Source organism: Podarcis pityusensis, assembly GCF_964106645.2.
Source record: "Podarcis pityusensis genome assembly, chromosome: 4".
Lineage (NCBI taxonomy): Eukaryota > Metazoa > Chordata > Lepidosauria > Squamata > Lacertidae > Podarcis > Podarcis pityusensis.
Window position 1 is genome coordinate 57,383,053 of NC_138027.1, and position 101,533 is coordinate 57,484,585.

General features: G+C 43.6%; 1 protein-coding gene across 6 annotated transcripts; it reads left to right on the forward strand.

The window, feature by feature from the left end:
• Positions 1-974: 974 nt before the first annotated feature.
• Positions 975-89,249, forward strand: AGPAT3 (1-acylglycerol-3-phosphate O-acyltransferase 3). 6 transcript variants are annotated; one of them, XM_081003779.1, is made up of 10 exons: positions 6,802-6,890; positions 10,383-10,521; positions 54,684-54,910; positions 67,729-67,898; positions 68,805-68,966; positions 76,598-76,751; positions 79,405-79,507; positions 81,666-81,741; positions 83,855-84,053; positions 86,005-89,249. In XM_081003779.1, the coding sequence occupies exons 3-10, from the start codon at positions 54,733-54,735 to the stop codon at positions 86,091-86,093; spliced, it is 1,131 nt and encodes a 376-aa protein (XP_080859905.1). In that variant the 5' UTR covers positions 6,802-6,890; positions 10,383-10,521; positions 54,684-54,732; the 3' UTR covers positions 86,094-89,249. The 6 variants fall into 6 exon arrangements, with proteins under 6 accessions (XP_080859907.1, XP_080859909.1, XP_080859908.1 ...); XM_081003780.1 differs by having other exon boundaries at positions 10,383-10,507; XM_081003781.1 differs by lacking the exons at positions 6,802-6,890; positions 10,383-10,521 and adding an exon at positions 975-1,583.
• The last annotated feature ends 12,284 nt before the right edge of the window (positions 89,250-101,533 follow it).

Sequence of the window (101,533 nt, forward strand, 5' to 3'; positions counted from 1 at the left end):
ACAGGTCAGTCAGAAGACCTGTTAAGACTAAGCCCCATGAAACAGAAATAATAATAATAATAATGATTTATTATTTATACCCGCCCACCTGGCTGGGTTTCCCCAGCCACTCTGGGCAGCTTCCAGCAAAGATTAAAAATGCATTAAAACATCAGTCAACAAAAGTTTTGCCACAAGGGATTTGGAATATGGAAGAGGTACTAGGGAGAAGCACAATCTGATCCCTATTCCCTTATCCCAAAGTAAGAAAAAGGAAGAGCCCAGGGCAAGAGTGAATTCTCATATGTAGTTCATGTTCCCAACAATTACTGTCTGTGGCCCCCAGCTTTGCACACACACATGCACGGGCCCTATAGGGTGCGGCAGCAGGGCTCCCAACACACCAGCCCCATACAAGCTCTGTGGGTCACCACCAAATGCTACCCCCACTGCAGGCGTGTCCCACAGTGTGTGCTCCTGTTCAAATGGCAGTAGTGAACATGCGGAGGCTAAGCGTGGCAACACCGAAGCGGCACTCCACAAGTCCGTTTTGAACGACTGAAGGGCCTATTTTAAACTGCATGCGATAGTGCCCATTTAGGACGCTTCATCCTCGGTGGGGGGAACCCTGTTGCACACAAAGACTTAAGGTCGTTGGGAGTTGAATCTGCATTACGGGATGATGGCAACTACTGGGGCGCGCGGGTTGCAGCGTGGAAGTCATTTGAAACAGCCTACGACGTCCGAGGATGAAATCTTGCCTCTCTCTCCCCCCCCCTTCGCCCCCCATAAGCCTGAGAAGAAGCAGGCGGAGGAGGGTCCGCTGCCGCGGCGAGATGGAGCGGCCTGCGGGCGTTGTTCCTCCTCCTCCTCCTCCTCCCCCAGTGAACGGGACTCGGGCTAGAATTGCGGAGGCCGCGGCTCTTCAGCTCCGCGGTACTTCTGGATAGGCGTGCGCGTCTGGAAAGTGGGGAGGGATGGAGAGGAGGCGTCGTCGTCAGGGAACAATGCCTCCCGCCGCCCGGGAGGACCGGCCTTGATGCAAGCGCGGGTTCCCTTGCAGGCGAGCTTGCAAATGCAGGAACCCGGCTGCCTAGGAGCCAAGGCGTCCTCTGCAGCGGCGGCGCCCTCCTCCTCTCGCTTCCAACCCAACTCTCCTGCCCCCGGTGGCCCGGGAGGAACTGAACTGTCGCTGCACAGGAAGTAGCGGCTGCTGGGAGCACACAACCGCACACACACACACCCCACATCTCTCTCTTTTTCACACACACACACACACAGGCAGGCAGCTGGGTCTGCCGCACTCCATGCCCTCGGCTCTCTGCACCGGAGCCCGGCGCCGCCGCGACCCCAGGCTTCCCGCCCGCCTCCTCCTCGGAGCAGCCCTCCGAAGCGCCGCCGCAGTGCCAGAGGCGGCGGCCCCAATTGCGGTAGCCGGCGCTGAGGGAAAGAGGTGGCGGCGCTGCTCCTCCTCCTCCTCCTCGGGGGAAGGCGGCGGCGGAGGTGGCCGCGGCTCTTGGGTCGGAGCTGGGCCAGGGCAGCCGCGGGGCAAGGAAAGGAGGAAGGAGGCGAGGCGGCGTCGGCTGCTGCTGCTGCAGCTGCAGGTTTGTGCTGCTCCGGCAAGGGATCGGGTGGTGCAGGCGGGTCCGTGCAGCTGCCGGCAGATCGGGTTCCTCTCCTCCCTTTCCCATGAGGAGAGACCCTCTCACCCCTTTCTCCCCTGGCACAGCGCCGGCCCCGGCTTGCCCTTCTTCGCAGGTGGCTCCGCTGGGCTCAGCCTGCTTGCCCGCCCCCCCTCTCCCCGCCTTCCTCCTTTATTCCTTCCCCAGCCCCTCCACGCAGCCCTCTCCTTGCTGCAGTCCTTCCTCGGGCGCCTCCCTCCCCCTCGCAAGCCTCGTTCTCCGGCTGCCAACTTCTTCCTGCACCCCGTTCCCTCCCCCGGGGAACCTTAATGGATTAGTCTCCTTTTCCCCCTCGCCCTCGCCCCTCTGCATTGTGCGAGCCGCTGCCTTCAGACCGCTGGATGGTACGGGTAGTAGCTTCCCCTCCTCCCTTAATTTCCTCCGTTTCCCTAATTGCTTCCGTGCTGTGGTAGTGAGGGGAGAACTATGTCTGCCGGATTTCTTCAGTGTGTATGTGTGTGTTTTTTACTTTTTGGCTGAGTTTCTCTTCGGGTTTTTTTTTTTAACACACCAGGGGTTAGCCTTGCGATGCTGAAGCAGCCCTTGTCTCTTTACACACACCCTTCCCTATGGTTGTGCTTCAGGCCCCCCTCTGCTTCTCCGAAGGATTGTGAAATTGGAGGTATGCTTTCTGGGCTTGTACGTTGCCGCTTTACCTGGATATCTATGGTGTTGCAAGAAAAGGAGGGGCTTCCATATCGTGGGGTGGACTCTTTTTAGACTCAATACTTTCTCTTTAGCCTTTATATTTGTGGGCTGGGATTGTACTGTATAGGAATTGTTAACAGGCATTTCTTCAGTCGCAGGGATGCTCAGCGTTTGGAATTGTTAGTGACAGAAACTGGAAAAGACTATATCCTTTCCGCCAGACTGTCTCGATTTCATGTGTTTGAGATGCAAGAGATGCTTCCTGAGGGCCCGTCCTACTCAGTTATTTTGTCCCTGGGAGTTTTGAGAGAATTAAGAGGTTTTTGCTATTAATTTTGCTCAGTCTGTGCTTTTAAATGAATCAGTAGACACTGGTCTGTTAAAGGGCAAGGGCCTTAAAATTAAGGTATACGTACTTGCCATTCTACTTTTAGTATGAGAACATTGTTCTCTCTGATCAGATTAAATTTATTCAATTTGTGTTTCACAGACGGAACCCCAAAGTGATTTGCAATACAATAAAACTCAATTAAAATGAAATAAATATGTTAAAAGTGTTCATCTGCAAAAAATACCACCATACTTAAAAATAAAATAACCATCCCACCCACGTAAGGATGAACACTGAAAGCAAGACAGTTAACACTGATAAAATGCCCTGGAGAATCAAAACATATTTGCCTGATGGCAGAAGGTTGGCCTGGGTTGATGCCTGGGAGGGCATTCCACCTGGGGAGGGGGGTCACCACAGAGAAGGCTCTGTGGCTTCATAGGTAAAATGTTACAGCATATCAAATGAAATGTGAGTTTTCCACTGTATGTAGATTAGATAGTTGCTGCAGCACACACCAGATATCTCATCTGTGAGCCCATACTGCTGACCAGACTACCCTACGATGAACTAATTACCTGAATTATTGTGGCAAGTCACAGTGAGTGGTTGTTTTTTAAACCAAACATTGGGTGCAGATGTGTGGTGCAATAGTAATATGTAACCATGGGATCTATGGAGTGTAACAGAATAAATTCTCTCACCGCTTTAAATATGTCCTTATTTATATAGAGAAAAATATTGCTTCCGAAGCAAGTCTGAATATAGAGCTCTCATGTTAGTTTAGCCTAATTGGTAAGTGTATGTGTGTGTGTATATCTATATCTATATATACGCACACCTATCTATCATCTATTTATCTCTTATCTATATCTTACCTATCTTACCTGTCTTTACTCAAAGATCCACATTCCTCTTCCTTTGAATGTGGCAGATCATCTACATAGAGGACCTGACATAGGAAAATTTGTGGCCTTCCATAAGTTGTTGAACTACATTTCCCACAATCCCTGACCATTGGCCCTGTTGGCTGTGGCTGATGGGAGTTGGAGAGCATAAGGTTCTTCATCCCTGATTTTTTGGACTACAACTCCCATTATCCCTGGTTATTAGTCTTAGTGACTGGGGCTGATGGGAGTTGTATTCTTAAACATTTGGATGGCATGACACTGACTATCTTTGTTTTAGGTAGACTGTTATCACTGATAAGGTAGAGTCAAATCCTCTGTTTGATGCATTATTAATTTAGTGGAGCTATTAAACTTCTGTTGCAACCAGAAAACGAGAAACGCTAAAAACACACCCAGTAGCTGTCATTCTCCATGCAACCAAAGATCTACATAGTTGTTGTGGGTGGAATTCTATGAGGTCCACTTGCGCAATGAGACTTCCCCCACCCAATTCTTACCCCATGCACACCCTAAACCTGCTATGGGTTTTCTCTCAACCCTCCAAAACAGATTCAGGGAGTGCGGAGGAAGGGAGAGTCCCGTTGTGTGAGCAGACCTTGTTCTGTGCAACAACAACGTAGTTGAATCCCACTCTGTGTTAACAAAAAAGAACATGCAAAAATGGTGCTGTCTGCCACAGCAAGAACGGGTATTATGTGGCATCTGTAGTAGTGCCAATTCCACCATTATCTGGCTTTTGTGCTAGACACTTGTGACAAAACCTTGTTGAAGCAAAAGTGGTATACCCTGGTTGATGAAGCAGGCTAGAAGACTGCTAGAACGCAAGCGGATAAAGACTCCAAATGAATACAACTGAACACAGATATGTGTGGATTATCTAGCCTACTCTGTGGCAGTGAAGTCAGCAAAGAAGGGTAACTTCTGTGCTGCAAGTTTGTCCTTGACTTGGTGTGCAGCAGAGCAATGTAGAGTGTAGTGTGGTGTGGTGGTTTATATCCTGGCCCAAAGAAAGTCAGAGTTCTCAATAGCCTGTTGTGACTTGTTTGCTAGACATTTTTAGGATAAAACCACTTGTATCCATAGAGATGCAGACTCTACTGTCATGGTAGGTCAGTCTCTTGGGGTGTCTACAGAGCAGTCTGGTCAGATGCCCTTGGATGAGTTTCCGTGGGTGCAGTTCAGGGTACTTGGACAAGTGTGGGTTACCATCTGTATTCTTGCCCTTCCTGGTTAATAATATTTGGTAGAATTTGTGTTCCGTTTGTTCTAATTTAACAAATGAACCTCTCTTTTGGGTTAACAGCCCCCTGCTCACTTCCTTTCTTCCCTGATTATCGCCACAGTTTCCGGAAAAGAGATTTCTCGTGAGAATAATATGGAGGGGAGACAAGTTTTATGGTCATAAAGCCACAGAAATTAAATTTGAAAGTCTTCCACCCAAATTAGTTTTTCTTCTAGCATAATTTAGTTTTTCCTCCTAGCAGGCATGTGTATCTACAAAAAAAAGCTCTCCAAGTTTGATCCCTGCCATATGAAATCTCACTGTTCTAGTCTAGTTCATGACACCTTGTCATCTGTGAATTTGGGTGTCCACGCTGGTGGACATTGAAACTGCAAGCAGTTCAACATGCCAGAGTGTTCTGGGACTATAGATCACATGGTGTGTCCCACAAACCCTGAATTTATTAAACTTCTATTTTCCTACCTCTTTTTACTTTGTCTTTATTACTGTTTAATTTTAGGAGTTTATACCTTTCACCTTTGATAAAATTCATAGAGTAGTTTATAAAACCTTTGTAAAAGTCTTGAGAAAGAAGAGTCAGGAAAACACTTATTGGCCTCCCAACTATTCATGATCATAAAACTGCTCTTTCTTGCAATTTCCCCTAAATTCATAAAATAGAACAAATGTTATAGACAAAGCTGTGGGCAGCAGGAGGTCACTGTCTAACATTCAAGAATTCTCCACTTTTGGATTACAGCTTTTGGAGTAACAACCATTTAATGTTGAACTGAAATGATTAGGCGTATGTGGAAGAATTACAATTAACAGGAATAGCATATTCCTGAAAGAAATTAAGGAAAAATTGAGGTAATAATGAGATCAAAGGCTGCCATCCATGAATAATTCTCCAATTTGATTCTGAAGAAGCATGAAACAGGATATAATCCCAAATATCTTGTAAGCTATTACAGTGGAACCTCAGGTTATGTACTGTCCTTATAAACGCTTCGGGTAATGAGCTCCGCTAACCCAGAATTAGATGCTCCTTGTTGCGAACTTTGCCCCGGGATGCGAGCAAAAGTCGCGCAGCTGCAGTCCAGCAGTAGCAGGAGGCCCCATTAGCAAAATCACATCTCATGTTAAGAACGGTTTCAGGTTAAGAATGGACCTCCGGAACGAATTAAGTTTGTAACCGGAGGTACCACTGCATTGGTATTGTTTGGGTAACTTCATTTTTTTTAAATAAAGTGGCTGCAGCTTGCATTTTATAATTTTCTATTTTATGGACATATACTCATATATATGCTTTCATGTATATATAATGGTTTAATGTTTCTTTTTTATTATTTCATTATCACTTAGATTCCAATGATTTTGTTTTTCATGAGTTTCAGAGCTTTGGACAATGTCCCTAGTGCATAATACCAAAATGTAACCAAGTTTTAATAAGTATTGGGTGACACTGCCTTAATAGTTATCATTTAGCAATATATCATAACTCTTGAATAATTGATGTACATATTTACCTCTGCTCTTAGGAATAGTTGATAGGTTTTTAATTTCTACCTATTACAGGAACTTTCTCGACATTTTCTATTTAGGTGGTATATAACGTTGTCAAATCTTACTGCAGAATTCAGTGCTGCAGCTAGCCAAGAATGTACCATATTCCAAAAACTTCGATGTTGTAGACCTTGATATGCTAGATACATATGAAAATGTGATTATTTGTGTCTTGTTATAGGACATGATGGTTATTTTCATGGTCTCCAAAACCACTTGACTGTCCTCACCTGCTGAGAGGCATTGATTTTTAAAAGCCCACAGCGTGTGTACAAGGATGAAGTGGTTACATTTAGGAAAAGTTGCTTAAGGAGTGTTTGATACACATTTTTAAGTTTTCCGAAGTCCTGCTTAATGACCCATCTCCCTGGTCTCTTTCTGTGAAATTAGAGCTAAGCCAATGGCAAAGTGAGTCTGTGACACTCCTGCCTGTAAAACTCCTCTGTGACATCAGAACAGATCATCAAATCAGACACTGGCGTCAGGAGGAGCCGGAGAGAGGGTGGCCAGCGCTCAGAAGAATGTGTTGGGGAGAGCAGGACTGTGATGAAGTAGGTTTAACAGTAACTGCTTTGCTAATGGACCCTTGGCTATTTGTAGAATAAGTGTCCCTATTGTTTCTTTAAAGTATTGGAGGTTATTACTTTTCCTTTAGATGATAGATGTCGCTTTTGGTACTGAAAGAGCCATCACATGCCTTAAAGTCTAATGGAGGAGGCCCTGCTACCCAGGCAGGCAAGATGAGAACAGGGCTTTTTTAAAATCTTTTTTTACAGGGAATTGCTGCGTTTTACAGAGGGGAAACCTAAACTGAAATCAGTGGAAAATGTAAGGAGCCATGTTATGGGTTGGTTACAATATCATCAGTTACATGAAATGTTTAAAATAAACAGGAAAAATGGTTTTTCGGACCACAGCTCACAATTTGAAAAAGAACTTCTACAAAACAAAGAAAAGCTTTTGTCTAAAATGTACAATCTGTTATTAGATTGGGAAACAAAAGAGGAGCTTGTCAAAGCCTCTATGCCTCTATGATACACTGGGCAATAGATATGGGACATAATAATAGGTTTTAACTTAGGCCAGGCTTCTTCAACCTTGGCCCTCCAGATGTTTTTGGCCTACAACTCCCATGATCCCTAGCTAGCAGGACCAGTGGTCAGGGATGGTGGGAATTGTAGTCTCAAAACATCTGGAGGGCCGAGGTTGAGGAAGCCTGGCCTAAGTGGTTTGTTTTGTTGTGCATGTTGATAGTGGATTTACTGATTTTTTACAATCCAGTTTGAATCTCTGGAATTTAAACATTGTAGGGTGCAATAAACCAGAATTTCAGTGTCCTTTTGATTTTGCTGAGGGAACTTTAATTCTCTTCCTTTGAAATTGAAGGAATTTATTTTTTGCCTGGATTGCACTCCTTGTAGTTATTTATTTATACCCCACCCTTATCCCTGCCTTTATAGACATTAATAATAATCTTTGAGCTGATGGGTGAAAATGTGTGGGTGGCAGCTAGGAACTTTTCAATCTGAAAAATAGACAGGCTATCCATGGGATAGAATGGCAAAGTGTGCAGGATTCTCCACATATTTTACTGAGGGAGCAATAGGAAAATATTAGTGTTGGTAGAGTGCAAACTCTGTGTGTGCAGATATGTACACAAGTTGCATACCAATAACTTAAATGGAGCACTTAACAGAAATGGTTAGGTGTGTAGACTGTTAAAGTGGGGGGAAAGGAGTTGGAAATGCATTTTGAGGTTGCCTGACTCTGTTGCTGTGATGAAATTTTGTATGATGCATCACAAGGAATCTTATTTCACATCTGTGATTGCCCATTTTGAAATATGGTTATTGACTCATGCTTTCACAGGTGTATGAATACCTAAGGTAAGACAAGGAGGGGTTCCCAGGTAATTACTTTGATAACTGGCAGACTGAATTCTGTCTTGTGATTTTCAAATGGCCTACAGACAAATTTGGAGGTGAGAATATAACTAATAAAATCTCAGTAGCTCATAAAGTTGAACTTTCTGCTTGCAATCGAAACAGCCCAGAGTTATTGAGCTTTTTTGGGGGAGGATTGCCCAGAGTTGTTGAGCTTCTTTTGGGGGGTGGCCCAGAGTTGTTGAGCTTTTTAAGCCGCCCATCGCCCGCCCTATTACCGCAGCAATAGCCAATCAAAACCAGTCTTTGCTGCAGCCACAAATAACACCCCAAATAGCCACTGACAATCTCCAGTTCGCGGCAGCAACCAGTCCCACGTCACCCCTATGCACTATCCGTGTATAAGACGAACCCCTATTTTTAACTTAAGTTTCTAGTAAAATAACCCCTCATCTTATACATGGAAAAGTACAGTATATATGCCAATCATATTAATTTACTAAAACACTTGATTAAGAAGATGCTTCCCAATTAATTGGGGCAAAAAAAATCTTCAGCTGGCCTCTGTTGCTTTTAAGGTGGTAATGACACATACAATTCAAACTAAATAATAAAATCTGAACCAAATCCATTCCAAATAAAACCAAATAATTGCTGTGATCACTGTTCTTTATAATATGAGGTAGTATAACTTGTATCTTTATTATTGTATTCCTTTTAATGTTGTCATTGCAAGCCACCTCAGATGACATTAGGTGGGAAAACTAAGTTGCTGTGGGGCTCTATCCATCAGATGCCTCCTTTGGTGCAATTTCCGTAGGTTTGAATGAAGTTTGAATTGGAAGATAATTTACTTGGCGGCACTGATTATTGTATTCTATATTGGTTTTGTACCACTTTTTTCTATTTAGAATTTATCAGACACACCATGCCAAAGGAGACATGTGCTCATACTCTCTCCCCCGCCTCCCCACAGTCTATTTAGTTATTCCTTGATTTCCATGTCTATTCAAAATTCAGTGAGACTTGCTTCTAGATTAATGTGTATAGGATTGCTACTGTTTTACACAGTTTCCTGGGAGTATGCCTTGTTGAATTAAGTGGAAGCTCACTTCCAAGTAGATATGTCCAAGATTGTGTCATAAATCTCCTAAAGTTCACTGAAGAATTGCTGTTGATAGACCCTATTTTGTTCTGGCGCTAGAAGGGTAAAAGGACTAAAGCTTTATTTGAAGAATACCTGCAATATCCTGGCAGTCCTGGCTCCAGTCAAACCTAATCTTTTGCTTTTGTGAGCATTAAATTCATGCTTGAAAAGAGCCTGAGTAGTTTCCACTGATTAATCAAGTGTAGCATTTTAAATCTGATTGCCTGGTAGAAGTAAAAAAGTGTGATAAAGAAAACCAACATTTCTGTCACATGTTTGGCTAGTGAATCATTCTATTTAAGTTTGAATGGTGGCATTTATCAATAGGGGTAGACTGTCAGGGTTGCTAATAATTTGAGCTTTTCATTGGTAGCAATTTATTGGATATCTGTAAATCTGTCCCTTCGCAAGGCATTTTGCTCACTGGAAATGCTTGCAAGAGTGGATCTCAGTTAATTTCACGCTGCAGAATATGGGTGGAATCCTGTTGGTGTTCTTAAGTTTATGGGAAGAGTTCAGATCCAGTGGATGCCTCCACAAACAAAATAAGAGGGGAGGTAATTTCTGCTGATTCCCTGCCCTGCGCTCCCCCCCCCCCCAGCAGCCTTTGAAAATTGGCTCCAGAGAGATGGGGAAACCTTTCAGAACAGGGTGGGAGGTGGTGTGGAAGGCTTTAGTGGGTGGAGGGGGAGTGGTATAGGCAGAAATCATCTCCTCCTTCCCAGGCAGTTGTTGGATCACAAGCCCTTCTGAAAGTGCAAGGGCAGCAATTGGATTCTACCCTCTGAAGAAATCAAGACTTTGGTGATGTGAAGGATATTTTTTTTGCTCTTCATTCAACCTCCCAACAATGCAATGAGCGCTGGTTGCTGATGCCCATTGAGACAGATAGGGCAAAAGGCAGGGAAGGTAGCAGCAGGTGGAGCCAGAACCAGTGACAAGCAGAGCCAATTCATTCTCACTTTGTTCCCATCCTCCTGATTTCACATTTCGTTTCTTCATGAATCTTCCAGAATACAGTATTCACCAATTACAAGAGCCACTGGATAAAGAATGTTGAGACCTCCATGCAGGGGAAAAAAGGTTCCGTTACCGAACAACAGTGAGGCAGGATGGAATATTACAACCAGATCACAAGGTGCAGTGATGCAGGTCAATACCTCTCGCTTTATAATATATATGCAACACTTGAGTGATCCACTGTCCTGCACCAGCCCTGCCAACTCAATTTGATTACATGTCCTTGCCAAGAAGCATAAGAGCTCTTGCACTATCAGCATATTTTGGAGTGGTGTTTTAAACCCCCCCCCCATCCCAAAAAATCACCGTATATTTCTTCCATCTTCTCTCCTACAAGTGTTAAATTGATACTTGAAAACAAACACCCACACCCACCAGCAGACTTATTCATTTGTTTATTTTATTGAGAACATTTATAACTCACCCTTCATTGTGATGGATTCCCATGGCAGGGTTCAAGCTACAGATTCTATGAAACTTCGTGAAACAGCCATAAATCATCAGAACAAACCTAGCAATAAGACCAGCTAAAGTCACAGAGCAATCTATCTGCCAGAGTTAAAACCCTAAAAACGTTAGCCTTAGATGCTAACTGGTTTATGGAAGCTGTGGAAAGCATGTGTTCTCTGGGGTGGCGGTGGAGAGAGAAATGTTGCAGACTGTGTGGATGTTTAGAAAGAAAGTCAATAACGTTTTGTTTGCGGGGTGGGTCCCAAAGAATCTTTAGTCTTAACTTGAGGTAATGCTACTGGCTTGTGTCGTTGCCAGGGATACCCTTGTCATGGTTGTCCAGGGCCTGTGATGGTGTCATTCTTTCCTCTAGTCTTTCACAGAGAAGGTCTGCCAGCTTGCCTCAGTACAATACAGCACCTGCTGTGTGCATCCCCATTGCGTTACTTACTTATCTACACCGAGAATGATGATTGTGGAGTTTTTGTCTTTTGTTTACACTTCTTTCCACCAAACATCACAGTCGTTTTCAAATGCAGAATACAATACTGGCCTGCAACTAGGCTTTTTTTTTGAGAGCCGCTTTCGAGAAGGGAGCAGGGGTGAGTGGGGTGACTGGAGCCCCATTATTTGGAGATAAACACCCTTCTTTCACCTTGAGGTTGGCTGTGTGTGTGAGAGAGGGAGAGAGCGCACGCACATCATTCTGTTAAGAGGCTTAGTTTGGCCCAGGAGTGTGTGTTGACCGATCTGCAATGTTTGACCTTATGCTAACAATCTACGTCTCTGGCTCTTGCTCTGTGCCCTTCATCTACCTGGAATGTGGTTCCAGGAACAGTAGAATCATAGAGTTAAAGAGTTGGAAGGGATCTTGAGGATCATCTAGTCCAACCCGCTGCAATGCAGGAATATACAGTTGTCCCATACCGGAATTGAACCTACAACCTGTAGTTCTCTTATGGGGCTGCTTGGATAGAAGGAAGGGATATTCACTGTTCAGAAGGGCATTTCTGAGCAGCCTATGAATTGCCTTCAGTAATTAAAGAAAACTGACTTGGACTATTCCCATGTAAAATAATCCAGTTGTTCTTTTTTTTAAAAAAAACGCTTCTGTTGATCCCTTTTATATACGAGTTGTTCCTTTTTGGCTACGTAAGCAACAGCATTCACACCAGAAAATAAAAGGAATGGTTACGTATTGTGTCATATTGATGATGCTTGATCTGAAAAACAGGTTCTTTCCCCATGATTCCTTATTTGCAGAAAAGCAGTTTAAAAAAAATAAAATATAGTTATATCCTGCTTTTCTACGGTCACAGAACCCAAGGTGGTCTACACGTGGTTCTTAGATGACCACCCATCCAGTCGCTGATCACACCCAGGCTGGCTTAACTTCAACAAGGTGTAGCCTAGGACCTTTAACTTAGTGTGTTTTCTAGGTTGTCATTGAATCATTTCAAAGCAACCTATAAATATAGGTAGGTTTTACATATCTGTATTCAAACATAATCTTAACCAGGTGATTTTTAAAAAGTTAAATCTGATCCCCCCCTTTTTTTTAAGTTTGCCCTGATTTTTTTTTTGGGGGGGGGAGTAGTTTGGGAATCATTGACTTAAATAGAAATAGTTTGATCAGAATTAGTCACTGAAACTTACTGCTTTTGTCCTCCCCCCCCCCCATGTAATCCCTTAGCCAGTAATATATTTCTGTTGATTAAACGGATGTTTCCTCATATTGCTGGCCTTCTAATATTTGCTGCCATTATCCCCAGCAGGTTGTAAGAACTGTATCAGGTTCCCTCCCCCCTCATTCTTAATTTCTTTTTCCTGGCATTGTTTCCTTTATCTTTATTTGCTTCAAATACACAGAACTGGATCAACCCTAGATACTAGTAGGAAATCTATTCTCCAAGCATGGGCCCTATGTAGCTAAAACATTGCCATTCACAGACATGATGAGGGAATCAGCAGCTTTGAGGGAAATGTCAGGGTTTGGAGAAGTACAAGAAATCCTCAGGGGGAAACAGCTACCACCTAGTGAGCCTGCGATGTAGACTGATTATTGCTAGCAGGGATGGGACCAGGAGGTGTGGAAGGGAGTATCGTGGAAATGGGTATGGCTGCGAGGAACCCTGAATAGGAGCACTCCATTCTGCAACATTTTGCTGCAGTCTCGCTTACAGCATGCATAATCTAACCATATTAATGACAGCAGTTGCTTGTATACATGCTTTTATAAATCTTCCAAGTAGTTTGGGGATGGTTTCTTCCAATGCTGCAATTAACTCTTATTCTTTATTTTTTTCCATTTCAGAACTTACATTTAGAATATGAGGTGATGAGGGCAACAGCATGATATCTATATCAATCTTTTAAATCACTTTCGTCTCTTCTCCAGATTCATAATTTAGTACCTGCCATTAAGTTAGCCAAAGTTCTTCCAAGAGGCTGATCCGATGGTCTTGCTATTCTGGGCAGCTGATCTGCCAGCACTGTGCTAACGCAATGTTGCCGAGAAACGTATACTCTCCCCAAGCAGTGAAGTCAAAAGCACAAGAACAGAATCACAATAATGCTTGCTAATGAAACCTCTACTTTAGCCATGCGTGGAAGGCAGCAAGCATCACATAGCAAGGAGTGGAGTGCCAGAATGGTGTTGCAGAACTTTCCCCCACACAATGTACAAGTTAGAAGGGCCCTCAGACTTTTTCTGGCAGAGATGCCTATGAGCCAGTAGTCAGTAGGTCTCGTTCATGCAAGATCGAGGGCAGGGAAGGCAAACAACAAGGGCACCAGAGACACCACTGTGACATGACTGGTAGTTCTAGTGGGTTAAAACAATGCAGTAGTGGATAGGGGGTTCGAATTGCAATGTAAATGTGGCCTTCACAAGGGAAGCATACTATTTAGCAGTGATAATTTTGGGTGGACAAAGGAGAAGCAGTTCATTTATTCATTGGTGACATTTTGATGACCATCCACCAACCAAGACTTTGGGGTGGTTTAAAAAACTTATGAATCAATGAAATATGTTACCTGAAATGTGTAAATTGACATTTGTGGTTGTGTTTTGCCATGTAGGTTGAGCATGGCCATTTATTTGGCGATGCAAGTGTGTCATTGCTTGACCCCGTATCTCCCCAGAACCAGCTGGGGTACTAGCTGGGTATTTTTCTCCCTCAATACATGTTCACTACTGTAGCCATGACCAAAATTTTGAGGTCTTTCTGCTGGTAAAATGTGGGCACACCCTTTAAGATTAGTCCTTTCATAGGCAGTTAAATGGCTGGTAAGATCAAATATTAGAGTTGGGAGCAAAGCATTCTACTTCCTCAAATGTACATATTTAGAAGATGAATACTGAACAATCGCTTGCCAAATTTACAGGCATATTTATAACAACCTCTTTAAGAAAAATATTGCTGGGAAGGAAAAGAAAAAGTCTCAGATGTTTTTGTGCCAAAATATGCTGGGGAAAAGCTGGAAGAAATCCTCTGATTGGCCCTTGCCTTTGAATGCTTAAAGCTGAGTTTCATAGAACACAAAGTGGCTTTTCAAATAAAAATGTAAACCTTTTGTTTGAGGAGTAATCTGAAAATAGCAATGTAAAACATATATATTGAGATGCTCAGAAGCTCAGGGGATAGCCGTAATCCAGTGCATATTCTTTATTTACTTATGGAAGTACTAAGAGTGTTAAGTGTGACACATTTGCTGGGGATTTGTTACTTTCCATAAAATTTAACTACATATCTATATGAGATTAGGGTCACTCCCCCCCTCCCCGGGCAGTGTTTCGCAGTTATGGTATGCCTGTGTGGTAAAAGTAGGAATGTGAATGAGATGAATTCTGCAGTGGCCATGTTTACACACTGTGGTAAAATATGGTTTAGTACTTTGTGCATGAGCAGGAAGAAGCTGATGCAAACCTTGGGATCTTGAGCTCTACCCTCTCCTTTCCTGTGTGGCTGGGAGGAAGGCTTCACCAGAGTTTCCTTTCACTTTTCACCAAACTTCGATTGTCCTTATGCATGCACTAGAGATTGTGGTTTAGAACAACCCACTTCATACATTGGGTTATACAGTTAGCCTTTTCAACTAACCAGGGTTTGTCTTAAACTATTATCTCTGGTTCATATAACATGATAAACCAAGACTAGTGGAAAGTAAAAACAAAACCTAGGAAAGTCCTTCTCCTGGCCACATGGGAGCAGGGAGTGCACGATCCCAAGGCTTCGCTTCGGCTCATTACAGCTTGTGCACATAGGGCAAACCATGGTTTAGCATTACATGTGAACTGGGCCAGTGACTGGAGGTGAAAGAGTTCCACTTCAGCAGTGCATAAAATGAGGTTCTGCAGAATATTATGGAAGGAGGAATAAATGGATTTCTTTACTCCGAATTTTCTGGCTGCTGCTGCTCTTGTTCTAATTGTCCTTTGCAGAGGTGTCAGGGTTCCTTTTTCTTTTCAGTTTAATTACAGAGAAAATAATTAACTTGAGCACCAAGTGGAGGATTTGGGACTTGTGAAAAAAACATTCCAAAGAAAATCCTACTCTGTTCTGTTCCAAGAATATACTAGCCTCGGTTGAGAGACAACAAACCCAGAAAGCATCTGTACCAAGAAGGCACAAAATTTCATTTTAAATGCAATTGTATATTTCTTTTAGAATATCTGCACCCTTTAAAAAACCATTGAAAGTGAAATACATATGTGTAAAATGAGATGAGAGGGGAGAGGAGGGAAATGAATCTTGCTTGAGGAAAAGGTCTGTGGGTTGAGCAGTTCTGAATAAGTGAGGGAAAAGCTGGCGTGGCTTGTACATACTTGCATACATACTTTCCCTTGTCTGAAGCCTCTTTGCATAATACTTTTATTGCCAGTTTTACAACAGTCAAACTTTGGAGTTTCAGGGAAACGTAGAATCAAGCAGGTGCTTGCCTGGGAAATTTTTTATCTATAGTTACGAAAAACCAAATTCTGATTTCACAAGAGAGGCATCCCTGTGGGTGAGCAGTTACGTGTGTGTATGGCAAAAGACTAGTTTCTTCATCTGCAAAGCAGCATAGTTGCTATGAGAGCAGGTTGATGGGCCCTCTATTCAGTTGTCATTTCAGCTTCCAGGTGGCTTTAGGCAAGCCACTGTCTCTCTGCCTCAGCCTTCCCTTCTTTTACAGGGTTGTTGTAAAGATAACAAAAATGATATCTCTGAAGCATTGTGGCAAGTTTAGGCACTATATTCATACCTCCCACAATATATTTTCTTATTTGGCAACAGGCAAAGTCGCATTTATTTTCACGGGCCTTTTAAATCGTGTTTTTACTCTCTAGTATTATGCTGTGTTTCAATGTGGCTGATTTACTCTGTGAAACTTGTTAGGCCTTGTACTGTGGCTTCTGATATTTAAGGTTCATGCACCTTTTTGCTTGACCCATATTTTGATTGTATTTCATACCAGTTAATTCCCCTAGGTCAGAGAGTTTTTCTCCTTGTTCTGTGGCTGTGCCTTAAAATTCAATCCTGCCCACCAAATCGAATTCTATCAGATGTGTGAAAAATCCGAAGGGACACTTTGCTTAGCTGAACTTTGATTCAGCGGGCAAGATCGAATTTTCCCAAGGCACCAGCCATGGAACAACAAGAAAAGCTGTCAGACTCAGGGGAATTAATCAGTACGCAATACAATCAAAATACGAAAGTGTTGATGAAACCTTTTAGACTTCTCTGATTTAATAAATAAATAGTGCTGCTGCTGCTGCTGCTGCTGTATAGAACTTTATTTATATGTTTTTAATGAGCTTTAAACATTTTTAAATTATTCTGAAGCATCACCCAAAGGTGCCTTCCCCATTGTGATACCCTCCAGATGTTCAACATCAGCTCCCATCAGTTGCAGCCACCATGGGATGATGGGAGCTTAATACATCTTACAGTCTTGTACTGCAACACCCACAGTAACTCAGTATCTCATTTCAGTTGCATAGACCTCAGCACCTGCCTTCACCTGATCCCTGTATAATAGCAGGGGCAAGGTAGAGTTTCTCACACTTTATTATATTGCTCAGCATAGCAATATGTCAGTTTTTAATGTCCAGAATTATATAGGATAAGGTGTGACATTTGAAAGTTGCTTCACTGTTGGCATAATGTAAATTATGAATGCTTATTGCCTGAGAAACGTTATTTGCATCACTCAGCTGTCCTCTACAAGTCTGGATTCTATTTTCACACTGAAAAATAAGCTCTTTGTGTGCCCATCTTACATAAGGTTGTGATATAGAAATTAATGAAAACACTTGTGTGCCTTTAAGGGGAGTGTAAGGGGAGTGCCTGATGTAGAGAGTTTTGTGCTCCATTCGGTAGGAGTACAGAAAACAGACTGGCTAGAGACGAAGTTGAAGAAAAGGTGATTATTTCAAGTTTCATAAAACAGCTGTATCCAACTAAGTTATATTTGGAGTAGACTTGAAGTTCGACAAGTTCTGAGTACCAGATGCTAGGTGCAAACAGCAGGGATGGACATTGCTTTCACACCCTGCTTTTGAGCTTCAATAGGATTCCAGTGCTGCCACACCATTGGAGACAGGAGCGAGACCCTGTCAGCATATTGCATCCTTGCTCAGGGATCTCCACTGGCCTGTTTATTATGAGACAAATTCAATGTGTTTTTCAATGTATATGAAGCTTATACAAATGCCATCTAATGTTGGTTCCGCCCTTGGGAGGGATCTTACCTTTTAGTACAGTACCACTTATGCTCTGAATGCCTGCAAAAAGACTTTTTTATTTAGGCAAGCCTACCGGGACACGTAATTGTATTATCTGTACTGCATCTTGAGCTCTGTAGATTTCACCTATTTCAAGGAGCTCTGACTTGCCCAGAACCTCACTGTGCATCCCTAGCAAAGGTAAGGAATCTATTTCCCAAAAGCTTCTTTCTTCCCAGCTCTTTCCCCTCTTCTCTCCCCACCTTTCAGCTTAATGTTTTTTGTCCTTCTGCTGCTGCTTAATCATTCCCCATTTTCTGCCTCTAATCCCACTTAATTCCCCCTCCTTTTACTTCAGTTCTTCCTCTTTCTTGCTTTACTATGGTACCTCAGGTTACGAACAGTCATGCTTATGAACGCTTCAGGTTACGAACTCTACAAACCCGGAAGTAGGTGTTCTGGGTTGCGAACTTTGCCCCGGTATACAAACGCAATCTGCTTCAGGGGCTGCGGGAGCCTATGTAGGGAATGCGCGCCTCGGGTTAAGAACGCTTCGGGTTAAGAACGGACTTCCGGAACGAATTACATTCATAATCTGAGGTACCACTGTACTGCACTGAGGTTGGGAACAATGGCAACAGATTAACACAGACCAGGGTCCTGTTTCTTTACCAAAGCACTGCTGTGTCAGTCATAATGTTAGCAGTGTAGTCTGGCAGCAGTGTCAGAGTTCCCCTCCTACTGGTGGACGTTGACTAAGGCATCTATTCTAACAGTCAAAAAAGGGGGGAAGTTTAAACATGATTCTGAAATGTGGTAACATCTCACAAGGCAGTTGCAGGCAACACTTTCGTCTCTTGAGCTTGTTGAAGCTACAGAGTGGAGCAAAGTTGATGAAATTTGCTAGCTGAAGAATTGTGCTCCAGCTGCTGCAGTCCTTGAACATATTAAGAAAAAAGCTGTCCACAGGGTGGAGATGCGGGTGGAAGTCTGGTTGCAAGAAGTCTGGCACAATTGAAGAAAGATAACATGACAAAAATAGAAATGCTGACCCACACAGGCATAAAATTGTCACTGAGCACCCCATAGTTTATATTTTTCTGGTTTTAAGTTGAGCAGCAACATGCAATGCTGTATTTTCAGCAGCAGCTACGTCTGTTCATGATTCTTTAGAGAGTGCATATCTGTAAGTTTTAAACTGTTTTTAATATTGTCGGCCCTGGGACCTTAGGGTGAAGAGCAGGCAATAAATAAATAAATAGCTTTCTGTTGAGTACAATTTGGATAGTCCGCCCCCAGAGTCTAGTAGAATCCAATGAATTTGTGAATGCCTTGGGTTTCTTCCCCAAGGGATACAGGAAGTGACCATGTTGAAGGGCTTTTTTGTGCTATTGAATAGTAAGATGTGTAAGGATATTGATACAGCTGCCCCCAGTAACCTCCAGATTGGATTTCTTTAACATGCTCTATGTGGGACTGCCCTTGAGGCTGATGCAGAAACTGCAGCTAGTGGAAATGTGGTGGTTCAACAGCTCACTGGGGTGAAATATTGCAATCATTTTACAGTAATGCCGTTACTGAAGGAGTTCCAGTGGCTGTCAAATATCTGTTTGTGTAGCTTCAGGGTGCTGGTATTTATGTCGGATATAAAAGATTGCCACATCCGTTACATATCCAACTCATCACTGTGTTAAGCCTGACTTAATTGCTTCTGGTGCAGTGGAACACCGTGACAGAAGCCAGAGTGCATGGAAACACTGTGTACCTTCTCACCACAGCAGTACCTTTTTATCTACTTTCACTGGCGTGCTTTTGAACTGCTAGGTTGGCAGTTCATGTGCAACATGAAGCCACTTGACAAGACTGCTTTCCCTTCAGCATGATGAAGTTCTGCAGTTGCTGTTTCATATGATGGAATCTATGTAAAAGTTGGCTCTTTCATCACCACATGCTGGGCTAACATCTTATCATGAGGGTGTTTATAACGCTTCTTTGATGCCCACACCATACCGCAAACTGCTCACAGAAACACTCAGTTACAAAAGAAGCTTTTCTTGTGTGCCAATGAAGAGCTTTTCTCATGGGAATATGGATCTAGGCTTGTTGGTGTAGGTTGACTGAAATTAGTGATAAAAATTGCAAAAGAGTCAACAGTCATGTCACCAGCCAAAGTAAGTTTAAATAAAAAATGGGAGAGGGAGAGAGAAGATATGTGGGAATAAAATGAATAATAAAATGAATATAGTTGGGATCCACCCAACTTTTCTCTATTAATCATTATTTATTGGATTTGTTTGTTTCGTTATTTAACTACATTAAAAGCATCTCAGCCACTTCTAAAAGGCCACAGATAGTATAAGGCCATAGACCTGTTTATAGAAGAAAGGTTTTGCCTGGTGCCGATAGATACATAATTATGGTGCCAGGCAAGTACCCCTGGGGAGAAGGTTCCACAAACGGGGAGCCACTGCAGAAAAGGTCCATTCCTGTGTTACCACCCTCCAGACCTCTTGGGGACATTTGTATGTGAACAGAGCTTCCCTCGCTCTCCTCCCACCTCTGGGACATTCAGGAGAACCCCCACAACAAAGAGTGGCAATTGTTGCATCTGATAAGCTTGCACAAACTGATTTTTTTTTTTAATGGCTCAGAGTTTGAATTCCACCCCATGTTATTCTCTAATATGCACAACAGTGTAATATTGTTCCCAGCACTGAAGTGAATAGAGTTCTAGAACTGATGTACTCTTTTTGTTTTGATTTCCAGAGTTAACACCATTTAACACAAGTAGCAACACTTGCTGTGTGCTAGTCTCAAGAATGCAATTGCTTCAGTTTGATTAAACATGTACTTTGGGAATACAGTCGTGACGCATGAGTAGGATAAAAAGCTGTGCTTTTCCTAGTCTCTTGAAACTTAACTGTTTGCTTTGTAGTGAAATTAAAATTCCCATTAAGTATTGCTGCTGCGCATTCATTAATCTTGTTCCAGTAATTATTTCAGATGTATTTGTTTATTGTTCCAAGAGGTGTCTGCAGGTCTCCTCCTATATAATCACAATTCCCTAAAGATGTACATGGAGATGCTGGTTTTGATCCCTAAAGCTCTAAATAGCTTGGATTATCTTTAGGAATATTTTTTCCGATACGAACACTGCAGGCATGCCCATTGACATTGCTAAACAATAACCTGCTCCACTTAGTTTGTGCTCTAGAAGTTCTGCTAGGCCTACTGTATGCCTTTGTTTTCTGAAAAGTTTTTAGTTACCTCTTACGCACTATCAGGTTTTTTTTAATTTGCTGTTGGTTATTTAGTCATTGGCTTGATTTCTAAGTAGGCTTCTGCAGATGGATGGGACCGAGATCCTGCAGACAATCCCACCAGTGGGTGAAACAATATTTTTGATGATTTTCCTTCCCCTTTTAGCCCCTTGCACCACATTTCATAAGAATCTAAGAATAACCCTGCTGGATCAGACCAAATGCCCATCTAGTCCAGCATCCTGTTATAACACTTCTGGTTGGCTGGTTATTGCCATGCTGGCCATGATCTCCACAATAAATAAATAAAATGCTTGTATGGACAACTGAATTCCATAGGTTTCTGAAAAAATATTTCTTTCTCATTGCCAACTTTCTTTTTTTTTGGGGGGGGGGGGGGAATACTGCACAAGAGGTAACTAAAACCTCTTCAGAATACAAAGGCATACATACCTTGAGATTAGTCCAAGCTAATCTCTTCACCCGTAAACAGGCTGTGATATTAGCAGCAGGCTTATTATTAGCAGGGTTCCACTTTTATCTCTAACTGTTCCCAAATGGCTGGTTTGGGGCTAAAGTCTTGAACTGGGTGTATGAGAGCTTCACAATCAAGTACAGTATTGGTGGGTAGCCGTGTTGGTCTGCCATAGTCGAAATAAAAAAATTCCTTCCTGTAGCACCTTAAAGACCAACTAAGTTAGTTCTTGGTATAAGCTTTCGTGTGCATGCACACTTCTTCAGAAAGCTTATACCAAGAACTAACTTAGTTGGTCTTTAAGGTGCTACAGGAAGGAATTTTTTTATTTCGAAGTACAGTATTGTAATTCATCTCCAGTTTATTATTGGCATTCTTGAAAGTGTGATTCCATTCATAGTGTGACAGAGTTACAGAAGTTAAACAGTGCAGGATATCAGTGCACCATCTGCTAAATTATGCTCACAGTAATGGAGTGCACACATCACATAGGGGATATTGTGTGAGAGAAAAAGAAGTTTTAAAATATTATCTTACCCGTGATTCAAAGGAGCGAAGATTAATATGCAGCACCTGCAAAGCCTCTGTGTAGCTCATGAAATTTAATGGATTGCTTTTCATTAGTAAATAATTATGAGGAATGGTGCTTTGGTGTAGTCTGTTTGCTGACTAAAGAGAAATAATTGAAATTTAACAATTCTTAAACTCAGCTATAAATCTGCAAGCTCTTGTTTTGAGTTCATTCTTCATCATAGTTTTGCTGCTGCTGCTGCTGCTGCTGTTAAGCAGCTCAAGAGAGGATTCAAAGTTCGCCTGGCTTTGGCTGCTTGAATTTCAGTCTGTTTGGATAGAATACTTCCTTAGGTTGTAAAGAAAGGCCCTTGTAGATGTGTCTCTGTTATGGAATGTCTAGCTGTACAGAATGTTCTTGTTCACTCAACTTCCAGGGTGGCGCGACTTCCGGGGGGTTCACTCAACTTCCGGGGTGGCGCCATCGGTAATGGCGGACTCCCTCTGAACTGGAGGGACCAGCTCCGCATGAAACGGGTCTTTTCCGCTACGGCGAAGCGGGGACCCTTCTGGAAATCACAGGCGGATGAAGTCTGTGACCGTGGGACTCGGCGGGCACCCTTAGCGCCCCCCCAACCCGCAAAGGAACCCACTAACGGGCTCCGAAGTGAAGAGGGGGAAGTGGCGCGGTGCTGTGAGTCAATTGTTTTTTCTGCGGAGCGAAGCCGCATAGCCGTTGCCGGAGAGCGCTGCCTTTTTGCTGGGACAATTTGGCATCTAAAATAACCACCCGTGAGTACTGGAACATTGAACATTTAGACTTTAAATAAGAACTGGCGAAATAGAAAGGAATTTGGACTTAAAAATTTACCTTAATTTGGTACTGAAACGGTAAGGTCTAAACAGGAAGTCAGCCTTCCGTTTCCTTGTAGCCAGAATAAAGCAAAGACAACATAAACTAGAGCTTTAAAAATCACTTTCAAAGGATTGGTTTTCATCATTTAAAATCGCTGAACCCCCCTTCGGCAGCAGGAGAAGAAGGGGGATCTTTTTTGGGCTGTTTAAACCTGCAGAAGTGAGTTTAAAGCAAAGTAATTTTCCACCGTCCTGATCCTGGAGCGGGGTGTCAGAATTGATGTTTGAAGCTCATTGACCAGAAACAAATGTCTTTGACAGATAGTTAAAAGAAGAGAAACATAGTGATTCCATTGTTTCCTTTCGCATTTTAAAAAGAACAAATATGGACAAAATACCTTAAAAAAGAAACTTTGTTGCTATTGTTTTTAAAAGAAAGAACAATCAGAAGATTTCCCCCTAGAGGGGGACTGTGAAATTGTAACTAATTCCTGGGAGCTTGCAGCTGCCACAGATTACAACCGTGGGAAAGGATTTGTGACCTTGCAGGACAATGTCTTCAGAAGCACTGTTGGGTGCTCTCTGCAAAATAAATGCCCTATTGGATCAGTTAAGCCAGAAGACGGATTTGATGACTAATGCAGCCAGAACCTTTGAACAGGTAGTGGGAAATTATATGGAGCCCACCCAGGAGCTAAAACAGGAGTGTGCCATGACAGAACAGCTGAGAGAAGAGGATGCTGCTGAATCTTGGGCGCCAGAGACGGAGGGAGCTGCGGCCCAGCAGGAACATAAATTTTTGGATTTGACAAATGAACTTGGAAAAAACCAGACTTGGAAAGATAAAGTTTGGTTTGGTTTGGAAATGGGGGGTTGGACAGACCCCCCTATACAGGGAGATTTGGACTTTTCGAGTCTGGCAATGGGCCGTCAGATGTTTGGAGCTGTGGGGGCTCTCAATTTTGGAGGGAATCTGAAACATGTTTTTAAATACCACATGGAGTCTAGTCTGGACTATGGAAAAGGGGCTGATTTGTTGAAAAGGGTCAAAAACATTACCAAGCTGGAGTTCCCAGGAATGAAAGGAAAATATGAAGAAGAGCTGCGGAAGGGACATGGAAGAGACTTGAGGGCTTCGGATATAAGATTACCAGGTTAATGTGCTAGATTAATAAGATAAAAAGGACTGACAAAACCCGGGACCAGGAGGAAGGGACGCTGGATGAAGATTGGATTGTTTATTTCTTTTTTTTATCATTAGGATTGTTCTATAAAATTGATGAATGCTAGAAAAATGTTGAAATGAAATTACTTGGCTCTTGTAAAAATGTCTAAAGAATTTGGTAAGAATGTTATGGCTAGGAGAAGTTGGTAAAAATAAGATTTAAGTTTTAAACTTTAAGGTTTTCTATAAGATAAGATGAAAATAGATTAAGGTAATGTAATGACAGAATACTATGAATTATGGAAAGGATTTGCTGTGATTATTATTAATCAGGATACAAGAAAAGGGAGGAGGTGAAAGAAAGAAGATATTGAAAGTGGAGAATTTGAGAATGATGGTTTTATTTTTTATTTTTATTTTTCTGTCTTGTCTTTTTTGTGTGTGTAATTTAAATTTTTTCCCCCCAATAAATATCATTTAAAAAAAACACCAGAATGTTCTTGTTCACTCAACTTCCAATAGATGTTAAGCACCAGATAATCAAATATTATTTTAACACTCATAAAAAATGTAAGGAAAATATTGATGAAAGTTTCAAACACAAAGAAGGCAAAACTTAATTGTTATTGCTGGTGCTGTTGTTGTTGTTGTTGTTAAAAAACAGCCTCTTCTGTGTGTAGACCACACTCCCTAAAATTAGGGAGGCCCTAATTTTACTTTCAGTGCAGATGTTGCAATGACAAAAAGAACGCAATAAGAAAATAGAAGAAATTAATAGTTACTTAATGCAAAATATATCAATACTTGCATATAATCAGTGAAGTTACTTGATATAATTATACTTCGATTTTGCACTGTGTGAAGAATAACTTTCTTTTGTCTGTCCTGAATATTACAACATTCAGCTTCATTGGCTGTCCCTGAGTTTGAGTGTTATATGTATTCCTACAACCATAAGATTGTGTACAGTTTGATACAAATTATAATAATGAAAGGAAATTGAAAATTTTCCTACTTCTCAACTCATAACATTACACAAGATATTGAGCCATTCATCTGCAAATGCATACTCTTTTGAGCTATAGATATAGCCAACACTTTGCTTCAGTTTCCTTGCGATACCTGTTCCATTTGAGTAAATGACATTAAATAAGTTGGAGTTCTTGTTATTAAATATACCAAGAAAAAAGCACACCAAGAACTCAGGCCAAAAGTAAATGAGTAAATGAGGCACGTGGTGTGCAAAGTTCAATGTGATGAAGCTTACAAGGATAATTTTCCATATGATTTTGAGCCCCCTGTCATTCAAAACATCTCTCTCCATTTCTTTAAATTCCAATTTATTGTTAGCCTTTCTCTGCTTGTAATTACATATTTTATTCAGATTCAAGACAATTATTTGTTGCAGATCATGGAAAAAGTGACTTATGGGAAGATCAGACAGCTTTTAAAAGGTTACTTGAGTAAAACATATTTTGTTGTTGAAGAAACATCAAGAAATAAACAAACAACCTGATTTAAGTGCAGACTGCATTGGGAACCAAGAGGCTTGAAAGCAGAATATTAGGCCATTGCTACGGATGATTCCATGTAACTGATGATGATGGGTCATTTATGCTTTACACAAGTAATATTTTAGATAAAATTGGTTTAAGCAGAAGAGGGTATACCCTGTGTCTCTGCTGAGTTTTTGGTTTTTTTTTAATACAGTAAAGCTGTTCTGTAACCTCAGAGGTATTATTTGTTTCCCATGTGGGCTTTCAACTAATTAACACAGGGAAAACACAACCTCAAGTGGGTCTCAAGAGGACTATTATAAAAATAAATATTGTGGTAAGAAACTGTTGATGCATCTTGATCTGCGGCCACACAACCCTGGAGTAATTCACTCAGAATATCCTCTTCCACCTGGTCCTATGCTTACAATTATTCTGAATAGAACACTCTCTGCACATAAACTTTCACTGAGAGACTGGGAAATGTCTCTCTTGCTTGTCCTGGTTATAAAGTTATGGAAGTGTGGCTAATGGTAAATAAAGGTCACTTAGGTAAACGTGGGTGGTGCTGTGGTCTAAACCACTGAGCCTAGGGCTTGCTGATCGGAAGGTCGGCGGTTCGAATCCCCGCAACGGGGTGAGATCCCATTGCTCGGTCCCTGCTCCTGCCAACCTAGCAGTTTGAAAGCATGTCAAAGTGCAAGTAGATAAATAGGTACTGCTCCGGCGGGAAGGTAAACCGTGCACTGCTCTGGTTTCGCCAGAAGCAGCTTAGTCATGCTGGCCACATGACCCGGAAGCTGTCTGCAGACAAACGGCAGCTCCCTCGGCCAGTAAAGCGAGATGAGCGCCGCAACCCCAGAGTTGTCCGCAACTGGACTTAACGGTCAGGGGTCCCTTTACATAAGATCACAGTGCGAATGAGAAAGACAGAAGGAGGAGAATGCTTTTGTAAACAGTTAATTTTCTTCACCTCCAAGTTGCCTCCTTTTCCTTTAAGTCTACTGCATAGGCAAAATACTGGATCCTTTGGGCCATTTGGGTGGTCTTTGTGCATTTAAGTTGTCTGCTTTTTTCTTACGCTGGACTTTGTTTCTCCCATCAGGCATTTAGACATTAATGCTGTACTCATCAGATTTGTTCTTTGTCATTTTTGTTAAAATCCTGTTTTTCTTGCAAAACGGTTGTATTTTGAAACTTCTTATGCTATCTGATTTGGCATATAAATGGATGTGATTGAAGCATGTCAGGTAAAAGCTGATGTTCCATTCGGGGAAGGATGGAACCACATGCAGTTGTTGGTGGGATATATTCTTTGGGGGGGGGGTGCTTAATCCTTTCTCCCTAAACTGATTCTCTCTGCACTGGCTCCACAGGCCACATATGCACCACCAATTTCATTTTCATTTTCGTAGCCCAGTTTGAGGGGGGAGCAGTTCAAAAATAGCTTGAGGAGGAAATGTGCAGGAAACTAGTTACTCATCATATTTTAGAAATTGTGCAACATACAATTTATGAATAATAATTGAATGCTTTCTGAACAAGTTGTGGCAATTTCAGTCTACTAGGTATTTCCTCCAAAGCATCCATGGTGTGTCTTGTTGTAAACCCCAATGCTTACTTCCACTTCTCTATTACAAAGCACTATACAGTCACTATACAGGGACGCGGGTGGCGCTGTGGGTAAAAGCCTCAGCGCCTAGGGCTTGCCGATCGAAAGGTCGGCGGTTCGAATCCCCGCGGCGGGGTGCGCTCCCGTTGTTCGGTCCCAGCGCCTGCCAACCTAGCAGTTCGAAAGCACTCCCGGGTGCAAGTAGATAAATAGGGACCGCTTACTAGCGGGAAGGTAAACGGCGTTTCCGTGTGCGGCTCTGGCTCGCCAGAGCAGCGATGTCACGCTGGCCACGTGACCCGGAAGTGTCTCCGGACAGCGCTGGCCCCCGGCCTCTTGAGTGAGATGGGCGCACAACCCTAGAGTCTGTCAAGACTGGCCCGTCCGGGCAGGGGTACCTTTACCTTTTATACAGTCATACCTCGGGTTACAGACGCTTCAGGTTGTGCAATTTCAGGTTGCGCACCGTGCCGAACCCAGAAGTACCAGAATGGGTTACTTCCAGGTTTCGACACAAGTGCAGAAGCACCGAACTGCGACCCGCGCTCGCGCAGACGCGGCACTGCGGGTTGTGAATGCTGCGGATTGCAAATGTTCCTTCCGCACGGATCACATTCGCAACCTGAGCGTCCACTGTATAGGATTCTTGCAGCAAGATTTGTCAGTATGTAACCTCCAAATATTCTCTCTGCATCTTCCATGAATCACAGTTGCTGTTGTTTTATAACAGTGGTTTTAAGCTGTTAGCACTCGTTATTTCATGAAAATGTCTTGGCAAGACATTCAAGGATCAGAAACCAGAAAGCAAGATAAATAGAAGTTCAAATTATCTCGCCTGCCTCCTTGATTTGCAAATAATGGTGAGTGAGCCAGGACTGATAAAGGATGAAAACACTGGAGAGTAGAGGCCTGTGGTAGTCATCTACAATTTGTCATTTGCTGTGTTTATTTCTTATATTTCTTACCTGCGCTTCGATGTAAGGGCCCAGGTGGGTTACAACAATTTTAAAATAAGGTATAAATGAAAATGGCCTGCAAGTTGTGATAATTGCAGCACTGTGGTTCATATTTCTGATTTTATTTTGAATAAATAAAACCTGCATTGAAGTATTGTGGTAAAGGAGGTCATAATGTTAAAAATGCAAGAGTGGTAGTACTTCTCTATTGTTGTTACTGCTTGAAGTTTACAACTGGAGACAAAAAGTCTGTTTTTTCTGGTAGAAGATAAATCGTTTCATCTCTGTTCTTAGATTTTTTTTTTCTTGGCTGGCCCAAACTTAGTGTTTATAATGTTATTTCCCTAAATAATATGTAGAAAAGGCACATGGTTCAGGAGAATTCAGTGCTTTTGAATTAAAATTGCATTTCTGATCACTGCTGCAGTTGCTTTTAGAGAACCAGGACTGTAACTGTAGAACACCCCCTGCTGGAAAACACACACACACAAAAATCCACAATTGAAATCTTTTACAACATTTAATGAAATCAGAAGGCTGGCTAAATGGAAGTCCAGTGCACTGAGAGAAAACATTGAGATGGTTTTTTCTTTCAGTTTACACCAAAGCTAGTACCTAGATTTTCCTATAGATTGTAGAATTAAACTATGAAACAGTTCAATCCTGGACTTGAATAATTAGTCTTCGTCATCAGCATTATGCTTACTTGCCTTACTAACAGTCCAAAACAGTCTCTTCAATTTAGCATTCAAATTACTAAGGCCGCAATCCTAAGCATGTTTCCACACAAATCAGACCTGTGCTGCTTTGTTAACTCTCATGTCAGCTGATCTGTACTATAGCGCCTGCTCACTCAAAGGTTCAAAGGTGCCTTTTCACTATATCCCTTCTACTGTGTGAGAAATTTCTGCTCACTAATAAGATTATGTGTTAAAGCAAGAATTTGGTCTGAATGGTAGTCTAACACAGTACTTTAGTCAGAGAAAACTGTTGTTGAGAAATACAGTACTGTCAAAGAAACGTCGTTCCCAGAGAGCTACAGAGCAATCTTTTGTGGGTTGTTACAGAATTAAGGAAATAGAAATTCTTTGTTTCCATTATTTTCTTCCATTATTGTTGTGTGACTTTATGTGTTATTGCCCGAAGAAAGAGCTTTCAGTCAGATGAAGGCTGGGAGGAAGGTGTGATCCTTACAAACGTTATACATTTTAACCTTATCTGGATTCACAGTGTTCTTCTAATCATATGTAACCAATGTAAGAAGTGCTCATCTTTTGGAACTTCTTGTTGTGAACTGGGTGTTATTTTAGGACTTTAGTCATATTGATTCATAAGAAAAGAAGAAGAAGAAGAAGAACCACATCCAAAATCCAGTTGGGGACCAACCAAAATATTACAAAATAGTTACAAACTTTAGAACTCTTTGTCAAGCAAGAAGCTACAGAAAGGAGGTGGTAGGATGATGAAGAATAAAAAGCAAAGGAGTACATGTGTCATCCACAGAGTCATTAGATAATGTTCTTGATCCCTTTATTTCACAATGTGGTCTGAGACTGAGGAAATTGGCTTGAAAGGCATGGTAACATTTCTCCCATGTGTAATATGGAAATTGGGACTATTTAAACTACAGTAAACCAGTGAGAAAGATGGGAATGGTTGAAACATGTATGGGTATTAGTTATACATGAATATGCGTTATGAAGGAAGTTACTCATAATGATTTGCCTAGAGGGCCATCAGGGCTTTGCTTTTTTTGCACGCAGCATTTCATATATATTTATTTTGGAGTGGCTTATAAACTGGCTGTCCTTAAAAAAAAAGACATTTGTAGTTATAAAAGTGCATTTTATGGGTTCTTAAGTGTTTGTATGTATTTGAGTTTCACATTTCCTAAATATTACCTATTCTAGTTTATTGCTTATCCTTTTGAGGTTTGCTGTTGTGTTTGATTTCGTTTTGGGTATTTTTCTTATTCTTTAGTGCACCACTAAGTACATGAAATTTCTGTGCATGAGAGCAAGTGTCCCTTTGTTCTTTGCTGCCATTAAGAAATAGGTAGTGGTTCCGTATTTTTCCAGTACTTAAAGATCTCCAGTCTAGCTGCTGATAAACAGTATGTGATCCATGTCTTTACAAGAATAATAATCCTCATTGTCAGAAATAGGCTGAGGGAGCCGGCGCTTGCCTACAGACAGCTTTCTGGGTCATGTGGCCAGCATGACTAAATCGCTTCTGGCGTAATGGAATGCCATGACAGAGACCAGAGCACACAGAAACACCGTTTACCTTCCCGCCATAGAGGTACCTATTTGTCTAATTGCACTGGTATGCTTTCGAAGCTGGGACAGAGCAACAGGAGCTCATCCCGTTGCGCAGATTCGAACTGCTGACCTTCTGATAGGCAAGCCCAAGAGGCTCGATGGTTTAGACCACAGTGCCACCTGCGCCCCTGGTGTCAGAAATGCCTAGTGCTTAAATCCTGCATAATATCCTAATTCATGACCTGTTTCTTTGATGCCACTAATAAGATTGGGCATTTTATAAAAGTGCCCACCATGGCATATGACAGAGTACTCACACTCCTATAGCCTTTCCAACAAAGATTTTAATCAAGGAAAAAAGGAAGGTACCTGTGATGGGATGATGAGCTGCTTGTGCGTAAAATCGTATCCCCTCAGAGTTTGTTCAAGTCCACAAACCTCTGTCTGTGACGGAGCCCCTCAGACATGGCTCCTCTAGTCACTAGCAGATTCCGACAGTGGTTGCTTTCGGAATCGCTTCCAACATAAAAGCTCCTTAACGGAAACACGTCTTCTGGACTCTCTGCGTGACAGTTTCCGGCGAGGAGTGGGTGTCCCTACAGGAGGTCCTGAAACCTCCCCACTGTTTTCGCTGGAAGTGTCTCTGAGCCATCCCTCCAGCTCACTTTCTCTCCCCCTACTGGTTCCCTCTTCAGCTGCTGAGTCTCTCCCAACCTGTGTGAGCCCTTTCACCTCCCTTCCTTCCGATGGCAGTTCCCTGACATCCACCTCCCCTCCAGGGCCCCCTTCACCCCCTCCCGCCCCCTCCTCTACGGGCGGTGAGGAGGCAAAACCCCGGAATGAACTTCCTTCATCTTCCGATGTCTCGAACACTTCTCTCCACCTGTTGCGGTTCCTGGTCTCGAAGTACTCCTCCTCCTCAGAGTCCATCTCCCCTTCCCCTTCCGAGTCCGGGAATCCTTCCAACTCCTCCTCCTCATCGGTGGTCCCAAAGTATTCCCTCCGGAACCTCTCCACAGGCTGAGGTTTCCTTGGGAACCTTTGATGGAACGTTTCTATCAATACCTCGTCATTGATATCTTCTGCCATTACCCAAGTGTTTTCTGACTCCGGTTCTCCTTCCCACGCTACCAAATACTCCACCTGATCCCCCTTCCACCTGGCGTCGAGGATTTCTGCCACATGGCTGCTGCATTCTCTTTCTTCTATGACCGGTCCCCGAGTGGCCATCCCTTCTCGTCCCCCCTCATACGGTGACAGTAACGACCTGTGAAATACTGGGTGCAGTTTCATGTGGTTGGGTAACCGGAGCCTGAAAGCCACTGGGTTGACCTGTTGAATGACCTCAAAGGGACCCAATCTCCTGGGTCTTAATTTCTTACAACCTCCTTTGAACGGCAACCCTTGGGTTGACAGCCACACCCTATCTCCCACCCTTATGGTTTCACCTTCCCTTCGGTTCTTGTCTGCCTGCCTCTTGTATTCTTCCTTCGCCCTTTCTAAGTTGAGTTGGAGCTGACGATGGATTGCTTCCATTTCTTCTACAAAATGCTCGGCTGCCGGGACGCTCCATCTCTCCCCTTCTCCCCCTGGGAAAGCCCTGGGATGACACCCATAATTAGCCAAGAAGGGGCTCATCCCTGTGGACACATTCTCGGCATTGTTGTAGGCAAATTCCGCCAGCGCCAACTTTTCTACCCAGTCATTCTCTCTGTCATTGACATAACACCTCAGGTATTGCTGGAGGACACCGTTTGCTCTTTCCGCCTGCCCGTTGGTTTCAGGGTGCCGGGCAGTCAAAAAGTTGACCTCCACCTGCAGTAAGCTCATGAGCTTCCTCCAGAACTGGGAAGTAAATTGTTTTCCTCGGTCTGAGACCACCCTCAATGGCACCCCGTGCAACCTAAAAATGTGTTCTACAAATAACTTCGCTGTCTCTTCCGCCGTGACTGCATGCGAACAGGCTACAAAGTGGCACATCTTTGTTAGTAGGTCTACCACCACCATGATGGCTGTTTTCCCCTTGGACTTCGGCAGATCAGTCATAAAATCTATCGACACTGCCTCCCAAGGTCGTTCTGGGGTTGGTAAGGGTTCTAATAGCCCCGCCGGCGCCCGCCTCTCCCCTTTGGCTCGCTGGCATTGCTCGCACCCTCTTACATACTCCCGTACATCTTCCCTCACCTTAGGCCACCAAAATTCCCTGGTGACCAACCACATGGTTTTGTGTTGTCCAAAATGCCCCGCCGTGGGGCTGTCGTGCAACTGCTTGAGTACCCTCCCCCTTAAGTCTCCTTCAGGGATATACAGTGCCCCTTTGTAATACAAAGCTCCATTTCTTTCCTCGAAACCCCCTGGTTCCTCTCCCTCACCCCTAAGACCTCTGAGCTTATTCTGGGCGTATTCATCATTCTCTGTTTCCTCTACCAGTTCTCTTTGTCCCACCAATGCCGCCCCACACACCCAGCGGTCCTCTGGAATGACATGTCTCTCTTCGGGTGCTCCCTCCCCCTCCAAATATTCAGGTTTGCGTGAGAGAGCGTCTGCCCTAATGTTCTCTGGGCCTGGCACGTAACAAATCTCAAAGTTAAATTTGGAGAACTCCTGGGCCCATCTCACTTGCCGTTGGTTGAGCACTCGTGCCGTCCTCCAATACTCTAGGTTCTTGTGGTCAGTGCACACTTGCACCTTATGTTGTGCGCCAATTAGCAGGTGCCTCCATCTCCGGAACGCCTCATGAATGGCGAGTAGTTCTCGGTCATACACCGTGTAGTTCCTCTCGGATTTGTTCAGCTTTCGCGAAAAAAAGGCACACGGTCTCCACTCTGACTCCTCCTTCCCTGGCTGCAGAAGCACCGCCCCAATCGCTCTGTCTGATGTGTCAGTTTCCACTCTCATCGGTTTTTGTAAATCCACATGCAGGAGTTGTTGTTCCGAGGCGAAGGCCCTTTTTAGTTCCTCAAATGCTCGCTCCGCCTCCTCAGTCCAAACGAACTTCTTCTTACTGCTGAGACAGTCCGTAATGGGCGCCGTCAGGTGGGCAAAGTTTCGGATGAACTTACGATAGAAGTTCCCAAATCCTAGGAACCTCTGCACATCCTTCCTTGTTTTGGGTGTTTTCCATTCCAGCACCGCCTGGACCTTGCCGGGATCCATGGCCAATCCCTTGTCTGACAGGCGATACCCCAGGAATTCCACCTCCTTGGTATGAAACTGACACTTCTCCAGTTTCACCCACAGCTGGTTGGCTTGCAGCCTGCTCAACACTTCTCTGACGTCTCTCACATGCTGCTCCTCATTCTCAGAATACACCAACACGTCGTCTAAGAAGGCCACACAATTCTTGTAAAGCAAAGGCCCCAGGACGTGGTTCATAAACGATTGAAAGCACGCGGAGCCTGCTTGTAAGCCGAAGGGCATAACTAAATATTCAAATGCCCCCAAAGGGGTGAACATGGTGGTTTTCCATTCATCCCCCTTCCTTATTCGTATCAGGTTGTACGCCCCCCTTAGGTCCAGCTTTGTGAAAATCTTTCCCTTCCGCACCCTTGTCAAAATGTCGTCAATCCTGGGCATAGGGAAGGCCACTGGTTCTGACACTGCGTTCAAGGCCCTGAAATCACACACGAGCCTCGGCTTGTCCGTGTTTTTTTTATCCACAAAAAACACTGGGCTGCCCCCCACCGCCCTGGACTCTCTGATGAACCCTCTCTTCAGGTTCTTGTCAATGAACGCCCTTAGCTCCTGCATCTCTCTGTCTGACATGGCGTACAGCTTGCCTACAGGGAGCTGTGCCCCAGGGAGTAAATTGATTTGACAGTCAAAGGGTCTATGCGGGGGTAGTTGGTCAGCTTCCCTTTCGCTGAAGACGTCGCGGAGATCTGCGTATTGTCGTGGTACCTTCACCTTCTCCGTTACTTCAGTCCCTGCTAGGGTGGCTTGGGCCCCTGCCAAACCCTTTCCCTCTTTGCAGTGTTCTAAGCAATGTGCTGAACCAAAAGAAACCACTCTCTGATGCCAGCCCACCAGCGGATCATGTAACGCTAGCCAGCTCATCCCCAATATAATGGGAGCTCCTCCCAAGGTAGCCACATTAAACGCTATCAGTTCGGTGTGCCTTGCCACCTTCATTATCATTGGGACGGTCTGCAAGCTGACTTCTCCTCCCAACAGCTCCCTGCCATCGATCGTGGTCACCTGCAGGGGGTTGCTTAAAGGGATCGTCTGTATCTGGTGTTCAGCTGCAAACTCTTTGCTCATGAAATTGCAGGAGCTGCCTGAGTCCAACAGCGCCTTTATCTTTAGAGGGTGTCCGTTTGGCAGCTCTAGCGCCACTTCTATCACTAGGGCGGGTTTAGGAGGTTCTGGCGTGGGCACTTTCACTGCTCTTTGGCCTGGCTGCTGTGCCCCGACGGTGGCAGCCAGGCGTTGGCTTTTACTTGCTCCGGTATTTCTTCCTCTCTTCCCTCCACAACTCCCACCATCCCTTGCCATTCCTTCCTCTGGGGGCAGACTCTGGCAAAGTGACCTGGCTGTTGGCAGAGATAGCATTTCCTGGCGCCTTTTCCCTCCTTCTTTCCCCCCTCACTGGGCTTTGAAACTGCGCGCGCGCGCGCTGTTCCGATTTCCATCGGCTCTGCCGGCGGGAAAGTTGGCTCTGGAATGTCTGGAATGCGGAACTCCTTCCAACGTTCCCCCTTCCCTTCCCGCCTCTCCAATGCTCTCGCCTCCTGGCGCGCTCCTATGGTCAGCGCAGATTTGGTCAGCTGGTCCATAGAATCCGCCCTGGGGCCCCGGGAAAGTTCATCTTTCACAGCCGAAGAAAGCCCTTCTTCAAATAGCATTTGAATGGGTTCCGCCGATAAGTCCCACCCCAATCTATGAACCAGCATGGTGAACTCAGTCCAGTACTCACGGACAGATCGGCTCCCCTGTTTGCAAGCCATTAACTGTCTGCGCACCACTCCCTGCTCAATATCGCTGGAAAACATCAGATCCATGGCGCGAAAGAACTTCATCGTGTCCCTTAGGACGTCACTATTCGCTGCCATCAGGGGTCTAACCCAGTCTCTCGCCCCCTTTTCAAGATGCCCAATCACGAAAGCCACTCGTGATTCCTCGTCAGGGAATTCCTCAAACTGCAGATTGAGGGCATATTGCATCTCTGTCCGAAAGGCATGATAGTTTTTGGGCTCCCCCCCAAACTTCTGCACCAATCCTGGTACCTTTCTGGCGAGCTGGGTGGCTTTCTCCTTTTTGTCTGCATCCTGAGCCCTCCTCTCCTCAAGCCTCGCCGTCTGCAGCGCTAGCTGGACCTCCAACGCCCGGTACCTTTCTTCCAGGCTTGGACCCGCTCCAGCTCCTGCTTCTCCGGTTCCGGCTGGGTTGCTCATGATGCCTTCTCCTGCACAAGCAGCTTTCAAAGACTGTCGGAATGCTGTGATGGGATGATGAGCTGCTTGTGCGTAAAATCGTATCCCCTCAGAGTTTGTTCAAGTCCACAAACCTCTGTCTGTGACGGAGCCCCTCAGACATGGCTCCTCTAGTCACTAGCAGATTCCGACAGTGGTTGCTTTCGGAATCGCTTTCAACATAAAAGCTCCTTAACGGAAACACGTCTTCTGGACTCTCTGCGTGACAGTTTCCGGCGAGGAGTGGGTGTCCCTACAGGAGGTCCTGAAACCTCCCCACTGTTTTCGCTGGAAGTGTCTCTGAGCCATCCCTCCAGCTCACTTTCTCTCCCCCTACTGGTTCCCTCTTCAGCTGCTGAGTCTCTCCCAACCTGTGTGAGCCCTTTCACCTCCCTTCCTTCCGATGGCAGTTCCCTGACAGTACCTTTTCCATAGCACAGCCTTTCTTAGTCAAGAGGTCATTTTTTTCTTTTTTTTCTTTTAGCTATTGACTGGTGAAAACTCAAGACAGGAGTTTTCGCTCCTGTGATGGTAATACTCCACTTTCTCCGTAATTTGTTAATTTATTAATTTGATACCTGCTGGGCAACATTCAGTTTCATGAGGAGCATTTTCAGGCTATAGCATCGTTTGGGGGGGGGGCAAAGTTACAGAGCAAGACATGTTTTCTGTCACTAGATAGTTTTATATTTTATTTATCTTGATGGATAGTACTTCTAGTTCCTTCCAGTTAGCATAATATATCTTAAAGAAATATTTTGAATAGGTTATGAATAATGGTTTGAATTTAATAGGTTTGAATAATGGTCTTTTATAGACCATGCACAATTTAGTTCTATGAAGGACGCTCTGGGGAGGGAGAAACATTTGTTGTTCAAGAGCAGACTAGAGAGCTCCCCTCTTCACAGGTATGTTTTTAGGTAGAAAAGTTTTCTTGCAAGGCACAGCATATGGAGCTATCTTCTGCGCCTGAAAGAGAGGTCATGGCAACTCTGTTTTTATGGGAAATGCAAAGGTATCAGCTGAGAGCTCAACATCATATCTCTGGCATTTTTGGCAACCTGAAGTAAGCAATGGAGATTATGAAAATTGCTGAAGCAGAAATTCAATGGCGTGCTCATACGGCTATTGGCCGGAAGATTTGTGTAAATGCAGAAAACTTCCCAGGGGCCCATTTTGCTCCTTTTACAGATTTAAATGTTAATTTGTTGATCTGATGGTTGCTGTTCTCTCCTAGATGAGGGAAACAGGCCCAGTTTGATGTGCATATCCAGAAATGCATAGACTTCTGGTACTTCATTTCTTGAATCGCAGTTTGGCATCATTTACATACTGGAACTTTTGCTAAATAGACTAGAAAATGCCATTTCTTGGACGCATTCCTGATTGCACAGTTTATATTCTCAGTTATAGTAACAGCTCTTCATTTCCTTCCTTCCTTCCTTCCTTCCTTCCTTCCTTCCTTCCTTCCTTCCCCCATACCCTATCAGGAGAGTAAAGAATTCTGCTTAGTTTCAATACTGTGAAGTCAAATTATTATTTAGAACATAATTGGCAACACAATATAGTTAATACAGTATTGATGTACTTTTTAAAAAGTACATCTGATACAGAAGCCAATCTATACCAATAGCAGCTTTTTATTTTAACTCCTTTCTCCTTCTGATATCCAAAGGTTTGGTATTACAGAATCACTATTAAACGTATAGTACTGTGATTTTAGACTTCTTAGAGATGTAAAATTTCCCCAATATCCTTAGGAAACTCATTACAGTACATTTATTGACTGAGTCCAGGGCTTGATGAACTTCAGACCCAGGTTTGTCTTCTGGGATGTCCACTCCAGTGTTCAGATTCTGAACAATGTAGGCATTTTAACAGGCAATGCCTACTATGTTTGAAAACAACTAGCACTGACTGCGGTTGATCATGTATTTTGAAAGTGTTTGTGGCAAACATCTGGTCACAGATGTCTGCACCACCTTTAGTCTCATTATAAAAAAAATAGAATGATCACAGGCTTCAATTTGTTGTTTGAAATTACTGCATCTTTATACGTTGAAGAAAGGAGAATAACTATTCTTTTCTTTCTTTGGCAGATAGCTTACAAGTGTTGAATCATTTTCAAAACAAAACATGTTGTGTTCATGCTTTTGTATTTGTGGAAACTCTTGAGTATTTTCTGGTATTTTCCCCAGTCGTGTCAACCAGTCAGGTTGCTTACTAGCTGATCTGTTGGCTAGTGCCATGCTGCTGAAAAAGTAATCAGTTCTGTTTCAGCCAGAATCCTGTAAATGCAGCATTAATGTCTTAACCATGGTTTTGAGCTGCTGGGGCACCTTTTTCCTTCCCTACCCATATGCCTGCATCGTAAACATATGTTGTTTTGGAATTGCAACACATCCACAATTCAATGGAGCTTACGTCTACATAAGTGGATAAAGGATTGCAGTCTTAACCAATAATATGTGCATAACTACTGAGGAAGATAAAAATTTCCTGTTTCAAGATACTTATATGTTTATAGTAGGGCAGACTGTGTGTGATCCTGAATGACTCTGTATGTCTGCATGCACACCCTCATCTTTTCTGGGCTGGGGAACAGCGAACCCTTGCTCCATCCAGTCTTCTCTACAAGACAAATCCCTGATGCAGTTTAAAAAGATAGGCTACCACTTACATAAAGACATCTTGGGCTCATGGAATATCTGACCATAGTTTGACAATAGACAAATAATTAATAAGGCACTAGGCAAATAATAGATTTTCTTTGACTCCCATCCCAACTGTACTGTTCTTTAACATAATAGAATATTATCCTTCTTTGTTCTTTGCTTATCCTGTGGTTTATCCAAGAAGCTCAAGTAGGATTATGGTTCACCAGTTTATAGGACTTAAGAGTTATTCCTCCCTGTTTTTTTCCTTTTCAAAGCCCTTCTGCTTTTTCTTATGCCCTGTTTCACTTTATGATAATACTAATAATAATAATTCTGTGTGTGTATAGCATTTTATATTGAAAGAACTACAGCTTTCAAGATTTATGTTACTTTATTTTGAAATAGTAGATTTCACTTAAAAAAATAATGTCTGGGATATGTATGTATGTATGTATGTATGTATGTGTATGTGTATTTTTTTCCAATCCTCTGCCATTCCTCCCCACCATACAGTCTGATATATTCTTGTGCATGGCAATTGGCCTTAAGGCGATTATTGGATTAGAGCAAAGACGCAGTATGTCAACACTGACACTATCATTTAATGCAAGGTATTTACAATTTTATTCACCTATGCCCGTGTTACATTAATTTCTTATGGTGCTGGAGCTTTAAGAACTTGGGTGGTTTAACAAGATGCCTCTGTGACAAGAGGAGAAGATACCAGCCCGTCTCTTGTTGCCGAGGAAGCAGCTTTTAAGTAACAGCAATGTTTCCCGATTTACCACAGTGTGCTTTTGTCATCATAATCCTTCCTTCTTGTCAAGACTGATTTGTTCTTCAAGCGAGGGACTGTCATCTTCCTGTTTTTCCCGTGGCTTTCCCCCCCATCCCCCGCCACCACTTACTTGTTTTGTGGAAGCAAAAGTGAATTTGAAAGATGTTGGCAAACCAGTCCGGAATATGTTTGTTAGCTGGAGTTTGTGCGACGCTGGTTGCCCTGGCTTTAGCCTATTACCTGTACTGGTAAGTAGCAAATTACGCAACAAGTTCTGTGGGTTTCTTTTCCACTTCATAAGGCTGGGATCACATGTCTTTTTGAGAACTTTGCTTGTATCAAATGTGGTTTTTAGTGCAGTAGCTTGTAACTTTAGATCGATCTTCCCCTTCTTCACAGTGGTACTTATTATTTGTGGAGCTCAGGTGTTTTGAGAAATCTTTTGTGATGAAATGGAGGATGATAGGTTCTAAAATATCATAGAAGAGGTTTGGCTTTTTAGCCTCCTATTGCTATTTACAGATTCTTAAATCCACACTGGCCTTGAGTCTTTTTGTTTACTACTAGCTACACAGGTGAACTGTAATATCTGCCTTAGGATGTTTTATAGAGATGAAGGAATTTGGATTGTTTTTATTCTTCTCTGTAGGGCTCCTTCTGTATCTAACCAAAGTTATTGATGTTGTAGCAGAGAAACTATTCCAGTGCATATTGTGGGTGTAGAGAAACTGATAAAATGGCAATCCAGTAGGAATGGGAATACTTTTGCTCTCCTGAAGCTTGTAGGTGTACAGTTCCACCCAAACTGTGCCCTTAGACTTTGTCTTCAGGGAATGTGAGAATGTGAATTTCCATATTTAGTGACCTAAGCCAAACAGTGTATTGAAAAATACTGAAAGCAGGGCATTGTGTTATACTTTTAAGCTTTACTTAAAACAAAAAATGGAAAATGTTCAGTTGTCTGTAAGTTTAATCAAATTAAAGCAATTTTAAGTGGTAGTTGAGACATTGGGTGATATCTAATGTTAGCCATAATCAGAGGGAACCCAATGAAAGCATGGACTTAAATAACCTATTTCCATGAGGCATAATCCAAGGATGGGCAAGTAAATTTCCACTCATGCAACAGGATTTTCTGTGCCCCTCCATACCCTTCTCCCAAATCTGTTCTGGAGGGTTCCCCAACATATGGACAATGTCTGGGAGGCCACAGAGGGGAAGAAAGAAAGGCAAAGGCCCACTGCATGATCAGAAGCTCTTCCAGTCACCTATGGATAGCATCAGGGGTCAGCAAACTTTTTCAGCAGGGGGCCGGTCCACTGTCCCTCAGACCTTGTGGGGGGCCAGACTATATTTTGAAAAAATAATAGTGAACGAATTCCTATGCCCCACAAATAACCCAGAGATTCCTTTTAAATAAAAGCACACATTCTACTCATGTCAAAACATGCTGATTACCAGACCGTCCGCGGGCCGGATCCGGCCCCTGGGCCTTAGTTTGCCTACCCATGGATAGCATCAAATGCAGCTCATTGATATCCATGTGTCTTCTGTGAGTGTGGCTTAAGTGGATACCTCTAATTATTTCAAGCATTATATACCTCAGAACATGGAGACAGGAGCCTTCAGTTTAATTTGGCTTTTGTAAGTACGCTTTCATTCTCAATGTTTAGATTCAAGAGAAACATACAATGCTGTTACCAAGTTTTTTTTATGTCACCACTAATGACCGGGCAATCCAACAAAAGCTGCTCTTTTTGTAGCCACCAGTTTTGGTAGTGTTTCCGTCGGAAACCCTGATAACCCGGTTTCTACAGGAATGCTTGAGTGTGTGTGTTCCTTTTTAAACATACTTGAGATTTTCTGCCCATGTAGCTCTCAGCTCTTTTCAGTCAGGATGAACTGAGCAGATGACACCAGAGATTGCTGACTACCAGCTTTGCATATTGGGAGATTAACCTGGTTTTGCTGTTACTCTGCCAGTGGTCTCTTGCTCTCATTGAGGTCAAAGCAGCCTGCTTAACTATAGGAAACAACTCTCTCAAATAACTGAGATTATGTTAGGTAAAACTATGGATCTCACAGTTTCTCAAAAAAATGACGAAGGCGATGTTATAGGTGTGAGCCTCCCCATGCACTGAGCCTCTTGCTGCTTGGATGCAGAAAGAGTCTTGATGGTGTTGGTGCTGCAGTTAGGAAATAAGCCCTACACTGGGTCTTGCCTGTTGCTTACTTTTGCAGTCCTGGGCAAAATATATTTCTATTCTCTCAGGCCTTTAAAAGAGGGATGGGAAACCTGTAGCCCTCCAGGTGTGATTGGACTACAGTTCTCATCAGCTGCAGCCAAGGTGCCCAGTGCTCCTGGCTGATGGAAGCTGTAGTCCAGCAACATCTGGAAGGCTATAACTTCCCCATCCTCAATTAAAAACACGGCATTATTTTTAATTATTGATACTATGTTGCATTTTATCTGCTGCTTAACTTTTCTCTGACCTTTTATTATTTGTACATATCTGTGTGGTTCTGATGTTTCATTGCAAGCTGTCTTGGGAAAGTCATTTGGAGAGTGGGGTGTAAATGCCAAAAATACATGAACACATTTTTAGGGAATGGACTATGAAGCACAGGGCAGAAGCTGGATTGGGTTATTTTCTAGAAATGAGGAAAGGTACTGTGGTATTCTTCTGGTCGGATAGCAACAGCCAGGTTTGGGCTATATATTACAGGGCTGGAGAAAACTGTAGCCCTCCAAATGCTGTTGGACTCCATATCCCATCTGCTTCACGCGGCCTGGTCAATGAGCTGATAGCTTGATAGCTCAGTCTGTACAGCGTGAGACTTTTACTCTCAAGGTCATAGGTTTGAGCCCCATGTTGGGCAAAAAGATTCATGCATTGCTGGGGGTTAGACTAGATGATCCTTGTGGTCCCTTGCAACTCTACAGTTCTATGATTACCTGTGGTCATCTGTGAGTAATGGACACTAGGAAGATGCCGTGAGGAATCTAGCAGAGCTTTTGCTCTGCAGAATCTTGAGACACACAAGGGACACAGAAAAGGTCACAAATCGGAACTGACACTCTTCACACCTGCAGAGGTTCTAGTTACAATAAGGATCTGATTCAGGGAGTTGATGGTGTCCTGTCAGCTTGGAACATGCTGAAACGCCTCTAGAACTAGCCAAGTAGTTGACAACTAGATTAGTCTTGTTCACATTGATCAGTTACAAATGGGAACAATTCCAAGAAATGGTACATGACCTAACCTTCCATTGAGGTTGTGCAGAGCATCGGAGGATAACTAAATTAAACCTTTTTCAGCAGTTGGTTTACTTTCTGTGCTGTGTTATAGACAGCAATTTATTATTTGCCATTTTGCAAGTGTTTTCCCACCTGCCAAACCCATTCCTTTATAGCAGTGATGGCCAAACTTTGCCCTCCAGCTGTTTTGGGACTACAATTCCCATCATCCCTGACCACTGGTCCTGTTAGCTAGGGATGATGGGAGTTGTAGTCCCAAAACAGCTGGCGGGCCAAGTTTGGCCATCACTGCTTTATAGACTGAGAATTACTGCATTTTCAGATTGCGGTTGGAAGAAATGGGGAAGGAGTTAGAGAGAGGGGGGCTGCAGAGCATCATATGGAAATATTATAAAATGATTAGTTGTTTGCATTTTGTATAAGGACAATTCATAGAGAGCATGCATTGGTTAGTTTTAGGTTAAGACCCTTGACTATTCCCATTTTATCTATGCTTGTATTTCTAGTTTGCATGCTTGGAATATTTTAAGAACTCTTAAAGAGGAGCACAGTTTGATTGGATCAAATGGTTATCCTATGTGTTGCTTGCTAACCTTTATATACTTTATATACTCTGTCACTTGTACACTATGTGTATCCCGTCAAACACTTGCCTTGTTTCTCCCACTTTATCAAATTTTGTTTGACTCTCCTTTGTAATAATAAAAATAAAAATCATTTATATACAGTAGTTGCCTCCCCCTCAAACTGAAAAGCCTTTGTAGTTCTACAGAGAGTAATTGAGTTTATAACCTCTTGGCTTATATATTCTTTGGGCCAAGGAGTATAATTTGTGCACATTTTTTACTGGACTTGGGGAAATGAGGGCTTGGCCAGATCTGACCTCTGAGTTCCTGCACCGTGTGAATACTCTTGAATAGAAGTGTTTAAGAACTTGTTATTGCCAAGGATAGCCTTTGACCTGTCACTTAACAGTTAAAATCCTGATTGTATTTACAGCTTGTTCCTTCCAAAGGGTCTGAGGTTGATAAAGTCAGAATTTGATGAAATGTGAAAATATAATTAGAGAATTATTTTGTATACACATGCACACAGAGGAATTCAACGTAATGGCATAGCAATCGTTCCATCAGCACAAGCATTTTACCTCCACAGCTAGCACAATCCCCCCTTTCCTTCCTTCACATGCTGTTCTGGGGGTTCTTCTGACCTCCCCAGAGCCACTTGGGGGCACACTGGGGGTGCATGGGATGAGGAGGGGGGAAATCCCCATTACATTACTGGAGGGCCTTTATTTTATTAGTTTTACTGGTGATAATGCTAGCACTTTTGTTCTGATTTCTAACATGACTTTTACACTGCAGTTCCTATTGCGTTATGGAATTGTGGCTTTTTGGTGGATATATTGCCTTGCCGTGCTAAATTTTAAATGGTGGGAAAGTACTGTATGCCAGAATACAACCCCAAATTTCACCATGTGAAATTACCGTACAGTGCAAGACTCCCATGATTTTTCTGAGTTAGTAGGGTTGCAAACAAACTAACACAGAAATTACTGCTAAACTTCCACTAGACTTCCAGAAGCAGCTTTTAAATCTTGAGGAAATATAATATAAAATTCAGAAATTAATAAGTAAGGAATTGCCTGGAAGATGAAATAAAGTCCCTTCTGAATGTAGCCTGAGATTGTATGCACACTTACCTGGAAGTAAGCCTCGTTAAATATAATGGTTGCATTCAGCTGGAATAATAAACCATGGCTTATCATGTTGGGAGACAAGCCTAACCTTTCTGCAAGCTCATGCATTCCACCCCTCTCCTCTGGTATGGCTGTTAAGAGGAGATTGGAAGGTTTCAGATCCAATTTTCAGTTAACTACAAGTTTAACATTACATTTGAATCTTAAATTGTGATTATTCTTAACTCTTTTACTGAGAAACTTTCTTCATAAACCACAGTTTGAAGTTGGTTTGATTCAAATACTTGCCAAGGTTAACCACAGTTTGTTTGGTTCAGTTATCATGACAAGCTGTGTTTAAACAAATACTTAGGAACTGAAGGTTCCAGGCTTTTCCTGCCTATGCCAGAGAAAGGCTAGGCTTATTCCCATCATCATAAACCATGATGGTTTATGATGATGTCTGGATACATCTAGTGTGACTTAATTCTGAGCAGAGATGCCCCGAATTGTGGTGGTGGGAAATCAAACATCTGGCTCTCTCTGGAGTGAAACCTCACGTAAGATTTATTGCCCATCAAACCATTCAAATATAACATTTATAAAATCTCTTACGATCACTGTCCGTTTTTTTTAAAAAAGTATTGTCTTGAGTAGCCATTTGTGGTTATGTGAAGCACAGATTTCTGTATCTCTTTACAGTCAGGATAGATGGAGATGCTAAATAAATGAGCAACTTGCTCATTCAGTTGGGATATTGATAGCCCCAAATGCAGTTGTAGGTTACCACAGAAGACAGTGCAATGTACTGCTGAGGACTGTTCTCTTAATAGATTTGGCGGGAGCTTGAATGCTTTGAACTAGATGATGCTGTGCCTTGGCTTAAACACACACACACACACACACAGAGAGAGGGGGGGGGGGAGGTTTGGTCCCTATAAGGCAGCCCAGCTGCCAAGAAAACCTTAAATTCTTGGCTGCAGTGAGCCTTACTGATTTTCCAAACACACCTTATACTTTTGAACTGCACTGCTTTCAGACTCTCTCTGGGGTGGCTTTTTAAACATGGACAGGAGTAGGCTAACAATATTTTTACTGGCAAGGAACTCTGGGAAAATACCACTATTTCATCCCTGGGGGGGGAACCAATTTGGTGTCTTCCAGACATTGCTGGGCTACAACTTCCATCATCCTTGGCTGTCGGTTATGTTGAGTGGTGGTTGATGGGAGTTGGAGTCCAACAAAGTCTGCAGGGTACCACATTGCCTACTACTTAGGCGTATGCCTTAGACTGAGGCATACGACAGTTGGAAGGAAAACTGATCAGGGACGGTGTGTCTCTTATTTAAGTTGAGCTGGCTTTCTGAAATTATCTTTTCTACACAACTGTTTGGGGGTGCATGAGCTGTCTCCTCTTTTGCACCTGGCCACTTTCTTCTGTGTTTACAAGAAGAAGATTTTGTGAGCACCACAGCTTCTGAACAGACTGGAACAAATGGGAATGTAATATTTGTTTGAGGGGGTAGGGAAGGGGAAACCTAAATTCAGAGACATAAGATAGAATTCTTACTAGTATTTTTATCCTAATTTGGATTGTTACAGTGTAATTCTATCCATGCGTATTTTTGGCAGTGGGACTTGTTCTGTTGTGTATTTTAGGACTGCAGTTCTAAAACTGCAGAGCAAGGTGTAAAACATAGGCTACTAAAAATTGCATCCTTTACCAAAAAGGTGTCTTAAAGAGCAAAATCTAGTCTCTTCCTCAGGTGGAAGAGATCTCCTCAGCCAACAGACACCCAAATCCATGGCCAGTCAGATGCTCCCTTCAAAGTAGGGAAAGGTTTCTAACCTTGTGTGATGCCAAACTCCACAGGTGTGTCCGAGCCAACAATAAGCAATTGTTTGATATGCATTTGTTAGCAGGGTCCATTTCATATGTAGATGAAATGCAGAGAGCAACAGCCTGGTTGGAATTTGATTACTGTAGTTAGTTGCCAGGAATGCTAAACTTTCTGGCACAATAGGCATAGCTTGATCAACAGGGGGTGTACAACAGAGGTCAGTGTGCAAAGTACAGAGAATTTAATATGCTCATTTTTGCTCAGCTGCATGGGCTTCCTATTCACTTCAGTGCTAGTGATTTATCTTTAAAATTTTAAATAGCTTAGATCTGTGTATCATAGGGAGTGACTCTCCCTTGCATTCTTCCCCATCCTCTGCAATTTTCTGTATACCTTCCTATTGTGAGCCTAGATTAGGGAGGAGAGAAGTGTTTTTCCTGTAGGGGCACCCACTATTGTGAGGGAAAAAAACCCACCAACCTGAAGGTCTAATTTTCCCTCCATTTGGTGAATTTCTACAACTGTTGGTATTTGCTGTATTGCCATTTTGAGTTGGATCCCGTCTAGTTGGTTGACTTTAGCTCCCACTGAAATCAATTAATCATTTTGAATACTTTGTGCAGAAAAGGATTTTGTAGAGTTGGAAAGGTTCAGGAAAGGGCAACCACAATGATCAAGGTAGCAGGAAAGGTTGTAGCGTTTGGGGCTTGTTAGTTAAGAGAAAAAGCGAGAGAGAGGCTACATGATAGAAGTTTGCAAAATTATGCATGGCATAGGGAAAGTGGCTAGAAGGAAGTTTTTCTCCCTCTCTCATAACACCAGAACTCATGGACATCCAATGAAGGGGAGTATCGCAGGTTTCAGAACAGATAGAAGTACTTCTTCATATGGCACATAGTTAAACTATGGAAGGTATGGCTTTAAAAAACTATGGCTTCAAATGAGGATAAGATTAATTCAGCAGCTGCATGCCATGATGACTGCTCTGCCTACACAGACAAAGGCAGTATGCATCTGAATACCATTTTCTGGAAACCACAGCAGGAGAGGATGCTGCTGTGCTCAGGTCCTCCCTTGCAGATGGGCTACTGGGAGAACAGGATGCTGGACTAGATGGACAGCTGATCTGATCCAGCAAGTTCTTCTCATGGTCTTATGGATTCTTTTTGTTACTTCAGAAGCATATGAGGCCTCACACTGGAACATAAAGTTGTGCTTAACTGACGCAGTCTGTATTTGTGCAGGTAGATCTCACCATATAAAAGGTTACGTTTGCAGCTAACATGCGTGTAAGAAAAATGGCACAAGGCCAGAACAACCCCTGGAATGGCTCTGCATGACCACCCCTACCTGTCTGAAGCTGGCACTGAACGGGCCTTGTCTCACACACAAAGTGGAGAGCTTTTTAAGCCATGCTTTCCAGGCTCTGGGAAGATAACATGAGGCCTCTGGATGGGCCTGCAAGCTTTAAAAGCCCCCTGTGGGCTTGTCTCATGAACTCATGGAGCTTCCCTCAGAGTCTCATGTGGCCTTTCCAGCTCTTTCCATGGCATGAAAGCACTATGTGGAAACAGCTTTTTAAGCTCCTTCTCAGCCTCAGGCTTTTGGAAAGTCACGTGAGGGCTTCCACTAGATCTCGGACAGCCCTTTTGGGGTTTCCCTCTGCTCTCCAGCCCCTTTTTAATTTCAAATTTTCAGAAAAACCATTTCCTGTAAAATCAGCATAAGATGAGATCGACCTCTATTGTTAAATCACTTTGAGATGTTTTATATCAAGCAATTCATAAATAGAATTAAACAAACAAACAAGCATATATATTGTTTCCTATCCGTGTTTGCAACTCTTTCACAGCATATGAGAGAGACAGCTCTTTTCTTATGTGGAACAAAATAGGCACCGTTCAGAATGCATGGCGTTAACTGCAGTGTCTTTTTATGTCCTGTCTTCTGCTTTGTCTTGTTGCTGGAATCTGCAGGAGGGGAGAGTAGTGCTTTGCTCTGGTCCTGCTTGCAGGTGTCCTGTAGGCATCTAGGTGGCCACTGTGAAAACAGGATGCTTTATTAGATGGGCCATTTGGCTTGACCCAGCAGGCTCTTCTTATGTTCATATTTGTCTTTGAGGACTCTTTCCCTGCCCCTCCTGACCCCGTGCAGTTTGGCTTTGTCTTCAGCTTGCCAGCCAAGCACACGCAGTTGGGTTGCTTGGTTTTGATTGTTGCAGTTCAGTCCCATTCAGCTAATCGGCTTATTGTTTGAGCTGGACATATTTGGGTACACCACTGTTAATTGATGCAATAGCATTGAAATGGGAGAGCAGTGTCCCATCTTAGATCTTACTGTACGTATATGGAGAACAGCAGCTCAGAATAAAATTTGGCATGGTCTAAATTGCTTGCGTGCTGGTTTGAACAGGGGAAAAGTCAAGTTAGGTGGAAATTGTAATGTGGAGTGCCATTTCTAAATTGTAGACCAAGGTCAAACATGTTGTGAATTATTGTAATCTCTTTGAAGATGCAATTTAAAGAAGAAAAGCAGAGGATTATTATTGTTGTTATTTATTAAATTTCTACACCGCTCTTCATCTGAAGATCACAGGGCGATGGCAATTTTAAAGAGGAAATAAATAATATGGAAAAAATGAGAAATATATTTGTGACAAAAAAGTGGTAATTTGTCAGCTGCGTTGACATTTTCCTTGGCAGTTTCTTTTAAATTCTCAGCTTTCTGGGTAAATCAGTTTTAGTGTTAGAAATGAGGGCATTGTTGTTGAATGGCTGCCTAATAAGATACCTGTGAAGGTAAACCACCCTGGAAACATATTTCCAGATTTTAAACAGATTTAAAAAATAAATTTAAACAGCAGTGGTATAATTTAAAAGACAGCTATGTGATTTGTACAGTTAGCTTTCCTTACCATAAACATTCCTGCTTTGAGCAACATACAAAAGGATGTCTTCAATGGTCATGGATAAAAGCATGCTCCAAAGAAACATGTCAGTTGGCAAAGTTTTGATTGGCTCGTTTTGACTGTCTGGTTCTTTTTTGCCTAGATTTTTTTCTTTAAACCACTGAATAGAATATAAAATGGATATTAGATTACTAATACTTGCATTCACTTACCTGGTAAGTTCCATTGAATTAAGTGGAGTTCTGTGATATAATTTTCTAGAATTTCAGATTTGTTGCACTATCTATGTGTGTGTTCAGTTTTGGAAATTGTAAGCAAAATTAAGCCACTAAATAGGACTAAGTTTGAAGCAGAATAGGGAGATCCTGACATATCTAACCAAGATGTCAAAGCATAAACATTAGAGCTGCTGTATAGAAATTTAATAGTGGTGGGTTTACTGTGCATTTGATCACATCAAAAATGCCTTGAATCCTGTTCCAGTTTGATCTCTTCACAAACATCAGAGGATCTTCAGACTGAAATTTAATATTGGGTTCATCACATTATGAAGCTTGTGATTTATAGAGCAGAACCATCTTTTGTTACTGTAATTGGTATCCCAGAATGAAACTCATTATTACTTTTGTATTTATTTTAAATCACACATGCTTTAGTAAAATTAACTTTTCTCAATCCACTGTTGCTTTTTAATCCAGAACTATATCTGCCTTCTCTTTGTACTGTACTTCCTTAGGTTAGTTTTATCTTTCCCCATTGGATTCAGTCAAGGCAAATGTAATGCTTTTTCTTTAAAACCTGCCCCTCCCCACATCCCCTTAGTGTACATACAGTACTTTGAACCACTTTCCTTCCTATAAGAAAGGAAATAGGATATTCTCAAGTATTATTATTTCCTGCCCATTCCAAAGGGCTTCTTTAGAACTTTGAAAACTAACAATAGTAGTATGATTTTTCCATTAAAAACACATATTACTTGATAGAGGAAGCACTCCAAATGTACCAGTTTCCTTAGGTGAATGAGTTGTTGGTATATAGCCACTGACTCTGAAGCAAACCTCTTAACTTGGTTTCAGCAGTGCCTTGCAAGGTGATTTGAAGTCTTGATATCAGGACTTCAAAGTTCTTTACGCCTGATGGCATTGTGATGCCTGCTTTACGAAATGTGCTTTTTTGTCCCTTTTTATGTCGGCATGTACTCTGTGTTGTCAGCTCTTCGAGCCAGAAATACTTGGAGAATCTATGTAAATGGCCAGTTGCTTGGTCAACAGTGAGGTTGATATTAGTTCATTCTTGGTGGATCATTCATAGAATTGTAGAGTTGGAAGGGTAAGGCTACCTTGTGTACTTGTCGTGATGTCTATATGCTGAAATGGAAAAATCAATGCCCAGAAATTACAGCTTAATATATGGATTCAATAACTTAACCTATTAGACTTCCTCCATGATTTGATTTGAACATTATTGACATTAACAAGAATATTTCTTTCTAAGCTAGCGGCCAATTCATCCTCTGCCCTGTGAGAGAATGGCAGCACGACAGAGCAGTATTCATTTCAGAAATATCAAATACATTGTTTGGGAATTATAAATGTGTAATGGTGTGAGGAAGTAACTAATTATGCTAGATTGCTGTTGTGTCTTGTTCACAGAGCCTTCTGTCAAGTTAGCTGGCTTGTTTTTTTTGCTGTGTAATTTACCCACATGTGTGGGCAACTGTGCCTTCTTCTTACCCAGTTGCTGTTTGCTTCTTGTTTCTGGACTTTAAATAGCATATCCAAAGGGAGCAGTCGTGTCTGTTGAAAAGTGATAATTTCCATGCTAAGTGCCAGGACTGCTTGATCATCATCAAGAGATAATTTCCTGCTAGTTGAAAAAAACAGCACAATACTTGGCATGCTTACTTGGAAGTAAATTCCACCATGATCCCTAATAAGTGTGTTTGGGATTACAGACACAGGTTGAAATTCTGTACCGTAGGTGATGTGGAGAGCAAAAGGATGCTTACATTATGTAATGAAAATTTATATACAGGTACCACCCCCAACTTATGCAGGGGTTAGTTCCGGTCCCCCGAGCACATAAGTGAAATTGCATAAAATGGGGTGTACCCTCTAAAAAAACCTCTAAACACCCTCTTTGCTCCTCTCTCACCAATCTATATAAAAAATACTGTATCCCAAAATACAACTAAAATTGAAGCTTTGGGGCTGGCAGGAGGCTGGAATATGCGCAGGTAAATATCAGCTGCTGTGATACCCTGCACACCAGCTGTTAGGTGGGGAAGTTGAGCAGCCTAAACAAAGCCCACTGCACCTCTGCTCTCTTTGGGGCTTCCCCCGGGGCCCTCACTGATGTCCTCTTTGGGGTCCAGGGAAGGTCTGCTCACGAGCCACAAGGACTCTCCAGCTCTCTCCTGTCATTTCCAGGTTTGAATTTATTTAACTATTTCTTGGCAAAACGCACATGAGAGTCGATCACGTGTAAGTGGGGGGGGGGTGCCTGTACAGTATCTATCTGCCTATCTACCTATCTGATATAATTTATTTCATTGCCATCTGAATGAAAGTAGCTCAAATGGGGACAAACTAGTTTGGATCCTATGAGAAGCAAACTTAAAGGAGTTCAGAGTGGAATGTTGCCTATCCCATCCTCCCTGCAGCTACTTGTGCCTTCTCTAGAATGTTGGAGGGGCCTTCTAAATGATAGAGGATTTGGCATGGGGATTAGGGTTCTGGGGTAGGTGGAAATCACACAAGATTTGGCTTGGATCGTAAAGTACTCACGGATATACCGTCCTGGGCTGGGATGGAGCCCATGGGGCAAGATAACAAGGCAGGGCAGAAACTGCAGAACCACAGAGTGTTCTGTGCCCAACAAAGGTTGAAAGCAAATTGAGCCCCTTTAAGCCTCTACTTGCATGGTAGTGCATTCTTAAGGGGCCAACACCCTGATCTGAAGACAGCCACTCCTGTGATTTATATCCTACTACCTACCACTTGGAGTGGTGAGGTCTTGATTTGGGCTCTCGGGCTCACAGGAGGGTCCATGAAGGTTCTGGCTCTGTGGCTGGTTGTCATGTGTGATACTGTCAGGCTTAGGCTCAGTGGTCCCTTAATCTCCAGCAGCAAGGTACTCTACTGCTTATTTACTCCATGTTGTGATCATTGCAGGACTCTTGGGTCACAGCACCATGAATGAATGTTTCTTCTCCACCAGCCCCTTGAGCCCCATTCCAAGTAGTTCAGAAGGGGATCCTGAGCACTCCCAGTTATGGGGCCGCAGGGGAGCAGGGGAAGAGGGACACTTTATGTCTTCAAACTTCCTTCAGTTAACTTACCTTGAGGTCCAGGCCTTTGCCACCCCTGCTTTGGAAGCCTTGGGCTTGTCTCATCTCACTCTTTCTCGCCACCTCCACGGTCTGACTCTGGAACGAATCAAAGCCCACTCAGCTTTTCCGTGGTGTGAAAATCAAGGAGATGCATTCTTGCAATCGGAAGGGAGCAACTGATGTGTAGGAGTTGGAATCATTTTGCCTTTTTAATAAGGAAACTGTCATTTTCCCTGAAGGAACACTTAGCACCAGGATTTTAAGGGAGTGAAAAATACGTTTCAGGGCCTGGCTGTTGGGCTATGTCTCTTCAGAGTTTTGTTAATTCCTATCCAGAGAGAGCTCAGCCACTAATCTTATCTGGATGGCAACATGGTGAGAGTTGTGGGCGACCAAGCAGCTTGAGAAGACCCAAAGCTGAGATAAAGTAGGGTGCCCCTGTGCCTGTCACAAGCTTTGATTTTTCTCCTGACCTGAAGAGGGAAAGGATTAAGGTTGGAAGGCAAAAACAAAGTGTAGGCACGTGAAGACTCCATTGTGGGTGAGCATTGTGGGTGTGTCTGTACAACAAATGACAGCCTTCATGGTGTACAAGAGCTGTAGCACATCAGACTGCAAGTGATGGATTACAAGATCGGGACAGCTGTGGCAGTTTAAGGCCCCGAGCTCTCTAAACATTTGTCAGAATTGAGCTTGTGTGTATTGCTTTTTAATCAAGCACTGTCCCCTTCCCAGAAGCCCTATGCAAGCACATCTCCCTTTCCTCACTAACACCCAGCTAAATCCTATTCAGCCTTCTCACACACCATCAGTCATTTAGCATAACTTTTGCTTCCTCTCCCATTCTCCCATTTTCCATTCTCCCTACATTTCCGCTCAAAACAAAGCTTTCTTTCCCTGACCCCCCCTCCCCCCGTTCTTTTCTACGAATTTTGAGAGTGGGTGCAGTGGCACATTTTTTTACCTGACCGGGCGTGCCCCACAGAGTAGATCTGTTCACATCAAACTATAATTCTTTTCCGCCAACTACAAATGTACCAATTTCCTTGCACCCCCTAGTGGCAGGTGCTACCCAGCAGCCATAAACTACCGTATTTTTCGCTCTATAACACGCACCCGACCATAACACGCATGTAGTTTTTAGAGGAGGAAAACAAGAAAAAAAATATTCTAAACGAAACAGTGGATGTATGATTTTTGTGGTTCATGCTGTGGCCACATGCATGTGATCTGACAGTGAGTTTGGAGTAGCCCAATGCAAAAATCCTGAGGATCCATGTGGATCCATGCTTTGTAACCACGTTTTTGCACCACTGCGGCCCCAGGCAATATTTAGTGAGCTGAGTGGGGAGGAGAGAGGGACAGAGAGCCTGCTTGCTTTAAAGGAACCAACCGGACAGGAGCCGCTTACTCCTCTCCCGCTTTGCTCCTTTAAAGCAAGCAGGCTCTCTGTCCCTTACTCCTCCCCACTCAGCGGCTCTTCTCCCGCTTTGCTGTTTCAAAGCGAGCCACGGAGGAGGGAAGGAAGGGGAACCATGGATCCTCTGCTCACGACTACAGCAGATCCCCCTAGCCACCCGTAGGCATTCCCTCCATAACACGCACAGACATTTCCCCTTACTTTCTAGGAGGAAAAAAGTGAGTGTTATGGTGCAAAAATTACGCTAAATTTAAGTCATTGAACAATGTGGAATCTGGAAAACATGGGGCCTACCAAACACAACAGATTTTCAAAAACTAAACAAAAGGTACATCTTGGCACCGCACACTCTTTCTTTTTTATGATTGATGTTTTTTCACATTTTAAGCAGATCCCTCTTACTTTAATGATAGAGATGCTCCTGGAATCTGGATCCATATGAAGCATGCAAACTTTCACAGGATTCAGCTTTTCTTGATGCAGAATTCGGTTTACTTTGGTGGAGAATGTTATCAGATTACAGATAGTCGTGAAAGTAGTGAGAATCTGAAGCATCTATGCTATTTGAGAGTATTTTGCCCCATTCAGCTTTGCAAAAAGGGTATTTTGAGAGTGGGTAAGGGCCAAAGCAACAGATCTCGCCACCACAGCCAGTTTCTTTCACATCTGCCTCTTCTATGGCTGGCAACTGTTGGGCCAGAATGCACTCTCACAAGTATGCGTTTGGCCCATGGTCCACCATTTCCAGATATTCATTTCCCTTACCTTTCCCCCATACCTTTTTTTGTAGAGGGAGGTGACCTTTTGACTTTAGTGAATAGGAAAGGACTCAGTATTCCCCATCCAACTCCCCTGACGATTTCCAAGTCTTATGTATTGAGAAAGTGAGGAGGCTGTCTTACATTTATTTTAAAACCATTGTTTACGTATAAAAGCAAGACGGTTCTGTTTTGTTGTTCATGCCCATGCAAAACCATCATATACGGTATATTATGGCACCAGAATCTGGAGCTTTTGGAAAATCAAGCTGTGTAGGAATTGCAGGTGTGCAAGAGCTGAATGGTTTCCATTTTCCCAACACGATCTGCAATATAATGCTAACCAACTCTTGACCTGGATGAAATTGGCCTGGGGGTGAACATGCCATTTATGATTCCCCAGCTGCTACTTGGCAGGGAGGAAATATCAGCATTCCCCTCCCCTTCTAGATTAGGAATGTTTTGTTTGCTAAGCAAGCTGTTTCTTTCATTCTTTTTCTGTAGGACGGTAATTCTGAGTGAAGGACCTTGCAAGCGCTACTAAGTGGTTATCATGGGCTTAATTGCGTTTCTGAAGACCCAGTTTATAGTTCACCTCCTGATTGGGTTCGTCTTCGTTGTGAGTGGGTTCATCATTAACTTCATCCAGCTATGCACGCTAATCCTCTGGCCTATAAACAAGCAGTTTTATCGAAGAGTGAACTGCCGCCTTTCCTACTCATTGTGGAGCCGTGAGTATGCTCTGATTTCTATGTGCCAACTAGGAATGTAGTTTCTTCAGACTATAGCGGGTAGGCCTCCTTAGGAGCAGTGGGGAACAATGTTCATGGGTGCAGATGCTGAAACACTGATCTATAGTTGCAGCTGTTAGGCGTTGGGATTTGTTCTTGCATGGTGGACTTCTCTGCATGTACCATATTTCCCCCTTTTTCCATGTCCTTGCACCTAAAGGCAGGGGCTGAGGTGAGAACTCTCTGAAGTACTATTGCAGGAATGGCATGTTGTGCAGAATATAGCCACACATACACAAAAACAACCCTCTGGAGGGGCCCTGTTCCAGCCCCTGCTTCTTCCCTCTCTGCCCTCCAGAAAACCCACTTGCCTGCATAGCTAGGATAAGGCCCTTCGTCCTTCCATACAGCAGGTATCCACAAGTGGTTGGGCATTGTTCCTTCCTCCTGTGGCATTGCTTTAGTCCCAACAAGCCTAACTCTCACACACACCCTCTGTTGCCAGTGGAGGAGATATCAAATACCCTGTTGCCTTGTTCCTCTTTCCACTCTTCATTTTTTTGTAACTTCCCAGCTTAAAGCTTTCCTACCTTCCCCCCCCCCCCGCCCCCGTATGTATATTTTATGTTTTCTCATTCTTTTCTAGTGCCTGTTTTTGTTCATTTGTCTCATTTCCCAGTCCTTTAGACCGTCTTTTACTTTCAAATTTCTTGCACAAATGCCTGTTTTCTTACTCCCTACCAACCTTGTCTATTCTAGTATTCACTGCAGTGCTTCCCAAGTTTGTAACTTGGGGCAAAAGTTTTTTTTAAACGTCTTCCATTGTAGTCACATTGCATCGGTTATTCAGAGAGCCTGAGGTATGACAGAAATTCTAGAGGGAGAGCCATCTCAGTTGTTTGTTTTTTAAAGCAAACACACACAAAATAGTCTTGTGTACCTTAAATATTTAACTGTTCTTAAATCTTTTAAAGTGCTCTAAGGGACAGTTTTTCCTCTGAAAAATTGTTAAGGTGGAAAACAGACCCTGCAAACAATCCAGTTGAACTGGCTCATAGTGAACTGCTGCTAAAATGCTGTTTTTTTTGACTAGGTTATTCCAGGAGCAAGTTCATTACTGAGATCGCTTGCGACATTTTTTGACGTTGTCGCCTAGAAGCTCTCCTCTTCGGGTCCTTATTTTGAAAAATGCCAAAATACCATTTCCACCAACCTGGCAGGGACAAGCTGGGGAAGGGTGCTTTTTATTTTTTTACTTTTTTCCTGTCTTCATGTTTATAAGAGGGTACTGGGAAATAAAGATGAAATCATCTTAAGCATTAAATGGGCTTTTATTGTACCCAAATGCTTTCACTCAAGGAGTTTTATGAACAGCATGATCTACTAATACAGGCGTAGCTCACCAGATCTTGTTGGACTCCCACCTCCCATCAGCCTCAGCCAGCCTGACCAGTGGTCAGGAATGATGGGTGTTGTAGTCCAAGAGCAATTGGAGGGCCCTGTGTTGGCTAGCACTGCACTAATATCACTAACAAGTCTTAAAGTCAGACTGTTCTTTTTGTTATCTTTATCCATGAAGAAGTGTTAGCTTTTTGCTGAACGGTCATTTCCCCTGCTTTTCTTTCCCTTCGTTTCTTTCACTTACTCTGAGAACTCTGAATATTACTATGACACGGCTATCTCTACAAACATACAATTCCAGTTGCAGCTCCCATTCAGGGTGGATCTTCCAGATTGACAGCTGACACTGGAGGGGTGTGTGCAGGGCTGGAAGGACATGGCAATTCAGGTTCATTAGGTGACCTCTTTAGTGAGACAGGGGAATAGATAACAGGCAGGTGGTTGGGAGTTTTGTCTTCAATGCCAAAAGCTGGCCGTTTGGGCTTGTTTCAGAAGGGACATTGGTACGACATCCTACTAATGATAGAGCTCATTTTTGTATCAAGGCAACAGATTCAATCCATGGCATCTTCAGTTTAAAAATCTTGAGAACAATAGCTTCTTGGAGAGCTTTGAACCATCATGGTTAGGTGGAGCTAGACTAGACATTCTGTTTCACTGTAATGCAGCTGCGTATACAGGTCATCTCCCAAACCTGTTTAGCTGGCTGGCTGTGTGAGATATAGAGGACTTTCCTTCTATTCATAGGTAACTGTTTGGTACCTGGAGGGGGGGAAATAACTAGGTTTTTATTTAGCTGCCTTGCAGCTGTAAAGCAAAGACTCAATAGAAGGTTTCTAGTATTTAAGTAGCCAGTTAAAATCCAGGTCTTACACCGATTCCACCCCTGAGACTAGGCTGACCATGATGACTGCTGCATTCTTAGCATTCTTTCTCAGGCTCTTAATCAGTGTTCATCCTGATTTTGCTGAACTACAACTCCCATCATCTTTGACCACACTGTTTGGGGCTGATGGGAGATGAACTCCAACAGCATCTGCAGGGACCGCAAGTTTCTTGACCCTGCTTTAGAGGATGTCAAGTCAGTGGATTTAAAAATGCTGCAACTCCCCACACCTCTCTTTTCCCCAATGCAGAATTTGCTGTGAAAAGTAAATTTGTGTTTGTAGTGAAAAGCTGCCCTTTCCCCCCTGTGTATACCAGCTGAAGCACCCATGCATTTTGGAGCTCAATCTATGCTTTTTAAGCAGGCTGATTCACACAACACTCAGTATAACACGTCTCTTGAGGACTCGCAGCTGAGTATGTGAAACCACCAAGCATGGCATTTAGTGTGATGTGGAAAGAGACGCACGTCTCTGCTGATGGTGGTCCGTCATGATCATTGCATACATAGTGCAGAATAAACTGACCTCTTTAGACTAGATCCCCCTTTCCAGATTGCTCTTCAAGGATATCTTAATTTAACTTTTTTTTAAAAAAAAAGCTTCATATACATTGTACACTTTAAAAAACAAACAAACCCCAGTATAACTATTTGATGAGGTAATTTTAGAACCGTAAACCTTTTCCTCACCATGGGATGCCAGCCATGTGAAAGTCATTCACAGACTGGCTCCCTTCAGAGATTTGAAGCTCTCGCTGTGCCGCTCTTAACTAAAATGATCAGTGCTGCACTTCTCTGAAAAAGCTTCTTTCCTGTTGTAGAGCAGCACGGATGTTTCATCTGACTTCCTGCAAAGAGAAAACACTTTGCTGCATATTTAATTCATGAAGGCAATCTATATTCCAGCCTTATTCATTCTAGCTACCTCCAGATGACTTAAGGGAAAAAAAGGGGGGGGGGCTCAGCATGTTCAGTTTTTACTCTCCTAGCAACAATAGCTCCATCCAAGTCTAAATGGATAGTTTACTGTTTGCAAGATTTTTGTACATTGCAGCTTCTACATTGAGTCCCTCCCCTCTGCTGTTTTTGGTTGTTGTTGTTTTTTGCATAATCATTTTTTTAAAAATGCCATGACATTCTTTTCATTTTAAGGCTAAGTGATGTTCCACTCTTCAAGTATTCAGACTAATAATAATAATATATTTATACCCCGCCCATCTGGGCTGGGTTCCCCAGTCTCTCTGGGCAGCTCCCAACAGATTATTATTATTATTAATAATAAAAAGCGATAAAACATCAAACATTAAAAACCTCCTGTCAGGGCTGCCTCAAGTCTCAGCTCACAAAAGACCAACGCCTTTCTTTTCTTATATACAAAAGTGTTTATTGCAGTTCATTGTTTGCTTCAGATCCGAGGCGCGCAGCCCTACGTCTGCTAGGCTTAGACCGCTGAAGTCCCTTCTGAATCTGTCCCCGCCCTGCACCAGTTTAAGAGGCTTGCGCTGCTCCACCTCTTTCTCTCTTTCCTTTTCCGCAGGGTCTTTCTGCCCGCTGGGGTTTCGCCCCTCCTGGATTCCTCCGACGCGGAATCAGACTGCTCTTGCCCCCTCCTGCGGGCTTTGGGACCTGGCCCCTCCTCCGGGCTCCCTGTACTTCCGCGCGCCTCTACATTTGAACTTGGCGCGCGCCCCCAACCTCTAACTTTCCTTTTGACAGCTACGCTACTCCCTTCACTACTCCCCTCCCCTTCCGGGAGGGTGGCTTGCTCCGACCTCCCTCCTTTCTCTACTGCCGGAGCCGCCTCCCCTGATACACTGGAACCTCCACCCCCTTCGCTGCACTCTGGCGGGGAGGCTGGTCCTGACGCCCAGCTGCCACTTTGGGATCCCCCGCTGGCCCCCTGCTCCTGACAAGTCCCCCCTGGGGCTCCCCTGGCCTTGACCACCGGCGCCCCCTTCTGGGAATCCTCTGATTCGCTGGAAAGACTCATGGAATCTCTAGAGTCATTGTCATCCTCTTCCTCGCTGTCCTGGGATTCATCCCCATCGCTCTCCATCTCCTGCCTACCCTGTGCCTCTGTCCCTGAACCCCTGACATCCATCCCCCCCTTGAAGCCCCCCCTTCCCCCCTCCCGCTGCTCGGGCGCAGGTTCCGGGAGCTCCGTTGTAGCGGGGGTAGACGCTGGATACAGTTCATCGACGTCGATCTCCTCTGCTTCCAGTTCAGTGTATGCGTGCTCGAAACCGGGGTCCTCCCCCAACACATCCAAACCCTTCCCTCCCCCTGTTACTTCAGGCGATGCTGCTTGCCAAGGCCCCCTTCGCCACCCCACTTCTGGTTGATCGTCCCACCAATAAGAGCGGTCCGTGTCCACCCCCGAGCACGATCCCCTTGGAGGGCTCGATTCCGGCGTGGTCTCCTCTGCGGAGGAGAACCCCCGGAAGGTGCTGCCTGAAAGTGTGGGCGTAAAAAGCCAGTCATCAAAATACTCCTCTGGCATGGGCCTGTGTGGGAAGAGTGCATGGAACTCGTCTTTAAGAAGAGGTTCCTCCAGAGCATAATCTGGCACCCAACTGTTGGCGCTGGCCGGGGTACCTTCCCTGGCGAGGAGGTATTCCACTCCCTCCTCCCCCCATCTCGAGTCCAGAATTTCCGTGACCTCGTTGAGTGTCGGGGTCCTCGGTGACTCCCCCCCCCCGGTGATTCTCTACGTGGGTCTGGTGCCGTCCCTGGCTCCTGAAATCTGTGTGGGGCCTTGTAGGGTGTAAGCACCGACCTATGAAAGACCGGGTGCATTCGGGAACCTTCTGGGAGGGTCAACCGAAAAGCTACGGGATTGATCCTGCCCTCAACTTGGTATGGCCCTAGCTGTTTGTGTCCTAGCTTCTTCTTAGCTAACGACTTGGCCGGCACCGCCTGGGCTGCTAACCATACCCAGTCCCCCACCTGGATGTCTTCTCCTGCCCTCCTGTGCCTGTCTGCCTGCACTTTGTAGGCGTGTTTAGCTAGTTCCAAGTGCCGTCGTAGCTCCTCGTGGACCTCCTGCAATTCTGCTGCTAAATGCTCAGCTCCCTGCGACTCCCCCTGCGTCGTTGTCTCCAACGCCGGGAAGGTTCTGGGATGTCGCCCATTGTTGGCGAAGAACGGTGTCACCCCCGTTGACGCGTGCTTCGTGTTGTTGTAGGCAAACTCGGCCATCGGTAAGTAGTCCACCCAAGTTGCAGGCTTTTGATTGGCGTAACATCGCAGGTACTGCTGCATGATGGCGTTGACCCTCTCCGCTTGGCCGTTGGTTTGCGGGTGTCTCGCCGACGCTAAGTTGATCTTGACATTCAGGATGCCCAGGAGCTTCTGCCAGAAACTGGAAATGAATTGGCGACCCCGGTCGGACAGGATGGACCGCGGTAAGCCGTGCACCCGGAACACGTGGTCTATGAACAGCTTGGCGGTCTGTTCCGCTGTTGCCACCTTCGCGCAAGGAATGAAGTGCGCCATCTTGGTGAACAGGTCTACAACCACAAGCACCGCCGTCTTGCCCCGCGAACTGGGCAGATCAGTAACAAAGTCCAGCGCCACCCGTTCCCACGGCTGTAGTGGCGTCTCCAGCGGTTCCAGCAATCCCGCTGGCTTCTTGTGCACTGGCTTGGACCTCTGACAAATGTCACACCTGGCGACGTAATCCGCGACCTCTCCCCGCATCTGGGGCCACCAAAAGTCTCTGGCTACTAAGTCCGCCGTCTTTTCTTTGCCGAAGTGACCCGCGCTGGGTGCGTCGTGTAACTGCTGTAAAACCTTCGCGCGGAGATCGTCTCCGGGCACGTAGAGAGCACCTTTGCGGGTCAGCAGACCATCGCGTATCTGGAATTCGCCGTCCTTTGCTGTCCCCCTTCGCACCTCCTCCATCTTGGATTGTGCGAACGGATCCGTCTGTAGCGCGCGTCGTACCGCGTCCAGGTCCACGGCGGCGGAAGCGCACGCCCACGCTTGCGGTGCGAAAATGTGCCTGGCTGCCACTGGTGCCGCTTCCTCGAGATACTGCGGTTTCCTGGAGAGCGCATCCGCTATGACGTTGTTGTCTCCCGGGATATACTCTATCCGGAAATCGAAATCCGCAAAGAACTCCGCCCATCTCATGTGCCTCTGGCTCTGGAGCTTCGCCGTGCGCCAATACTCTAGGTTCTTGTGGTCCGTGCGGACCTGCACGGTGTGCTTGGCTCCGATAAGGAAGTGCCGCCACGCCTTGAAAGCCGCGTGGATGGCCAACAACTCCCTGTCCCAGATGGTGTAGTTCTGTTCCGACTTGCTGAGCTTCCGGGAATAGAAAGCGCAGGGCCTCCAGTTCCCTTGCGGATCTTCCTGCAAGAGGACGGCCCCCACTGCTCTGTCAGAGGCGTCAGTCTCAACCCGCATGGGCCTGCCGGGATTCACGTGTAGCAGCTGGTCTTCGGACGCGAAGAGACTCTTAAGTCTCCTGAAGGACTGCTCCGCCTGGTCCGTCCAGGTGAACTTTTTCTTCTTGGAACTGAGGGTGTCCGTGATAGCTGCCGTCTCTTTCGCGAAACCCCTGATGAACTTGCGGTAAAAGTTGGCGAAACCGACGAACCTCTGGACCTCCTTCCGATTGCGCGGACTATTCCAGTCCAACACCGCGCGGACTTTGGCGCTGTCCATGGCTAGTCCCTTGTCGGACAGCCGGTAGCCCAGGAAATCCACCTCCGTCACGTCGAACTGGCACTTCTCCAGTTTGGCGTAGAGCCTGTGCTCCCGTAGCCTCTGCAGGACCTCCTTTACGTCTCTCTCGTGAGTCTCCTGCGATTCTGAGAAGATCAGAATGTCGTCGAGGAAGCATACGCACTTCTTGTAGAGGAGTCCTGCTAGCACGTGGTGCATGAATGCTTGGAAACAGTGGGAGCCATTTTGGAGACCAAACGGCATAACTCTGTATTCATAGGTGCCCAGCGGCGTGAACATGGCCGTCTTCCACTCGTCACCTTCCTTCATGCGTATTAGATTGTATGCTCCGCGTAGATCCAACTTGGTGAAGATCCTCCCCTTCCTCACCGTCGCGAGCAGGTCGTCAATCTTGGGCATGGGGAAGGCCTTGGGCTTTGTCATCGAGTTGATGGCCCTATAGTCCACAATGAGCCTTTTTTGGGGCGTGTCCTTCTTCTTCACGAAAAACACAGGACTGCCCCCCACGGCCTTGGATTCTCGGATGAATCCCCGCTTCAAATTGTGATCTATGAACTCCCGGAGTTCCTGCATTTCATCTTCAGACATGGAATACAGCTTCGCAGTCGGCAGCGTCGCCCCTGGTAAGAGGTCAATTGCACAGTCGTAGGGCCGGTGGGGTGGTAATTGGTCAGCTTCCTTTTCACAGAAGACCTCCAAAAACCCCTTGTACTTGTGGGGCACTGCCTGCACCATGCCTAGATGCAACTGCTGCCCTTCCTCCTGGCCCTCCTCCTCCTGGCCTGTCTGGATGCAATGTTGTGCGCAGTAGGACGAGCCAAAGGTGAGCTGCCGCTGGTACCACGCTAATGATGGGCTGTGTCTATCCAGCCAACTCATGCCTAACACTATAGGCGTGTCTGACAGTTGGGTGACATTGAAACTGATGACCTCGCGATGATTCCCAATTTTCAGCAGCATGGGTGGCGTCTGTTGTACCACTTGCCCACCCAGCAACTTTCTGCCATCTACCGTGACGACGTTCAGAGGCAGCGTGGCTGGTAGTAGCGCTATGCGATGCTGCTTGATGAACTGCATCCCCACGAAGTCTGCGTTGCTCCCTGAGTCAATCGTAATGGGGACTTCCAGGGTGAGTCCATTAGGTAGCTGGAGAGTAGCAGTGAGCTGCACCACTGGCTTGGGTGGTAAAGGGTCTGTAGGCTGCAAAAGCGCTGGGGACTGCTTCACTGACTTGCCTGGTGGAGCCCCAGCGTCTCTGCTTCCATCCAGGCATTCTCGTTTCCCTGAAACTGTTCTCCTTGGAACTCTTCCCCTGTTACTGTTGCTAAGGCTGCAGTGTGCTTCTGGAGCCTCTGGGGACACTCTTTAGCCATGTGCTGTGGGCTGTCACAGATGTAACACTTCCTGGTCCCTCTAGGAGGCTTCGCCTTGACTGCTCCGGACGCTGAGGCTCCGGCAGCTGACTGAGCCTTTGCACGACCCAGCTCCATTGGCTCCTCCCCTCCCTTCAGCATAGGCGAGGGATTTGTACGTCCCAGGTCCCTGGGAAGAAGAAAAGGAGGCGCTCTAGCTGGTGGGCGGACGTGACGCCCCTCCTCACTGTGCCAAGGGCGTTCTTCGTGGCGCACCCCTATCGTGAGTGCCCTCTGGACGACGTCTGCTAGGGTTTGAGGTCTGTCTCCCCTAGCCAGCTCATCTTTTACTGAGCCATGAAGCCCCTCCCAAAACAAGTCTCTCACTGCCAGGGAGTCTTTTTCCCAGCCCAGCACATTCAGCAATGCAAAAAAGCGAGAATGGTACTGACGCACTGTAGCCTTGCCCTGCCGCAATCCATGCATCTCCTGGCGCGCCACATCAACGTCAACGGTAGATTGGAAGCAAGCGTCCATGGCTTTGATAAATTCGTCAGAGTCCCTGCGGGCAAGACCATCTTCGCGCCACAAATTGCGTAACCAGGTTCTAGCTTCCCCATGCAAATGTGACACAATAAAGCCTACTTTCTCCTCCTCATCTTTGAAGTCTTTTCGAAGCAAATGCAGCGCGTATAGGACGTCTGCTCTGAAATTGGGATAATGCTTCAGGTTCCCATCGAAGTGGGCTACTAAATTGCCCCCCCTTCGTCCAAGAGCGATTCCCTCTGATCTGGACCCCGGGAACCCCTGTTTGCACGCCTGATCCCACCTGGCTTGCAGATCCTGGCATCGCGCTTCTGCTTCGGCAACTGTCTTCTGAGAGACCCGTACTGCAACGGAGAGTTCAGCGACTGCGTTTTGCAGGGTCGTTATCTGCTCCTCAGTAGTCATGTCTGCCAAACTTCGTGAGCTTTGCAAAAAAATTTTTTTTTGCAGTTTTTTTTGAGAAGGGACTTACTGTCAGGGCTGCCTCAAGTCTCAGCTCACAAAAGACCAACGCCTTTCTTTTCTTATATACAAAAGTGTTTATTGCAGTTCATTGTTTGCTTCAGATCCGAGGCGCGCAGCCCTACGTCTGCTAGGCTTAGACCGCTGAAGTCCCTTCTGAATCTGTCCCCGCCCTGCACCAGTTTAAGAGGCTTGCGCTGCTCCACCTCTTTCTCTCTTTCCTTTTCCGCAGGGTCTTTCTGCCCGCTGGGGTTTCGCCCCTCCTGGATTCCTCCGACGCGGAATCAGACTGCTCTTGCCCCCTCCTGCGGGCTTTGGGACCTGGCCCCTCCTCCGGGCTCCCTGTACTTCCGCGCGCCTCTACATTTGAACTTGGCGCGCGCCCCCAACCTCTAACTTTCCTTTTGACAGCTACGCTACTCCCTTCACTACTCCCCTCCCCTTCCGGGAGGGTGGCTTGCTCCGACCTCCCTCCTTTCTCTACTGCCGGAGCCGCCTCCCCTGATACACTGGAACCTCCACCCCCTTCGCTGCACTCTGGCGGGGAGGCTGGTCCTGACGCCCAGCTGCCACTTTGGGATCCCCCGCTGGCCCCCTGCTCCTGACAAGTCCCCCCTGGGGCTCCCCTGGCCTTGACCACCGGCGCCCCCTTCTGGGAATCCTCTGATTCGCTGGAAAGACTCATGGAATCTCTAGAGTCATTGTCATCCTCTTCCTCGCTGTCCTGGGATTCATCCCCATCGCTCTCCATCTCCTGCCTACCCTGTGCCTCTGTCCCTGAACCCCTGACACCTCCCTAAACAGGGCTGCCTTCAGATGTCTTCTAAAAGTCAGATAGTTGTTTATTTCCTTGACATCTGATGGGAGGGCGTTCCACAGGTGCAACAGGTGCCGGGGGGGGGGTTGTTAACTTGGTGACCACCTGATTAACACAAAGCTAAAGTTGTTAGAATATACACGTGTTAAAATGTATTTAAAGTTTGTTTGTTTGTTTGTTTGTTTGTTTGTTAATTAAATTAGTATACCACCCTTTATCCAAAGATCACAGGGCAGTACTGTATATAAGTTGTGATACTTAAGGCTGAACCTACCAGTACCAGCATCACTCTCTGTCTCTGTCTCTGTCTCACTCCTCACCTCCAGCGAACTTCCCTCCCTCAGATGTTGCTGAACTACAACTCCCATCAGCCTCAAAAAGCATAGCCAGTAGCCAGGGATGATTGGAGTTATAATTCAGAAATATTTGGGTGGGGGAGGCTCCCCATTCCTGCTGGAAAGTATATTGTTATGTACTTCTCTGACTCCCAGTTTTCCCTACTTTTAAACCACACAAGAATAAAATGCACCGCTGGAAAAATACATCAGGAACCACTGTCAGATTTATTGGGGTGGGACATTTCTGTACAAGGCTTAACAAGTAAAAAAATTTAATTCAGTTTCTAAGATGTCAATATTGGAGCTGTAAAAGCTCAGGAAAAGCAAAAGGATCTTGGGATTTTCCCAACACTAGTGAAGTCAGTACTTCAGGCTACAAACATTTCTTCAGAACCAATTCTCTGTTCCTTTTGCTTCCCCCTCAAGCTGTTGGCAAGAACTGTCAGAAAAGATAGGGAAATACTCCTGGAGTCTAAAAGTTCCTCTTCAGGCTGTCCAGTATTAACAGAGGGTTCCCATCTTAAGAAAAGCAGACAGGCAAATAGTGGCTGTGTTTGCATAGCAATGTAAACCATAGTGAAAGTGCTCTTCCTCTAGCAAGAATAGAAACAACAAACCACCATCACTAGTTTAGTGTTACATCCGAATGAGATTGTAGATTTGTTTCACTCCAGATGAACCACAGCCCTCTCCCTGGGCAGAACACTAAGCCAGGAGTCATAGTTTGTTGCTCACACTAGGAGAGAAGTGAAGTAGGAGTGATCTCTGTATTCCTTGTAGACCATTAACTATGGTTTACTGTAATGTGTGAACACAGACAGAGATTCCAAATGGTCTGGTGGGATCTTGGGTTCCTTTATTCATTGGGCTACATTGCAGGGAAGGAACAACATAGTCAGTTGTTATCTGCCTGCAGTTGTATGATGGGTTATAATTTTTTTAAAAATTCAGACAGTAACAGAAATGCACCAGTGCTTGTAAACCTGTGCAGAACAAAATGCGTCCACTTCCCTTTTTAAAACACCAGAGTCTTTTATGAGTGATGCAGGTTTAAAACAAGTTCTGCTGCAGTAAGCTGCCATCTGAACAGGGCCTTGGGCTGGTGCTGAGGTAATGCTGCTGACTGCTTACTCATCATCATTACGCGATCAAATAGGCATTGAGACTGGAAGGGAGCACACAGTGACTGAGAATGCATGCAAACCATGGAGCCACAGAGCAGGAATAGCAACTGCTTTGCTCCTCCCTCAGTCCTTCTGCTGCCACGCTACCCAGAGCTAAGCCATGTCTTGCACAAAACAAACCAAGAAAAAAGGCTATGGTTATAGCTCATGGCTTGTTTAGCACAAGACATGGCTTATCACTGGGTAGCACAGCAGCAGAATTGGGCAAGGAGCAAAGCAGTTGTGGTTTTTTGCTCTGTGTACTTGCACACTATAGTTTGACTAAGCGTTACAAGCAAAGTAGGCCATTGGGAACATACGCTCTGTTTCTGATCCTGATGAGGGAGGGCCTAGGTGGCAAATTTCCAAATCTTACAGGTAGTTCCCTTTCTGAACTCTCAGCCCAGCACTCCAAGCTGCCCACAGATAAGGGCAGCATCAAAGCAAGCCAGTTAGTCTACAGCAAATCAAGTGGATATCAACATATACAAGCTCATTGCTACAACAGCTACCAATTAATAGTGGGGTTATATTGACTACCAAGATGGCTTCTGGAACAGTTTGCCTCTGATTCAACACACCTGTTTACCTTTAGCTGCAGTTAATATTACTGGGTTCGCTGTGGTTAGGCACTGCAGGGAAAATGTATGTTGCAGGAAGGAGGGAGAGAGTGAGTGGAGGAAAGGAATGAACCGTCCTGTGCACCACTCCCAGATACTTAATTATATAGTTAATTAAATGGCAGAGTTATGTTTGTATCCCAGCAAAAATTATCGAAATTGGATAATGTGGTTGGGTAATCGTAACAGCTTTTGAAACAATGGTTGGTGATCTTCCTCTTGATCAAACTGGTTGACTTGTTCGGCATTGGAAACTGTATTGTAAACTTTGGCCAATTTGATTTAAAAGTGCTCTCGCAGCCCTGAAATTCATATCTTTTAAGACTGAAAGTGGAGCTTTTAAATAAAGAAAATTGTCACCAGTAAGAAACTAGGGTGTTCAAAACAAAACCTCTGAAAACTGTTTGCTTCTGCCCTGTATAGATAGTATATAACTGCACATTTAACAGAGCTAAAAAGGTTGGAAATAATAGTCTGCCATATACAGTGGTTTAAAACACTAAGGCCTAACCTACTTTCTTTGTTTCCTCCTGTGACCTAGAATTAGTGATGTTGCTGGAATGGTGGTCTGGTACAGAATGCACTTTGTTCTCAGACCAGGCTACAGTCGATAAGTTTGGAAAAGAGCATGTCATCATCATCCTGAACCACAACTTTGAAATAGACTTTCTGTGTGGCTGGACCATGACAGAGCGATTTGGCGTCTTGGGGGTGAGTGCATCGAACTTGTAGCCTTGTATATCTTTTAATTTGAGGGGTATGGTCAGGTTTATTTTTCACCTTGGGAAAGGGAGGCAGCTGGGGTGGGTGTTTAAATGGTCACACCGGATAAATTTCCTTCCCACTAACAGCAAAATTAGATTCAGGTAGGTAGCCATGTTGGTCTGACGCAGTCGAAATGTATAAAAAAATTGTCCAGTAGCACCTTAGAGACCAACTAAGTTTGTTCTTGGTATACGCTTTCGTGTGCATGCACACTTCTTCAGATATACTGAAACAGAAGTCACCAGACCCTTATATATAGTGGGAGGGTAGGGTGGGGTTTTTCTCAGGAGGGTAGTAGGAGATGGGTGATTGACTCAATGGGTATGGTAAACCTGTTGATGACTGTTAATGACTGCAGGAAAAAGCAAGTGCTACAGGAAAAGCAAGGGATAGTGTGCAGATGATTAGCATATGTAATGAGACAGGAATCCAATCTAAAAGTAGAATTGAGCATTTCAGACTCAGACAGGTGAGACAAAGATTCACATTCCCAATTCAGCCCAATTGACCTTGGACCAATCTCTCTCCTCCTCCACTTTTACACACACAAACATACAAACACACACACACACACACACACACACACACACACAGAGAGAGAGAGAACCCACCCTACCACATATGGTTGTTGTGAGGATAAAATGGGGAGAAAGCCATGTTTTTTAGAGCTCCTTGGAGGTAGGATATACATGTAATAATAATGATGATGATGATGTGACTAGTAATTTCCAGGAAACAAAAAAACAACATCACCTTACTAGGCCGCTTCAGAACAGTTTTGGGAATGGCACTATTTGTAAATGATGTGTTGTAAACAAACAAATGGATACTATCTTGTGGTGTTCCTTTCAGAGTTCAAAAGTTCTTGCTAAGAAAGAGCTGTTGTACGTGCCCCTAATTGGCTGGACATGGTACTTCCTGGAGATTGTTTTCTGCAAAAGGAAATGGGAAGAAGACAGAGATAAAGTTGTCGAAGGTCTAAAACGATTGTCCGATTATCCAGAGTATATGTGGGTAAGTTAAGTTTTGCAAGGCCTGTACTTGGCACTTTGAACAAGATGGTGAAAGGTGTGGTCTTCCTTCATGGTGGGTGTGGGTGTGGCCATATTAAGATTTTATATACGAATCTGTATGTGGATTCATGTCTAATAGTATATAGCCTTCAGTGTCTCACCTCAGGTAGGTTCTTCATCTGTATTTGGTTTAAACCCTTCATGTGTGCAGCTTATTCAATGAATTCCAACTTGAAATTGGCAGGCATGTTTGTATGTGGTACAAAAGTATGGGCCGGATTCAACTAACTGGCCCAGTTAGCCTTCCATTCTCCTCCCTTGAACCGCCTAAATTGGCTTGGTGGGGAGCAGCAGTCAGAAAAATCCCCAAAATAGTACATGGGGGGGGGGAGGGGGGAGATCATTCCATCAGGCAAGCAGCAATGCTTGAGCTGACAGAACAATCTCCTTAGTGCTATGTTGAATTTCTCCCATTTTTTTAGTGTGAGGTACAGATTTTGCTGAAGTGACCCTGCAACATCATTGTATTTGGATATAGTATTAATATGCTGAATACTAACACGCAATGCACAAATGGTCTGATGTGCTCCAAATTTACATGTTGGGAATCTCCCCCTGAAAAAATACAGTTTTTAATATCTTTTTTTTTTTTTTTAAAGCAATTTATTAGGTTTTACAATAAAAATAAACATAATAAGCAATATAACATTGATCTTAACATATTTTCACATTTTCTTTGGACTTCCTCACATCTCCCGCTCCCACTTTCATCGTTGTAACATTTTGTCAGCAATTTATCATCTTATTTAAATTCTTATATCCCTTCTATATTTCATAATCTTATAATTCTCAGAAGGAGCTAAATTTCACAGTCTTACTTATTTTCTTAAAAACTTCTAAATTTAGTGGTGCTCAGTTATTTTGATCTAGCATCTTATTTAGCATTCAGTCAAATTACAATACTTTTGTAAATAGTTCTTAAATTTCTTCCAGTCCTCCTCAATCCTCTCTTCTCCCAGGTCACGGATTCTGCCGGTCATTTCAGCCAGTTCCATGTAGTCTATCAGTTGTATCTGCCATTCTTCCAGTGTGGGTAGATCTTGAATTTTCCAATGTTTTGCGAGAAGTATCCTTGCTGCTGTTGTTGCATACATAAAAAATGTCTGGTCCTTCTTTGCCACCCCTTGGCCGACAATACCCAAAAGGAAAGCCTCTGGTTTCTTAGTGAAGGTATATTTAAATACCTTTTTCAGTTCATTATAAATCATTTCCCAGAACGCCTTCACTTTAGGGCAAGTCCACCAGAGGTGGAAGAACGTTCCCTCACACTCTTTGCATTTCCAACACTTATTATCAGACAGGTGGTAAATTTTGGCAAGTTTGACTGGGGTCATATACCATCTATAAATCATTTTCATTACATTTTCTTTCAGAGCGTTACATGCAGTAAATTTCAATCCATTACTCCACAACCTCTCCCAGTCCTCAAACATGATATTGTGCCCAATGTCCTGTGCCCACCTTATCATAGCCGATTTAACCGTTTCGTCTTGTGTATTCCATTTCAACAGCAAGTTATACATCCTTGAAAGTACCTTAATCTTTGGTTCTAGCAATTCTGTTTCTAATTTCGATTTCTCCACCTGGAACCCTAGTTTCTTATCATTTTTAAAAACTTCTTTAATCTGAGCGTAATGTAACCAATCTCGCACTTTGTCTTTCATTTTCTCCAAACTCTGCAATTTCCAATTGTCTCCATCCTTTTCTAGTATTTCCCAATATTTTGGCCATTTAGCCTCCATATTGGGTCTTTTTCGGGCCTTGGCTTCCAAAGGTGAAAGCCACCTTGGTGTTTTATTTTCCAGCAAGTCTTTATATTTTGTCCAGACATTAAACAATGATTTTCTGACAATATGGTTCTTAAAGGCCTTATTTGCTTTAACCTTGTCATACCATAAATATGCATGCCATCCAAAGGCATTGTTAAACCCTTCCAAATCTAACACATCAGTGTCTTCAAGAAGTAGCCAGTCTTTTAGCCAGCAGAACGCTGCGGCTTCATAATACAACTTTAAGTCTGGCAGGGCAAAGCCCCCTCTTTGTTTTGCATCGGTTAAAATCTTAAACTTAATTCTGGGCTTTTTGCCCTGCCAGACAAACTTAGAAATGTCTCTCTGCCACTTCTGGAAGCACTCCGTTTTGTCCAAAACCTGAAGTGTTTGAAATAAAAACAACATCCTTGGCAATACATTCATCTTGATAGCAGCAATTCGGCCTAACAAAGAAAGTTTCAATTTTGACCAACTATCTAAGTCTCTCTTAATTTCTGTCCAGCATTTTTCATAATTGTCCTTAAATAGACTTAGATTTTTTACTGTTATGTTTACCTCTAGGTATTTTACTTTTTTAACCACATTAAGTTCCGTCTCATTCTGAAACCGTTCTGACTCTGTATCAGTCAAATTTTTCCCCAAAACCTTAGTTTTCTGTTTATTTAGTTTAAATCCCGCCACCCGACCAAAGTCATTAATCAGTTGTAATACTCTTTTCGTACTGGGCTCTGGCTTCTGCAGGGTCAAAACCAGGTCATCTGCGAAAGCTTTTAATTTATATTGTTTCTGACCGACCTGAATTCCTTCCACCAACCGATCCCCTCTAATCATGTTCAATAGCACTTCCAGAACCGAAATGAATAACAAAGGGGAAATAGGGCAACCTTGTCGTGTCCCTTTTTCAATTTTAAACTCTTCTGTAACCACATTATTAACTATCAGTTTAGCTTTCTGTTCTGAATATATCGCCTCAATCCCATTCTCAAAACCCCGTCCCACTCCCATCTCTTTTAAATTTCCCATCATAAATTTCCAGGAGATATTGTCAAAGGCCTTCTCCGCGTCTATAAAAATTAAAACTGCTTTTGTATTTATATCTGTTTGCAAAAGTTCCAAAATGTCAATAATGTTCCTTGTATTAGCAAACAGATGTCTACCTGGGAGAAAGCCGGCCTGGTCCTTATGAATTACTTCATTTAAAACTTTTTTAAATCTATTTGCCAAAATGTCTGCAAATATTTTGTAATCCACATTTAAAAGAGAGATGGGACGGTAGTTCTTAAGTTGTGTCTTTTCAGCTTCCGACTTTGGTATTAATGTGATGAACGCTTCCTTCCAAGACTCCGGTGCCCTCTTCCCCTCCATAATTTCATTGCTGACCTCCATCAAAGGTTGTATCAAATAGTCTTTTAATGTCTTATAGTACTTGGAGGTCAGCCCATCTGGTCCTGGAGATTTGCCAAGTTGCATGTTCTGGATGGCTTGTTCGATCTCCTGTCGTGTTATTTTAGAATTCAGGATTGTCCTATTTTCTTGTGACAATTTAGATAGTCCGTTTTTTGCCAAAAATTGTTTAATCTCAACATCGTCTTGCGGCCCTTGGGTGTATAATTTTTTGAAGTATCTCTGGAAACACTTTCTGATATCCACTGGATTCTGGATGTTTTTTCCATCAACCTCTAAGTTTGTAACAGTATTTAATCTTTGTCTTCTCTTCAACTGCCAAGCTAGCAGTTTTCCACATTTATTCGCCGACTCAAACGTTTTTTGTTTCATTAATTTAACCTTCCATTCAATTTCCTGATTTATCAATTTAGAATATTGTGTTTGATAAAGTTTAATTTCTCTCAGAGTTGGCTGTGACTTCGGATTCACTCTTAATTTCTTCTCTAGTTCTTTTATTTTATCCAAGATCTTATCTTTTTTCTCATTTTGTGTTCTTTTCTTTACTGCATTCTGTTGTATCAAGAATCCCCTCATTACAGCTTTGCTTGCGTCCCAGATTATTCTTTTTTCCACCATATTATTCATGTTTATCTCAAAGTAGTCCTTCAAAACTTTTTGGGCCTTCTTGGTAATTTCCTGATCTCTAAACAAATTGTCATTCATCTTCCATCTAAAGGATCCAGTTGGTAATAGTGTCATATCCATCTTTACTGCATTATGGTCGGAGCAGGTCTTTGGGCAGATTTCCACTTTTCTGACCTTAGGTACCAGGCCTCTAGAAATCCATATTTGGTCGATTCTTGTCCAGGTCAGTTGGGCTTCAGAAAAGAATGTTCCCTCTCTTCCTAGTGGGTTCTTTGTCCTCCAAATGTCAATCAAATCCATATTGTCAGTCATTTCAAAAAAGGTTTTAGGTAGTCTGCCGTCTTTTGTAACATTTTGACTTTGTGACTTGTCCATGTTAGTTGATACGACCCCATTCATATCTCCCATCATTATGATGTTGTTGTAGTCCAGATAGTCCAGCATTGTCTCCTGCAGCTTCTTGTAAAATTCCGATTTCCCTTCATTAGGTGCATAGATTCCTAATATCAGCAGTTTCTCTCCTTGATATTGTATCTCAATAGCCAAAATTCTTCCATGTTCATCTTTAAATAGGAATTTAGGTGACAGGCTCTCTTTTGCATATATCACCACGCCTCTCTTCTTAACTTTGTCCGACGATACAAATTCCTGGCCCAATCTTTTATTTATTAACACTTTTCTGTGGAGCCTCGTCACATGTGTTTCTTGTAAACAAATAATGTCCAATTGTTCTTTTTTTAATATATGAAATATTTTCTTCCTTTTTTCCGGAATGTTACAACCATTAATATTCCAGCTCAACAGTTGCAGAGACATCCTGAATTATCTGGTTATTTTTCAAGGGGTGGTATCTTGTTCTCAGGATCTTCAGGTTCCACAGGTGCTGGTGTTGGTACTGGCGTTGCCTCAGGCCCAGAAGGTAGTTCAATTCCTTTTTGAAGGTCCTCTCCGTATGTAGACAGGAATTTGTCTCTCTCTTCCAGTGTTCTTACTTTAACCTTTCTCCCTCTAAAGGTAAAAGATATTCCTTGGGGAAATTCCCACCTGAATGGAATTGCGTTGCTCCTTAGTAGTTTAGCAAGTTCAGAATAGGCGGCTCTAAGATCCAGCAGTAGTCTTGGGATATCTTTATAGATTTCAATTCTTCTATCCAAAACCTCCAGTGATTTTACGAAATGTAGGCCCAAGATCTTATCCCTTTCCTCCTTTGATCTCAATGTTATCAAACAGTCTCTGGGCCTCTCCTTCTTTATGAATCTTCCAAGTCTGAAAGCTGACACGATTTTAAAGTCCTTTTCTTCCAAATTCCAGAACTTGGAGAATTCTTTGGTCAAAAACTCAGTTAGATGTCCTTCTTCTGCCTCTTGTAATGATCTAATCCTCAAGTTATTCTCACGATTTCGCAGTTCTATCATGGAGAGATAAATCTGATGTTCCCCAACTTGTTTAGTGAGTGGTCTTACCTCTTGCTCTAAATTTTCTAATTTTTGTCTGGTGTCCTCAGCCAATTTCCGATTTTCTGCTGAGGCCTCCGTTAACTGTCCAATTGCTTGTGCATTCTGTACCACTTGTGTAGTTAATTTATTTAGACATTCTGTATTTTTGTCAATCTTTGCTGATTGCGCATCTACTTTCTTGTCCAAAGCTTCCAATTTTTCAAAAATTTTGTCTAGAACAGAAACAGATACTCCTGAGGCCATATCTTCCAATTGTAACTGCTCTGCTTCGCCCTCTCCCTCCACTTCTGAGGGCAAAGTAGGTACAGATGATCTACGTGTCTGCGAGGCTGAGGTTAGAGTTGTTAAAGTTGTTTGTTTAGCTCTCCCTCTTTTTCTTGTGCCACTCATTCCAACGTTATCTGTCAGTCAAGGTCACACTGAGTTATTCCCATGGGAATGGAAAGGTCCAGAGCAAGCAAACAACAAGGGAATCGAAAGTAAAATGTGCATGTAAAGTCACTGTTTTAATCCAATCCTCTAGAGGGAGCTTAAAATGTCTTTCAGAGTCTAATTTAATGTCCAAGAACCTTCAAATACAAATGTTTAGCAGAGTTTATAAATGGTCACTTTGTTACAGACAGTGCTTATTTATCTCCAAAAAGAATGTTTCAAATTTAAAAGGTCTCAATACCCTCAGATTGTTTCAAGTTCCAATATACAGTATCCAAATCTGCAGTACTGACAGCTCCCTTAGTGCTCAGGCAGCTCCTGACTCTGGGTTTCACCTTCTAATTTGTAATCCAATAAAAGGAGGAAAGTCAAGTGCAAGTAATAATCCCAAATCTTTAGCTTAAAGTCTTTACTTTAAGATGCAAGTTCAATAGATGCTTAGATCTGTAAAGCTTAGGTCTTTCTTTCAGCCTCCACTCCTCCAGCTGATTGCTTTTTTCAAGTTCAATGGCTGCGGAAGACGGACTTCCTGCTTCCACGTCTCTCCGCTTTCAGCCAAGTTCAAGCCAATTTAGATTTTCCCTTTAAAGTCTCTAATTTCAAGTGACTCAGTCTTTTACTCACAAGTTAGTTGCTTTTCGTCCGAATCCGTAATTTAGCAGGAAAAGGGATCAGCGCTCACCGGCAGCAGCAGCGCGGCTTCGCTCCTCAGGCTGTGAAGCAGCTCTCAGCGCCGCAACCCCCCTCCGCGCTCCGGAGCCCCTTACGGGGTTCCTTTTGCGCTTGGAGGGTCGCTCAAGGCGCCCACCGACCCTCAAGACCCCAGGCTCTTGCCGCCTGGGGTTTTCCAGAATGGGTCTCCGCTTCGCCGTAGCGGACGACCCGTTGCCTGCGGAGCCTCCTCTCCCATTCAGAAGAGGACCGCCATTGCCGTTCGCGCCGCCCCCGGAAGTCCAGTTTTTAATATCTTTATTGGAAAACTAAGTGATGAAATGACCCTAAAGAGGATGCTTTGAGCATGTGAGGAAATCTGAGGTATGGGCATGTTCTCATTCTAAATGAGTTCTGGGTCAGGGTCTCCTATTCGAGCCTGAGGCCTTAAGACCTAGGAATAGGTGGAATTCAGACATCAGCAAAAGTGCTGAGCCCTCTGTTCAAGTCAGGATGGTGATGGGAGGCAAAACACTTCAACAGAATATGTCCAGCAAGCAAGTAGTCATGGGTGGCAGTCTAGTGCTGGTTAAAGCTCTCGGGAGAGAGGGATAAAGTGTTGCAGCAGGGAGGAGTGTGGCATTGAAAATCTCCCCATGAAAGATGTGGTGGTGCTCTGGTTCTGAGGTCCATGCTCTAACCATACTGGTAAGTCTCCTCGTGTACCTGTTGCCAGCTCTGGGACTGGCATGGTACTGAAGGTGAGAGAGATTTTAGAAGCTGAGGGGAGTTCTGGAGAGGAATGATTGGTAAAAGCAATAGTGCCTGAGGATTCTTCTCCCTTCAGTGGCAGCCTGCTGAAATGATTGAGGGAGAGGGTTTATCAGTGGCCACTAGGCACCATGGCTGTGTTCTGCCCCCATAGGTGGAGGCTGTATCCCTCTGACTACCCAGTTGCTTGGAACCGCAGGTAGGCAGAATGCTGTTGTCCTTAGGCATATGGTTGGCTACTATGAGAACAGGCTGCTGGGCTTAGATGGGCCTTTGGCTTGACCCAACAGAGCTCTTCTTTTGTTTCTGGGTCCTTGGTGTCATGCAATCTTTCCACTGATGCAAAAGTTTATGAATCCAGATACTGGTCCCCAGCAAACTCTCCATATGATTTCTTTATTTGAGAAGTAACACTTGGATGTTTCTTCCACCCCTCCCCTCTTGTTCTGTTCCATTAGTTTCTTTTGTACTGTGAAGGAACTCGTTTTACAGAGACCAAGCATCGTATCAGTATGGAAGTGGCAGAATCCAAAGGATTGCCTAAGCTCAAATATCACCTGTTGCCCAGAACCAAAGGTTTCACAACTGCCGTCCAGTGTCTCAGGGGAACAGGTATCTATTTCCTTGGCCTTCCTTGCAGTGTTTGTGGATGTGATTCTTGAGCGCATTCATTGCTGTTGGTCCCCAGATTATTATTGTTTTCTTCAGTGGAAAATCAGTATTGACTTTAATGTTGATGTTTTAGACCGCTGGATTTTATTTTGTAATTAGTTCTTAATACGTTAATTAGTTCCCCTTTGAATTCAGAGAAATTAATATTGCTACTTAGCACTTCACATTTCTAAAGTGGTGTGCAAACATTGACTAATTAACGCTCCCAGCGTGCATGTGAGGTGTAAGTTCGTGTTATGCCACACAGACAAGGCTGTTAAATAGGACAGATGGCTGGCCAAATACAATTGTGGGTTACAAGTTTTGCTATGTCTTTCCAGACAACAGCATCAAAACTGTTCTGCAGAATCTGGGGAGGTTAAAAAAGGTAAAGGTACCCCTGCCCGTATGGGCCAGTCTTGACAGACTCTAGGGTTGTGCGCCCATCTCACTCAAGAGGCCGGGGGCCAGCGCTGTCCGGAGACACTTCCGGGTCACGTGGCCAGCGTGACATCGCTGCTCTGGCGAGCCAGAGCCACACACGGAAACGCCGTTTACCTTCCCGCTAGTAAGCGGTCCCTATTTATCTACTTGCACCCGGGAGTGCTTTCGAACTGCTAGGTTGGCAGGCGCTGGGACCGAACAACGGGAGCGCACCCCGCCGCGGGGATTCGAACCGCCGATCTTTCGATCGGCAAGCCCTAGGCGCTGAGGCTTTTACCCACAGCGCCACCCGCATCCCTCTGGGGAGGTTAGGAAGACATAAAAAGTCACAATGTCCCCTTCCCTACTTACTGGTGGAAGGTTTATCACATTTATGCCATTCCTCATCCACATTCCTCTCCCTTCCCAATCTACCCAGGTGTTCTAGAAGTGTGACAGTGTTTTTTAAAGACTGTTGATAAAAGATTATGGCACTTCCCTTTGCAAATTGAAATTATCCCCCATCTCCACTCAGCACAACCCAGAGAAGTATAAATGTGATTTAAATCCTGAGGAAATAAAAGAGTGTCTAGCTTCCACTTAAGTGCTTAAATACTATTGATTCAGGAGCACTTATTTACATGTACTTTCCTCTGGATTGTGTTTAATCCATAAGAGCCACTCGAATCTAGGAAAGACAACAGAATTGAATCTGGATGAAGAACTGCCTTGAGCAAAACACTGGCTTGGATTAATTTCCCTTTTCTGCTAGATGGGAAATATTTTAACACACATTTCAGCATGCTTGTGAGATTCTGAGAGGTGAAGATACCTAATATTAATGTTAATTTTTTCTTTCTATATGTGAAGTAATTTCCCTTGTGTTTCTGTGAGTCACATATAGATACCCGTCTTCATGTATGTATAATCTCAGGGTTCTTCACTTCTGTTGGCTGCAACATGACTAAGATTCACACCCATTAGCTTAACACTAAAGCTGAGTTCAGATTTAATCACCAAACCACAACTTAGTGTTACATAAAGGAGGCTCTGACTCATGAGCTCCCTCGTCTCTTTTTCTTCCCTGTATGCTCAAGCAATCTGGTTCTCGCCATTATTTCGGTTTTTGCAGCAAACCATAGTTTGCTGTTGTGTTTTATACAAACAGGGTAACTTGCTTCAAATGTCATGTTAAACCACTGTTTAGCATTAAATGCATGAACCTGCTCCCTGTCCCCTCCTCTGGCTTAACTACAAGGAAGAGATCAAAAGCGTTCACTAACCATTGCGCCGAAGAATTGATGCTTTTGAATTATGGTGCTGGAGGAGACTCTTGAGAGTCCCATGGACTGCAAGAAGATCAAATGCATCCATTCTTAAGGAAATTAGCCCTGAGTGCTCACTGGAAGGACAGATCGTGAAGCTGAGGCTCCAATACTTTGGCCACCTCATGAGAAGAGAAGACTCCCTGGAAAAGACCCTGATGTTGGGAAAGATTGAGGGCACAAGGAGAAGGGGACGACAGAGGATGAGATGGTTGGACAGTGTTCTCGAAGCTACAAACATGAGTCTGACCAAACTGCGGGAGGCAGTGGAAGACAGGAGTGCCTGGCGTGCTCTGGTCCATGGGGTCACGAAGAGTCAGACACGACTAAACAACAACCACCATTGTGTTTAGCTTTATCATGTTCCCCCCCCCACACACACACCACAGAAAGCGAGTATCAGAAACCGCAGTTTGATCTTGGCTTGTTTGATAAACCATGATTTGAGCTAACTACCATTTGTCGCAATTCAGATGAAACAAACACTGCTTCTGAACTTCTCTTCACTCATGAGCCAAAGGAGGAGAGGGGCATGGGGAGTGCATGAACCAGAGACATGTTCAGTAGCAGTAAAACAGCGGGACACTTTGGGAATTTTGAGAAAGCAGTAAGATGCTTATTCAAGTCATACTCAATGCAATGAATGTGGCTGGTCCCAACCCATTTAAATGCTGTTGGAATTGCAGCACAGTTTTGTGTTGACGTTGTCCGGCCAGTGGAGCATTGTACTTGGGAGAATGATGTGCTTCCAGTCTCAGGAGCCTCACCTCATTATTTGGAACTCTGTTTGTATGCCTTGTTATAACAATTAAATAAGTTGGATTCTAGAGGCTAAAATAATGGTGACCTATTCTCATTTTCCACAGTTTCAGCCGTGTACGATGTAACGTTAAACTTCAGAGGAAACAAGAACCCCTCCTTATTAGGAATCCTTTATGGGAAGAAATACAAAGCTGATATGTGTGTCAGGTGAGCATGGCATGTATTTGAGAACATGGCACGTATTTCAGAATTGTCACAGTGTCCAAATATGTTGGTAAGTCTGCCTCCTTTTTCCCATGTTCTTTTACCGCATGGATTTGGGATACTTCAGCTGTTCAGGCTTAGTATGGAAGAGCCTCTTTCCCCCCATTAATATTAGAAGACGAAGGCTGTTGAATGCATCCAGCACGACTACGAATTCTGTAAAAGTAATGCTTGGCTCTGCCTGCCATTTCAGCATCTTCCATATTTGGTTTGACAAACCCATGTGGTCGTGGGAAAGTACATTATGTAAAGCTCCATAAATTCCTACTGCCCTCTCTTAAAGATTGGTGAACTGCATAGTACAGTCATTCGTGTCTTTTAGATAGCTGAGTCCAGTCTGGCTTGAAGTTCTCAGATCCAGTTGCCTATGCTTTTTCGGCTAGGCCTGCTGTTCAGCCATATGAATGGATGGCCCGTCTCCTCTGTTTTTGTTTTGTTCAGTAAAAGACTTGCCAGGAATGCTTTCTGACTGGATCCGCTTCAGGCGTATCTGAAGCAAGTTATTTCTACCCTTGTGAATGGTGATGAAGGAGGCTTTGTCATCTCTTTGGTGCCCCACAGATATACATGTCATCAGGCTTGCCACAGTCTTTGCTTTTTATGGCCCTAGGAAAAGAAGAATTATCTAGTTCAGGGCTGTCAAACAGAAAGCCCTGAAGGATTATGGGGCTTTTGGGGATCTCCAAAGTGGTCCACAGCTCACCTTTCACAAAAATTACTGAACCATCTCCAGACATTGCCCCTTGTACAGCTCATGGAATGACATGGCAGTGGCTGCCATTACTTGCCTCTCCCACCATAATTTTTTTTTTTTTTAAGCAAGCATTTTAACTCACACCGGTGCTGTGTTCTGAAAGACATGTGCTTTTGGGTGAGGGGTTATAGTTCAATGGGAGAGCGCATGATTTTTTAGATTTGTAGAGTTAGAAGAGGGGAAGTGGGTGGCGCTGTGGTCTAAACCACTGAGCCTCTTGGGCTTGCCGATCGGAAGGTTGGTGGTTCAAATCCCCGCGTCTGGGTGAGCTCCCGTTGCTCTGTCCCAGCTCCTGCCAACCTCACAGTTCAAAAGCATGCCAAAAAAAGTGCAAGTAGATTAATAGGTACTGCTCCATTGGGAAGGTAAATGGCATTTCCGTGCACTGCTCTGGTTTGGCCATAAGTGGCTTAGTCATGCTGGCCACATGACCCGGAAAAACTGTCTGCGGACAAACGTTGGCTCCCTCGGCCAGTAAAGCGAGATGAGCGCCGCAACCCCAGGGTCATTCGCAACTGGACTTAACTGTCAGGGGTCCTTTACCTTTACCTTTTTTAGAGTTGGAAGGGACTCCGGGGATCATCTAGTCCAATCCCCTGTGGTGCAAGAATCTCAATCAGACAGATGACTGTCTACTTAAAACCCTCCAAGGAAGGAGAGTCCACCACCTCTTGTGGGAGTCTGTTCCACTTGCACCCAAAGGTTCCCTGGTTAGATCCTGCTCCAGAGTAGGTGCTCAGAAAGACCCTTGGATGCTGCCAGTCATAGCCGACAACACTCAGCTCAACAGACAAGTTGTGTCTTATGTTCCCAGCTTCCTCAAGCCAACAAACTAAAACGGCATTATTTGTTATACAGCTATAACAGGGACAGCCAAGTTCCAAAGAGTCACAGTCTGTGTGGTTTCTCAACAGAATCTCTATTGTCATTTTAACCTTTGTCAGTACTTAGAGTAGAAGGACAACGGGAATTTCTTCACAAACTTCTTCAAGTTCCTGTGGTTATCTGACCCAACCTTTGGTCACCATTGGCCTGTAGCCTTCATTTGGGTGAAAGAAAGAGAATCATGCCACTATTTTTTAAAAAAATATATAGCACTTCTCAATAAACTCACCCATCCATTTTTGTACAAAGCAAGAAGTGTTCCACTGTGCAACCTTTGTATTCTGGCTGTGGGCACCCCCTAGTGGCAAATTCATGGTACGAATGTGACAATACAGGGTTTTCACTTTAACTTGTGTTCATCTAGAGCAGAACACTCAGTATAAGTAGCATAGAAGTTGTAATTGTGATGCTCATTCTTTATTAAATGCTCTTTATTGAACCTTTTTTTAAAAAACAAACCAGGAGGTTTCCACTAGAAGATATCCCTTTGGACGAAAAGGAAGCAGCAAAGTGGCTCCATAAACTTTACCAGGAAAAGGTAAATCACTTGTCCTGCCTTTAAGATCTTATGGAATAATATGCTAAGTGAATGAATTCTCAAAGAAGACAGCATTGCTATATCTGTAAGGGAGCAACTAGATGTAATATGGAAGATCCTTCGTGGAAGATCTCCTATGATTCTTTTAACATAAACATGTCTTCTACCATGGGGAAAGTGCTTTGACATTTGTCCACATTCGTATCTCAAGATAAGGTGTGCAAAGCTGAATGTATATACTCTCTGTTAGACCATGGTGATGCGATATGTTGCTTCCTCCACAAATGGGGCCCCAATCCTGTCTTTTCTATATCATGTGAATTTTACTGAGCAATGGGGTTTCACAGTAGCAAAAAAATGGGGGGAATGGATATACTAACACTGAACAAAACATCAGGAATCTGATTTGTTCTAAAGATGATACTTCATTGTATGAGAGAGAATACTAATTCAAGAGAAAACTGTAACTTCTGCTAATAAAGGTTCCATTGGGTTGGGTGGCCTGTTTTCCTTCATTTTTCACATTCATCCCTAAGGCAGCATAGAAATAAAAATCCCACTGAAATCAATGGGGCTGATTTCTTAAGTGTTTTAGAATCTGCCCAAGTCGGATCCTCACCCCCACCAGATAAAGGGTTTGAGGGTTCTGTGCTAATCTGATCTGCAAGCTATGGTTCACCAGCAGCGCTGTGCATTCTTATTTGCTTCTTTACGCTGCCCTTGTCGGTGGAAATGGAAATAGTTGGAGACTAATTACCACGTATTGTATATAGCAGTTAAATCAGTGGGAAAAATAAAAGGTAACCTGATTCAGTTACAGCTCACTTGATGCAGCTCCCCTTAGGGCAGGGGTCTGGAACCTGCGGCTCCGGAGCCGCATGTGGCTCTTTTACACCTTTGCCGTGGCGCCGGGGCGGATACTAGCGAGGGGAGGAGGCGCATTGTGCGCCCTGACACTCCCCACTGTGGTGGGCGTTGTACTGGCTGTGACGTCGCATGGGGGCGGTGCGTGCGTTAGTCATGCACCGTCCCGACATCACCTTCCTGCCCGCCTGCCCGCTACATTGTAAGGGGCATGTACGCTGGTCACTGCATTGAAAGGGGGCATGTACGCTGGTCACTGCATTGAAAGGGGGCATGTACGCTGGTCACTGTTTTGAAGGGGAGTGAAGAACACACACACAAAAAAAGGTAACTTGTTAATTTAACGTTTATTTCTATGAGGAGGAGTAATTCTGAGGGGTCAAACAAAGAAATAATAAAAAAGTGACAAAAAAGTTGTTTTTATAATGACGAGTTTTGCGGCTCCCAGTTTTTTTTTTCTTCGGAAACGGGTCCAAGTGGCTCTTTTTGTCTTAAAGGTTGCAGACCCCTGCCTTAGGGGAATAATAAGCTTGAAACTGAAGATGGTTTTACACGGTAACAGCAACTTTTATGTAAGGGCTTGGTGCTGTAAGCCCATGAGCCTGGGGCTTGTATGGGCTCATGCAGTTCTAAAACCAAGGTTTTGGGTTACATGCAAATGCAGCCTAAGTTTACTACCTTCTAACTTTCTGCAATTGATTGTGTGAATGGGGCCCTGAATTCTCGGGGCTGCCTGAGAATAACTTGGATTCATCCATTGCCACATACTTCTAAGGACAAGTTGTGTTTTGTTTAAGCAGTAGCCATAACACTTGATGGGACTAACAGTAGTTTCAGGTTAACACTTCGTGACTAGGTTACATGAATAATGTAAAGTGTGACATTGACACACCTTTCAGCTTCCTGGGAGACTGTATTTTATTTATATTTTGTTTTCTTACCATATCCTGCCATTTAACCATCAGGGAACACCATCTCCTATCCAGACAGTGATGGCATTCAGAAGGCACAATGAATATAGAAAGGATTTGGTTGGCAATAGAGTAGCAGAGCCTAGTTTCACTAAAAAGGTGTTTTTGCTTTTTAAGTAATCATGATGGAACAGAAAATGCAGATTGCTCCTGCAGCAACGAGTACTGGGTCACAGAGACCTGCCACTCTGACCATATTAAAATGTACAGGCATTGAATGATATGAATGCACCCCTGTGTGTCCCCAAATTAGAAAGGTTTTTCTTTCTCTCTTCAAGGATGCTTTACAAGAGAAGTATAATCAAGAGGGTACATTTCCTGGAGAGCAAATCAAACCTCGCAGAAGACCATGGACTCTCCTCAATTTTCTGTTCTGGGCCACCATTGTCCTGTCTCCTCTTTTCAAATTTGGTTTTGGCATTTTTGCAAGCGGATCTCCTCTCCTGATTCTTTCATTCATGGGCTTTGTTGGAGCAGGTAATAAACGCTGAGCTGAATGTGTACATCTGTATCCTGTGATACAGCCAGGCCCCACAGTCATTTTCTCAGCTTGTTAGCTGACTTGCAGTGAGGTGGGGAAGGAAGATTGTGTTAAGACAAATTAGAACTGCATTTATCTATCTATCTATCTATCTATCTATCTATCTATCTATCTATCTATCTGTACTGGAAGACAGTGGTTGTTAGACCTAATAATTAGCACTTTGAGAAGTGTACTCAGAATATTGTCCAGTCGTACCTTGGTTCTCGAACAGAATGTGTTCCAGGAGTCTGTTCAACTGCCGGAAACGTTCAAACACCAAAGCATGGCTTCCGATTGGCTGCAGGAGCATCCTGCAGCCAATCAGAAGCCGTGGAAGCAGCTCCGGATGTTCAGCTTCTGAAAATTGTTAGAAAACCGGAACACTCACTTCCAGGTTTCGATCATCTGAGAGCCGATTTGTTCGGGAACCAATGCGTTTGATTATCTTTCCCAATCAAGAGCTCAGGATAGGTTGCCAGATACACTTCATTTTCTTTTTACAGTAGCCCCATGATAAGTTTAGGCTGAGCAACAGTTACTTCCCTAAGACCATCCAGACAAACCTAATACATTAGCCCTTGCATCACATAGACACCTATATATAGTTTTCTCCTTGTACTAAAGCCTGTGCTGTTTTAGGCTGCAATTCTGTTGTTGTTGTTGTCGTTGTTGTTGTATTTCTATATCACCCTTCATCTGAGGATCACTGGGCAGTTTACAGTATAAAAACAAAAAAAGTGTATAACATAGTAATAAACAAAAACAATGCTACACACACAGTTTGAATGGATTGTTAAATATATTTTTAAAATTAGTTTAATTGTTGTACCTGCTCTTGCCTTTTACTCCTTTGAGTCCTCATCAGATGCTTAATCTCTGCACTGGTGTTCTGTGCAGATGTAGCATTTAATCATACAAAATTCAGGGTCCTAAGGGGCTCATCTCTCATTCCAGTCCAGGGCCTGTGGGGCCTGCAGCACTGCAGATGTTGTTGCACTCCTGTGCCCATCAGTCCCAGCCATCATGGCCAATGGGAACAATGGGAATTGTAGTCCAACAACTTCTGGTAAGCCACGGGTAGGAATGGGTACCAATTTTGGTTTCTCTCTGTCTCTCATCTTTCCAACCTTAAAGTTAAGTTCTCCACATTTTCACATCTGTTTGCAATTAAAAAAAATAAAATCTGCAAATGGAGTGCAGTTTTCTCCTAATATACATATCATACTATGCAATTTTGCCAATACATGCATTTTATTTTCCTTAGTATTTTAATATCCCATAATATCGTACATTTATGTATGTTGTTTTCACAAAGATATGTATTCATATGCACAGTTAACCTTTGCGTGTGCATTTTTGTTCACATTACTTGGCTAGAAAACGGCACTGGAAATTTAGAAAGATGTCTGACATTCAGTTTGTATATTATTTTGGTTATTGCAAATTAATTTGATTCACCTTTAAATACAAACTGAATAAAATTTCTTCCCTATCCCTGGCCGTAGTTTCCCTGTCCCTTTTTGGTTCCTATTGGCTGTTTGTAGATAACTTTAAAACAAGTGAAAACTCAGAAGTGGAGTTTATGGGATTGGGTATTGTCAGGGTAGTGCGGAGTGGGATTTCTAGTAGCTGGGGCTTTAGCATGCTGAGTTGGTCCTTCCTCTTTCTAACAGCTAGGAATTGGGGGTTGGGGGTTGGTGTAGAATGAATCAGCACAACACACACATATATATATACCCATACCCATACACACACACAGCCCAATGTGCATGGGTGTACACACACATTATGCATATGCGCACATTATGCTACCTTCTCTATAGTTTACTTTTCAGTATATAACAGATCATTAATTGACAAGGAGTGGCGTAACTCAGTCATCTCTCTTTCCTTTCTGTTTTAAAGCTTCATTTGGAGTTCGCAGACTGATCGGCGTAACAGAAATAGAAAAAGGCTCCAGCTACGGCAACCAAGAATTCAAGAAAAAGGAATAACTTCACAGATACAGTTCCAAACATATAACAAGACTATGGTATCAAATTAACTTCATTGAAAGAAAGACACTTAGAAAACTTATCTTTTTTTTCTTATTAACTGATAACTACTAATACTTGAGCCAAGACTAAAGAAATTGGAAGATTCAAGAGGAAGAGGAAACAGTTGACTACTTACCTGCCCAAGGATCCCTGTGTTCATAAGTTTGGGGAGAAAAAAATATCTGGGCTAATATTTTGTTTTATTTTTGGCTTTCTTGTGGGTGGGAGGGGGAACTAATGGGTGTAGCTACATGCGTCTTCAGATAAACTGGTTTGTCTTTCAAGAGTACAACACTTGCTCGCAAGAGGAGCTACTGAATGTTTCTTCTTGCTAAAACTAATATTTTCTTATTCATGGCATCTTTTTTTAAAAAAACAAACAAGCAAGGCAGCATGAATTGCAGCAAAACACAATCTCCAGTTGACTAACAGCTGCTCCTCGAGGAGGAAGCAGTTTGGAAAAGCTACTTCATCCTTGCAGATGTTTTATTTGCAGATGTTTTATTTTTAGGTTAATATTTATTCATTTCTGTACACCCGTGGCGTTCCAATGGCAGCAGTACCTGACTGATAAGCACATACTTTGAACAAGGCACTAGAATTAATGCGGTTCCAGGCTTCCCTACTCGACAAACACATTCCTTACCCCTCATGCACTCCCAGCTGAAACAAGAATGTGCTTAGCTCAGTTTCCTACATAGATTTGCTATTTCTTTCTTTAAAAAAACAAAACAAAAAGCTTATATGATGACCCTGAAATTGTTACCAGTATGACTATGGCTGCTCAGTCATTTCATCTTGGCAGTTCTACCCCCACTGCAAAAAAAAGAAAGTCTGTTCTCAGAATCTCCTGTATGGCTTGTGGTGAAAAACAGCATAAAACAACAGATGAACCTGGAACGAAATTGTATTCAAAAAGCTACTAATTGTAGTAGATAACACAGGGCTGGTACTGTACCTCTGCAGCCTTCAGCACACTTACTTGGAAGGAAACACTACTGATTTCAGGTCAAAATTTCTTCCAGGCAAATGTGTTTAGGGCTGGAATGTCAGTTTGCCTACATTATCACGGGATATTGCCAGGTCATCCAGCAATCAATGAAGCTTTTTTAAAAGGTTCAGACTTATTGAGGATTTTTTGCTGCACATTAAGAGCTACCGGAACACATATAAGAGCTAAATAGAAAGGTTCGTGATGTGGTGGCTGCCCTCAGTCACAATGCATTGAGGTTGCTTCCCTGTGGAAAGCTATTTGTTTGCTTGACACAGCCTTCAAGCCAACCATGTTTTGACTGGCACAGCATCTCTAGGTTTACTCCATATAACGAATGTTGTAGGTGAATGACTAGTCACAAAGTCTCCCTTCAGATACTGTTTTGTGTGCAGCTGCCTTTAATAGGGCTTTGCAAATTGATTTCTGCATCACAGAAATATTTGAAAGTATATGGCAGTGGCATATATCATCTTCCAGTGCTGGGACCAAATTTTGCAATCAGATCCGCACCCAAAAAACAAACAAACAAAAACAATAGGAATTAAGCTTTATAAATGGGATTCAAAGCAGAATTGGGCCCCTACTGCTCCTTATGATGTGATAGTAACACACACATCCTCTCATAGCCAGGGGTAAATGTGTGACATCTTACTTTCCAAATGTTAGCATTTTTTAATTATTCTTATTCCTCACTTGCAGGAGCTCGTTTTGAGAATACTTTTATGTGCGACTTGTGGAAAGATTATTTGCGGAAACGGCTTATCTTAGCTTTCTCATGCTGATGAATGTTTTCTTAGGGATTTCTACGTGAAAAGTTTTTGGAATTGTCCTATGGAGCCATGATCAAAACAACCAATATCCAAACATGTAGAAATTGGCATGCAAGAGAATGGTCCATGCAGCTAGAACACTGCGCTACCAGTTCCTTTTTCTGCAGAGACAAGCCATTTTTCAAATAAAGCGGTTGCTTGCCTCTTCAGTGAGGGAACTACTATTGCAGAAAAAGATCTTCATTGTCTTCTTAAGTCACAGCCCACAGTATCCATGAATTTTGCTTTCCCCCAGCATAACATTGTACTGTCAGTCCCGGAATAGGTAAGCTACGCTTCCTGAAAGGGGATAAAATCTACCCTGACTGTAAGGGCAGACAACTTATTAACTTCATTGGAAGTTGAACCTGTGCTTCTTGGAGAGAATCCAGCCATGACTATTTTTTACTTAGTAAATATATTCTGCTTTTTGTTTTGTTTTTAAAGAGTTAGACAGCTAAGCAGAGAGCTTTCCTCTCTGTTATCTAACCAGAGGACTGAACAGACAGGATTGTGTTTTTTAAAAGTACTTGGTAAATAACACTTCCTTGTTGGAAAGGTTTTTTTCTTTCCTCCGTTTAACAGATGCTGTATAATTGCTTTCTGAAGAAGATGTTGAATATATTTTAAATGCACTAAATAACAAAAACAAAGTGGGAAAGTCCCCTGGCTGTGCATTTCTATTACTTGTGAGCAAGGAGTTCTGTATTGATAGATAAGGCCAGACACTGTAACAGAATTAAGTGGGGGGCTGGCGGGGGTCGTGCAGGAAGAAATGTTGCAAGGAAGCAAAGAGTGTACAGATCTGTTAAAATAGGTGTCCAGCCTCCATTTAGCGCAAATGGCTCCTGCTAAAAGGTATTGGGAGTACTGCATGTACATTATGGAGAGAAAAAGCAGATGTTTTCCTTCTGTTTTGTTTTCATATCATGACATTTTGATCATATTTTCTTTTTGAAGACATAGCAAAGTATACATTAATTTGTTTGCAGTTTTAGAAAGACATATCCGTTTTGAAAACTGAAGTGTACAACATGGCACAATCTAGTACATGGCAGCTCATCTTTTTGGCTTGAAATTTTGGTTTGTCTCTTCAAATAGTTTTTTATATAAATATGCAGAGTACGTGTGAGAGAGTATTACTGGAAACAGCAGTAAGTGTGTCTCATGAAGAATATCAAGCGGTTTGGGTTGGAACAGTGAGCATAGATTTTATACCTTACACTATTTTCTTCTGGTTTAATAGAACATAGCTTGTATATTTGACTACCAAGCCCTTTGAGAGCAATAATAAACAAAATATATCATGAACTTTTTCTTTTTCTTTTTCTTTTGGTCTTTCTTCATTATTCAATTTTAATCATTATTAGAATGTGGCAGCCGTTTCCCCTTTCCTTCCATTGTCAGCACTCCATTTGTGTTTTGATGTCTTGGATTAAAATGTAACTTTTAAATGCATAGGCTGGCATCCAAAGACATGCTTGAGATATATTCAAGAGCTTGAGCATGCCCCGTGAGGTTGGTTTGTTTTTCATTTCCCGCAGCCGACACAATGCCATATTGCGCCTCTTCCTTTAACTTTGACACCTGAGATGTGTGCTTTCAGTACCCACCCTGGGACCTGCTGGCAAAGGGCAGGTAATAAATACTATTATTATTATTATTATTATTATTATTATTATTATTATGAATAAGAAGCCAGAGGGAGTCTTGCAACACAGCATCGAGGGAAAGGGGTTCCTGCTCATCAAGAAACACATTTAACCTTATTCTTCCACCAGGGACCATACCAAACTACCCACACAGTTGTTTGGATCTGTGCCGTTTGCTGCAAGCCATTCTGCCATTAGGTGCTCCAAAATTTTGTTGGTTTTAATGGGCCTTAGCTATAAGTTGCATTGGCTCCAGGCTAAGTTAGTTCCCCTTGAAATCCATGGGACTGGAGTAATTAGCTTGTCTGATTTAATTGTATCTTGCCTGAAATTGCTCTGGAAGAAGAGCAGCAGCCCAGAACGTGTAGGGCGCATTACGCTTCTTGCCAACTCCTGTTTTGTTTTCAACGACAGAACATCGGCATTTGCTCCATTTTCATGATACTTCCAATTTACATAGATGCCAGCCTGCAGCCAGTGGGATTTTGTGGCAGATCAGGACTGCTTCCTGGTCTGGTGTTGGCATTCAGTCCAATCTGCTTCCTAGCTGCTATTAGCTCCCAAGCTAAGAGGTAAAATTGCCCCACCAAAAAATGTACTGAGCAGCAAGAATACAACATTTTGGATTTGATCTTGCCAAATAGTTTTCCGGTAGCTCACACGGTGGTGGCCGAAAGGCATGGTTTGTTCCATCACTGTGTGTGCTTTATCGTGCCCTTTTGTTGGTCTTCCTCTGATTTGTATCCTGTTTCCATTCCTCATGCTGCTGCTCCTGTAGTCTCTTCAGCCTCTGGTTTCCTCTTCTTTCCCCTTCCATTTTGCTCTCTTTCTCTTGTCTGAAGCTTTAAAGCTTTTGCTTCTTAAACATAAAGCTTCCCATACTCTTCTTCCACCCTCTCTTCTTTGCTTCTCACCACCCCCTTATTCATTTATTGTTGCCAGTCTTCCTAAATCTAGAATCACTTCCTTTTCTCCTTTCCGTTTGTTTTAATTATTTCGTTTTTATCCCACTCTTCACTGAAGGAGCTCAGGGCAACAAACACTGCTTCTCCCCAGTGCAGAGATTTAAGCTGAGAGTAACTGGCTCAAGGTCACCTAAGCCACATCCACACCATATGTTTAAAGCATGACTATACCACTGGGTGGTGCTGTGGGTTAAACCACAGGGCCTAGGACTTGCTGATCAGAAGGTCGGCAGTTCGAATCCCCCGACGGGGTGAGCTCCCGTTGCTCGGTCCCAGCTCCTGCCAACCTAGCAGTTTGAAAGCACGTCAGAATGCAAGTAGATAAATAGGTACCGCTCTGGCGGGAAGGTAAACGGCGTTTCTGTGCGCTGCTCTGGTTCACCAGAAGCGGCTTAGTCATGCTGGCCACATGACCCGGAAGCTGTACGCCTGCTCCCTTGGCCAATAAAGCGAGATGAGCGCCGCAACCCCAGAGTCGGCCACGACTGGACCTAATGGTCAGAGGTCCCTTTACCTTTTTTATACCACTTTTAACAGCCGTGACTTCCTGCAAAGAATCCCAGGAACTGTAGTTTAAGGGTGCTGAGTTGTCAGCGGATCTCTATTCCCCTTGCAGAGCTACAATTCTCAGAGTTCCCTGGACAGATTGTTAAACCACTCTGGGAGGAGAAGAAGGGTCTCCTACAACTCTTGTCACCCTTAACAAACTTCAGTTCCCAGAATGCTTTGGGGAAAGCTATGACTATTAAAGTGGTATAATAGTGCTTTGACTGTATTGTGTGGGTGTGACCCTAATGAGCTTCATGGAGACATAGGAATTAGAACCCAGTTTTCTCTAGTCCTAGGCCAAGTCTCTAGCCTTACTACACTTTGACTCCCTGGGCTCTTTACACTGGCTGCAGCCAAATTCTAGAAATGAACCCTGAGGTTCTTTCTCATCCTTTAAAGCATATCTAAATCTTCCCGTAGCCTTTCAACTCTCCCTTCCCCTAGTTCCCTTTCCTTTTGTCATAGAGTTTTAGAAACCAGCTTGCAAGTAGGGGTGTATCTGGTAGCAAAGCGACAACTGACACGTTACAACTTTCTCATTCTCTTATTGACCTTTTATTTATTTTGATGGTACTAAGAACAAACCGGTACATTTTTAAACAAATTGTTTAAATAAGCAATTAGTGCTGTACTGCGCAATTAGGACTGCAGTCCTAGATCCACTTCCTTGGGAGTAAGCCCCTTTGAACTCAATGGTACACCCACAAAGGTTGCTCTGTGGGAAAGAATCACACCTGTCTTCTCTCATACCCAGGATGTGCTGTTCTGACTAGCTCCTCTATTGCACTGTGTTCTGTACGGTAGGCAAAGGATAGAACGTGATTGCAAGACACCTGTAGGTAAAGAAGGGGAATGGTGTAGGAAGACGCAATGTCCAAAGCCTTGGAGAACACCTACAACCCCCATCAGCCACAGCCAGCATGGGCAATAGTTGGGGTTGATGGGAGTTGTAGTCTAGCTACACTTGCAGAGCCACAGAGCCAATGTCAATTTGATACGGTAAGAACTAATGATTCACCTTCACCCCATTACTTAACAACTAGAAAGCTGGGTGTCCCATTGTCCAGCACCTTACAACAGTGCTTGGGCTGACTTCAGTCTTGAGAGTTCTGCTTACTAGGATTCCCGTGACCTCCTAATAATGCGTTACAGCAAGAGGACATGCCATTATTTGAAACAGACGAGCCACAAGTAATCTGCAATCCCGAGTGTGCACTCTTTCTTCAGAATATAAGAAGTGCCTTGCTGGATCAAACCTAGCTCACCCTAGGTTTTGAGAATCCCAGCAGATATTAGAGAAATTGGGCATGGTCTCCAAGTTTCCAGGACAAAGTGCTCTCTCTCTCTTTTACTGCAGTACTTGCTGACACAAAGAGGAAACATTTTCCACATCGTGTTTTGAAGCATAAGCCTTATGTTGGTATAAGATCTTTTCAATAATGTTTGTTGTGCAATTTTCAGCAGCTGCCAAAACTACATTATCAATGTTTTTATTTTAAATTTGTATTCGTCAAATGACAACCGTGCTTTAAATTCCAAAGAATGTAATTTCAATAAATCACGTTTGTTCAAGATCTGCAATTCTCACTGGAAATAACTAATGAGAACAGAAAGCTGCAGCAGTTCCCATTACGTTATTGTTTGATCGCATTCGCTGGATTTTTACTTTCCTTTGTTCCCTTTGTAACCCCACCCTTGTTAAAGGAAGCTCTCATAAGTAATGGGGGGCAAGCAGGAAAAAAATATGCACCTCGTACTCCTTAGCATTTTTACAGTGCAATCCTAGGCATGTCTACTCAGAAGTAAGACTCATTGAGTTCAGTGGGACTTACTGCATGGTAAGTGTGCATAGGATTGCCGCCTTGGAATACACTCTGTAATCCTTACGACTTCCTTGTAAAATTGGATCAATTTTATCACCATGTCTATATCGTGCATCCAAGGGGCTGGAGCTGGAACATGCTGATGAGATGAAGGCCATTTGGTGAGTTCATAGCAGAGGCCAAGATTAGATACGGTAATTTCTGTTTCATAGCTCAGCCTCTTTACCACTATTCTACACTAAGCAAACAAGAATATATGAGGGTAAGTATTAGGGATTTGCAACTGCTCCATATCAGGGCTGATTTTACCATTCCCTGGGACAAACTGATGTCAACACAGCACCATGAGTCCAATCAAGACTCCACAAAGCTCTTTGTTGCGCTGCCACTCTGTTTTTCTGTAATCTGTTCTATACAGTATATATCTATGTTTTCCATGTCTCTCACTTTACTCCAGGTCTGTGGGCTTGGCAAGAAGTGAGGCTTTCTCAGTTCTGCCTACAGAGCACTAGAGGAGCTCTGGATTATTGTGGTTGGAGCAGAGCAGTAGAGGGGTTTTTTTTAAGTTTAAAGCTTCATTTAACAACATAAAAAATAAAAATAATAATTTGCCTGCTTGAAAACAAAAATTGTCCTGCCTGCTTGACAACAAAAATCCTCTATAGCTCTGCATTGCAAGTTGGATGTCATACTCTCCCAACACAAACAAGCACTGGGAAAGCTAAACTGACCAGTGCAAAGCTGTGAGTGTGTTTTCTTTTAAGTACAAGCAAGAATACACAACACTTGCCCACATATCATTTTAAAATAGGAAAAAGAACCCCACTCTTGAAAGTATGAAATTAAAATGGATTGTTGAAGGTGGCCTATAAGGATATTGCTGTCCCTTTTATTTGCAAGACCCTTTTATCATTCCCTTGAACCTGCAATTTAGTAGGCTTAATCCACTTGATGCCTGCAAATTTGATAATCTTTTGCAAAAAGGGGGGGATGGGGAGTTAAAACTGTTCTTGAGTTACCCATAAGAGAGATTGGGGAACGCAGAGCTTTATTTTATATAGTGCACCTGGGAACCCGAATTGCATCTCAAAGCACACAGAAACTTGCAAACATCATTTTAAAAAACCTGCATGGAGACAAGATCCATCTTCAACCCCATGAACACCCCCAGAAAACAATTTACATTAGTCATCTAGTTGTCTTCGTAGATGCACTCATGCTCACTTTCCTTTGCAATGATAAGGTTCATTGTCTTCTTCACAAATGTCAGCCATCTCTTCCAGATTTAATGGTCTCAGAGAAGACATTATTTCTAATCGCAACAGTGCGAAACCTCACATAATGCAACAGAGTTCTCTTTGTTTTACAGACAAAAATGCAATGGAAACAATATAAAAACGTTAAGATCAGAAATCACTAACTCTTATGGAGAGATGTACTGTATTCTTAATCACCTGCATAAGCCTGATTGCATAGAAAGGTTTTCAGCAGGCATTTAAAAGTTGGCACAGTCTGCTACTGGCAGTGTCTTCCACAGGACTGGGCCAATGACATTAAAGGCTTAGTTTCTTGTTTTTGTCAAACAAGCCTTGTCAGCTTGCAGAATGGCCAAGAAGGCTTCAGCAGTTGATCTCTGTGATCAAGCTTGGACCAAAGTTGCTCAGGGCTTTGTAGATTAATACAAGGACCTTGAACCTGGCTCAGTAGTAGACGGACAGCAAATGCAGATATTTTAACAATGGTGTCACATATTGCTAGCCAGCTGCCTTCACCAGCAGCCTGGTCACCATACTCTGCACCAGCTGACGCTTCAAAGCCAAAACCAAGGGCAGCCCTACATTGCAGAAATCCAGCCTTGATATTACCAACACAAGAACTGCAGTGGTCAGACTATCTCTGTCCAGGAACAACTCCAGCTTGCCAACCAGGTGGAGCTGATAAAAGGCCCTCCTAGCCACAGGGGGCACCTGGACCTCTGATGTCAAATATGTATCTACCCCCAAGCCATGCACTTGCTCATTCAAAGAGAGTGCAACTCCATCCGGAATGGGTAACCCGACTGTCTCCCATAGAGCAGATCTATGCACCAGGAAAGAAGCAAATGTACAGGAATGGAAGACCTTCTCACACCACAAATCTCTCCTGTCTCGCCCCACTCCCAAACCTCTGGGGGAGTCCTGAATAGCAGGGGCTGGTGACATGGCGAATGGCAGAAAGGTGGAAGGAAAATCTTTCCAAATCAAGCAGAGGTGCCTTGAACGTTCAACAGAGCTCCACTTATCCGAGGTGCTGCCTCTGCCTGGTTTGGGGTGACTGCCATGTACACACTATTCTGGACTGCGCTTGAACCTTTTAGGGTATGCAGGAAATATTTTACAATTTTTTTTTAAAGTGTTCTCCTCCCCCTTCCCTTCTACTCCCCTTCTACTGCCATGATCTAAACTTCAGAGGCCATTGCATACCTAGACCGATAGATGGCGATAACAAACTGTGTAATATCACCTGCTGATCTACTGCTAGTTGTTACATAGGAAGTGCTGAGCAGCTGTTGGTGCCCAGGCAGAAAGTTTAGGTAGGAAAACAGAATGCCACTTCCTCTTTACACATCCAACCCCCGACTCTCTACACACAGATAACATTTCTTTGTAAGGGCAGGAATGCCCAGTCATGATGTGACATGCTTATTTTTGCTGTTAAACACAGCCCAAGAAATATTGGGCTCCATTTGGGGAGAACAATGCTTCTGTGGAATTCCTCAGGAATATTAACAGCAAAGGTACAGCCAGGACAGGCTTTCCCCTGCTATAGGGTCCTCTGTGATGGACTAACAGCACAGTGCTACTTAGCTTATGATGCCTCAGTTAAAAGCTTTCTGTACTTCGTGGCTTTTAAGATGCCTCTCTCTTTAATATGTCGCAGTTCCTCCTGATTGTATACCACAGGTGTTATTTTAAATGCCAGAGATGGCATACCCTCCAACATCCTGGCGAGACAAATCAGTACATGACCTTGATGGAGGCCACGCCCCCTCACACAGGCCCCGCCCCTTCTCGGCTATCAGCTCCCTCCCTCAGAGCTCACTACTCCCCACCCCACCCCACTGAGGGCCCCTTACACACCTTCACTCACCACCTCCTCAGCCGCTTCAGGGGCCGCAGTACACTGCTTTCCAGCCGACGTACTTTTGGAAGCAATGCTTCATTTCTGGAAGCTAGCGCAGCTTCCGGAAGGAGGAAGAAGAGGGGTTCCAGCTTTCAGCCAGAGCACGGGATCCAAAATGAGACATTCAGGATTGGGATTAGAAGGCCAGGGTGGTTTCTGTAAATCTGGGGTGCCCTTCTTTAAAAGAGACAGTTGTGCTGCCTGGAGATGAGAAGTTTGTGGGTTGCTAGGTGTTGTTGGACCACAACTCCCATCAGATCCAGCCAGCATGGACAATGGCCAGGGATTAGGGGAGTTGTAGTAGGACAACACCATCTGGAAGGATGTAGCATTCACATCCCTAGTTTTGGGTCATGCATAGGATTAGTAGAACTTTAAAAAAAAATAAAAATTGTGAACTATTTATATCTTCAGTACTCTGTGTAGATCCCACAGGGGACAAGGAAATCTAACCCTTGCTCTGAAGTGTTCTCTATGTGCACACTAAATACATGGATGGGGGAGTGGCCTCAACCTCTGATGCTAACCCTGCCCTCAGGACTCCCTGCCTGAGCATCTAAAAGCAGTATGTAGACGTGAGGTGCTTGATACAAATGGAAGCTCTTATCCCTCATGCTCCTGTATCACATATACAGCTATGTATTGGTACAAGAGGGTGCTGGGCGCTGTTTGCACTGGCAGCTAAGTAAGAGAGAGATGGGAGAAGCCAACAAATCTGCCTGCCAGTCACTCTCTCACTGCCCTGCTGATGTTGAGACCCATGAGTTTTGTCAGGGGGACCAGGAAGTGGAGAGAAACACCAGGTGCAGCTTATTGCTGCTACCTTCTTTCTCTTTCTTTCTTTTGCTCTTTTGCTGCTGTGGAAAAGGTGTGGTAGATCCATTTCTGTGGATGCTTGTGGGCAACAATTCATGCTGCTCAGGCTGAGAGCCTGGATGAGTTGAAGAGTGGTGGTGAAAGGTGTTAATGTTGCTCCAAAGCCACAGAGTGAGGGTCGATTGGGGCAAACTGAGGCCTCTTCGTGTGAGACAGATTGCTAAGACCATTGGTTGTTCAGCCTTGAATGTTAATAACAGTAGCTAGGCGGCTGAGCTGGTTTCACACATGATGCTAAGGCACAGTATAATAAACCATTGTGTAATAAACCATGGTTTAGTGTTATGTATGAACCAGGCCAATGTAGACAATACTGAGCTAGACAGACCAGTGATCTGACTTGTTATAAGGTAGCTTCCCATATTCCTATGTTACCTGTGAAAGCAATGCACCAGTTATCGCTACAGTAATGAGAGGTAGAAGGAAACCTTTTAAACCTTAAAGAAGGAAGTCTTTCAGGGTGCATATCAACAGCCACCTCAATCGCATCTTCATTTCCAATAGCTTTGCTGAAGCTGCACACTGCTACAGACTGATCTCCCAATTTGGCTATAGAAACATTTTAAGATGTGGAAGTTGAAATGACTAACAGAAGAGGACACTGTTCAGCTCAGTGTGTTTAAGACCACAAGGTTTGCATGTGTGGCTTTAATTTTTCTTCTTCACTGTCGACTTCTCACAGACCACAAAGAGGTTGGCAAGCAGAAGACAGTTACAGCAGTCCAGCAAATAGACCACAGGAACCCTGAGCAGAATAAGAAACAGAACAAATGCTCATAGGGATATATGCTTTTTAGTCATAGCAACCTTCTTTGATCTTAACTCAGCTGAGGCAACGTGAGAGGAAACAGATTTGTGCTTAACAGATTGTGCTTTTTAGGTATTTTCCACATAGATTGCTCCTCTTCTTTTCCCTTTTTATCTGAAAGCTGCAGCAACATATCCGCTCAGCTTTCTGAAGGTAGAATTATTATTTAAAAGATGAGATTGTATTTGTTTTGCATAATGATTTTATTCATAATTTATTATGAAGGCCTGGGTCGTTCTCATCGCAAGATCAATAAACAAGCTCAAACTAAAATGCTCCTTGGCAGCATTTTAATATCTAAAAACACAGCAGAATCATGTCTTCCCATCCAAACCTTTCTCCTAAAGTTTACCTCCTTTCCTCACAAACTGATATATGCTTACATAAGGAGGGACCTGTAATAAAATGTTACAGTGTGTGCAGGGTCTCCTGTTTACTGTCCCAGTCTGTTAGCCACGCCCTCTACCTGCTCCATTCAATTTTCCTCCACAGGGGCAGGGTTAGCCACCTGTGGGGCCTCGGTGGAGTCTGCCTGCCTCCTCCCACTCAGCCACCCTACAGCTGAGGGGGAGGCAGCGGATGGACCATTTGGGGAGTGCGGAGCCTGCGGGTGCCCAAGCCACCGTGTCACTCCCAGAAGAGCCGTGTGGCTCAGGCATGCTGCAGGCCCTGTGGTGAGTGCCGCCCGCCATTTTGTCACCCCTCCTCAGTGGTGACACCTGGGGAGCCTGCTCCCACCGCCCCCCTTCCCTGCCCCTGGCTTCATGGCCAAGTGGGGATTTGGAGCCTGGTCTACAAGCTCATGCTTTGCCACTACCCCTGGCTGTAGAAGGAACTGCTGAAGTGGTCAAACCAGGCTCTTTCCTGGGTTAATGCCTTAGCAAAGTCTTTTAAGCATCTCTGCATGGCTAAAGGGTTTGCCAAGTACAGATGTGTTGCCACAGAAACTACTAACTAGTGGTGCTTCCAGAAGAAGGGGCAGATCTTCCTGCCCACCCCACAATTTCTCTCATTTACTCAGTTCTATATTATGCCCTATATCTCTCACCCAATGTATCATAGCTGATTTAACCAGTCTTTTGACTCCCACCAAGTCACCTTCACTCTAAGGAAACCCAACCTGTGGTGTGCTGGCACCAGGGCGGCATGTCCTGTTCCATTTCACCACCTGAGGTGAAATAGAAACATGCCACACTTCAGTGTCTCTGCGGCCTCCCTTATTTGGTTGTGTGGCTATACCCAGCAAGTTCTCTCAAGAGTTCACTGAAATGTCATGCAATCTTGGTGAGATTTCATAAAATTTCAATGAGCTGTTTCTGTTTCGGGCACCACTTCTCCACCAGTGGTGGTGGCGGTGGCGGCAGGGCAGGCAAGGCACCCATGAGGGGGCAGCTTTTGGGCTTCCACCAGCCAAGGTGGCTACCTCAATTCACCTCATGGGTGGAACAGCCCCGACCTCATGGGTGGGATGGCCCCGGCCGACAACCTCTGAAGTCTCCCACTGCTCAGAGACTGACGTACGTGTAATACTGATGTTAGAAGCAGGATTGTGTTTCTTGGAACAGGAATTGTGAGCAAGCTGTGCCTGAGCTAAGGTGAGAGAAACAGCAATACGCCTGGAACAGATCAACTTGATGTTCCAGCAGCTTAAAAGCATTGAAGATACAGCAGCAAGCAGAGCACCAAACACAGATGATGGAATAGCTTAAAAGCAGTCTTGAACAGCAGAAGCATTACTGAGCAGCAAATGGAGCTGCAGAACCAGAGACTGAATAGGTCATGCCATCAGATTACGGGGAGCCTTGAAGGGGGAAATGGCGACCTCCGATGTGAGCTTATGAAGACTCTTAAGTTCACACATAAGAAGGTGAGAGTTTTGCCTGTTCAGCCTCTACAAATGGTTGAGAATGACCCAGAAGCTCAGTCGCAGAGTACTCAGATGGGGTGGCTAAGGAGATCAAGGGCAGCTGGAAGACATAAAGATTGGAAGTCAGTTGTGGAGAAGGAAGAGACTTTGACTATTTAGGAGTCTGCAAATGGGTAGCAGACAGAAGGAGTAGAAGCCTCAATAATGGGAGAAGAACAAGCAAGAGATGGAGGAAGCAAGTGCCACAGAGAGCACTGAAGACACACCCAGAGCACATCCAGACTGCCCCCCATCCTATAACAATATTCTGTTTACTTTTCAGCTTTTTAAAAACAAATTTTACCTGCATACTTACTTGTGGAGGGTGTATACACTTCCTTTTATATCAGGTCTTGCATGCTCTTGCTTAAAACCCTTATCGATGGTTTTAGCAGCGTCCACCAAGTTCCCAGGAACTAGCACTCCCCCAAATTACATTTCTTCTTTGAGAAACAATTTAAGACCTTTGTGTGGGGGAGGCAGTTGCTCATATTTGATATGATGCTGAAACATGAAGTGAAGCTGATTTGACCTCTTTGGAAGTTACCCAGAATTAGTTCTTAAGAACACTCTTGTGCTTTCCTTGTGACACTGCTGCACTGCTTCATGGTTCCCTTTTATTAAAGTCTCTTTCCACAATATGCTACTTATGCCATCCAAGTCATATGCCTGACACCAGGTTGCCTAAACAGGCCAATGTTTTCAACAGGGGCAATAAATGAAAAGGCTATTTTGTATATTACGCCTGTCCTATAAATGTCTCAGCATATCTGACATGATTATCCAGAAGAGATTGACTTAACTTTTGGAGAAGTTCTTGCAGCATAACATCAAAATGAGTTCTAATTGTTTTCTATGTGGCCTTGTTGCCTTACAGTTCACTATGCCAAAAAAAAAAAAAATTTATAAACTCTTCCAAACAATGCAATCTTTCCCCACTCTCTCATCACACTCTCCTCTGAACATAATAGGATGTTTATTTTAATTATTTCATGAAATTTATACACCTTTTGATAGTAAAAACACCCACCCACCCTCAAAGCAATTTACAAAAGATAAAACAGTAAAATCAAGAAAAATTACAACCCTCCTTTAAAATATACAAACGCTAGTTAGAGAATATTGTATATTATTTATTAAACTACCCATTATGTAATGGCTCAGATGAGTTGGTTCTCTTAGAGCCCTTAATGAATTCCTAGACTTTGTTAAGGTTTGATACTTGTTATGCAATCAAAGCACAATATGTAACCCATAGAATAATAATAATAATATTTTTTATTTTTATGTTATTTTTATTTATACCCCACCCTCCTCAGCCAAGACTGGACTCAGGGCGGCTAACACCAAATTTAAAATACAGCTAAAAAACCCCAAAAACCCAAATTAATTAAAATACTGCTTAAAATACAGCTTAAGATGGAGCCTCGTTTTACTGGCGGCCCATAAATCAAGACCTTAAGGGAAGGAAACATCAAATATTCACCAAGGCCAGCTATCTATGCTGGTCCTACATGGGCCAGCAAAAGGGCTGAGGGAAAATTTATATGCAGGATCCCATATAAGGGGTTCCATCAAAAAAAGAAGAGGGGAGGTCAGACTGAGTCCAGACCAAAGGCCTGATGGAACAGCTCTGTCTTGCAGGCCCTGTGGAAAGATTTCAAATCCCACAGGGTCCTGGTCTCCTGCGACAGAGCGTTCCACCAGGCCGGGGCCAGTGCTGAAAAGGCCTTGGTCTAGTCTTTATTTGCTGTTGTAACTTATAAAATATGCTATAAATTGGTGCATTTAGTTGCTTTTTCTTGGACTGATGACCATCTGCTATGCTTTAATCTTGCTGGTGGTAGATACCCT

Coding starts and splice junctions, on each gene's coding strand:
- AGPAT3 (XM_081003781.1), top strand. CDS start 54,733: ATGGGCTTAATTGCGTTTCTGAAGACCCAGTTTATAGTTCACCTCCTG. Junction 79,508..81,665: donor AAAGCTGATATGTGTGTCAG/GTGAGCATGGCA, acceptor AAAACAAACCAG/GAGGTTTCCACTAGAAGATA. Junction 84,054..86,004: donor CATGGGCTTTGTTGGAGCAG/GTAATAAACGCT, acceptor TCTGTTTTAAAG/CTTCATTTGGAGTTCGCAGA.